Source organism: Mangifera indica, chromosome 5 (genome assembly GCF_011075055.1).
Source record: "Mangifera indica cultivar Alphonso chromosome 5, CATAS_Mindica_2.1, whole genome shotgun sequence".
Taxonomy (NCBI): domain Eukaryota; kingdom Viridiplantae; phylum Streptophyta; class Magnoliopsida; order Sapindales; family Anacardiaceae; genus Mangifera; species Mangifera indica.
In genome coordinates, this window is record NC_058141.1 from 8,699,790 (window position 1) to 8,843,968 (window position 144,179).

The 144,179-nt window shown below is 31.8% G+C and overlaps 13 protein-coding genes, 3 long non-coding RNA genes and 1 other non-coding gene across 30 annotated transcripts; 6 read left to right on the top strand and 11 right to left on the bottom strand.

Moving 5' to 3' along the window:
- Window positions 1-21,366: 21,366 nt before the first annotated feature.
- LOC123216113 (cytochrome P450 71B34-like) lies at window positions 21,367-24,749 on the bottom strand. The gene is made up of 2 exons (XM_044636478.1): window positions 23,733-24,749; window positions 21,367-22,046 (listed from the first exon to the last, which is right to left on the bottom strand). Exons 1-2 carry the CDS (start codon window positions 24,657-24,659, stop codon window positions 21,411-21,413), a joined length of 1,563 nt encoding a protein of 520 aa, XP_044492413.1. The 5' UTR covers window positions 24,660-24,749; the 3' UTR covers window positions 21,367-21,410.
- Window positions 24,750-27,863: 3,114 nt separating this feature from the next.
- Window positions 27,864-30,302, bottom strand: LOC123216111 (cytochrome P450 71B26-like). Its single transcript, XM_044636477.1, has 2 exons — window positions 29,352-30,302; window positions 27,864-28,645 (listed from the first exon to the last, which is right to left on the bottom strand). The coding sequence occupies exons 1-2, from the start codon at window positions 30,276-30,278 to the stop codon at window positions 28,010-28,012; spliced, it is 1,563 nt and encodes a 520-aa protein (XP_044492412.1). The 5' UTR covers window positions 30,279-30,302; the 3' UTR covers window positions 27,864-28,009.
- A 3,196-nt stretch (window positions 30,303-33,498) lies between these two features.
- LOC123217799 lies at window positions 33,499-33,611 on the bottom strand. The gene has a single exon (XR_006502537.1). It is a non-coding gene; the product is annotated as a U5 spliceosomal RNA (small nuclear RNA).
- Window positions 33,612-37,322: 3,711 nt separating this feature from the next.
- On the bottom strand, window positions 37,323-40,989 carry LOC123215637 (cytochrome P450 71B34-like). The gene is made up of 2 exons (XM_044635822.1): window positions 39,925-40,989; window positions 37,323-38,157 (listed from the first exon to the last, which is right to left on the bottom strand). Exons 1-2 carry the CDS (start codon window positions 40,825-40,827, stop codon window positions 37,534-37,536), a joined length of 1,527 nt encoding a protein of 508 aa, XP_044491757.1. The 5' UTR covers window positions 40,828-40,989; the 3' UTR covers window positions 37,323-37,533.
- A 17,787-nt stretch (window positions 40,990-58,776) lies between these two features.
- On the top strand, window positions 58,777-64,882 carry LOC123216519 (serine/threonine-protein kinase AFC2-like). 6 transcript variants are annotated; one of them, XM_044636952.1, is made up of 12 exons: window positions 58,777-59,165; window positions 59,586-59,772; window positions 60,455-60,481; window positions 60,584-60,737; window positions 60,824-60,872; window positions 60,967-61,081; window positions 61,328-61,419; window positions 61,575-61,731; window positions 61,787-61,866; window positions 61,985-62,082; window positions 62,176-62,278; window positions 63,025-63,091. In XM_044636952.1, exons 1-12 carry the CDS (start codon window positions 59,064-59,066, stop codon window positions 63,082-63,084), a joined length of 1,224 nt encoding a protein of 407 aa, XP_044492887.1. In that variant the 5' UTR covers window positions 58,777-59,063; the 3' UTR covers window positions 63,085-63,091. The 6 variants fall into 6 exon arrangements, 5 of the variants coding, with proteins under 5 accessions (XP_044492887.1, XP_044492888.1, XP_044492889.1 ...); XM_044636953.1 differs by lacking the exon at window positions 63,025-63,091 and adding an exon at window positions 64,750-64,882 and having other exon boundaries at window positions 58,778-59,165; XM_044636950.1 differs by lacking the exon at window positions 63,025-63,091 and adding an exon at window positions 62,441-62,849 and having other exon boundaries at window positions 58,787-59,165.
- LOC123216521 (NDR1/HIN1-like protein 13) lies at window positions 63,063-64,508 on the bottom strand. 2 transcript variants are annotated; one of them, XM_044636957.1, is made up of 2 exons: window positions 64,002-64,508; window positions 63,063-63,842 (listed from the first exon to the last, which is right to left on the bottom strand). In XM_044636957.1, exons 1-2 carry the CDS (start codon window positions 64,270-64,272, stop codon window positions 63,238-63,240), a joined length of 876 nt encoding a protein of 291 aa, XP_044492892.1. In that variant the 5' UTR covers window positions 64,273-64,508; the 3' UTR covers window positions 63,063-63,237. The 2 variants fall into 2 exon arrangements, with proteins under 2 accessions (XP_044492892.1, XP_044492890.1); XM_044636955.1 differs by having other exon boundaries at window positions 63,063-64,502.
- On the bottom strand, window positions 64,667-68,775 carry LOC123216518 (pentatricopeptide repeat-containing protein At1g13040, mitochondrial). Of its 4 annotated transcripts, none has more exons than XR_006502229.1 (4): window positions 67,071-68,775; window positions 65,611-65,733; window positions 65,240-65,318; window positions 64,667-65,131 (listed from the first exon to the last, which is right to left on the bottom strand). XR_006502229.1 is itself a non-coding variant. In XM_044636949.1 (2 exons), exon 1 carries the CDS (start codon window positions 68,625-68,627, stop codon window positions 67,077-67,079), a length of 1,551 nt encoding a protein of 516 aa, XP_044492884.1. In that variant the 5' UTR covers window positions 68,628-68,775; the 3' UTR covers window positions 64,667-65,733; window positions 67,071-67,076. The 4 variants fall into 4 exon arrangements, 1 of the variants encoding a protein (XP_044492884.1); XR_006502227.1 differs by having other exon boundaries at window positions 64,667-65,150; XR_006502228.1 differs by having other exon boundaries at window positions 64,667-65,165.
- A 1,228-nt stretch (window positions 68,776-70,003) lies between these two features.
- Window positions 70,004-70,668, top strand: LOC123215313. The gene is made up of 2 exons (XR_006502008.1): window positions 70,004-70,103; window positions 70,267-70,668. It is a non-coding gene; the product is annotated as an uncharacterized LOC123215313 (long non-coding RNA).
- A 411-nt stretch (window positions 70,669-71,079) lies between these two features.
- On the bottom strand, window positions 71,080-72,072 carry LOC123216332. The gene has a single exon (XM_044636764.1). The coding sequence runs from the start codon at window positions 72,070-72,072 to the stop codon at window positions 71,080-71,082; it is 993 nt and encodes a 330-aa protein (XP_044492699.1).
- Window positions 72,073-81,203: 9,131 nt separating this feature from the next.
- Window positions 81,204-83,591, bottom strand: LOC123217645. Its single transcript, XR_006502512.1, has 3 exons — window positions 83,564-83,591; window positions 81,632-82,439; window positions 81,204-81,529 (listed from the first exon to the last, which is right to left on the bottom strand). It is a non-coding gene; the product is annotated as an uncharacterized LOC123217645 (long non-coding RNA).
- A 9,709-nt stretch (window positions 83,592-93,300) lies between these two features.
- On the top strand, window positions 93,301-97,274 carry LOC123216017 (protein-tyrosine-phosphatase MKP1-like). Its single transcript, XM_044636361.1, has 3 exons — window positions 93,301-93,439; window positions 93,549-96,294; window positions 96,812-97,274. The coding sequence occupies exons 2-3, from the start codon at window positions 93,760-93,762 to the stop codon at window positions 96,899-96,901; spliced, it is 2,625 nt and encodes an 874-aa protein (XP_044492296.1). The 5' UTR covers window positions 93,301-93,439; window positions 93,549-93,759; the 3' UTR covers window positions 96,902-97,274.
- A 237-nt stretch (window positions 97,275-97,511) lies between these two features.
- On the bottom strand, window positions 97,512-103,580 carry LOC123216018 (coilin). 2 transcript variants are annotated; one of them, XM_044636362.1, is made up of 14 exons: window positions 103,357-103,580; window positions 103,215-103,279; window positions 102,876-103,130; window positions 102,549-102,707; window positions 102,017-102,086; window positions 100,716-100,793; window positions 100,362-100,584; window positions 100,151-100,191; window positions 99,796-100,017; window positions 99,462-99,533; window positions 99,238-99,390; window positions 98,321-98,510; window positions 98,123-98,212; window positions 97,512-98,045 (listed from the first exon to the last, which is right to left on the bottom strand). In XM_044636362.1, exons 1-14 carry the CDS (start codon window positions 103,552-103,554, stop codon window positions 97,858-97,860), a joined length of 2,004 nt encoding a protein of 667 aa, XP_044492297.1. In that variant the 5' UTR covers window positions 103,555-103,580; the 3' UTR covers window positions 97,512-97,857. The 2 variants fall into 2 exon arrangements, with proteins under 2 accessions (XP_044492297.1, XP_044492298.1); XM_044636363.1 differs by having other exon boundaries at window positions 98,123-98,214; window positions 98,335-98,510; window positions 102,549-102,709; window positions 102,875-103,130.
- A 3,470-nt stretch (window positions 103,581-107,050) lies between these two features.
- Window positions 107,051-108,656, bottom strand: LOC123217024. Its single transcript, XM_044637760.1, has 2 exons — window positions 108,281-108,656; window positions 107,051-107,256 (listed from the first exon to the last, which is right to left on the bottom strand). Exons 1-2 carry the CDS (start codon window positions 108,598-108,600, stop codon window positions 107,247-107,249), a joined length of 330 nt encoding a protein of 109 aa, XP_044493695.1. The 5' UTR covers window positions 108,601-108,656; the 3' UTR covers window positions 107,051-107,246.
- A 64-nt stretch (window positions 108,657-108,720) lies between these two features.
- LOC123217023 (protein PECTIC ARABINOGALACTAN SYNTHESIS-RELATED) lies at window positions 108,721-114,190 on the top strand. The gene is made up of 11 exons (XM_044637758.1): window positions 108,721-109,180; window positions 109,522-109,572; window positions 109,692-109,782; window positions 110,359-110,435; window positions 110,637-110,725; window positions 111,028-111,147; window positions 111,882-111,998; window positions 112,088-112,231; window positions 112,324-112,447; window positions 112,547-112,738; window positions 113,369-114,190. Exons 1-11 carry the CDS (start codon window positions 108,893-108,895, stop codon window positions 113,726-113,728), a joined length of 1,653 nt encoding a protein of 550 aa, XP_044493693.1. The 5' UTR covers window positions 108,721-108,892; the 3' UTR covers window positions 113,729-114,190.
- Window positions 114,191-119,524: 5,334 nt separating this feature from the next.
- LOC123216291 lies at window positions 119,525-121,067 on the bottom strand. Its single transcript, XR_006502214.1, has 3 exons — window positions 120,975-121,067; window positions 120,701-120,890; window positions 119,525-119,774 (listed from the first exon to the last, which is right to left on the bottom strand). It is a non-coding gene; the product is annotated as an uncharacterized LOC123216291 (long non-coding RNA).
- A 7,707-nt stretch (window positions 121,068-128,774) lies between these two features.
- LOC123217299 lies at window positions 128,775-133,805 on the top strand. Its single transcript, XM_044638235.1, has 14 exons — window positions 128,775-128,925; window positions 129,084-129,243; window positions 129,365-129,622; window positions 129,773-129,947; window positions 130,273-130,334; window positions 130,416-130,579; window positions 130,672-130,769; window positions 131,151-131,209; window positions 131,304-131,438; window positions 131,528-131,763; window positions 131,873-132,029; window positions 132,536-132,611; window positions 132,718-132,768; window positions 133,412-133,805. The coding sequence occupies exons 1-14, from the start codon at window positions 128,870-128,872 to the stop codon at window positions 133,627-133,629; spliced, it is 1,905 nt and encodes a 634-aa protein (XP_044494170.1). The 5' UTR covers window positions 128,775-128,869; the 3' UTR covers window positions 133,630-133,805.
- A 105-nt stretch (window positions 133,806-133,910) lies between these two features.
- On the top strand, window positions 133,911-138,317 carry LOC123217298 (alpha-galactosidase-like). 4 transcript variants are annotated; one of them, XM_044638230.1, is made up of 13 exons: window positions 133,911-134,796; window positions 134,896-135,153; window positions 135,265-135,442; window positions 135,539-135,600; window positions 135,690-135,853; window positions 135,996-136,093; window positions 136,221-136,279; window positions 136,376-136,510; window positions 136,603-136,856; window positions 136,951-137,113; window positions 137,306-137,381; window positions 137,466-137,516; window positions 137,836-138,317. In XM_044638230.1, the coding sequence occupies exons 1-13, from the start codon at window positions 134,518-134,520 to the stop codon at window positions 138,051-138,053; spliced, it is 1,995 nt and encodes a 664-aa protein (XP_044494165.1). In that variant the 5' UTR covers window positions 133,911-134,517; the 3' UTR covers window positions 138,054-138,317. The 4 variants fall into 4 exon arrangements, with proteins under 4 accessions (XP_044494165.1, XP_044494166.1, XP_044494167.1 ...); XM_044638231.1 differs by having other exon boundaries at window positions 137,472-137,516; XM_044638232.1 differs by lacking the exon at window positions 137,466-137,516.
- The last annotated feature ends 5,862 nt before the right edge of the window (window positions 138,318-144,179 follow it).

Consider the following 144,179-nt stretch of genomic DNA (forward strand, 5'->3'; position numbering starts at 1 on the left):
TGATCTAGGAATGGGCATCCCTGTTTTAGGGATGGGGCTCCCTATTTATTTGGAAAAAATTTCCAATGAGTTCCAGACTTGCAAGGACAGACATAAGACTAGCAAAAGACGGGATCCCATATAGAGACATGAGTCTTATGTTTGAAAAGATGAAAAACATATATTTTGTCTATCTTTCAACCATAAGAATTTTATGTGATAGACTTAATTAGCTCAATAAATAAAAATTAACAACTTTAAATTTAGTTTTGACATAATTAAAACACTTAGGGGTCTAACAATCTCTTCTTTTTTTTATTGATGACAAAACATAAGTTAAAGTATTAAAAAAACCATTTAAAGAGATTGAAAGAATTAGAGCTCTCCCTCACTTGAAAGACTTCTCATAACTTTAAAAATATAATTCAATTTGACATTCAAAAATAAAAAAAACTCCCTTCTTTTTCATTTTCATTTTTATTAACTCATTTAAACTTTTTTTAAACTTAACCAATCTCTCCTCTTTTTTGTCATAAATCAAAAACTATAATAAAAGAAAGATAAATTAAAGTTTTCTCCTCTTTAGTCAATGTCTATATGCTCCCCTTTACTTTAACCAAAAATATTTACCAAGCTTTGGTGTTAAAGCAAGTTCATATGATAAGGTTATGAAAAAATTTTGATATGGTGTCCCCTATATTTCTGATAAATCCTTTTTTCAAGGCCATGATCTTCTTAGGCTTGGTCTCCTCTTCCTTAGGCTTTCTTTTTATCTCGAATGTTAATAGGCTTCCAATAAGCTCATTCGTGCCCATTTTGCTCAAGTCTTTTGATTCTTTGATAGCAGCTATTTTCATGCTCCATGATTCCGACAACGATCGAAAAATCTTTTTCACTAGTTCAATGGTCTCAAACTTCTTTCCAAGTCCTCTGAGATCATTTACCAAATTTGAGAACCTCTTGTACATATCGGTTATATTCTCTTCCAACTTCATTTCAAACAATTCATACTCTCGAAAGAGAAGCTTGATTTTAGATTTCTTCACTTGATTTGTACCTTCATGAGTGGTTTGAAAGATAGCTCATACCTCTTAGGCTGAATCACATAAGTTTGAAAGATAGCTCATACCTCTTAGGTTGAATCACATAAGGAAACGTGATTAAATTCGGTTGAGTCTAATGTATAAAATAATATATTCATAGCCTTTGCATTTGGACTCATCAATTTTTCATCTTCCTTATTAAAATCTTCTTCATTTTAAGGCAAATTTGTTCTAAGATCTCTAGGCACAAAGTCACCATTTTCAATGATTTTCCATAACTTATAATCTACCAATTGAATGTGAAGTTTCATTCTAGTTTTCCGTTGAGTATAGTTTGACCCACAAAATAGTAGTGGTCTTGTAATACTATATCCTTTTACCAAAAATGAGGGTAGATGTACTAGTCATTCTAAATTCGATTTTAAACTTTAAAATTCATTGGAATTTATAAACCTAGAGTTCAAGCTCTAATACCAATTGAAAAACCCCAAATGACCAATAATCTTAGAGGGGGTGAATAAGATTATCTAAAACTTTTAACTAAATAAAAATTCCTTAGGCAAATTTATAATTAATCACAATTAAACAAATAAATTCAACAAGATATTCAAACAATTAAGAACAAACTATATTCAAGAACAAATCAAAACATGCAACATATATATGTAAGCATAAAAGTAAAGAGAGTAAGGAAAGAAACTGCTCAATAATTTATAGTGCTTTAAAGTTTTCTCTTCCAAACCTCCTACATTCACTTCTTTAAGCAATCCATTTGAAGTTTTATTAGTAAAGTATCCCCTCTTTATAATAATTCTCTCGGATTTCACCCACGTTCATTAATTCTCTGGGATTGCATCCAACTCAATAGTTATCCAGGATTTCGCTCACCACAATAGTTACTTGTTCGAATATAGAAAATATTATTTATAAATGCCTCTACAAGGCTGATACAAAAAAATGAGTACAAATGTCTCATGATTTGAGTTATAAACTTGTGAGAGAAATTAGAGAATAAATTAGTATAAGACTTTACATATGTGATCTCTAACCTATTCCCTATCAAAGAGTCTTTAATTTAAAATCTTGGATGATTGGAATGGCTCAAATGACCGTTGGTTGGGATAATGTATCCGATGAGTTTTGATAATGATGTTTTGGCCTTGAAAACACGACAGGACGGGCATCCTCTTACACATTCTAACTTTGACAACTTCAAAATAGTCATTCAATGATCGAATTCTTGAAATGTGCCACTCTAAAGATGGGCATCCTTTTTTACACTTTCAAAAATCAATTTTAGAAGCTTCAGACATGAAGAGATTAACAGGGGATTGTCAAAGAAATAGACATTTCAAGCATAGAAATGAGCATCCCCATCATGGGAATAGACATCCCTGATCTGGGAATGGGCATCACTATTTATTTGACAAAAATTTTTTAGAGTTCCAAACTTGCAAGGACGAGCATGGGACTAGCAAAGGAATAGGCATCCCACATATAGGGATGAGAGTCCTATGTATAAAAAGATGAAAAACATACATATTACCTATCTTTCAGTCATAAAAATTTTATGTCATAGACTTAATTGGCTAAATAAATATAAATTAATAGCTTTGAACTTAATTTTTACATAATCAAAACACACACACACACACACACACACATATATATATATATATATATATATATATACACACACACACACGCATATAGAAAACCAATGATATTATTTTAGATTGGGATCATGTTATTATTATAATTATAATAATATTAGTATAACTAAAATATGAATAAATCTTTATACTTATATTTGATTTGGGAATGCTTATATACCTAACTCAACTTCTTCATCCTAGAAATACATGGGACTACCACTAAGGTTAGGGTATCTCAAATAAAGAACTTTAAAACAAAACATTCATGCAATAGGCAATTTAAATTGAATCCAACTCTTCATTAGAGATATCTACAATATTTTTCTTTTGTATTCATGAAATAAATTTTTTTAGAGTATTTTCTTGAAAAACCAATAACATAATTATAAATGTAACAAGTTTTTGATCAATAAATTGAACTATATTAAAAACTTCCATTCATTTAATCCACACAAATATTCTTATTACTCTCTGTTATAGTATAACTAATTTTAGCACCCAATATTGCAGCTTATAATATATTCACCTCCCCACACCATTTAGCCAAATTATTTTACCACTATATATAGTCTGAGCAATGTTATGTGTACACACTTTTGGCACACAATTTTGGTATATAAACAATATGTTATTATATGATTGAGTCTTGATTTATCATTAATTCAAAATTATCTAATCACATACTGACACATCATTTGTGCACTCAAATTATATACAAAAAGTGTATATGCATAGTTTTATTAATATAATCCTTGCGCAGTAGCATAAAATTATGCAACTTAGTCAATGCATCTCTTCATATTCCTTCCTAATTTAATTTTTTTCATTTCACATTCTCTTATTTTTAATTCTTAAAGGGTTATTAATTTATCTTTCTATATTGTTTTTGATCAATGCAAAAAACGGGGTGTGATAAGTTTAATTAAAATTTTATTCATTAAAAAGCTTAATAGAAAGATTAAATTGACAAAATTGCATTTTACAAACTTAATAAACACTTCAACAATTTGTGTAAAATTTTGATAATGTTAGGGAAAGTATTTTTCGATTGCATTCTTACTTGTTAAAAGTTTGGTTCAAACTTGGTTTTTATCATTAATAAAAAAAGGAGGAGATTGTTGGATCCCTGACTGTTTTGATGGTGCCAAAAACACAAATTTGAATGTCTAACATTGTCCAATGGATGTGTGAAAAATATTACCAAATCGACACAAATTGGAAAATACAAAAACAGGACATACGCACCTATGTAATGTGCCTACACCCCCGAGTATCAAGCCAAACATGAGGAAGAAGTGCCTCTGTAGCCTCTGCATGCAATTTTGGGCAAAGTTAACGAAACACGTCTGTATGTCTCAAAACACACGCCTATTTATTTATGGGCTCAAGAGCACGAGAAGTTTTCATCATGCAAATCTCATCATTCTTCATGAAGAATTCAAAGGAGAAAAAGATGTATGCTTGTGTAGATGAGGAACACACCCGTGTATTGACAAAAATTTAGGTGTTCCATTTCCCATTCGATTCTTGGTTCATGCCTTTGGAATTTTGGAAGAATATCATATATGAGGGTAGAACGACCGTGTTTCATCATGGAATGCTCGTGTCTATGATTTTCAAGAAAAAAAGTTTGACTGTTGGTAGCTCTGACCAAGATTTGACCAACCATGGAAAAGAGGAAATTTAAATAGTACACGCCCGTGTATCATAGTTGCACACTCATGTATTGTGCAAATTCATTATGAAAACTTTGCTTTTGAAGTTCAATAGATCTATTATCTCATCCAACGGTCAAATGAGCTACTCATACTTGGTAAATTGTCAAATTTATTTGTTTGATTGGAATTTTGTTTAAAAGAATTTATTTGGTTTAATTTTTTAAATAATCTTATTCACCCCTTTAGAATTATTAGCCATTTGGGGTTTTTGAAAGATTCTTTGGAGGAATCACCAAGTAGAAGAGGTCATATGGGAGGCCACACAGGATAGATACAAAGATTCCCATAACTTTTTGAGTGAATTTCGAAGGCAAATTTTTTTGAGGGGAGGATTGTAACATCCATAGATAAGTCTAAGGACAATTCACTCTTATCTTTTTGTATTAAATTTTATTTAATGAAGAGTTGCCAGTGGGGTGCACACTTATGTATATTAGGATACACAGTTATGCATCATCAACGAAATTCAAATTTGAGATAAGATAAGGTTCGTGACAAAATCGAAAGTTGTCTTAGTTGGACAACACAATATATGCTTGTGTGTCATGTTTGGTAGGTAAAATTAAAAAAAAAAATTGACCTCATGTTTGAGTTATTTTCACCCACAACCTTATGACTACAAGAGAAGATAGAAAGTGAGACTTTTTGGATGTCGAAAATAGGCCATTGATCACCAAAAAGCCACATCCACATGAAAATAAACTTATCGTCTGAATCTAAGTAAGTATGATGCCCTTTTTGGCTTATAGTTTAATGAATTATGATTATATGATTTGTTATGTGAAGTTTTTGGCTTGTTAAGTGCTATTTGGGAATTACAATGATCATCTTAAATATTTTTAGTGGTTAAAAACAATGAGACATGTGAGACTATGAGATTATGTTGCAATACGACTTTTATAGAGTTTGATGGTAGTAATGATCATGATTTATGAATGTTGTGGTGATGTTGTTGTTGTTGTTGGATGTATATATGTGATTATTAAGATGTTTAAAGACTGTGAAATATGTTTTGAACGTTTAGGATTACCAAAGGTTGGCTGGATTTTGTAGAAATTAGTAGGGTGTGAAGTTCAGATCGTGATATATGACCACGTAAGATAACCCACACACCTATGTATCCTTTGTATAAAATAGGAAGTTAAGCTAGCAACGCATTCTTCTTGAGGAGAAGCACACATGGTCATGTGTGGCTTTCCTAAAAGTGGACGTCGTGTAAGCACTCATGTAGAAGTGTTATTAACAACACTAGGGTATAGGTAATGCAACATGTTTATGTGCGCATAACTAGGACACAGGGGTGTAAGGTAGAAAGACACCTGTGTATACAGTAAGAGATAAAAAAGACTATTTTACCCCTGAGCTATGTGTAAATAGGGAAAGGTGAAAAGAAAAAGAGTATAAGGGCTTTAGCAAAGCAAGATAAGATGGTTAGCTATAGAAAATGTGCCCGACTATGTGACAAATGACATAGACCTTGATCGAGTCAAATTTAGGTAAAAAATAGGAGAAGTTAAGAAAAGTAATGTACACTTAGATAGCCACCCACTATATGCTTAAGTGGTGAAATATGTGAAAACAATAGGGTTATATGATAGATAAATACCCATGAGATGCATTTTAGATTCGAGGCCAATACATATTAGCCATATAGTTGTGTTCATTTCAAGTGTGCAGGGTAAGGCATAATGATACTTCAGTTAGTTCTTCACGTGGTCAACAAGAAGGAATTTGTGACCTTTTGGCTGCAAAATAGCATTTGAAAAATTTAAATAATAAACAAACATACTGCAAAAATCTCTTCTAGACCATTCTTATAGGACAATTAATTCATGAATATGTTATTAACATTCATAGGGTGTTTATAGATATATTTGTATAAATATGGTTTCTTTAACTTTCATTGATTGAGACAGATTATGAAGTCACTCCCAGAACCAAGTGTAAGCTTGAATCTCAATATCCACACAAAGCACAAATGGAATTGGTGGTTGAAACCATGTTCAAAAATCTGGTAGAATCATAAGGATAGTTTGTGACTTTTAGTGAAAGCCACAACAGGGAAAATCCATACGACTGGGGTTTTCTTTATACACTTGTATTGTGCATCTACTTCTTTCTTTCATGAGAAGAAATTGCAAATAGTGTGCATTAGCCCTTTTTCTACCTTGGTGGTATGGTTTATTTATGAATATAAATATAAGTGTTTCTCCTCACATGTACATACATTTAGAAAGCAATATATATATAACATATATACATTTATGCATGCTTGTAGCCGTACCCAGCAATTTCACTTTGAAATTCACAAGTACATATATATGTATTATTTAATTTAATTTATTTTTTATTTGATCTTACACCCATATTTAATTATGTGCTAAGCTTGGATTTATCCAATTGAATAAATCTAATCCAATCCAATCCTACACTTTCTTAGATACAACCGTAACCACTTAGGATTATCCTGCTTTAGTCCTTAAGTACCATAAAATATACTTTCGGGTCTAACGACATTTCCAAGACTCAAAACTCTTAATAAAAAATCCAAATTAGATCTGACTTGAATTCATCTTAAAAAATCTTATGTCTCCAGAGTTCGATCAACTACTTTTTGTGTGTGACCTATAGGTTCACTAAGTTGGTAGTGACCAGATTCGTGTTGGGCTCCTAACCCGACATCAATTCGAATATAGACTAAGAGTAGCCTCTAGCAAGACATCATGGCTACCATGATTAATAGAGTGTTAACATATAACTTCTTCATTAGTCAGTGATATGATTGTTTGTATGATTTGACTATTTTGTCATCCAATATGTCTTCGAGGCTAAGGTATAAATGAAGTGTCTCTCTTAGAGATCCTTGAGTTACATAGATTGACTTCTGTTAATGACCAGAGAAATATTGGATCAAACATCAATTTAATCCTACTATGATCATAGATTTAATTAGTCATTAGCATCAATTAGAGAGTCATAACTGAGATATCAGCTCTCGTGCTTAAGAGTGACGAATTCTCTTTTGATCCACCATAACCTTCATATAAATTTTGATATGACCAAACTCAACCTTTCTGACAATCTTGTAACCAGACTACGTTAGACTGGTGTTAAACTATACCGATCCTTACACAAAATAGTCAAGTGATCTTAAGTCTAATGATTACATATGCTTTTGTTTATTAAGAGGATATATTCCATAGACATTAGAATAACCATCCATATGGAATTCTCTTGATAGGTCAATCCAGTGAACACATCTATAATATGCACATATATGTTGTAGCAAGTTGTCAACAAACAACTTTAACACATGATAACTATCATCATTTTTCGATGAGGTCATTCAACACTATACTAACTTTATCACTATTACTCATGCCTTGGTCATGGTAATATCAAAGTTATAGACATTTGAAGAATAACCACTTAATGTGTACATAGGGTTCTCACGATCAGATGTCAAACATTGATCCCCTTGTCATGGTTCAACCATTTTTAGGACTTTTGTCTGAGCATATAATATGCTTTATAGATAAAGAATGTCATAGTAGATTACAAATATAACCTTTATTAATGAACTTATATCGTCATTGAGATTAGCTTTAAGGTACCAACCAATAGTCTCTCACTTGTACTATAGTCAATCATCTTTGCAAACAACATCAGATGACTATATGCACCTATCATTGCTTTTATAGGAACAAATCATTCATTGATACAATTTGTTTATTCAGTTTTCCAAAAGTTAACTAACCTTTGCTTATGTCAAATTGACGAGGTGAAATCACCAGAGTATGTAACGAAATTGTTTGGTGGGATCATGACTCCTTAATGTAGTTGCTTAGTACTAGTAGTATCAAATCAATTATGTTAAAGTCAATTTTATGATCTAATATGTCCTTTAAGACATTGCATTTTGAATGCCTCAAACTCGACTTTCAACATAGAATTGATTCAACATATATACGACTTGTTTTTTTTAATAGATATTCATTACTTTCAACTTGATTTGTTTTATGTCACTGTTCCTTATTCAATGACTTCATCCTTCAAGACCTCAAGAACTATCCATATTCCTTTTCAACAAATTAAGGATATTTCCTAGTGTGTCATCCAATGACATTTATTTAGACACAGTTGATATTTCTTAAAGATTGAGATATCAACTTTAAGTGTATATCATGATATTTATGATCATTCTAATAGCCAATGTTGATAGAAACCTAATCATCTTTGTCTCCTAATTTATGTGTTCAATAACACATAATCCAAGAAAGACTAGAATCATCATAACAAAAGATAATCTTTTCAAATTCTTATTTACTGAATCCTTTTAGTTTTCGTCTATTATAAACACTTCAACTTAAATTTGGTAATCTATATGATCTATAACAATAGATCAAGTAAGGACATGAACTACTTAGTTTAACTTCTTTTACAAAGGATTACTAGGTTACCTAAGTATTATACTAACTGTAAATATGATATTTAATTTTGATATGTTCATCATCACACAAATATACAATGTTAGAATTGTCATTGTACTCCCATTAGCTTTTGTTTACATATTTCATGTTCATCTTAGTAAAACCAAAAGATTTTATAATTTTATTTGTATAAATATTTCTAGATTGCAATGTTCACATGAGTTCTTAAATAGCACTCATCAACTTGCATACCCGACTAACTCCCTTTTTGACGTTAATACCATTGGTTGTTATTAGAACCATTTAAGGTTTTATCCATTGAAGTTGCTCTTGATAATTAATTGTCAAATTTTTAACAATATACAACAATTACAAGTAAATCTAGGTTTTAGTTTCACTTGTAGGCCTCAAATTTTAATGTCATAAATGACCAGTGTGCTTATCAATAGATAAGAATTTTAACTCTTATAAACTCATAACACACCTTATCTTTCTTACATGATTATGTATACTTAGGCTTGTGACTTGTTTCATTTTAGAAATAAGTAATCTTCGTTATGATGTTCAACCATACTTCTTAACACATCCTTTACAAATAAGTACATAAGTAATCTTTCTTGTGAATTAGAATTGGATTGAGTTCTATTATCCTCCCATTTGATCTTTTAGAGAATAACATCTAAAAGAATCTTCCAAAATAGATTTTAAATACTATTTAATTCTAGAAGAGTAATATTCTTAAGTTTTCTTTAGAATATCATACAAAATAATCTGAATATATGATTCAATTAACTCAAGTTAATTGTTTAACTTTAATGTCACTACCATTATTAAATAAGTCATTGGACTTCAATTCAATGCGTACAACACATATGAAATGTGTTATATCCATAGACATAAACATGGGTTACAATCACTAAGGTATTACCTACGAATATTTAGTGGGTATTTAAACTCTCAGTACACCTTGGATATTAAATTAGACTATCTGTCTTATGTATTCACCTTCTTGATTTAACCCAAGTGATTGAATACACATTTTAACAAATTCTTTATTTCATTCTTAAATTCCTTGAATTTTTTCAAGGTATTTTGATTCGTATTTGAAGATCTACAAATCAAATTCATTGAAATGTCCAATGAATCAAATGAAATTAAAATTTGTTTTGTTAGACATAGACTGTTAATTCTTGTTGTTTAGATAAAATTCAACAGTTGAATAATGCTCCCACTGAAGACAATGGAAGACTGACATGCTCATCTTTGTCTAAAAGACATAACTAGTATCCATTATTCAACAACAATTGAATGAATCAAAATTCCAATCATGACTCAGTCTTTCATGCTAAATTATTGGTTTAAATTAATTTATATGATTGAGAATTCTTGAAATAATCATAATTATAAATCACCCAAAAGTTTTATTTCTAAAAAATATTACAGTTGGTTTTTATTTCTTTTCATCTTGCCTGTGGATTAAAATGAATACATAGATCTTATATAGAAGTAGGGATGGGCCAAGCCAGGCGACTCCAGCTCAACCCATCAGGCTCATGAGTTAGGTCGGGCCTTAGGGTCATACAGTAACAGGCCTTTGGGTCCAGTCAACCAATAAAAACTTTAAGGCCCAAGGCTCCACCCTATATACAACAAGCCAACCTATTAACTTTAATAAAAAAATTTATTAAATAATTTTTTTAATTGTGTTTTCTTTAATTAGAAAATATGTTAGGAAATTAATTTGTGATTAGAAAAAGGCCAAAGGACTTATTCCCCCCCCCCCCCCCCCCCCACCCAAAGCATGTTGTTTTCCCAAGTTTCCCCTCTTCAACTTCGAAAATCCTAAATACCTACCCATGACTAGTTAAAATTAACGGTAGTAGGGGTAAAATCATCATTTTATATATAATATTAAAAATAAACTAAAATATAATCTCTTTTTTCTCTCATAAACTTTAAAAACTAAAAGTTTCTACCAACCTAAGTTTTAAAAAATGACAGTTTCCCCGTAGGGTTTAGTTTCTAAATCTCTGACACTATCTCCAATGCCATTGTTGATGGCCTCTCCCTCACAAAACTGCCTTTCCCTCTGACAGTCTCTTTCTATCCATTTGGATGTTCGATTGACATTAAAGAAGGCATAGATCGGACATCCAAATGAGTAGAGAGAGATTGCTAGAAGAAGAAGAAGCTTCGAGAGAGAGAGACCACCGATAATGGTGTTGAAAATCTAGAAACTAAACCCTAGGGGGAAACTGTCATTTTTTAAAACTTAGGTTGGGGAAAACTTTTAATTTTTAAAGTTTAGGGGGGAAAAAGAGATAAAATTTTAAGGGGTTAAGATTCTATTAAAATTAACTACTCATGAGTGGGTATTTAAAATTTTCAAAGTTAAAGGGGAAAAACTTGGGAAAACAACATACTTTGGGTGAGAAATAGTCATTTGGCCTTAAAAAAAAGACAAACTTATTTATAATTAGTGAGTTGAGTTCTCATGAGTAATCTCACCAATATGAGATCTAAAACATGAATTTGGTTGAACCATCTACTTTGCTTAACTTGTATTTATAGTGCATGAAGGGAATAAGTGATTATATTCTTTTATATGTGAGACCTTTACACTTACACTATTCACTTTGCAAAAAATCTGACATCTAAAAGAATAAGATTTTTCACTTCTTTCACCCATTATAAATAAAGGTTAAACAACATGTTCCAACCAAACTAAAATTTTAGTTATCTTATACATTCGAGATTGATCCAAAGAACTCAAAATCATTTTTTTTAAGTCTAAATTTTTATTTTTATAAAAATTTATAATTTTTATATTATAATTATTAATTAATTATAACTTTTAAAAAATTATGAATAGTATTAAGTCAAATTGGTCCATATGCCTAACATCTAGGCCCATGGCTCGGTTCGGAAGGCCCATAGGTCTGGTCTTACATGCTACAATATCAGGTCAAGCCTTATTCATAAGTTTTGGGTTGGGCTGAAATTAGCCCCTCTAATCTTACAACTAATGTGGCATACATGTACCATATTTCCAATTTGAAAGTCCACCTCTTCTCTTAGCTAGTATCCACTATGCCTTAGTTTCTTAACATCGAAAAAAAGTGGGAATTTAAATCTCGTGTTAAATAGTTCGAGATTTCGAGAAAAGATTTAATTCTCAATCTTACTTGAAGTTGAAAACTCAGTTCTCCTTCCTTCGTTAGCTAGTAAGTTTTGCAGTGTTTGCTTCAATGATTAGGCTTACCACATCAAAAGCAAATTGCCTTACTTTTGCCTACTACACCCTTATGAAAGTTTAGTGTGTTTTGATGTATTGGCTAAGATTTAGAATTTAACTAAGCTTCAACTTTACTTTTTCTTCCTTTCTTTTCAACCTGGTTTAAACCTATTTAGCTATTCTAATGTGTAAATCAGCATTCACTACCATCCTTATTAAACCTTTAATGGGTTTTCGCTTATTTTAGCACATGTTTGGGCACAATAGGTAAATCTTGTGCAACAACATACAAGATTCTCCTCTCTTCTAATACAATCCATAGACATCGATACTAGTCGAGGTATTTTGCATCCAACCCAAACTCATTTTTGAATATCTTTTCAAATATTAGGTTGTGTGTTAAACCCATTCTACAAAAGGAAAAATAAAGTCATATTTTAATTTCATATTTATTTAACATGTTCTTTTATTAAATAAATGCTCTCACTATTTTATTCAAGCTTATAGCCCTCTATATTATACTCGAGAAATCCTGATGAACTTCCTAACGGGTCAAGATCCCATTAAATTAATTGTTTCATTCGCTTTGATGAACAAGTTTGAATTAACTAATTAGGTACATCAATCAAACCAATTACAAAAATCCACGATCTCTAACTTAGTAGTTACATATACATCAATTATGAGATATCAATTGGGATTCTCAGTTTTAATAAGGTGGATACTATATATCACCTATGCAATAATAATTGCATGTCCTTAATGAAAGAAAAATAAATAAAGATGAAATTGTAAACAAGCATCATACACAGTGAAAGAGAAGGAATCAAGATATACAAGCTCAAAAGGAGAAAGATGGAAAAAATTACCTACTCATTTGCCTTTTATGGAAAATTAGATGATGGAATAAAGCTCTTCACTTGAATAACCTCCAAAAAGTTGCACCTCCAAGCTTTTTTTCAACTTTGGTTAAGAGACACACAAGAGAGAGAGAAGAGAGCTTTTGTTTTGTTTAGTAAGAGAGAGGATTTTTCAAATGAACTAAAATCCAACTTTTATAATTGTGGGTCAAAATGTAATTTATTAATTCTCTTATTGCCCAACAAATTCTCAATTTGTTGACTTCCCATGCATGTATATCAATTATATACTTTAGGCATTTTAGTTTCATCTTACCAACATTTTAACCTTTAAAATTTTATCTTTGCCCCTCAAATAACATTTATATGAAAATTATTATCCTTCAGAAAATGCTATCTAACCCTGGATAATCAATCCTCACTCTTGAAAACTTTGTTTATTGGTGTGACATTTTAGGTTTATCATAACAAAGTCGTGAGTCTTATTTCGAATGATCTGAAAGGCATCTGAAAACCCAATCATGATAAGCATTTAGCAATATGTCATAACCCCTAAACCACGATGAAGAAATACTTCATTGAACCTAATATCTTTAATCATATGTTCTGTGTAGGTAATATCCTTCTATTATCAAATTTGGATTGATTTTAGACTCATAGATTGTCAAAACCTTAATTTTGATTCTATATGAATTGTCGATTTAAATATTCAGAACTCGTCATTATGAACATCTTTCGCATGACTTACATTAAACTCTAGCTAGAGATTCAATTTCCAGTATTTATCAATATTCGCTTTGGAACTTAAATCCGAGTTGAATAAATGAATATACAAAAACCTATTACTTTTCAAGTCAACAGGTCTCATCTTAAGCATTATTCTTTTCCATATACAAATAACATATGACCAATATAATTTGTCATGCAGGCTATAATTAACCTTATATATTTACACCATATGAATCACGTGTATCTTTATCAGATCTGAGCATGATGTCTCAAGTCAAAAGATTACTTCGTACACTAGTATAATCTTATGATAAGTCATTGACTATGATTTAATGACCATGTGACTTATCGTTATTAGTCATGATCGAAAAATGGTTCTCTAATTGTTAATCTATACCAATACCGTAATAACATAACCATTATCGTCACCTGCATTAATGTCATCTCATGGCATTCAATGGAGATACTTGATATGCCTATTATGTGATATAATTTCCCAAATAATAACAAGTTTGTAAGGAACAATTTGATGGCTTAGTTTATATACTAGACAATTCACATACATACTTTATATCATTGCAAATAAACTATTCAATTTCCAATATTTATCAATATTCGCTTTGGAACTCAAATCTGAGTTGAATAAATGAATATTCAAAAACCTATTACTTTTCAAGTCAACAGGTCTCATCTTAAGCATTATTCTTTTCCATATACAAATAACATATGACCAATATAATTTGTCATGCAGGCTATAATTAACCCTATATATATACACCATATGAATCATGTGTATCTGTATCAGATCTGAGCATGATGTCTCAAGTCAAAAGATTACTTCGTACACTAGTATAATCTTATGATAAGTCATTGACTACGATTTAATGACCATGTGACTTATCGTTATTAGTCATGATCGAAAAACAGTTCTCTAATTATTAATCTATACCAATACTGTAATAACAGAACCATTATCGCCACCTGCATTAATGTCATCTCATGACATTCAATGGAGATACTTGATATGCCTATTATGTGATATAATTTCCCAAATAATAACATGTTTGTAGGGAACAATTTGATGACTTAGTTTATATACTAGACAATTCACATATATACTTTATATCATTGCAAATAAAAGAAACAACTTATCCATGTAAAAAAAACTGCTTCTTTTATTAATAATTCATATAAATAAACATATAAGATTAAAATGCTTTTGAAATTGGCAACACAAATGATTCCTAAGGCATACATTAACAAAACTCTCATTTACACTAGAGTTGTTCGTTGTTATATCGCATACCTATCTTTTCAAGATGATGGTCTAGTTGTTTCAGTGACATCATCTTAGTCAGTAGGTCAACAACATTTTATGCTGACAGTATCTTCTGTATTATTATCTCTCTAGTTCTAATGAATTCTCTCAAAATGTGATACTTCCATTAAATTATGTTTAGACCTTTGATACTTCGTTAGTTCTTTTGTTTATGTAATAGCACTGGTCTTATCACAGAACATATTTATCAGATAAGCCATGATTGGAACTATACCAAGTTTGGATATGAACTTGCATATCCATACAACCTCTTTTATTGCTTTTGTAGCGGTAATATATTTAGCTTCTATAGTATAGTTAACTGTGATTAATTGTTTGGAATCCGTCTAACTAATTGTATCCCATTACAAATAAAAATGAACCTTAACGTAGACTTTATATTAGGGATGGCAACGGGGAGGGGCGGGGAGGGGATCTCAATCCCCATCCCCATCCCCGTTACCTGGATGAAAATGATTCCCCGTCCCCTCCCCGTACCCAAAAAAAAAAAATATTCTTTTTACCTTGTAAATATAATATAAATATATTAAATAACAAAATTAAGCAAAATTAAAATTAATCGACTATTTCAAATATCATAAATATAATATATTAACTCCTTTAATATACACAACAAAAACCTAAATAAATTTGAAAAACATAAATAATTTAAAACTATAAAAATATATTAGTATTTTAAATAAATATATTAATATAAAGGGACGGGGATAGGGGCGGGGAGGGGAAGGGTCGGGGCGGGGAGGGAACACATGTATCCCTCGACCCGTCGCCGATTGCGGAGATTTTTTTCATCCTCGTCCCCTTTCCCGTTTCTATCGGGGAATTCCCTCCCCGTTAGGGTCGGGGCCCCTAAAATCGGGTCAAAATTGTCATCCCTACTTTATATCATCAACATCTGACTGGAAATTAGAGTTTGAGTACCTATGAATGTTTAACTTTAAACACTTATAACTCAAAACAAGATCCTTAGTCATTCTTAAATACTTAAAGATTGATTTCATAGTTGACTAATGTTTTTACCTTAGATTGTCTTAATATCTACTCGTAACACTTACAACAAATGTTATATCAAGTCTCATACATAACATTGTGTACATGAGCCCTCTCATTGCCAAAGCATATGACACATTACGCATCTGTTGTCATTCTTTATCGATCTTTAAACCTATATCTTTAGAAAGATGAAGACCATAAGTGAAGGGCAAAAGTTCTTTTTTGGAGTTTTTCATATTGAACCTTTTTAACAATTTTTCTATGTACAATTTTTAAGATAATCCAATTATCATTTTAGTTTTATCTCTATAAACACAGATTCCAAGGACATAGGTTGCATCTTCTAGGTCTTCATCGAGAAGGTTTTAGATAATCAAATTTTAACCTCATTCATCATCCCAATGTTATTACGTATTAATAATGTGTCACCTACATGGAATATGAGGAATGTGACGACATGATCCTTAATCCATTTGTCTTATGTGGCATGATCACATCGAGATTTACTAATGGAGCGCCAACTTTAGTCTTATGTTTTGTGCAAGTTGCCAAGAGGTCACTTACTGAGTGTTTTTCACTCACGTTTTCCCTTTCTATGGTTTTTCAGGTAAAGATAAGTAACGAGACATACAGAAGAGCCAACAGTATGGTTGAATAGTTGTAAGAGGGCAAGGAGCAAGATCATCAATTTTTTAATTTTATATTATTTATACATTTATGTGGATTTCATGGGTTGTATTTATGCACTATTTGAGTTATGAGATCTCAGTCGTTATTTATTTTTGAATGATGGGTATTATGAATTTCTGTTATTTTTAGTTACATATTTTTGCATGCATTTAAGTAAGCTTTTAATATCATGTTATATTTTTGTTGTATGAGTTAATAAGACAAGTAATATACATCTCTTTAGATCATATTTTATATAGAAGTATGTAACTACAAAGAGATGTTACTGTTGTGTATATTGTATTATTGTTGATTAATTGAAAACAAGCACAATTATACAATTCTACACTATAGTTATTAGCCACTCAACTTCGATACAGTTGAAAGGAAGAGAAATGTATGGTGGAGTTAACCGATGTTATGATTGAGCTTAAGTTAACACAATACTTAAAATAAAAAGGGCTAAAGATCAAAGTTGGAAATCATAGAATGGGAAAAGTACGAGGCTTGAGAGTTTGACTGTAAACTTGCAAGCAATGGCCAAGAGAGAAGAAATATTGCATAGAGAGTGTTCATTTGAGGCTTCAAAATTGGAGAATAACTCTCCAAAATTTGGTGATGTCTTTACTAAGCTAGACACGGAGTCACTGTAGTTGAAGCTTTAACTCTAAATAAATGATAAGGTAGACCCATTTTACGTTATAAATTGTGACGCACAAAGTTTTAAACCAACATGCACTATTAATTTATTTGATACAATAATACTCTTACAGGTAACCTTGCAAAAATTATTATTAAGAAAATACCAAATGATAAATAATTTTGTCTTATTACAAGCTAGATGATACGCAGCCAAAATGGGGAATAAAAGTCGGGAAATTGAAATTTTTAGCACTATTTTATTCCGTTTATACAAAAATGCCACCTATCCTAAAGCTTTCATAAATATACTATAACAGTAATCACTTTCCCCAAAATACCCCTCTTTAATCTTTCATGCACAAATTCTCTCTCCTTTACTCTGTAACTTTTTTCTCTCTTCTTCCAAAGTGATAAAAGAATCAATCACTCTCTCTTCTGGAAAAAAATGTTGAATTCTTCAGATTTCAAAAACAAAAACAGGAAAGAAAATACTAAATTCTTCAGATTAAGAATTCTTCAAAATAAGGATTAAAAAAAAAAGAGTAACCCACAAAAAAACTCAACTGGAAAAAAATGACCATCGAAAAAGTGTAAGAAATGCCCATTGAAGAAGATCACATTCAGTAAGATTTAACTAAAAAAAAAAAATTAACATTTAAGAATTAAAACTTAAAAAAAAAATTTGCATTTAACCTTAAAAAAAAAATCTGGGAATTAGGCCAGGTTGGCGCCTGGCCTGTACATAGAACATGTATATAATGTATTTATATTAATATATATTATTATATTAATTTTATATATTATAATTATATTATATTATTATTATATAATATATATTATATTATATAATATTATAATAATATATATTATATTTTAATATTATTATAATATTATATTATATATTATAATAATATAAATAATATATTATTTTATAATTATATTAAAATATATTATATATTATATTATTATAATAATATATTATATTATTAATAATTATATAATAAAATATATTAATTATATTATTAATAATTTGGCCTACAAAATTTGGTGATGTCTTTACTAAGCTAGACACGGAGTCACTGTAGTTGAAGCTTTAACTCTAAATAAATGATAAGGTAGACCCATTTTACGTTATAAATTGTGACGCACAAAGTTTTAAACCAACATGCACTATTAATTTATTTGATACAATAATACTCTTACAGGTAACCTTGCAAAAATTATTATTAAGAAAATACCAAATGATAAATAATTTTGTCTTATTACAAGCTAGATGATACGCAGCCAAAATGGGGAATAAAAGTCGGGAAATTGAAATTTTTAGCACTATTTTATTCCGTTTATACAAAAATGCCACCTATCCTAAAGCTTTCATAAATATACTATAACAGTAATCACTTTCCCTAAAATACCCCTCTTTAATCTTTCATGCACAAATTCTCTCTCCTTTACTCTGTAACTTTTTTCTCTCTTCTTCCAAAGTGATAAAAGAATCAATCACTCTCTCTTCTGGAAAAAAATGTTGAATTCTTCAGATTTCAAAAACAAAAACAGGAAAGAAAATACTAAATTCTTCAGATTAAGAATTCTTCAAAATAAGGATTAAAAAAAAAAGAGTAACCCACAAAAAAACTCAACTGGAAAAAAATGACCATCGAAAAAGTGTAAGAAATGCCCATTAAAGAAGATCACATTCAGTAAGATTTAATTTTAAAAAAAAAATTAACATTTAAGAATTAAAACTTAAAAAAAAAAATTTGCATTTAACCTTAAAAAAAAAAATCTGGGAATTAGGCCAGGTTGGCGCCTGGCCTGTACATAGAAGGGTTGGCAACGCCAACCCTTACATGTATATAATGTATTTATATTAATATATATTATTATATTAATTTTATATATTATAATTATATTATATTATTATTATATAATATATATTATATTATATAATATTATATTATATATTATAATAATATAAATAATATATTATTTTATAATTATATTAAAATATATTATATATTATATTATTATAATAATATATTATATTATTAATAATTATATAATAAAATATATATAATATTATAATTTAATAAAAAGCCAAGGTTGGCGGAAACGCCAACCTTGGCTTTATATATATTATATTATTTAATTATATAATTAAAATAATATTATATATTATATTTAATATATTATAATATATAATTATATTATATTATATTTTATATAATATATATTAATATAATATATAATTTTGTTACCAAGGGTTGGCGGCATCGCCAACCCTTGGCGACGCCAAGGGTTGGCGGTATCGCCAACCCTTGGTTTATATATTTTATATATATATATATATATATATATATATTATAATATAATACTGTAGTCTTTTTATTGATATGTGTCTCATCTCTTTATAAAATACAAAATACAAGTATTGAAATACGCACCCTTTTATGAAATAAAATAAAATATATTATATATTATATAAAATGGCAAATAATATATACATATATTATATTATATAATATTTTTCTGGGAAATTCTGGGAATTATTACGCCAACCTTATATGTATATATATTGTTAGTTTATATTATTATATTAATATTATTAAATAATATTATATATACTATATTAATATTATATATTATAATTATATTATAATATATAATATAATATATAAAATAAAATAATAATATTTTATATTATATAATATATATTATAATATATATAATATATAAAAAATGTATTATATATATTATTAAATATATTTTATATATAATATATAACAATAAAGGTTGACGGCCAACCCTTATTAAGTATTATATATATATATATATATATATATATATATATATATATATATATATATATATATATATATATATATATATATATATATATATATATTATTAATATTATAATATATTATATATTAATATATTTATAATTATATTATAATATTTAATTATTAATAATATAATATATATAATATTATAATATTATATTATAATATATAATTATATATATTAATAATATAATATTATATATTATATATAATAAATAATACATTATATATAATATATATTATATATAATATTATAATAAATAATATATATTATATAATATAATATTATATATTATTTATATAATATTATTATTTGTATATATTATATATAATATTATAATAAATAATATATATATATATTAATATTATATATTATATATTATATATATAATATTAAATATTAAATATTAAATATATATTATATATATATAATATTTATAATATTATTATAAATATTATATATATATATATATAATATAATATATGTATATATTATTGCCAACATTGGTGGAAACCTTTATCAGTTTATTTTATATATTAAATTATATAATATTATATTATATTATATTATAATATAATATATTATATAATATATGTTATATTATAATTAAAATATAATTATATTATATAATATATAATAATATAATATAATTATATTATATTATAATATAATATAATGGGTTGGTGCCTGGTGACACCAACCATTTGCTTATAAAAAAGTATTGCCAACCCCCAAAAATTATAAAACGCCAACCCATGCCAACCATTTTTTATTTTTTTTTTCCAGTTTTCTTTTTAATTAAATACCTAATCTACCGATAAGATTTCCAGTTTTCTTTTTCCAGTTTTTTGAAATCTGAAATCTACCGAATAAGATTTGCCAATAAGTTTTTTTCTTCAGTTTTTTTTTTACAACTTGTTTTAACTTTTTTTTCAGTTTTTTTTTCAGTAAAGAATTGTTAATCTGAAATCTATTTCCTTTTTCAGTTTTTTCCTTTCTTCTTTTATTTTTGAAACATTTATTCTATTTTCTACATGATTCTTTTATTACTTGAAAGATGAGAGAAAAAAGTTATAGAGAAGAAGAAAGAGATAATATACGCTTGAAAGATTAAAGAGGGGTATTTTGGGGAAGGTGATTACTGTTGTGGTATATTTGTTTAAGTTTTAGGATAGGTGGCATTTTTGTATACATGGAATAAAATAGTGGTAAAAATTTCAATTTCCCATAAAAGTCTTACTACAATTATATAGCCAGTCGGCGTTGCAGATCAAAACTTAATCATTTCCCACTTTCAACTGCAAATAGCTGGTTGGCATTAGGTTGAGGGGTGTCTTCTTAGCGACTGTAAGAGTCTGACCAGGTGCCTCCTCCATGTTCAAATCTTCCTCCTTCATCCCATTTGGCAATTTCCAATTGAAGCAATACAAGAGATTTGCAAGTGCTAGCTCAGATGTTATTAATCCCAAATGAATTCCAGGGCAACTTCTTCGACCAGCTCCAAATGGCAAATACTCAAAATTTTGCCCTTTATAATCAAAAGAGCTATCAATAAACCTTTCCGGGAAGAATTCTTCAGGTTTTTTCCAACTGTTAGGATCTCTTCCAATTGCCCAGGCATTGACTTGTATCAGCGTTTTAGGATGAATGCTGTAACCATTAACTGTAAAGTGGGATATAGTTTCTCTTGGAAGTAGAAGTGGGGCAGGAGGGTGCAGTCTAAGAGTTTCTTTGATTATCAGTTGCAGGTATTCGAGTTTATCTATGTCGGCTTCTGTAACTCTTCCTTTATTTCCGACACAGTTTCTCACTTCATCTTGTGCTTTTTTCATGGCTCCTGGATTCCTCGCTAGCTCTGCCATTGCCCACACTATGGTACTCGCACTAGTATCCACCCCGGCCAAAAATATATCCTGACATACAAACATATCCGTGAAGCCAATTTTAAGTTCATGATACAATGGTTTTTAAGAATGTTAAATAAGCAATAATATAATTTTATTTGATAATTTTAAATTAAAAATAAATTAATATTCAATCATATAATAAAATATTATTTATATTTTTAATTGTATATATTCAAAAGACTATATAATAACATTACTCTTAATTAATTTAAAATAAAAATAAATATATAATTTATATTAACATACTATGAAAATTCTAATTCTAATAGGTTGAGAGCACTGGATTACTTTGCTACCATGTATTTCTTTATACAGGCTTACACTTTCTAAAACACGAAATTTAATAGAATAAGAGTTTTTAATGAAAAAAAAAAAAGTAAATGAAAAACATCTTTTTATTTTTTAAAAATTAATTTTTAATATTAAAATATTATGTCATATAAATAATATATATATATATATATATATATATATAAATTATATAAATTTATAATAATATTAAATTGAATAGTTTTAAAATACAAAAAAAATTGAACACTTACTTATAAACTATCGTAAATTTATAAAGATAAATTTATATAATATAATATATTTGTACCAAAATTTTTTTATTCATGAATCTTAAAAACTGCAATTAAACTGAGTCAAACAGAGATCTAATCTAAAACTCAAAAATAAGGTTCGGTTTAAAAGAGTATAAACTGACACTGTAACATATCAGACCCAATTTATGGGCTTGACGGGTCGGGCCATGGGTCTAGGTTTTAAGCCCATGCATCGGCCCGATCGTTACTATTTTAATATTTTTAAAAATCATAACATAGTATAATATAATTAATAAGTTATTATAATATAAAAAATTATAAATATTTATAAAAAATAATAATTTTAGACTTAAAAAAATGACTTTGAGTTCTTTCAATCAATATCAAATGAATGAGACAATCAAAATTTTAATTTGGTTAGAACATGTTACTTAACCTTTATTTATAGTAGATAAAAAAAATAAAAAAAATTATTATTTTAGAAATGAGACTTTTTGTAAAGTAGAAAAGTGTAAATGTAAAAGTCTCATATCTAAAAGAATACAATTATTCATTCTCTTTATACACATTAAATAAAGGTTAAACAAAATAAAAAATTTAATCAAACTAATGTTTTAGATTTCACACTGGTAATATTGATCATCAGAACTTAACTCACCTATTATAGGTAAGTTTATCTTTTTTTTAATTATAATTTAATTTTTTAATAAGTTTTTTAATTAAAAAAATTATTTAATAAAAAAATTATTTTATTAAACTTAACGGATGACCCATTTAAAGTCTGATCCAATCTATTGTATATAGGGTTGGGTTTTGAGATTTAAAGTTTTTATAAATCGGTCCGATCTAAAATACCATTGTTGTATGGATCTAAACCCAATCCATAAGCTAGATAAGTTGCGTCGCAGCCAGCCCAATCCTATCACCACCTCTGGGAGGAAGCATGACGCATCCATCAAAAGCAGGTATCCTGGGTCAGAAGTTCTCTGACTTAGACCCTTTTCATTTTTCCCATTATATGTACAAAAATTAAAGTGGGGTGATGAATCATAGAGAAAAAACAAAAAAGGAAGGAGGAAAAGTGAGGTGAACTTAGAAAAGGTGCGCACTAGCAAACTAGTAATGATTGACATGGAAAACTGCTTACCATGGTGACTGCTTTAATACTATCTCTTGTTAGCTGGGCTTGGCGGCCAGATTGAATCTGATGATCTCTCTCAATTTTCAACATCACATCGATGATGTCCTCTGGCTCTTGTTTTGTCCTTCTACCCTCAAGTTTAAGATGATCGTTGATTATTTGCTGGTAGAAATCGTCCAATTCATGGCAAACTCTCTCAAGCATTGAATAATAACCATTAACTCGGTCGATCAACCAGCCTACATAAGGGAAGCATTCTTCTGCAGTGAAGCCTCCAGCCACAGCCATGGCTGCATGAATCAACTCTTGAAATCTATAGTCATTATCATCGAAATTACTCCCCTGAAATCTCTTTCCAAAAGCCATCCTAAATACTATACTTCCAGTTAGAGCATACATCTTCTCTGAGAGCTCCACAGGAGAGGCTGTAGATGACGACTGAGAAATAGAGTCCATCAGCGACGCCACTTCTTCTTCCCTAATAAACCGAAATGACTGGACCCGCTTCAAGCTGAAAAGCTCCAACACACATATTTTCCTCATTTCTCTCCAGTAATCACCATATGGTGCAAAAGAGACATCTAAAAAGTTGTATGAGAGCTTCCCACAACCGGTTAACTGTGGCCTGCTGCAACAGTCAAGGTCATGAATTTTTAAGACATCCTTTGCAGCTTCAGCAGAGGAGATTACAACGAGGGATATACGACCGAGTTTTAGGAGCATGACTGGGCCATATTTTTGGGAGAGTTTCCACAAAGATTGGTGAGGTAATTTTCCAAGTTGATGTAAATTGCCCAGTAGTGGAAGCTTGGGAGGGCCAGGTGGGAGGCGGTTGTTTTGCTTTTTGACTTGTTTTATGTTATTGAGGAGGAAAAGTATTGGGATTAACAGAAGAGGGAGCAATATGGCCATGGATAGGGTGTCCAAAGCCATCTGAGCTTCAAAATATTTGTGATTGAGCTTGTTTTACAACCCATGAAACAATCAGCCGCCTCCTATTTACAACCCACGGTACAGGTGACTCAGCCGGCGGCTAGGGTACCTAAATAACACGTATTAAGGTTTATTTTCAAAGTTTGCCATTCAAATAAGGGATATTTCTTAAGAATAAAGTTATCTAAACAAATAATTTACCCAATTTTATAAGTAAATAATAACATATTAATATATAATATAGTATTGACCTATGTTTAATATAAAATTAGGGGTATTCAAAATTTATTAACCAAATCAAACTTTTAGTTAGAAAAAATCATAATCTGAAATAGAATTAATTTAAAGATTAACTTATTTTGAATCAAATGAGAAATACTAATTCAAATCAAATTTTTGAATAATTTGTTTTGAATCAAATTTCAAAAGATTACCATATTTTATTTTTTTCTAATTAAAAAAATATGTTTAATATTTTATTAATTTTTGATTCATTTTTTAAAAAAACTGAGTCAGTTCAATTAACTAGTTTTAAAAAATAGATAAACCGAAAACCAAACTAAAAAACTTGTTTTTTTTATATTTTTATACCAACATCCGAATTGGTTTTTCAAATAATCTATTTTTTACTTTGATTTTTGGTTTAAAAATCGATTTGATTCAGTTTCCCGATATTTTTGAATATTCATATTTAAAATAATCTAATCACATAATAATATATTATTATTTATATATAAAATTATATAAATTATTTATTTACGTAGCTCTACTCATTTCTTAAACCGAGTTCATTTAAATATTTGCAAATAAAAGTCTATTAAATATTAAAAAAACTTTCTTACCCTTTCACTAATTGTACGTTCAGTCTAAACTCATTAATTTTACACACATAAAACTAAATCTACAAACCCTTCTTTCTCACTCCAACGCACTTTCCATATTCTTTACATCAAAACAAAAAGCTTCATCACCAAATATTTAAAAATTTCATCTCAATTTTTTTTCAGCAATATCAAATGTCAAAAACTTACCCAAACAAGATTAACCTTATTGAAACTTTTCAAAATCTTAACACAACCAAAATTTCTTACTCTAATTAACCCAAAACTGAAAAAATAAATGAGTACGAAAAGATTGTGGCCTGCCTAGATCAGGCTTAGAGTTTTGGAATTGATACTAAGGAGAGAGAAATTGGAGAAAAAAATCAAGATTATTGCTGGAGTTGGGGAGTTTTGATTAATGGAGGAATTAACATGAAGAAGAAAGAAGAAAATCTACCGTAATTGGTTTGAAAGACTAACCTTTACTTTTGTTAGTTTAGATGAAGGAGGACCAATTTAACCAAGTTATTTGGGTTTCTTGAAATTTTGAAGGTGTGTTAAATTAATATTATGCCCTTTAAAGTTGACGGTAAAAGTTGAGCTAAAGATGGGAAATTCTTTTTATTTTTTTGAAGTAATAGCGTAAAGAGTGTCATTAAGACAAAAACAATGATATATATACATAATTTTTTACTATATAAATAAATATATATAATATATTTTTATATAATTAGATGTTATCTTATCTTTAATGTAAAATCATTAACTCATGTAATAATATATTACCTGTGTACTTGTTTGTATACTCAATATATATATATATATATATATATATATATATATATATATATATATATATATAATATGTAATCATAAAATTTATAATATATGAACATACACTTAAAAAATCTATTTAATAAAAATAATGATAATCGGTGTAATCACAAACTTGACAACCTACGAAGGATTAGTATAAATATCTCATTCAAATAAAAACGAGTTACTCTTCATATTTTATCTCTTTAAATCCCAATTACTGCATAAATTATATTAAATAATACTAATTAAAGACAAATTTAGAACTTGCACATTTTTTTAGGTAATTAAATGTGTATATAAAGGGAAAAAAATATAAAAACAACTAGTTCACTAAAGGAGTTAGGAAACAATCGAAGCTTGTCCAACCTAATAGGAAGGATGACAAGCCAAAAAACTCAAACCCAAGGCCTATAAACCTAACTTGCGTACAAATATTGAGTCTTTTTTTTTAAGGTAATTGAGCACCATAGAAAGACAATGATGTGGTAAAAAATATTAAAACGCTAAAGAAATGATTCAAATGAATGAGGATGGTGTAATATATAATATGATACTTAAGAATAACATGACACATGATATCGTAGTTCATTTAGCAACATGGCATGATGATATGGGTATACATAATGACATAAAGCCATAAAAAAAACTTTATATATGTGAAATAAAGATTCTTAATCTAATTTAGTTAATAAAACCTTTTATTAATATTAGTTTTCTTAATAATTTAAGGATCATATTTTATTTTTAATAAGTGTCCTATTTTAATTTAGGAACTAAAGATTTTTAGGAAGTTATTGTTTAGGATAGTTCAATTAAAATAATTTTCTTTATGTTTTTAGGTTTTTTATTCTAACATGAGTTTTGTCATTTAAATGAATCAATTTAAGTTATCAATAAAATTCATATTTACGTTTTCTTAAAATTGTTTTATAATGATTATATTGAATTCTTATTTATCTTTCATCTATTGAAGATCAACTATTTTACGTCCTTATGAATGATATTATAACCCCAATTACGTGTGTCTTGCTTAAATGCTATCAGAGCATAAATGCACTACATTTGTTCTACGTCAAGTGCTATCAAAGCTTTGTCTTGATTTGACTGGGCACGAAGAAAATCAAGATTAGTGTATATATTTGAAGCAACAAATCACTATTCTAGTTAGCACGGATGGATAAAATACAAGTCAATCTATCCACATCAGAACCGATGTTATAATTGAGCATAAGTTAACACAACAATTGAAATAAAAAGGGCTAAAGATCAAAGTTGGAAATCATAAAATGGGAAAAGTACGAGGCTTGAGAGTTTGACTGTAAACTTGCAAGCAATGGCCAAGAGAGAAGAAATATTGCATAGAGAGTGTTCATTTGAGGCTTCAAAATTGGAGAATAACTCTCCAAAATTTGGTGATGTCTTTACTAAGCTAGACACGGAGTCACTGTAGTTGAAGCTTTAACTCTAAATAAATGATAAGGTAGACCCATTTTACGTTATAAATTGTGACGCACAAAGTTTTAAACCAACATGCACTATTAATTTATTTGATACAATGATACTCTTACAGGTAACCTTGCAAAAATTATTATTAAGAAAATACCAAATGACATAATTTTGTCTTATTACAAGCTAGAAGATACGCAGCCAAAATAGGAAATAAAATTCTTACTGCAATTTATATAGCCAGTCGACATTGCAAATCAAAACTTAATCATTTCCAACTTTTAATTGCAAATAGTTGGTTGGCATTAGGTTGAGAGGCGTCTTCTTAGAGACCGTAACAGACTGACCAGGTGCCTCCTCCATGTTCAAATCTTCCTCCTTCATCCCATTTGGCAATTTCCAATCGAAGCAATACAGGAGATTTGCAAGTGCTAGCTCCGATGTTATTAATCCCAAATGAATTCCAGGGCAACTTCTTCGACCAGCTCCAAATGGTAAATACGCAAAATTCTGCCCTTTAAAATCAAAAGAGCTATCAAAAAACCTTTCTGGGAAGAATTCTTCAGGTTTTCTCCAAGTGTTAGGGTCTCTTCCAATTGCCCAGGCATTGACTTGCATCAGCGTTTTAGGATAAATGCTGTAACCATTAACTGTAAAGTGGGATATAGTTTCTCTTGGAAGTAGAAGTGGGGCAGGAGGGTGGAGTCTAAGAGTTTCTTTGATTATCAGTTTCAGGTATTCGAGTTTATCTATGTCGGCTTCTGTAACTCTTCCTTTATTTCCAACACAGTTTCTCACTTCATCTTGTGCTTTTTTCATGGCTTTTGGATTCCTCGCTAGCTCTGCCATTGCCCACACTACGGTACTTGCACTGGTGTCAACCCCGCCCAAAAGTATATTCTGACATACAAACATAACCGTGAAGCCAATTTTAAGTTCATAATACAATGGTTTTTTAGAATATTAAATAAGTAATGATATATTTTTATTTGATAATTTTGAATCAAAGATAAATTAATACTTAATCCAAGAATAAGATACTATTGGTATTTTTAATTGCATACATTCAAAAATATATATATACAACATTGCTCTTAATTAATTTAAAATGAAAATAAATATATAATTTATATTAACATACTATGAAAATTCTAATTCTAATAGATTGAGAACAGTGGATTCGTTCGTTACCCATGTTTTTCTTTATATAGACTTACACTTTCTAAAAGACGAAATTTTAATGAAAAAGAAAAAAGTAAATGAAAAAACAGTTTTTCATTTTTTAAAAATTAATTTTTAATATTAAAATATTATGTCGTATAAATAATATATATATATATATAAATTTATAATAATATTAAAATTAAGAGAAAAACTGAACACTTAATTTAAATTATTAGATTCATAAAGATAAATTTATATAATATAATATATTTGTACCAAATTTTTTTTATTCATGACTCATCCATCAAAAGAAGGTATCCTGGGTCACAAGTTCACGGACGTAGACCCTTTTCATTTTTACCATTATATTTACAAAAATTCAAGTGGGGTGGTGAGGTGCATTTAGAAAAGGTAACGATGATTAACATGGAAAACTGCTTACCATGGTGACTGCTTTAATACCATCTCTTGTTAGCTGAGCTTGGCGGCCAGATTGAATTTGATGATCTCTCTCAATTTTCAACATCACATCGATGATGTCCTCTGGCTCTTGTTTTGTCCTTCCACCCTCAGGTTTAAGATGATCGTTGATTATTTGCTGGTAGAAATCGTCCAATTCATGGCAAACTCTCTCGATCATTGAATGATAACCCCTTACTCGATCAATCAACCAGCCTACATAAGGGAAGCATTCTTCTGCAGTGAAGCCTCCAGCCACAGCCATGGCTGCACGAATCAACTCTTGAAATCTATAGTCATTATCATCGAAATTACTCCCCTGAAATCTCTTTCCAAAAGCCATCCTAAATACTATACTTCCAGTTAGAGCATACATCTTCTCTGAAAGCTCCACAGGAGAGGCTGTAGATGACGACTGAGAAATGGAGTCCATCAGCGACGCCACTTCTTCTTCCCTAATAAACCGAAATGACTGGACCCGCTTCAAGCTGAAAAGCTCCAACACACACATCTTCCTCATTTCTCTCCAGTAATCACCATACGGTGCAAAAGCGACATCTAAAAAGCTGTATGAGAGCTTCCCAGAGCCGGTTAACGGTGGCCTGCTGCAACAGTCAAGGTCATGAATTTTTAAGACATCCTTTGCAGCTTCAGCAGAGGAGATTACAACGAGGGATACACGACCGAGTTTTAGGAGCATGACTGGGCCATATTTTTGGGAGAGTTTCCAAAAAGATTGGTGAGGTAATTTTCCAAGTTGATGTAAATTGCCCAGTATTGGAAGCTTGGGTGGGCCAGGTGGGAGGCGGTTGTTTTGCTTTTTGACTTGTTTTATGTTATTGAGGAGGAAAAGTATTGCGATTAGCAGAAGAGAGAGCAATGTGGCCATGCATAGAGTGTCCAAAGCCATCTGAGCTTCAAAATATTTGTAATTGAGCTTGTTTTACAACCCATGAAATAATCAGCCGCCTCCTATTTATGAACCACAGTTCTGATGACTCAGGCGGTGGCTAGGGTGCCTGAATAACACGTGTTAAGTTAGTTCAGATGACTCAGGCGGTGGCTAGGGTACCTAAATAACACGTGTTAAGGTTTATTTTCAAAGTTCGCCGTTCAAGCAAGGGATATTTCGTAAGAATAAAATTATCTAAACAAATAATTTACCCAATTCAATATATAAATAATAACATATTAATATATAATATAATAATATATAATGTGGTATTGCCCTGTCTCCAATATAAAATTAAGGGTGTTGAAAATTGATTAACCTAATCAAAGGTTTTTTTTTAAAAAAAAAAATTATAAACTGAAACTGAATTAATTTAAAGATTAATTGATTTTAAATTAAACTGAAAATATTAATTAATAAAACTGAATTTTTGAATAACTAATTTTGAACCAATTCTCAAAAGATTATCATATTTTATTATCTTTTTCTAATTTTTTTAAAAATATATTTAATATTTTATTAATTTTTTATTCGATTTTTAAAAAACTAATTCGATTGAGTTACGAGTTTTTAAAAATAGACAAACTGGTAACTAAACTGCAAATTTGGTTTTTTTGTATTTGGTTTTTTTATAAGAACTAGTTTTTTTAAATACCCTATCTTTCAATTTAATTTTTGGTTTAAAAATCAGTTTGATTTAGTTATTTAATATTTTTGAACATTCATATTTAAAACTATTTAATCATATAATAATATATTATTATTTACACATAAAAGTATACAAATTATTTATTTACATAGCACTTCTCATTTCTTAAACCCGAGTTCATTTAAATATTTGCAAATAAAAGTCTACTAAATATTAAAAAAACTTTATTACCCTTTCACTAAATTATATGTTCTGTCTAAACTCATTAATTTTACACACATAAAACTAAATCTATAAAACCTTCTTTCTCACCCCAGCGTACTTTCCATGTTCTTTCCATCAAAACAAAAAGCTTCATCACCAAATATTTAAAAATTTCATCTCAATTTTTTTTTCAACAATATCAAATGTCAGCAACTTACCCAAACAAGATTAACCTTGTTGAAACGTTTCAAAATCTTAACACAACCAAAAATTCTTACTCTAATTAACCCAAAACTTAAAGTTGATGGTAAAATTTGGGCCAAAGATGGTAAATTGTTTTTTTTTTTTTTGGAATGTAATAGTGTGGAAAAAAATATGTATACATAACGTGTTTTTCAGGTTGACCCGTAAAAAAACAATTTTTATATTGTATAAATTATTAATGTTAATAATTTTTTAAAATAACATGGGCAATACCTATGAACTTTTATAAAAAATTCTTATTTAGGGTGGAGAAAAACTATAATTACATAATAAAAAAAAATTAAACCAATATAGTAAAAGAAATCATACATTGAAATCTAAACTTGTATGTATTACAATTTTCAAGCAATATACATTTTCACTTTCTTCTATATCTAAATTTCTAAACTCTTCAAATATATATTTTCAACAATATGATTTTGTAGCTTGAAATCTGTCACCACCTAATCTTTCATTAACTTATTTTCAATAACACTTGGGTGTAAACTTGATATTCTGTCATTTAAAATGCTTTCACTCATATTAAAAGTTGATTACGATATTACATTAGATATTGCAAGTGTTAGCAAATCACATATTACGGTGGAAATTATAAGGTAATTTTTTTATGTGCGTTCCACCATGCAAGAATATCAAATTGATCATTTTCAACTATAATATTAGACAAATAGTCAATATTTGTGTAATTTATAAATTCTCCGAAAGAAGAACTTGAACCTATTAATTGTATACCTTTTGTGATGATAAACCTTTAGATAAAAATGAAGTTAACTGTGATTGTATTGTTTTCATATTTTACTTCATAAAACTGAATATGTTTTAAGTGAAAATTTCGTAACTTCTTCCATTGTTAATGATAAAGGGATCCTTAGATTTTTCCTAATAACTTTGCCTAAGATCTAGTATAGTGGATACAACAAACAATACAAGTGCATCTTTTTAATATTTAAAAAAAAAAATTCTTTGATTTTGTAATATGTCCAAAATTTTCATGATATCTATATTCTTTTAAAAGCAAAATTAATTTCTATTATTTAATATAAAACTAAGTAAGTTGTAGGATAACAAATTTGATTCAATAAAAAAATATTGAGATTTTAACATTAAATATATTAAGTTCTAATAAGTGTTAACATCAATTTTAAATTTTCTCTTTTTAATCTCATTTATTCAAACATTTTATGATGTTGCTGTAAATGTCACTCAGATGATGAAATATAAATAATTTTATATCTAATTCTTTCTATTTCTTTTTGTGCTAATTTTTTTCCATTTTGTGCAATAAAATTTATTATATGAAGGTAGATTTAAACATCACAATATTAATTCAATAACTTTATCATTTGCTGATCAATCATGAAATATGATAGAAAAATATTTTTAATTTATTTATATTCAATAAAATTTTTAGCTAATTATCCATAAATGGTTATGCTTAGATGTGTTAATTGGGCCAAGCTGAATGGAGGTCTGAATCGAAACCCGTGGAATAAGGCCCAACCGAAAGGGGTCCAACCCAGCACTAGAGCATATTGGGCCAACCCATGGACCTTATAGACTAGGTCTAAGCCCTTGGGCCGGCCTAGCCAGGCATGTTACTATTCATAATATTTTTAAAAATTATAATATAATTAATTAATTAATAATTATAATATAAAAATTATAAATATTTTTAAGAAATAAAAATTTTAGACTTAAAGAAACTGAATTTGAGTCCTTTAGTGTCGAAAATAGATATTAGACTTACAAGTGTGAAGATTGAAATCCATATTACACAAAACCAATTGACTTGTGTTAAGGTACAATCCACACATTTATATACCACTCTCTTATGTTTTATTTATTAAATGTGAGACTCTTTTTTCTTTCTTTTTATTTGAGTCTCCAACACATCTGCTTAAGTGCAAACACCTAGGTTGTTAAACCTGCTATTTGGCTTAGCCGATTTTTGACTAGATGCATTGTCACTTGTATCCAAGAACATTTAGGTTGTTAAATCCGTCGTTTAGCTCGTGCTCTAATACCATGTTAGAAATATATATTGGCTTACAAGTGTGTAGATTGAAACTCATATTACATAAAACTTATTGGCTTATGTCATTGTCTGTGGCGAGCACACATTATTCTTTAGTAAAAGGCGAAAGAATATGTTGTTTTGTGCTCACCACACGGCTCCAACTCACTTCTAGTTGGGCTTCGGAACATCAACAGAAATGGGCTTCAAGGAGACTCAACTACATTTCTAGTTTAACATCCTCCCTCAAGTCAATGCAACTGAAAACAACAATAGAGTTGTAAACATTTTAAACAGAAGAAGTCAAACTTTCAGTTGCATTCTCCACTATACTACTAAACACCTTCAGCTGCTCATTTGCATAAGTAACTTTCTCATCAGGCTTTATATAACACACATCAATGTCTGAAGACTATCCCTTGTACCATTTTCACATTCTTTAGAAAAATTTACCCATTCTAGTAAATGCAGTTTTTCTCTAAGAAACTCAAATCTGGATATAGGCAAAGGTTTTGTAAGGATATCAAAAACCTGATGTTCTATAAGTACATATTGCACTTTTAAATTTTTGGCTACTACACCTCAACACCTAGGCTATTAGAGTTACTTTTTTTTGGCTTAGTCAGTTTTTGGTTGGATACGTTGTTACTTGTATCCAAGAACACTTTAAGTTGTTAAACCCACTGTTTGGCTCGTGCTCTGATGTCATGTCAGAACTATATATTAGACTTACAAATATGAAGATTGAAACCTATATTATATAAAACCAATTGGTTTGTGTTAAGGTCTAATCCACACACTTATATACCATTCTCTGATGTTTTATTCATTAGATGTGGGACTATTTTTCTTTCTTTTTATTTGACTCTCCAACACCCCTGCTTAAATGCAAACACCTACGTTGTTAGACCTGCTGTTGACTCAGCCAATTTTTGGCTAGATGCATTGTCATTTGTATCCAAGAATACTTCGGTTGTTAAACCCGCAGTTTGGCTCGTGCTCTGATACCATATCGAAAATATATATTGGCTTACAAGTATGTAGATTGAAATTTATATTACACAAAACAAATTAGACCTTAACATAAGTCAATTGGTTTTGTGTAATATGGGTTTCAATCTACACACTTGTAAGTCTAATATATATTTTTGACATGATATTAGAGCATGAGTCAAACAACGAGTTTAACAGTCTAAGTGTTTCTAGATATATGTGACAATGCATCCAGCCAAAAACCGACTTAGTCAAACGACAAGTCTAACAACCTAAGTGCTTACATTTTAGCGGGGGTATTAGAGACTCAAATAAAAAGAAAGAAAAAAAGTCTCACATCTAATGAATATAACATAAGAGAGTGATATATAAATGTGTGGATTAAACCTTAACACAAGCCAATTGGTTTTGTGTAATATGAGTTTCAATCTTCATACTTGTAAGCCCAATATGAATTTTTGACATTTAGATTAATCTCAAATGTATGAGATAACCAAAATTTTAGTTTTGTTGAAACATATTGTTTAATCTTTATTTATAGTAAGTGAAGGAAGTGAAAAATTTTATTCTTTTAGATGTGAGACTCTTTACAAAATGCAAAAGCGTAAGTGTAAAAATCCTACATCTAAAAGGATACAATCACTCATTCCCTTCATGCACTATAAATAAAGATTAAACAAAGTAGAAGGTTCAATCAAACTTATATTTTAAATCTCAAATTGGTGAGATTGATCATGAGAACTCAATTCACCTATTATAAATAAGTTTATCTTCTTTTTAATCACAATTTAATTTCCTAACATGTTTTCTAAAACATAATTAAAAAAATTTATTAAAGTTAATGGGTTAGCCTGGTAGGGGCTCATGGCCCAACCTATTTAAGGTCTAGCTCAACCTATTATATATAGGGTCAAGCCTTGGGCCTTAAAGTTTTTATGGGTCAGCATAGCTCGAAGGCTTATTACTATGTAGGCCTAAGGCTCGGCTCAGCCCATGGGCCTGATGAGCTAAGCCAGAGCCAGTCTGATTCAGCACATCGCCACCTCTAGTAATGCTAGTATTTAGATATTCTAAAACTCAAAATTCCATAAGTTTCTTTTATAATTGCCTATTATAATTAATTTAATAAGCCATTGTACAAATATATATTAAATCTTGGTTATTAGATATCCACAAATCAGAAGTTATTGAAATAACTTTATTAAATTGTTTAAGTTATCTTAATGTGCTCCTAAGAACTTTTATAAATATATGTTGTACACTATTTTGCACAAACCATTCTAAAATATTATTATCATCAAATAAAAAAGTTTTATCAGTTGTAACAACACACTTGACTATGTTGTTTCTCATATTTATGTGAAGTTAAAAATTTCCTCATTATAAAAGTGGATGGACCAACAAAAGAGGATTCATATACCGATATTGACCTTGTAAACAAAATTTGTTATTGCTTTTTAAGTGTTACGACACTATTTTGCAATGCTTCTTGATATGCCTATAGAGATGCATAATGCCACTCGAACTTACACATGTAAAACTAGAATTGCAATATTTACATAATGCACGTCGAACTATTTTACTATCAATATTTTCTTCTATTTGATTGAATTCTCCCACACTGTTAACTTTTTTTTTTTTAATTTTGTGGTGGTGATTGTGACTGTATTTATTTTTCCTATTATTAATATAATCAAAAAGATTAAATTTATTTGAATTATAATCCAATTTGAAATTAATTTGAGAAAAGAAATATAATTGATTAAATATTAAAATAAAATAAAAAAACATTATTTGAGAAATTAAGAAGGATTAAATTTATTTGAATTATAATCTAATTTTAAATGAATTTGAGAAAAGAAATAAAATTGACTAAATAGTAAAATAAAATAAAAACAACATTATTTGAGAAACTAGGAGAGATTAAATTAGCTTCACTTGAAAGTTGAGAGATTAAAATAGTTGATAATTGAGTGGTTATGTCAAGAATTGAATAAATTAAGTTTAGGCATTTATGAGAAAATTTTAAAAATATATAAAACTAAAAATAATAGGAATAGTTGTATCACAATCTATATAAATAAATTAGTAAAATTTATTTAAATACATAATTTTATTCTTTTATTTTTTTTATATGGGTTAATTATTAGGCATAATGATACATATATATATATATATATATATATATATATATATATATATATATATATATATATATATATGAGTAAAACATAAAAGACATCAGCTGGGCCTTAATCTTATCAAAACAAGGGATTTTGGCTCAGCCTCCTAACATAGACAAGTACAAGACTTTTGTATTGATCTTCCACTTACAATGTTCGACGCCCTAGATATGCGGACCATAAATCTGCAGACATAGAAACAGACAACATCTCCATGTGCAAAACTGCGATGGAGTGACAGGAATAAGAACAAAACAGTCATGGGAGAGTGCCCGCGGTGAAGAAGGGGAAGTGGAAAAGACGAGTAATATAAAATAAATAAATAAACATAATAAAAAATATAAAATAATGTATTTAAAATTAATTAGATGAAATTATTTAAATGTCCTTTAGAAGTTAACAAATTGTAGTTTATGCATAATTATTAATTAGGGTGGGATACAGTCGCCATGGTTTCTCCCTCTTATTCTTTTAGGAATGTCTTTTTTTTTAAATAGTGAAGACCTCAATTGCTACATCAAGTAATTCAGAGTTTTTATTTGTTATAATACTTGATTATTTGTTGGTATTGAGATTCCTTTCGCTTATATCTCCATTGGAGCTGCTGTGTTTTCAATAATAAATTCATCATCTTCAACAATAATTAATTTGCATCTGTAAGGATTTACAGACTAAAATCAAGAACAAGAAGAAAATAGGGAACAAATACTGAAGCCAATAACATTCAGCTGGAAAGCCTGAAAGATGAATTGGAGGGAATCTTTCACATAACTCGAGTCAGAACAAAAGATTCAATCATGAGCAATAAAGGACTATTTTCTGAGTTGTTCCTAAAATGCAATATTATTAGAGATTATTTATAATTATTAGATATTATTAGACAACGTAGAGCTTTGTCTTCTTTACTCATGGCTGCTGGAGATAATTGACTGGCACAAGCATTAGAGGAATCTTTTTTGAAACGGTGAGGCTCACCCCAGCTGATTCATCCATGTTCAAATCATCCTCCTTCATTCCACTGGGTAATTTCCAGTCAAAACAATACAAGAGATTAGCAAGTGCGATTTCCGTCGTAATTAACCCCATATGCATAGCGGGACAACTTCGTCGACCAGATCCAAATGGCAAAAGCTCAAAATTTTGCCCTTTAAAATCAATGGAGTTATTCATAAATCTTTCCGGGGAGAATTCTTCAGGGTTATCCCAGCTTTTGGGATCTCTTCCAATTGCCCAAGCGTTAATTTGGATCATTGTTTTTGGATAAATGTTGTAACCATTAACTGTGAATCGGGACAAAGCTTCTCTTGGAAGTAAGAGTGGGGCTGGAGGATGCAATCTCAAAGTTTCTTTGATTATCATTTTCATATATACAAGTTTGTCGAGGTCAGACTCTGTCACTTTTCCTTTCGGTCCAACACACTTTCTCACTTCTTCTTGTGCTTTATGCATCAATCTTGGATTCTTAGTTAGCTCTGCCATTGCCCAGATCACAGTAATTGCACTTGTGTCTACTCCACCCAAAAATATATTCTGATATAACAGGATAATAAAAGAGTTGTTAATTACTTAGATTTCATAAAATAATCCAGGCAGGTGCAATTTATCAGGTGATCTATAGCCTAAGCCGTGAGTGATAGTGGTAATAGTGAGATGGTTGTAAGATGTGATGCAACAAAAGTGGTGGGGCTAAGGAAATTCACAGCTAGAGCACAAAGCTTTTTTTATTTTCTAATGAGAAACCTAGACTAAGAGGGTTTCCTTTTGAGGTTGACTAATTATATTAAGTAGTTAAAACTCTAAATCTAGTTATTAATTTTATAACTATGAGACCAGATAAATTAAGAGTTTTATCTTATTTTGGCACTAACAAATCTTAAACTTGAACCATCTTGAAAACTCTTTAGGAATCCACAATGTCACAGACAAGCTACCGTTTGGGGCAACACAAATTATCTTAAAGCCCATCACCCATAGTCTAACCGTCATGAACCATTTAGAAACCTAATTCTGTTTTCCAAGGTTGATAGTGAAGACCTTTTCAGGATGGGATTGTAACGTCAGCCTTTTTCTAAAAGAACAAAAGATGCAGCCAAAATGTTTATAAAACTTCTAAATCTACATATTTATATAAGAATGTCTCCTTAAATATGGTTGCGGTAGACCTAGCCACGGTTCATGAACCCATGGTTTCGGTTCAGAACCGTCGATTCACTGTTTAAAAAAATAAAAACCTTGAATCAAAACCATTACAAAACGATTCATAATTGATTTGGAACCAATGGTTCTGGTTCATGACCCGGTTCAAAACCCACATTAAACTATTGGTTCTGATTCATGACCCCGATTTACTTTTTTAATTAATAATTATAATAATTAAAAATAAAAAATAAAAAAAAAAGCTTAGACTTAATTTTTCAATTATGTTTTTTTACATATCCTCTTGAAATTTAGAAGAATCAAAGTCTACGTAGTTTTATTTATTATTTTTTTATAATAAATAAAATAAATTATATTTATCACCTATTATTATTATTTTTTCTATTATCCTTCATAATTAATTATATAATTTATTTTATTCATTATAAAAAAAAAAGTAAATAGAACTATGTAGATTTTGATTCTTTCAAATCTCAAGAGGAATAATTAATTATAAAATTGTACAATAGAAAAAAATAATAATTAAATTATAAAAATTAAAATTAGAATTGATAAAAATAAAGAAAAAATTTAATTAAATTTAAGATAATTTGATTGAAAGATTGAGAATGGAGAGAATGAGAAATGAGAGAGTTAAAAGATTGAATAATATTTATAATTAAAATTTTATATTAAAGAATTAAAAAAATACAGTCAAACAGTAGCCAAGTTTAAAACATTTGCAGGACCCGGGCCCTGCAAATGTTTTAAAGCAAATGTTAACATTTGCTTTGCCGGTTCATGTAAATTTTTTTAAATTTAAAAAATAAAAAAATCGATTTATAAATTTTTTGAACCGTCGGTTTATAGACCGGCTATAAACCGATGGTTTAATGGTTAAAAAATATTAAAATCAAAATTAAACTGTCAAAATTTAATTTTAATTTTGATTTTAACAGTTCTAATTCTGATTTTGATCTGGTCAGTTTTGATCCAATTCAAGGGCCAAATTGGCCTGTGGCCAGAGTAGCTGCGGTCAATTAAAGGCCAAATGGAGCCGGCAATATGTGGCAGTGTGAGTGTGGAGACAAGCAAGGCTCATAATTAGACTAATTATTGAAGCAATTAAAGCCAACGTGTCATAACTGGAAATTTACTTACCAAGAGAACAGCCTTTATATTGTCTTCTGTGAGCCGAGATTCCGTTTCTTCCCTTACTATTTTCAGCAACACGTCAATAATATCTTCCTGAGCATCTCGTTTTGTCCTCTCGGGTTGAAGATGATCATCAATTATCTGCTGGAATAAAGTATCCAGTTCATGGAAAACTCTGTCAAGCTTTTTGTAATATCCGGTCAGTCTGTCAACAATCCAACCTATATAGGGAAAGCACTCATTGGCAGTGAAACCTCCCACTACAGACTCAACATCATGAACCAATTCTTCAAATCTCCGATTATCAAAATTACTCCCTCGAAATCTCTTCCCAAACGCCATTCTGAAAATGACACTTCCTGTTAGAGCAAAAATCTTCTCAGAAAGATCAACAGGAGTTGCAGAAGCTGCTGATTCAGAGATCGAATTAATTAGAAAAGCGGTTTCTTCTTCCCTAATGAAGTGAAATGACTGCACCCTCTTGAGGCTAAAAAGCTCAAGAACACATATTTTCCTTATCTCTCTCCAGTGCTCACTATATGGTGAAAAAGCCATATCTAAATAATTATAGGTAAGCTTCCCACTTCCTGTAAAGTGTGGTCTGCTGCAACAGTCAAGATCATGATTTTTTAAGACATCTTTTGCCGCTTGCGCAGAGGAGATAACAACAAGGGGTATACGACCAAGCTTTAGAAGCATGACCGGTCCATATTTGGCAGAAAGTTGCCTCAGAGATTGGTGAGGCAACTCTCCTAGTTGGTGTAAATTTCCTAGAATTGGAAGCTTTGGAGGGCCTGGTGGGAGCTGCTTATTCAGTATTCTGAGAGATCGAATATTCTTCAAGAGGAAAAAAAGCAGTAAAGGCAGTAGGATAAGAAAGAACCACATTGGAATAGTGTAGGGAGCCATACCGAAGAAGGCTTTCAAATCAGCTACCCCTAATTTATGACCCCGCTCTAAATCAAGAGTGCACAGAAATATCAGTTGCCTCAACTTGGCTGTATTAGCTGTCAGCCGCTAGCAACTATGATTCATTTCCATGAACTGATAAGGGACATTATATAGAACTCGTTAACAAAGAGCACGTCACCTGGTCATATTAGCGATGGCACCTGGAATGATTCAGCAGTAAAAAATCTACCGTTCTTTATGTATACGTGTTTTCTTGGTTCAATATAGCCGGCCGGGAAACAGACAAAATATCTTCAATCACAATGAATTTTCTATTAAATTAGTCGGCGATAAACTTATCTAGTGATTACACGCTTCATGCTTTCGGTTTATGGTCTTAAAGCTAGGCTAGATTTTTCTCAAAGTAATCGTATCTTTGTCAAATGCTCATAAACGATGACATGTCAGCTGAAAATCAAAGATTTTAATGGTTTTCTAGAGTTGAATTCTCTAACCTCACTCTAATGACAGTTACGCAGACAGGCAGCGGCGGACTTGGAGAGAATAGTCTAAGTAGACTGCTGAAAAAAAAAAATTAGAAGATTGGGTTTTAAAAAAATATATAATAGTGAGTAATCAACCTTTTCAATCATTTTTCTTTAATTTTACAATAAATAATAATAATAAAAAAAATTTGCCACAAGTTTCTCATCTTGATTGGTACACCTTCTTTCATGGTGAGCTCTACCTGATATCCACAAAATGTTTGTCAAAGAAGCATATCATTTCATTCGAGTCAATATGAACAATGGTGGTCAGCAAATGGCTACAACGACAGCGACTGAGTATGACCGCTTGTTTGTCAAGTGTCCAGGTGCACAAATAGGTCTGTCATTCCACATTTGAAGGAACTCTACTAAATAATAAATCTCCTTATTCATCTGCTTTGCATCCATAAGAAAAGGGGAAAGGACTATTTCTCACTTAAATATTCACTCATAGATTAACTCTCATTTAAATTTTTAATTAAAGATAGAAATAAAATTATTATTTTATCCATAAACTATAAAACTTTAAAATTTATATCGTTTTATCTCCCAAATTTTAAAAACTAACACTTCAACTTATTTTCAAAATTTGAAATGTTTAGATTTCAACCCTATGGTTTGTTTTCTTCTCCAATCACCATCATTTCAATCAACGACCGACGTTTTCCATACATCTTCCAGATCCGATGATGAAGGATAGTCTTTCAATCCAGACGACAAAGAGTCTTCCTTCATCTTCTAGAAGACTCGATGAAGGACAACTCTTTGTTGTCCTTCATCGCATCATTCAAACGTGACTACGAAAGATTACGAAATGTCGTCATTCATCATCGCGTCTAGATGACGCAATGAATGATGACGTAGTGTCATCCTTCGTCTCCTCTTGCCCATCTAGACAACGTTAGATGAAGAAGGGTCATTCTTCGTTGGAGAAGACGTTCTCTTCTTCTCGATCATCAGTCGGTTCCTAAGCCATCAAAGATGAAATTTAGAAAAGGAAAAAAGTGAATTTTTCAAAGTTTAATTATGGGGGATAAATGTGAGTTTTCTCAACTAAGGTAGGGAAATTACATAAATTTTTTAGGTTATAGGATTTATGGATAAAATGATAATTTTATCTTTGTCTCTAACTGAAAATTTGGATTACAGTTAGTCTATAGATAGATATTTGAATTTTTTATCTGTCGTACGTATGATTTTAAATTTTGACTAAAACTTGGGTAGAAAATTGTCCTTTTCCCATAAGAAAAAAACTCTCTTCATTCACCAATAAGATAATAATATTATTATCACTATTTCATTTCAGTTCAAATAGAATAAGAATTATTCCTCAAAATATAAAAACCCTGAAATTTTCCTATTTGAATATAACTTATTCTCTTTGTCATATAAATATGAAAGATCAATATAGAAAGAGAGCAACATAGGAGAGAGACAAAGAGAGACACATATACATATTGCACAAACAAGTTGACACAAGAATACTCATTTAACTTTCATTTCAAGATATTTCTCCTTGTAATATAAGCTAAATAACAAACCATGTACATAAGTTTTCCAACCATCAAGTTGAACCACATCAATAACTTTTTGTCTCCTTATTTTTATATCTTATTCATTATACATTTATGGTGGATAAAAAGGTCTATTGTCAAATCCTCATTACCACTAATGTAGTCTAACTTGTATAAGGTTATTTGCATACATTAGTTGTTGAAGAGAAATCTCATCAACAAAGTTATTAGGGCTACGAAAGGAGGATCATATCCATATTTAACTATTATAGACTTCAAACAATTGTTACATTGATCCCTTGTTGGCATAGAAAGGTTTTAGATAACTGGACATCTAAAGAATTTGATAACAGATCGAGATCATCTCGTTTTACTATTCCTAATTAGTCAACCTTAATGGTTAATATCCAATAGTTGAAGCACAATTTGGTTGTCCAATCAAAATTAATTGAAAGAAATTTCTTTAATATTGCCTAACAAATATATAATGTTGCTCTAATAGCATCCTCATTACTAAGAGGATCTGCTCCTAAAAAGGTGTAACACCTAAATGTACTTCTTGTAGACAATGGGGTTTTTTTAATAATTATGAAAATATGTATTATGTTATGTAATATATGAGGGTGACTTGAGTTAGAAATTTGAGTTGAGTGTTAAGAGAATGGTTGGACAATTTGTTTTAATAAGAGGTATACTCATTCTATAGGAAAAGTGTTATTCCAAGAAGAGGATTACATGTCCTAAATTGGGGAGAACTATTCTAATATAACACTAATCCCAAAGGTTAGAGATGCTCGTTTGGAGGAGGATTGCCCAACCTATTAATTTGGAAAAATATATGATTACATGAGTTATGATGGTGTTTCATTTGATTCTTAGGTAGTAAAGGTACATATCAAACAAACTAAACTTACGAGAAAATTCAGTAAACAATAGATCAAAAAATCCTTACACAATGGAATGCCTTTTCCAATGATAGGAATAGTTCTTCCACCTATCATATAGGTTGTATTGACCAGTTATTCTACAAAAGAAACATATGTTCCATAAGTTAGAAGGAACAGGCATTCCTTAAGTATAAACACCCGTTCAACAACAGTTATTAATAGAGAATAAATGTTTGTTAAACGCTCATTCTAGTAAGTTGTTCCACGAGTTTTATGGAACACTATGACTATGTACTAAGTTATGATGCATACCTAGATAGTAGAAGATTTTAAAGGCATGAGATATGAAAGTGTAAGGCATATGTTGTGTGATCTAAGGTTTAAGTGTGTACCATGCAAAAGCCTAAGCAAGCCATATGAGATTTTTTTTTAGGGCCTTGAGCATGCTTACATATTCAATGTTAAGCATAAGATGAGTTAGTTGCGTGCATATGTATGTTTCCTAGTCTAGTGTGAACATTTAAAGTTTATGTATTATATAAGCCATTTTTTGTAGCTATGTGTGTAGAAATTGATCCCATAAGTTGTTTTTATTTTACGAACACTCTGTGGAAACATGATTTCTCATGAGTAAGATATATTTAATTTGATAAAGGTTATTGTGATAAAGCACCAGTGAGCTTTTTCATGCATATGTCTACAATAGAGTAAACGTATAGTAGGGTATGCCAATATATACCCACAATAAGGTAAGGATTATGATTAGCATTCCAAAATGTTGTCTACATGGAGAGGAAGACTACAACTTTGCTTACGTGGCTAGAATATTGGATCCTTGTCTTAACCAAGTTTGATCGGTATAGCAAGTAAAGAAAGTTTTCTAAAAGAAATGTTTTTTAAGTGTCTTCACAAGTTTTAAAATAGTTTCCAATATGCATTGCATATCAAATCATTAGAGTTAGAGATATAAGTGATTATCCTAGATTACAAAAGGATATGTAAGACGAGAGAAAAAATAAAGTTAAGTATTATGAGACAGAGTAAAAACACCTAGATGGTTAACTGCTTACTAAGTGTTTATAACTCATTTTTTTTCTTTAATATATTCTACTAGTAGGAGATAAACAATGTGTAACGTTTGTCTTTAGATCTATACATCTACCCATAATATATATCCAAAGTGACATATTAACTTAAAACACCTCAAAAATATTTGTAGCAATAAGATAAATGCATGGTATTTATTTAAAATTTCCACAATCCCTAAAAATGTAATTAATGAATACGACATCATTATAAATAATCTTCAAATCTAGTGTCTAAAAGAAAACTCAATATAGAAATAAATACAAAAACAAGTCCAATGTAGATATAATAAATAACATGGTTTGCACAAGCAAATAACCAAAATGCCCTTCATTCATGCAATATCGAAAGTTGACTTGCTAGCTTCATCATCACCTTGTTGTGCAAGGATCTTACTTGTAAAATTACAAAGCAACACAGTGAATAAAATACACTCAATAAGTAGGTGATCTCTTGGTCTCATGCACATAACAATAAATCAATAATATGAGAGAAGATATTTTGTGTCCTATCTTATTGCAGTATTCTGTATATTATGCCAACATTCTAGATATCTATCCAAATATCCCAGTATCTTGTGCCCAAAACTCAAATGTCTGCATCATCCCTACTGACTAATACTAAACAATGTACATCTATGTCTTGGATGTTTCGTGAAAGCATGTGATATCTCATATGTTATCTATATGGTGTACCTTGTACACATGTTAGTTAGGCTTCAGAATAAGGTTATATAGACGATCACACAAACTACTCAGTATAATCTCATAGCCACACTGCACATAGCTCGGTAATATGATCACACTACATATAGCTTAATGATAAGTCATGCTACATATAGCTCAGTGACGAGTCCATATTGTATTAGGTTGGGTAGAATTTACACATTACACACGGCTTGGTGGTGATAATAAGATCATAAATCATTTATGTTTTCTATTCAAAATTGCTTCAGTCTAAGTCTATCTCATTGTCCATATAGTCAAACATCCCAAAGTTTCTTTCATGTTGTCATACACATAGTTGAGCACACTTATAATAAATCAATCATTTATCACTTTCATTAGGATTTATCCTCTATTTTCCTCTTATTCATCCTGTATAGAGGTAAAATAGTCATTGTCAAGGCTATTCATAAATTTTGCTAACTTCCTAGTCACTATTTTCCATTTTTTCCCAAAAATATATAAGGGTGTATAAATCTTAAATACATAGCCATATAAATAGCTAACACGGGTATACAATCCAAGTAGATATACAAAATCATGTGTCCTATACCATACGGGCATGTATTCATTTCTAAATTAATATCCTCATATGCATCCTACCATAAGAACTATTCATTCCTAAAGATATATAGTCGTGTTTACCACTATACACGGGATTGTATCACTCGATTTACATAAATGTATTCACTTGAGAAGAGACTTCTGACCACCAAAACTCAAGTTTTTGACCTTTCCATTATACATTATTCAACCACGTATTGTGTCTAACATATATTAACATATTTTCAAAACACAATCGTATATTATCTCCATTCCACAACAATGTAATCTGAAAAAAAAAAATAACATCAACATGCCTTATGTTATTACTAATCCAAAAAATGCTCAACTTTGCTCTATTAATCAACATCCCATATTCATACATACAAAACTAAAATTAAATAACCATTCATCAATAAATCATTTCAGAAGTAAAGTCTATCCATATGAATTTATAAACTCATATCTTTAATAACTCTGCTCTATTAATCAACATCTCATTTTCATACAAACACAACCAAAATTAAATTAGCATTTATCAATAGATTATCACAAAAGTAAAGCCTATCCATTCACAACAATGAAGTTTCATTTATACTTGCTATATAGATGCACATATATCTTTTTCATAACACTCACAAACAATATATATATATATATATATATATATATATATATATATATATATATATATATATATATATATCATCACAATCAACAACAACCCATAATTAATCTAGATCAAGGGTCATCCTACTTACCTTTCTTCCAATTTCCCAACAATCTTCACATGGAAAGATGGATTCCAAAGACTCATGGATTTTCTGGCTCCAAAGTTCACCCAAATCTCTCTGGTTTAATTGGAAAAAAATCTTAGGAAGGTATTAGCCAAACTCATTTGAGTCCTTCTTATTTTTAACTAAAAACTGTGATACACGAGAGTGTATGTTGTTACTAATAATGACAGTTTACGAAATTACCGTGGAACTGATCCTTATCCAATATTCAAATGTGTTGAGCATACACAAACATATACACCTATATACTTAAGCATGTATGTCTTCCATACTTAGCCAATTTTCACACATCACATGGAAAAAAAAAACTATTTTACCCTTGACATCACATATATGGGCATGTGGTCTACCCACATGGTTATGCAACCCTAAAAAAACTTATACACAATAAATAAATAAACATATTCATAAGGCAAAAAGAAATAAATACCCTTGGACATACATATAGGTATTACACTGTGGCTACAGGGGAGCATAATCAATAAACAACATACATGAAAGGGATCAACTATGATGACTAATGTTATATTTTATGTTTATTGGACTATCTATAGATGTCAAACTATTTTACTATGTTTTATGTATATAAAACCTTTGCCATGCTTTATAAAATGACATTTTAATTTAAACAATGAGTGTGTGAAGTTTTCTAAGTAATATTTAAGATTTTCACAAAATTTTTCGTGTTTGAGTTAAGTTTAAAAAAATAACATTTTCTCTTCAGATGTGTATTCTCTTTAAAGGGTAACCATGAATAAGGGTGTTAGTTTTTTGTATCAACAAAAGATTCTAGATCCCAAAAGGTGTCTTAAGATTAAAAGTATTAGTAAATATGTAGTTGAGTTAAGTAAATCCCTCATATGATATTGACACTCGTACATGCCAATTGTTACAAGTGTTATTTCTATGAGAGTAAAATTAAGATTTTATAAGCTAATGTTTGTGGGTTTTATAGGGTGATACGATCCAAGACAATACTTAGACATACCCTGGAGAACCCTAACTCATCCAAGGCTAATCATTTAAAGACTTTAGTCCTAATCTCACACTCACAATTAAAGAGTACTCAACTAGGTTTTATTCATGGGCTAGCTATGCCCTTAAGATAACGCATATGCCTTGGGGTTGGACGGAAAAATTCATACGTGGGATTAATCTAGAGATTGCTCGAGATGTGATAACATGTGCACAACATCCCTAGTCTTATAGTGAGACATTGAATAGGACCTTAAGTTCAAAGGTATTCATTTTAAAAATTGCATAAGAGACTACTCATTATAAGGATTTACAAGTAGGAGGATGTTGACTCAATGAGTCATTATGCTCTTATTTTAATGATAACAAACTAATATGTCCCTTAGCATATTAACTAATGATTTTACTTGAGTGTGTGTTTAGATTGCAATAATTTATCTAATGCACTTGAAAGAGTTTCAAGATGAAATGAAGACAAGGCTCAAGTGAAGAATTTTTGAAGATTTGAAGTAAAACTCAAGTTTAGATAGACATGTTTGTAATTTGGAGCATTCGCTTTGATTAGAATATCTATTTGCATGGGATAGCTCACTTGAAAATTCATTTTCATATCTTTCACATTTTAGGTTAAAATGTCGTTTTTCACACTTATTGGGTTAAGACAATTCTTTCACTAAAGTTTATTAATTTTTTTTAAAATGATGAAGTTTTGTGAACTATATTTTCATATCTTAAAGTTGGTTTTGAAAGAATTTTCAAAAATGGGTTAAATTGTCACTTTTAAAGTTTTAGGGGTCAAATATGATTTTTGAAAATTTAGGGGGTAAAATGTAATAAAATTTGATAGACCGAATTTGACCGACCGAATTCTTCGATGGCAGCTTTCGAATTGTCCAGAAGCCATGTATTTTGGCTTCCAGAAATTCAGTCAACCGAATTTTGGTTTGAATTTTCTAACGGCTAGTGTCACGTAAGCTCCACGGAAGTGCCACGTCATATTCGGTTGATCGAATTACATCCGATCAACCGAATTGTGCGTTTTCTGAAAAACTAAAACGGCTATTCTTTGTGTACAATGGTAATTTTCCTTATTTTCCCCTATATAAACCCAATCAAATTCATTCGAAAAGAATTTTTGCTACCAAAAACTTTCATATATTTGAGAGCAAATTATTTTTGAGCTATTTACTTACAAATTTTTCTCTCTAATCAAAACCTTTGCTCATACACTTTGTAATTTCATTTGCATTGGATTGTACTAAGCTTTAACTTTTATATACACTCTTGAGAGAGATCATATTTCAATTTTGTACTAAAATTCGTGCGATAAAAGAGTGAGGTTCAATCTTAGAGAAATTAGAAAATTTCTTGTGAGAGAAATTGAGTTTTAATATTTGTAAAGGTTAATAGCATCTTGGAAGCTATTTTTGTTGTGAAGAAAAGCTTGGTTGAGGTTTAGGTCAACCAAGGATTAGTGGAATACTCCAAGGGAGAAAGCTTGGAGGAGTGGACGTAAGTCGGGTTGAGCCGAACCACTATACATCGCGTGTTTGATTTTCTCTTCCCTTAAACTCATACTTTATGTTATGTTATTTTGATTGTATTGATTATTTGGAATATTTTAGTTATTCTCATAAATTGGATTAAAAATAGGCAGCATTCATTGATTTGAATAAATTGTTTTAATTCTCAAATTTGGTAAAGATTGTTTTAAAATTGCCTAATTCACCCCCCCTCTTAGGCCATTCGATCCTACAGAGGAAACAAAGCTAGTTATCCTACTTACTGGGGTGTCTTTACTTGACGATTTGGGGCTAACAAATACCTTCGCTTCCTCTCATTCTTTCTTTCCTTCTATTGCTTTTCCAAAGTTTTTTAGAAGACTATTGAAATTGTAACACAAGTGTACACAAAAATGTTTAACTTTTTCTTTCTTTCACTTGGATAAGAACATTTTAAAAGTTAGATAATGATACCTCAAAATCATCAAATGTGCCTTTTTAAAACTTTCCTACAATAACATCATGCACAAGTATGCATGCTTAATATGCATAATTGTGTACTACTTTTAAAAACTTCAATGTGACACATTATCCATTTAGCTAACATGGTAACTGATATACGAGTGTACAATATTTAACTCATTTCAAGCTAATTCAACCAAAATCACACATATACTCATGCAAAATGAATAAATTGTCCTTGAGACATACCTATAAGTGTTACAATATATTTCTCTAAAAAGATATGTCCACAAACAGAAGAAGAGAGAAAAGAATTGTTGTATGGTCATCTAATTCATGTGATGGATTTGAAGGATGCATAATAGTTCATGAAGGATATGCATATTATATGACAATGGTGATTAAGTGTATATTATGTATATAATAAAATACATATAAGATTAAGCATGTACCTTTTTTAATTGTGATTAAGTAAGAGATAATTATTTATATGGATTAATGGGATATAAAATGTAATATATTGATATTATATTTTAGGGTATGTAAAATTATGCATGTACCTTTTTATAATCATAAACAACTTATAAGTAATTGTTACTTAAGAAAAATATTATGAATATTTCTATTATATGCATCATAATATATAGTCATGAATCCTTGAATAGATTTTATTTACTTTAATTTATGTAGTTTATTTTAAAAGTATGTCTAATATTTACTAATATTATGAATGAGTTCATAATTGTTTATAAATATTTATTTATATAGATGAATGAATGTTTATGAGGGATGATTATGGGTAATATTTAACTTTTCCAATTTATTCAAATGGCATGTAATGTTCTTTTGGAAAATGGCTTGTAATAATTATTTACTTATTTATGTTATCTAGGTATAGGTGTCTATGATTTATAATATAACATTTCAATTGGATGAAAGGATGGAGATCTACAAAGCCATCAAATGGGACTCAAAGAAGAATATTAGAACTAGGATCATAGTTTACCATGTTATAGTGTATTTTCGAAAACCTCATAATCATCCCATTAGGTTTTATATTTTATGGACACAAGTGTGGCTTGGATGTTATAACATGTAAGATGTAAAATATCATTAACTAAAAGGTTATACCTAAATTCTCCCAAAAAAATAAAATATTGAATTTGGGTCTTCTATTGTGGGTCGGTTAATTCTTTATCATACAGAAATATATCTCAAAATTTCCATTATATAAGGAATATTGTTCTTTATGGCATGATATTAATCGTTCAGTTCTTAGATAATAGGTTTCATTATGTCCAAGATTTTTGTTATGTGAGGGTATAATGAGAATACTATTTTTGAAAGCATGATGGGTTGAATTTAACTAGTCTAAGGTGCTAAAATTTCTATTATGTGAGACATCTGAAGCTAGAGGTCGATTTTTATGAATCATAACTTGTATAGAGATATAAAAAGAAATAGTTTCATACTTATTAATTTTTATCAAACCAAGATTTCTATTATGTGAGGTTTATTAAAAATTAGTAAGAAATTGATTCCCCACTAGAAATTTTATCTAACAAAATTTTTGGATTCTATCCAAAGAAATATGAGATTCAAATAAAATAGTGTAAGCTAATATAATTAGTTTATTAAAGGTTTAAATTAACAAAATACTAACAAATTTAATTTTCTTTCCAATTTCTCTTTTATATTGTGATAATCGAAAATGGCCAATAACATTTTATTCCACATTCTGAATAATAACATTTTAGCTAACCCAAACTTTAAGGATTGGCTTAGAAATTTAAGAATTGTTCTCAATTTCAAAAAATCTAGATACATATTAGAAACGCCCATTCCTATTGACTTGACTCTAGATGCCACTGAACATGAGAAAGAAGTTTTAAAAACTTGACAAGAGAATAATCTAATAGCTTGAAGCTATATGTAAGCTTCAATGAATAAAAATCTTCAGACAAAGCATAAGAATATAAAGAATGCGTACAACATTATTATCGCTTTACAAGAGTTGGATTGTGAGAATTCACAAATTAACACGTATGAATTGTGTTCGACACTTTTCGGGGTGAGATTTAGGGAAGGATTACCTCTGAATGATCATATCATAAAAATGGTCAATATCCTAAGACAATTGGATGTATATAGAGTTGTCATATCTAAGAAACTCAAGGTGAATTTGATTCTACAACCCATTCTGTATAGTTATAAACCATTTATAACAAACCACAATCTTAACAGTATCGAGCGTATGCTTCTAGAGCTTCTAAATGAGATTTAAGAGTTCCATAAATAAGGAAAGGGGCATAAGGAAATTTATGTTAATGAAAAAAAATAGAAGAAGCCTCAAAGAGGTCCAAAAGTTGGACTAAAGAAGAAAAATTTTTAAAAAGTTGAAACCAAATAAAGAAGGCCAAAGCCAAAGTACAGTGTTTCCACTGTAAGAATGACAAAAATTGGAAGAGGAATTTTCCTCTTTATCTGCAAAGCCTAAAAGAGAAGAAAACAAGTATATTTCCCTCATTTGAAATATATTTTAAATTAATCGTTCATTCAAATTATCATTCCTAGATATTAGATTCAGCAATTACATATCATATATGTATTTCATTGCAGGGCTTAAAGAATAGTTTCATGATGTCTAGAAAATAAAGTTAGTTTTGAAGATGGTAAACGGAGCAAAGGTTGTAGCCGAGGCCATGGGGATTTACTTTTATTTCACGCCCGTCTAGACATGTTTTGAGATTGTAAATAGTGTTTTATTTTGCCGAAGCTACTAGAAATATTATCTTTATTTCTATTTTATGTAAAAATGGTTACAGTGTATAGTTCAATGAAAATGAATGTTTGATTTATTTTGAAAATTTTTTAGTTAACAAAATAGTAATGCAAATAACTTGTATGTTTTAAAATTGAATGATCAAAGTATGGCCAAACGACTATTTCCCACCCAAGGTAGGCTACATTCCCAAGCTTTTCCTTTTTAATTTTGAAAATCCCAAATACCTACTTATAAACAATTAAAATTAATGATAGTAAGGGTAAAATCATTATTTTATCTATAATATTAAAAATAAACTAAAATATAATCTCTTTTTGCCCCCCTAAACTTTAAAAACTAAAAGTTTACCCCAACCTAAGTTTAAAAAAATAACAATTTTCCCCTAACGTTTCTCTTCCAGATCTTTGATGTCATCTCCGGCTCTATTGTCTGCGACCTCTCCCTCCTAAAGTTTGCTCTCTCTTTGGCAGTCTCTCTCTTCCTATTTGAACATCCGATCAACGTCGGAGGAGCCATGGAAGACGAAGACAAAGTTATTGTCTTCATCTCTGGGAAGACAAGAGGTCTTCTTCTGGGAAGACGATCGTCTTCCAAAACGAAGATGACAATTTCATCTTCTCCGATGAAGCTCTTCGTCTTCCACAACCAAATGGGTAGAGAGAGAGAAAGCTTCGGGAGGGAGAAGCCACCGAAGATGATGCCGGAGATTTGGAAATGAAACCCTAGAGGAAAACTATTATTTTTTAAAACTTAAGCTGGGGGAAACTTTTAGTTTTTAAAGTTTGGGGGGGCAAAAAGAGATGAAATTTTAAGGGGCTAGGTTTTCGTTAATTTTAACTGCTCATGGGTGAGTATTTGGGATTTTCAAAGTTAAAGGAAGGAAACTTGGGATTGCAATATACCTTGGGTGGGAAATAGTCCTTTGGCCTTTAAGTATTATGAATACTGTTACAAATAAGATATCTCAAGATGAAATTAATCCAAAATTATTTTGGAATCATCGATTAGGCCATATAAGAGATAATAAAATAATAAGGTTAGAAACAAAAGGGACTTTAAACTCGTTGGGTTCTGAATCCTATCTAACCTGTGAATCATGTCTTCAAGAAAAAATGACCAAATCACCCTTCAAAAATAAATGGGAAAGATCCAAATAATTATTGAAATTAATACATTTAGATGAATGTAAACCATTTAATGAAATAGCAAGATGAGGTTTTTAATACTTCATTACATTTACTGATAATTATTTGAGGTATGGATATGTGTATTTAATAAATACAAATCAAAATCCTTTAAAAAGATTAGAAAATTCAAGTATGAAGAAGAAAAATAATCTAAAAAGAATATTAAGGTCTTACGGTCAGATCATGGAGTCGAATATTAAAGTATGGAATTTTAGGATTATTTGAAGAAGATGAAATTATATCCTAATTAAACCTCTATAAACACAACAGTACAATAGTGTGTCAGAAAAGAAAAATTATACTCTATTGGATATAGTATGATTCATGATAAGTTTTACGGACTTGTCGATATCATTATCGGGATATGCCTTTTTTTTTCTATTGTTTATATTCTTAATATCTCATCATCCAAAGTCATTTAGAAGACACCTAATGAGATATGGTATGGTAAGCCTTCTAATTTTAATTATCTAAAAGCTTGTGGATGTCCAGTTTATGTCAAGATAATTAAGACTGATAAATTAGATGTCAAATATGAAGAAGTTTGGTTTATATAATATCTTAACAATTGTGTGAGATATTACTTCTACTTCCTGACTGATTAAAAAATCTCAATTACTAGAAACACACATTTCTTAGAGAAAGAGTTCTTGCAAGAAAGTAGTGTGAGAAGAAGAATAAAGCTCCTCAAATCAAACAGGCTAAGCTATGAGGATTCTTTTAGTAGACCTCTTTATATAATACACCTATTCCAACTCGTAGATCTACAAAGTAATCGAAAATTCTGAAAAGATACAAATTTCTTCACAAACAAGATTTTGAATCTTTTATGGTTGGAGAAGTCAATCAAGGTAATGATCCCAAAAGCTACAAAAAAGCGATATTAGATGTCAATTTTGAAAGATAACTAAAAGCCTAAAATTCGACCTAGATTTTGTGTATGCTAATCAAATGTGGATTTTTGCCAATCCTTTAGAAGGAATTATTCCTATTGGATGCAAATAGGTCTTCAAGAGAAAATCGACAAAGAGATCATGACATTGTATTTCTCACATTGTGTGTAGATAACATATTATTAATGGGAAATGATATAGGCATGATAACTGAAGTCAATGTTTGGTTATCTAGAACCTTCTCTTTGAAAGATATAGGAAAAGCGATTTATATCCTAGGAATTCACATATAGAGATAGAGTGAAAGGAATAATAGGTCTTTCCCAACAAATGTACATAGAAAAGATGTTAAAACGATTCAACATGGAATACATCTTTCTAAAGACATAGGTCCAAAAACTAATGAAGAATGTCAACAGATACGTAGTATGTCTTATGCTTCAGTTATAGGAAGCTTAATATATGTTATGCGATGTACAAGGCCAGATACAGTCAATGTTGTAAGTGTTTCAAATAGATATCAATCTAACTCAAGGGAAAAATGCTGGTTTACCTAAAAAAAACTAAAGATTTAATTTTGAATTATGGATGTTCAAAGTTAAATATCTAGTGATACTTAAATTCTAATTTCCTATCAGATATAAATGATAGAAAGTCTACATTCGGGTTCATTTTCATATATAATGGAGGAGTGGTAAGTTGAAAAGGTTTCAAACAGACTACTATTGCTAATTATACTACATAATCTGAATACATTGTTGTTTTAGAAATAGAAAAAGAGGTAGTATGAATGCACAATTTTGTAATTGAACTTGGTATGATTCCAAACATGGTTTATCTAATAACCATGTTTTGTGAAAAATCTAGTGTCATTGCACAAGCAAATGAACCGAAGTCACATCAAAAGTCTAACATATTCAGTGGAAATATCACATTCTTAAAGAATTTGTTAGAGTTGGAAAGATAGTGATTTAGAAGATGTCTTAATCAAAGAATGTAGTTGACTTACTTACTAAGATGATGACACAAAAGTAGTTAAACCATCTTGAGAATATGAGTATAAGATACCATAACAATTAACCCTAGTGCAAATGAGATTTTGTTAGTATATGCCCTAAGAACCAATTATGTTGTCAGTTCAAGGTATTTAATCTTATAATAATATGTATGTAATAATAAAAGAATTTTTTTTTTTTACATTCGTATGCTATTTCAATTTTTATTTGTTAATTTATTTTTTTATTAAATAAATTATGGGTATATGAAGTGTAAGAATGATACAGATCTTCAAAAGATCAAATCATCAAGTGTTTCTCGTGTACATGATATCAATTAGGTAATGACATCGTATAATAGGTATACTGAATATTTTTAGTTGAATATCATGAGATGATATTATTATAGGTGATATGAAAATCATACCATTAGAGTATTAGTAAGGATTAATGGTTAGAGAATTATTTTTTGGACGTGAACAATTAGAATGACTCATAATGGACATTTAATATATGATCAATGATTCTTTGTAGGATCTTACAAATGTACTTTTAATCCTTAGACATAAGATGTCATGATTAGATCTAATATGAATGCATATTTCTCATAAGGTGTCATATGAATGCAATAAGTCGGTTGGGTCATATGTTATTCGTATGAAAAAAACAATAATAGTAAAGTTGGGATTTGTTGACTTGAATTCGTTTAGATCCAAGGTTCCAAATGAATGTTGATAAATATTGAAAACCAAAATCTTTTGTCAGAGTATAATATAATCATATGAAGGTTGTTTATGATGATGTGTTCTAGATATATTGATTAACATTCAATATATGATCGAGGCCATGGTTTTGACATTCCAAGAACCCATCGTCGATTAGGAGTTGATAATGAAGGAATTTTACTACATGGTATGTACGATCAGAATTAGGTTCAATGGAGTTTGTTTTCATTGTGGTTTAATGGCTATGGACCATTGCTAGTTGACTACCATGGCCAAAGAGTCGTTAAAATTGTTTTTTAGTTCCTTCAAAATTGGCTCTTGACTAGGTCATAGTGAACCTAGAAGGCCACACCCATAAGCTTGAGAAGTTTGAAAGATATGAGAGAGAAAAATGATTATCCAGTGATGGCTAACACCTTTCAAAGGCTAATAAAGTAAAATCATGTAAAGAGTTATATGGATGTATTTTTGACATTTTAAAAGGTTAAGGTGTCATGTGATGTAATATGAGTGCTTAAGGTGTATTATGAATACAATGATCTAACAACTAAATAATAAAGATTATTTAGTATGGTTCCATGCGAAAGTAACAATAACTTTTAGCCCACAACTATATATATCAACAATATGTCACATTTAGCTAAGCTTTGCCATTTGAAAGAAAAGCACTCTCTCTCTAAACCCTTAAAAAACAAAAGCTCCCACATCTCTTTAGGGTAGGTCGAAAATTTTGGAGACATTTGTGTATTTAAGTGTTCTACTTCATTAAACCAAACAATTTTTGCAAAGGAGAAGGTACAAAAACTAGACTTTTTCTTTCAATTATGCTTGTCTTCATTTATATAAGTTTTCACGTTTAAATGAGTTTATGCATGTCTTTTTCTCAACCATTTTCAACCATAAAAACAATAATACGAAGGTTATGGTTGATCAATAAAAAATTCATCACTCTTGACTACAGAAGCTAATATCTCAAATAGACATACTGATAAATGACAACAACTGTTTAAGTTTATGGTCACAATGGGATTGAGTTAGTGTTTAATTCAATATTGTCTGGTCATCAACAAACGTTAGTCCATAAGTATTAAGGGTTCCCTGAAAGAGACACTAAATCTTTTCTTCAACCTTGAAGATATATTGTATGACAAAATGATCGAATTTTATAAAAAACTGTATTACTAACATGTTAAAAAGTCAATTGTTGATACTTCGTTAATCAAGTGGCCATAATATTTTGCTAGAGGTCAATCTTCATATGTTTTTTTATCACTATCGACCTAACATAGAATCTACAGGTCATACACAATAGGAGTTGAACGAACTCTCAAAGTATAGGATTACTTGAGTTGAATTCTATCTAGAAACCGAATGAATGATTTTGAGTCTCAAAATACCTTTAGGCTCAAAGTATAATTTATTGCACTTAGGAACCAAAGTATAATAATTATGAGGTATTTGAATGTGGTGTAAATTGTAAATGATGAGTTTAATCCAATTACATAAAGATAACATTAGCATTGGATAATTCTTACTCATGTATAATTGTGCATGGATCATAAGTAGGCATGCATGGTCCTTGGATAATGATATATGGATAAGAATGATTTACGGGCATGCATGGTAGTCGATGCATGACTATACATGACATTTATATAAACAAATGTTATATCACAATTTCATAACATTTTTGCCCAAAACACATTACATGTGCCCATACACAAACCCCCTCTATGCGTGCATCACATTCTAATAGACAATGAGTGTGTGTTTCAACTTTCTTCTATTTGTGCTTTGGTTGATACTAAAGTGTAGTCCTAAGCTTGGATCGAAAGCATTCATTGAGACATTCTAGCAAGAAGTGAAAAACGAAAGAGCCTCTAAATACATATATGATTATATAAAAATAACATGTGGTTGATTTGTCATGTTTATAAAATAGCGTTTTACGAATAAAATCCTAAGAAGTGTTTATAGTTATGATTGCTTATTTAAAAAAAATTAAATTGTTATTCTGCCAACATAGAAAGTCGTAAATACTAACAAAATCAACACTAAAAGTAGGTCCTCTAAAGTAAGGCTAGAGTTTGTTGAGCTCACAAGAAGAAGATGGTTAGGGTAAAAACAAATGAGAAGTTTCAAATTGTAAGCAAAATTAATATTTAGAGAGTTTTTTTTCTATTTTAGTCATTTGGGATGATATGATAATGTTGAAAATTAAATTATTAAGAAAATATGATAATTTAATTTTTTAACATTATATCGAGATTCTTTTTTAAAATTTAATTTTAGTCTAAAAGTGTTGTTTACCCTATCTTGTTCCTCGTATTTGTAAGGACCGCGTAACATTGCGAAACTGGAGAAAGAAAAAAACTAACTCAACGCGGTTATAATCGAGCCATATCAATCTAACCATGGTCAAGTAAAAAATATACGATCCCGATTTACCCTAGGGAGCATATCCAACGGCTGGAAATAGCTTCCAGAAAAAAGCCTGGGTTAGAGCAGATTTCGGGGGAAAATTAACCCAAAAAAAAAAAAGAGAATAGAAAAGAAAAAGAAAAACCCTATCGATCCCGTCGAGTATAGATGAATCAATAATTCAATCTATGGCAATGGTTTTGTAGAGGATGGAGATGGACTACGTTACAGAGTTTCCTCACACTCACATGGATTTTCGTCCCAGGAAGAGACCTCGATTAGCTTGGGAACCAACTCAAGCACTCGCAAAGGTAAAATTTTATTTTGGCTTTTGATTTCTCAATTTCGGTTTTATTTTTTTCTTTTTCCGGAAAAATAAATTTTTATTGGAATTCTTTAACAGAAACGTAAAATTTAAATATAGTTTCATATCTGAATAATTTGGATGGTTTAGTTAATTTTTTTTCTGGAGCAAAAGTTCTACGTTGAAAAAAGAAATCAATTTCCTTGTATTTTATGGTTTCATTTTGATCTTTATTATCTAATCTGGTTTGTGGTATATTTCTTGTTAGGATATTTGGTTTTTTTTTTTTTTTAATCTTTATATTCTTTTGCATTAGTTATATTGTTACATGGTTTCATAAGGGATATTCTGGAAGTGAATTAATTGTGGAGAGGGCAATTTGATAACTTTTTGTTTAGTTTAGTGTGAATGAAATGGCTGTGTGTAGGCTCAGTCAGGGATATACCGTGGACAAGATGTTGGGAGTGTGACCAGCTATGGGCCTTCAAGGGTACCCTCAGACCATGCTTGTGTGTTTGTAAAGGGGTTGGTTCAAAATGGCTCTCCCCGAAGGCGAAATGTTGGAAAAGATGGGCATTACACATTTGTGCTTGGAGAAAATTTATCTTCTCGCTGTAATTATACTTGATCATTATGATTGAAGAATTATCTTATATTGTTGTTTTCTCTTGCTAATAATTCACTCTGTGCCTTACTTTCTAATGAAGGAAATTTTTAGTTAATATATTAGTCCTTTTTTTCCCCTCTCTTCCTGTCTTGATTTTGAATTCTTTATCATATATGCTATTAAGAACATTTTTTAGGCTCTATGATGAGCTGTGCTACTAGATTCTGGAAAATTGGCTGTTTAGCTGCATGCCATATTTTGGAGTTGGAGAACTCTGTCAAGTTGGGAAAACATCATTGTCATTCAGATTTAAACATATGTTTCAGTGGCATTAGTATAATGTGCATCACATACATAATGTCCTTTCTCCCTGCCCATCTCCTCCATTCCATTTAAGACACATATAAGAAGAAAAAGATCTTCGTAATATATGGTGGTGTACTGCCAATTACAATAGACACCTCTTGTCCTGCTTCAGTATCGAGGTGCAGTTTTAGATTTATAATTACTTCCCTTTACTGATTTATTGAATTCATAATCTTCCCTGGATGTGCATGCAGAAAAGTCTTTCTTTTAAGTGTTAAAACTTGTTTTGTTTGGCACTTGATTCTTATTGTTCTGGATTTTTCATTCTTCATCTCTTTTGGTCTTTCAGCTTTTCTTATGTCCTCTTATTTGTTCATTTGCAGACAAGATACTCAGAAAACTTGGTGAAGGTTAGATTTCATTACTTGATTCTACCGAAAGTTATGTTCTTCTCTTGATGGTCTCTTTCTTGATATTATACACTATTTGCATACATCCTCGTTTTTGTACAGGAACCTTTGGTCAGGTTTTGAATTGCTTGGATAGGGAAACAGGTGAGATGGTGGCCATAAAAGTTGTGCGTAGCATTAAGAAATACCGTGATGCAGCAATGACAGAGATTGATGTGCTACAGTTACTCAAGAAGAATGACAAAAGCGGCCGTCGGTGAGTGTACTTTGTTTACCATTTTTACTTTGTAATTTTACTAATGAACTTTTATCTCATTGTTTAAGCGGGTTTATCATTTACAGTTGTGTTCAAATACGGAGCTGGTTTGACTATTGTAACCATATATGCATAGTAAGTATTCAAATTGATTTTCTATGATGCACTTTCCCTGAATTTTTATATATTGTAAGAGTTAAGACTTGGTGGATTAAAATGGTCTTAACAGGTCTTTGAGATGCTTGGACCAAGCCTATATGATTTTCTTCTAAAAAATAATTACCGCTCATTTCCTGTTGATCTAGTCCGTGAGATTGGCAGACAACTGTTGGAATGTGTGGCATGTACGTTGGCTGCTATCACTTTTTCCCATGGTGACAAGTTTTTTAAAGTTGTGTGAACTATGTCACTGCTCAGGGAACTTAATTGCTGTTTTGTTGTTATCAAATAATCTTGTTGCATTTTTGTTTATTATTTTCCTCAGCGGTAATAATCTGTTTCTTAGTAAATTTTGAAAATGTTGATGCTGGATCACAACATTAATGATATTAGTGCTTAACCTTGCTCTCATCATTTTCTTTTATATGCAGTCATGCATGAATTGCGCCTCATCCATACAGACTTGAAGCCTGAGAATATACTTTTTATTTCTCCAGAATACATAAAAATACCTGACTACAAGGTATGGTTGCTTATTGTCATGATGCTCTTAGTTACTGCAAGATGTTAGCAGTGCAATCTTCTCTATTCAGTTTATTTTCTTCTGGGGAGTTTTGTGCATTTTTTCCGGTTAATGTCAAAGTTTGAGTTTTTTAACTTCTTGTTTTGTTTTTGCAGGTTATGCCTCAGTCAACAAATGAGGGAACCTTCTACAAGAGGTTGCCAAAGTCAAGTGCCATAAAGGTTATTGATTTTGGCAGCACAGCTTTTGAGCATCAAGACCACAATTACATTGTCTCTACCAGGCACTACCGTGCACCCGAGGTTATTCTTGGTATGCATGCTTTTTCCTCCATTTAGATACCTTTCATTCAATTTCTGGAATTAAGGTTCGTTAATTTCAGGACTTGGATGGAGTTATCCATGCGACATATGGAGTGTTGGTTGTATCTTGGTGGAATTGTGCTCAGTATGTTAACTCTCAAAAGTATATTGTTGGTGTATGCAAAAGTTTTTATGAAGGTATTGTGATGTTGCAATGAAAATCTATTTCTTATACCAGGGGAATTTGTGTTTTTACTTTGCAGGGAGAAACTTTGTTTCAGACACATGAAAACTTAGAGCACTTAGCCATGATGGAAAGGGTTCTAGGCCCATTACCTCAGCACATGCTGAAAAGAGATGGGTGCGTGCCCTTCAAGGGTTTCTTCTTGCAACCCATTCTTTTATTTGTTCATCTATTTTAAGTTGTTTTGTTTATTGTTTATTACTGATTCAGCAAACATGCCGAGAAGTATGTGAAAAGAGGTAGATTGGACTGGCCAGAGGGTGCAACATCTCGAGAAAGCATTAAAGCTGTCCTAAAGCTACCTCATCTCCAGGTGTGTATAAAACTTTATTGTGTTTTAGTCTTTTGGTTCTGAAGGCATGTTTAGTGATTTGTTAATTTTAGTTATATCATTCTTATACTCGTTTCATTTTATTACCTCACACTGAAAAAAAAATTGTGATTAATGTATATTTCTTTTTCCAACTTTTTCTAGAACATAGTAATGCAGCATGTAGATCACTCAGCTGGGTACCTAATAGATCTGTTGCAAGGGCTTCTTAGGTATGATCCTTCCAATAGACTAACTGCTCGTGAAGCCCTCAGGCACCCTTTCCTTACAGGAGATCATTACCGGAGATTTTAAGTAGATTTTGTTTTTTGTAATTTTCACATCGTTGTGGGGCTACTAAATGAGTTCCAAAGTGAGATGTGAGTGTGGATTTCTGAAGAATCTGAACAAATGCCCATTCTTAGTGAAGCCTTATTATAGGGTGGCCAGATACCTGGTTTCCATGAAATGTTATATTGTTCTGGTTTTGTAGACGATATAAGTTGTTAGGAGATCCCCATTGTTGTATCAAAGACTTTGCAGTTGTTTATGCAGGGCTTTTTTTCCTAAGAAAGAGTTATGTTTTGGTAGATAGTGGCGAAAACAACCATTTTTATGCCCTTCTATTGAGTTATTCGCTTAATCCATACAGTCTGGACCTCAAATTCAACATAACAAAATCTGAAGAAGTTTACATCTTTAAGATCTAGTAGTTGTTTCGTAAACTTGTACGTCACTCATATATGCAGTATGGGCTTCAGAATATTGCGGTTACTGGTCTACAAGCTGAAGAAAGATTTGCTTTTTAAGATTATGCAAAGGAACGTCTGATACAAAGATGAAAAAGAGAATATAAGCATCCACTCTCAAAAGACTGATAAATTAATTCTAAATTCATATGCGTATGAGTATAAAACAAGTATAAAAAATGCAGTTCTTCCAGAAATGTATACTTCTCCTTCTCAACGTTTAGTTTTGCATTTGACACCTTTTAAGACTCCACCAGGAGGATTAGAGACAACAATTGTGCAATGTCCATACAGCTTATACGAGTAGCGAAGGAAACTTCCCAGATTAGATCTTGCCCGAAACACTCCCTTGACTTGGAACACAATTTCATTTCTCTCTATTTCCTTCTGAAACCGTTGGGTTTCATCCAAGGGAAGCTGAACCTGACTGGTTACCATATGAACACTGGCAAGCCTTGTCTGAAGCCTTGCTGCTGTGAAAGGCTCAATATATTGAGAGGCAATCAGGGTGTTTCCATAGTAAAGATCAAGGACTACGTAACTGAAGTCCACCCTTACTTTCTTGTTGGTATTTATGAACTTAGCCAGCACAGTGATATCAGCATTGAGCAAACTGCCCACGTCCAGATATGCTGCATTTAAGCTGACATTAGACACTTCAAAACTTGGGCTATGCGGGCGAAACACAAGATAGACTATTAGGACAATTAGGCCTCCTAGAATAATGACTAGCCAAAAGAATGCACAAATGACTGCTAGAAACCATGTAGGTAGTTTGGTTCGACGAGGCTGTTGCCTAACAAAAGGGCGTTGACGTGGTTGCTCCTGTTGAGGATGTTGGCGCCCACGCTGTTGACGCTTTGGCGGTTGTGTGGGCTGTGCATGTTCAGGTTGTACAGGCTCCTGCCCATGTGAATGGGTTGATTGTGTGTCTTGGCTTCCTTGTGGTGATGCCAATGCCACCCATGGACCTAGTGGTTGCTGCTGGTAATCTTTACGTCCATCATGATGCTTCGGTTTCCCTTTTTTCTTTAATGGCCAGACCCATGGGAAGTTTGTTTCTGCCTGTTGGTGACTCAGAGGAGGTACGATCCCTGTCGGTTGGGTTTGTGGGTGCAGTGATGATGGTGGTGGAGAAAGTGGTTGGTTTTGTTGACCTCCATGCTCACGCTGTGGTTTTTGTGTTGGTGTTGGTGTTGGCGACCGAGGTGGGAGAAAATAAGGGTTGGTTTCTGTATGCTGACGCATGGTGATGATGATGAAATGCCAAGGGACGATGATTATGACAAGGACAAGAGTGATAAGAAGAGGAGTTGTGGAAAAGAGGATTACTTGGTCACAACTTCAAGTAGGATTCATGTAAACGCAAAGAATCAAACATAAGCTCACCACCAGAAGCAAGAGAAAGTAATCATTACTTATTAATAATATCATTCACCCAGTTAGATCCTTGATACTAGGCTATAGCCAAATTGTTACCTATTCATGTTATGTTACCATAAGTCATTTACTAATTACACATTAAATTCTAAAATTACTTGCCTGTATATATATATATATATATATATACACACACAGTCCCTAAATATGCAGAAGCATGTTAAATTAGAAACTTACTGGCACACATCGATAGCCAATGCGGTGGAAATGGAACTTTTTTCTTCATTGAAGCTATCCATTTAAATTGCAATTATATTAACTAACAAACAATTTGATTGCTTCCAGTCAACCAAATACCTATGAAGACAAAACTCAAGTGCTAACAAGCAGCATCAGTCCACATAAATACTATACCCATGATGTGAAACAAGCAAAGCAATTTTTGCAGAAAGTGAACCGCCAACTGTTAACAATTCTCCACAGCAAACGGATATTACATCCTGCTCAAAAGAAAAATCCTGAGTCCTCACATCACTTTGCTAAATCATTTCACTTGTATCAACAACTCTCGGGGGGTTTGGTCATATTCCATTTTAAGACACTCAAATGGGGATGCTAACCAAATTTCAAACAATTTGATGAGAGCTTTGATCGTTCAATCTGTTCAGAACAGTTGCAATGCTACAATTGTTGTTATCATTCAATCTTCTAGACATGTGTATTCAATCTACAATTGTGATTGACATCTGTATTCAAAATCACTGTCCTTAAATATTATGTACAGTTCCACACACACAAGTACACATACATTTTACATTGGAGGGAGAAGGCATACCTCTGCTTCTGGATATCAACACTCAAAATCAGACATAAGCATCCTCTTCCACTTCTATTCAGAAACTAGGTCATGTCTCCTGAAAAAGCCCAGATAAGATGCAGATTCGAGCAGAAACAGGAAAAGGAATGGGGAAGGGGTTCATAAAAAGTAATACATCAAATTCTGTTAGCAACTAAGAAGGGACATAATAAGATATGGAAACATATACTGAAAAGGTTAAAAAGAAACACCTATAAGGGGGTAGAAAGAGAATATATTTGTAAGCAAGACATCCAGTGTATCTTCATATTCTTTTATCGAACAATGTTCCAACACTTGACTGCATAACCAATAAATACTAATAGTACAAATAATATAGAAGCTCAAACCTGAATGCCCTGCTTTTTGGAATCTGTTATGGCAACATAGGATAATGCAGACCAAAAATATCTCTGATCTAGGATATCTTTGCAGTAGAGTATAGATGTACCATTAACACCATAGCCATCAACCTGAAATACAGATATCTATATCTTTACAAATATGCATCAAATATATTGGCAGGTCAATTATTCAAATATTAGCACCAAAAACAGTCATCACAAATACGAAACCTAAAACACAATCCCCCAGTTTATACAAGTAATTGAAACATTTGCACAGCATCAGAACACCAACTAAATGATTTCTACTTAAAGAAGAGGTTCAAGGTTCAACATATTCAAATATAGTGGACAAATCGCTTGCCTATTTTCTTCATAGACCATAATGGAAATTCAGATAGCTATGTAAGTGTGTAAGATGGTAAGAGAAACAACAGATTCATCATGGATGTCCCAATGAATTTATATTGAGTACAGGCATCACAAAATGCAATACTGAAAACCACAAATATTGCTGGTGGCATCAAACATCTTGAAATCACAGTTTAAAATAACAATATTCTAGACTTTCTAGCACTGCAAAATATATTACATCATTACACCAATGTCAACAGTTATGCTTAATAGATCCATGAAAAAGTTCTTTCCCAAATACAGACCATTCAATACACTTTCTAGCTGATTCATATTTAATTCGCACATGTTAACGGAAATGAGAGATTGTCATAGAATCATAGTGGAAGAAGAACATCGCTATTAGCATTAGAAATGGAAATGGTGTAGTCCCATTACCGGTGGGGTATAAAGCAATTCAAAGCCCACTGAGCAAACCATTAAAGAAGAAATTTTGGCCACTGAATAAATTAATGCATTTCTGAATCAAGTCCAAGAATTTCCAAAGCTGGTTTTCAAGCTAAGCCGTGGATTATTTCTAAAGGAGTTAAAGAATCAGTCAATGTGGAACATTAATTCAATCAACATCTTCCTTAAGCGGGAAATTGATCAGTCTCCTCATTATCCGAATTCAATTATGCATACTAAAAATGCAAGTTGACAGCACTTAGTTGTTACTCATTTCTAATAAGTCATTAACTACTTTGTTTCAATTTTCTAATAAGATTAACTCTGAATTAAGTCTTGTTCCTATAAAGAGAAAGCATTGATTTAACTAAAAGCATTATGTAACTCAGGGCGGGGAATTTGAATCTAAAAATTAAGTATTTGAAACTATTTTTTATCACTAGTTTTCAAGTGTGGTGAATTTCATTGAGGTCTCTCTTTGATGTGGTTGCATTGCTTTATCACCTTAGTGGTGGACTTATTTTTGTTTTTATTTTATCCTTCGATCAATTATATTCAGAACCTCTTTCCTTGGGATATTTTGCTCATCTTACAGCAAAATAAATTTCTATGATAAAATTAACATCAAACATTGACATGGGCACAGAGCATAATGGGTGAATTACCATTTCTCAATTTTCTGCAAAATCTCCTGAATGGAGAGCTTTGACTAGAGTCTCTGAAACTGCATTATCAAGAGTAAAACCCTTCTCCATCATCTGATCCCACAAACCACAAGCAATTTCCAGCTTCTTTTCTCGAATGAGCCCACCAATAATCAATTTGAATGTTAATTCATCAGGATGTGTTCCTTTGGTCTTCATTTCCTCATAGAGATGCAAGGCTTCACTTACTCTAGAAGATTTGCAAAGGCCATTTATGAGGGCATTGTATGAAACCACATCGGGGGTGATTCCCTGCTTTATCATGTCCTGAAAAATACCATGCGCTATCTCAATTTTACCACTCTTGCATAGGTAATCAACAATTGTAGTGTAAAGTATAAGATCCGGCAACAAATCCACTCCCATCATCTGATCTAGAAGTTTCTTAGCTAAATCAAAACTACCTTCTCTAAGAAATGCTTTTACAAGAATAGTATACGTTACTACATCCGGTGCAATAGCCTTCTGTTTCATTTCGTCAAACAGTTTATAAGCTCTTCTAGTATGACTTTCCTTGCAGAATGCCTCAATAATAGTATTGTATGATACAACATCACAGAATCCTTTTGCCTCCATTTTACTCACCATAAACAAATAAGCTTTATCAGGTCGGCTAGCTTTACAGAGGCCCTTAAGAAGTTGATTATAACTATATACATCAGGTTCTATCCCACTCCTCTCCATCTTCTTCATCAACTTCTCAGCCTCAACCACATCGTCATTACAACAGTAATTCAACAACACATTATAAGTAACCAAATCTGGCTCACATCCATTTCTCATCATAAATCTCTTTATTGCTATAGCCTTATCAATCCTACCAGCTCTACAAAAACCACTAATCAACATGTTATAAATCAACAAGCCAAACTCGATCTCTCCCTTCATTGAACCAACTGTTAACTCATAAGCTAAATCAACTTTCCCACCATCACACAACCCAACAACAACCGCTGTACAAGCTTTAAAATCTGGTTTTATCCCTTTTTCAATCATCAGTCTCCAAGCTTGAACAGCTCTATCAAACTCCTTTGCTTGGCACAACCCATTAATAATAATTGTATATGTAACAACATCAGGCTTCCTTCCATTATTAACTATTTTATCAAAAACTTCCAAAGCTAACTCAATCCGATTCTCAGAAAATAAAAGACTCAAATATATGTTAAAGGCCCAAATATCAGGCACAAGACCAAGCTTATCCATATTACTCAAAAGAATATGAATTAAACCAAAATTCTTTACTTTACACAAACCTGAAATAAATCTAGAATAAGTGAAAGGGGTTAAAGAGAAGCCTAGAGGGCCCATTTGTTGATAATATTGATGGGCGAGGTCAAACCGGGAATGGTGAACTAAAACACCGATGAAACGATTGTAATCAATGCTGAAAGCGCGACAATTTGATTGGGTCATTTCGTCGAACACTTGGACGGCTTGATCGATAAGGCCAGCTTTCACAAATCTTGAGATTTTGGCACGGTATATCAGGCGTTGGGCGCCCAGTTTGCATATCATATCAGATGGAAATGCATAATAATGACTGGAAATGGTGGCACTTGATGGGAGGACTGAAACAAAGTGCTGCTTGGTTTCAGCGGGCGTTTGAGTGCAAGTTAAACCAGTACAAGAAGAGGACTCCCGGCTATCTCTTCGGACTTTGAAGGCCTAGAAAATCCACTTTCTTAATTCAAATGGGCTAGTGGGCTTTACCACTTTTATATATCAAATAAATAAAAAGGAGACTAATTCTCCTTTTATTAATTCCTACAAAATAATGTATTTATTTTAATAATAAATTCAAATATAAAAATATTTGAGAATATACTCAAATTAAGCTTAATAATACAGTTAGAATTTTCAAATTTAGGTAATTAAATTTGCAAAAGATTTGGGAAGATATTACTCCAAATGATTTCATAGTAGTAAATTAATAATTTTTTTTCTTTTAAATGCAAAAAGAAATTTTTAAAATATATACTGAAAATCTAAATTATTTTTAAAGGAAAGAATTTTCATCATTTAAAATGAAATTCAACACATTCTAATTCAAATTATAAAAAAATCCAAAATATATATATATATATATTAAATTTAAAGAATTTATATTTTCACCCAAGATTTCATGCTCTTGTGACATGAATGTGCCTAGTAAAAGATATCTTTAATCTCATAAAATATCATTTCACCCCTTATTTCATTTACTATAAAGTATTGATTAGTTCTTTAATATTAACATCTAGTAATATATTATTAATTAACCCCTTCCTTCCTTTTACTTATTGTAAAATATCATCTACCTCTTAAACATAGTTTTGCCAAGTAAAATTTTATTTTACCCACCAAAACACCTACTAAGCAAATCGTCTACTTAATTCATTCTTTTATACGTATTTTAGTTTTGCCCATTTTATATCCCAAATCTCCAATTTTTTAACCAAAAATACATTATCACTCTCCTCCTTAATTAATTTTTCCATTAATAATGTATCAATTTTCACAAAAAAGACGATATAACATTTATTAACAAATGTTAACAAACTCGTATTCGAATATTTATGCGAGCATACATTAATTATGTTTTTATATAATAAAAATAAAAATAAGATAAATGTATAGTCCATAAAGAATTTTTCATGAGCATAATGTGACCATGTCGAAAATGTCAACTACACTTTATATATGATTAATTACTTTGTTTCAGACGCATGAAAACTTAGAGCCCTTAGCCATGATGGAAAGGGTTCTAGGCCCTTTACCTCAGCACATGCTGAAAAGAGTTGGCTGCGTGCCCTTCAAGGGTTTCTTCTTGTTACCCATTCTTCTATTTGTTCATCTATTTTAAGTTGTTTTGTTTATTGTCTATTATTTATTATTTGTTACTGGTTCAGCAAACACGTCGAGAAGTATGTGAGAAGAGGTCGATTGGACTGGCCAGAGAATGCAACATCTCGGGAAAGCATTAAAGCTGTCCTAAAGCTACCTCGTCTCCAGGTGTGTATAAAACCTTTTTATATTTTAGTCTTTTGGTTCTGAAGGCACGTTCTGTGATTTGCTAATTTTAGTTATATCATTCTTATACTCAATTTCATTTTATTACCTCACAATGAAGAAGGAATTGTGATTAATGTATATTTCTTTTTCCAACTTTTTCTAGAACATAGTAATGCAGCTTGTAGATCACTCAGCTGGGTACCTAATAGATCTGTTGCAAGGGCTTCTTAGGTATGATCCTTCCAATAGACTTAACTGCTCGTGAAGCCCTCAGGCACCCTTTCCTAACAGGAGATTATTACCGGAGATTTTAAGTAGATTTTGTGTTTTGTCATTTTCACATCATTGTGAGGCCACTAAATGAGTTCCAAAGTGAGATGTGAGTGTGGATTTCTGAAGAATCTGAACAAATGTCCATTCTTAGTGAAGCCTTATTGTAGGGTGGCCAGGTACCTTGTTCTCATGAAATGTTATATTGTTCAGCTTTTGTAGACAATATAAGTTGTCAGGAGATCCCCATTGTTGTATCAAAGACTTTGCAGTTGTTTATGCAGGGCCTTTTTCCCTGAGAAAGAGTTATGTTTTGGTAGATTGTGGTAAAAACAACCATTTTTATGCCCTTCTCTTGAGTTATTCGCTTAATCCATACAGTCTGGACCTCAAATTCAACATAACAAAAAACTGAAGAAGTTTACATCTCTAAGATCTAGTAGTTGTTTCGTAAACTTGTACGTCACTCATATATGCAGTATGGGCTTCAGAATATTGCGGTTACTGGTCTACAAGCTGAAGAAAGATTTGCTTTTTAAGATTATGAATGAAACATGGTGCAAAGGAACATTTTATACAAAGACGAAAAAGAGAAGATAAGCCTCTACTCTCAAAAGACTGATAAATTAATTCTAAATTCATATGCGTATGAGTATAAAACAAGTATAAAAAATGAAGTTCTTCCAGAAATGTATCCTTCTTCTTCTCAACGTTTAGTTTTGCATTTGACACTTTTTAAGACTCCACCAGGAGGATTAGTGACAACAATTGTGCAATTTCCATGTAGCTTATACGAGTAGCGAAGGAAACTTCCCAAATTAGTTCGTGCTCGAAACACTCCCTTGACTTGGAACGCAATTTCATTTCTTTCTATTTCATTCTGAAGCCGTTGGGTTTCATCCAAGGGAAGCTGAACCTCACTGATTACCATATGAACACTGGCAAGCTTCGTCTCAAGCCTTGCTGCTGTGAAAGGTTCGATAGGTTGAGAGGCAATCAGGGTGTTTCCATAGTAAAGATCAAGGACTACGTAACTGAAGTCCACCCTTACTTTCTTGTTGGTATTTATGAACTTAGCCAGCACAGTGATATCAGCATTGAGCAAACTGCCCACGTCCAGATGTGCTGCATTTAAGCTGACATTAGACACTTCAAAACTTGGGCTATGCGGGCGAAGCACAAGATAGACTATTAGGACAATTAGGCCTCCTAGAATAAAGACTAGCCAAAAGAATGCACAAATGACTGCTAGAAACCATGTAGTTTGTTTGGTTCGACGTGGTTGCTCCTGTTGAGGATGTTGGCGCCCACGCTGTTGACGCCTTGGTGGTTGTGTAGGCCGTGCATGTTGGGGTTGTACAGGCTCCTGCCCACGTGAACGGGTTGATTGCGTTTCTTGGCTTAGTTGTGGTGATGCCAATGCCTCCCATGGACCCAGTGGTTGCTGCTGGTCATCGTTACGTCCATCACGATGCTTAGGTTTCCCCCTTTTCGTTGATGGCCAGACCCATGGGAAGTTTGTTTCTGTCTGTTGTTGACTCAGAGGAGGTGTGATCCCTGACGGTTGGGTTTGTGGGTGCGGTGATGATGGCGGTGGAGCAAGTGGTCGGTTTTGTTGACCTCCGTGCTCATGCTGTGGTCTTGGTGTTGGCAACCGAGATGGGAAAAAATAAGGGTTCGCTTCAGTATGCTGACGCATGGTGATGATGATGCAATGCCAAGGGACGATGATTATGGCAAGGACAACAGTGATAAATAGTGGAGTTGTGGAAAAGAGGATTACTTGGTCACAACTTCAAGTAGGATTCATGTAAAAGCAAAGAATCAAACGTAAGCACACTACCAGAAGCAAGTAATCTTTACTTATTAATAATATCATTCACCCAGTTAGATCCTTGAAACTAGGCTATAGCCAAATTGTTACCTATTTATGTTATGCCACCATAAGTCATTTACTAATTACACATTAAACTCTCCACGGCAAACGGATATTACATCCTGCTCAAAAGCAAAATCCTGAGTCCTCACATCACTTTGCTAAATCATTTTACTTGTATCAACAACTCTCGGGGGGTTCGGTACCATATTCCTTTTTAAGACACTCAAACAGGGATGCTAACCAAATTTCAAACAATTTGATGAGAGCTCTGATCGTTCAATCTGTTCAGAACAGTTGCAAATGCTACAATTGTTGTTATCATTCAATCTTCCAGACATGTGTATTCAATCTACAATTGTGATTGACGTCTGTATTCAAAATCGCTGTCCTTAAATATTATGCACATTTCAACGCACACAAGTACACACACATTTTATATTGGAGGGAGAAGGCATACCTCTGCTTCTGGATTTCAAGGCTCAAATTCTGACATAAGCATCCTCTTCCACTTGTATTCAGAAACTAGGTCATGTCTCTTGGAAAAGCCCAGATAAGATGGAGATTCGAGCAGAAACAGGAAAAGGAATGGGGAAGGGGTTCATAAAAATGTAATACATCAAATTCTATTAGCAACTAAGAAGGGACATAATAAGATATGGAAACATGTATTGAAAAGGTTATAAAAAACACCTATAAGGGGGGAGAAAGAGAATATATTTGTAAGCAAGACATCCAGTGTATCTTAATATTCTTTTATCAAACAACACTCAACTGCATAACCAATAAATACTGATAGTACCAATAATATAGAAGCTCAAACCTGAATGCCCTGCTTTTTGGAATCTGTTATGGCAACATAGGATAATGCAGACCAAAAATATCTCTGATCTAGGATATCTTTGCAGTAGAGTATAGATGTACCATTAACACCATAGCCATCAACCTGAACTACAGAAATCTATCTCTTTACAAGGACGCATCAAATATCTTGGCAGGTCAATTATTCAAATATTAGCACCAAAAGCAGTCATCACAAATACGAAACCTAAAACATGATCCCCCAGTTTATACAAGTAATTGAAACATTTGCACAGCATCAAAACACCAACTAAATGACTTCTACTTAAAGAAGAGGTTCAGGGTTCAACATATTCAGATATAGTGGACAAATCACTTGCCTATTTTCTTCGTAGACCATAATGGAAATTCAGATAGCTATGTAAGTGCATAAGATGGTAAGAGAAATTACAGATTCATCATGGATGTCCCAATGAATTTATATTCAAAATGCAACACTGAAAACCACAAATACTGCTGGTGGCATCAAACATCTTGAAATCACAGTTTAAAATAACAATATCCTAGACTTTCTAGCACTGCAAAATATATTACATCATCACACCAATGTCAACAGTTATGCTTAATAGATCCATGAAAAAGTTCTTTCCCAAATACAGACCATTCAATACACCTTCTAGCTGATTCATATTTAATTTGCACATGTCAACAGAAATGAGAGATTTTCATAGAATCATAGTGGAAGTAGAACATCGCTATTAGCATTAGAAATGTAAATGGTGTAGTCCCATTACTGGTAGGGTATAAAGCAATTCAAAGCCCATTGAGCAAACCATTAAAGAAGAAATTTTGGCATGCATTTCTGAATCAAGTCCAAGAATTTCCAAAGCTGGTTTTCAAGCTAAGCCGTGGATTATTTCTAAAGGAGTTAAAGAATCAGTCAATGTGGAACATTAATTCAATCAACATCTTACTTAAGTGGGAAATTGATCAGTCTCCTCATTATCCGAATTCAATTATGCATACCAAAAATGCAAGTTGACAGCATTTAGTTGTTACTCATTTCTAATAAGTCATTAACTACTTTGTTTCAATTTTCTAATAAGGTTAACTCTGAATTAAGTCCTGTTCCTATAAAGAGAAAGTATTGATGTGACTAAGGGCAGGGAACTTTGGCTTCAGCGGCCGTTTTGAGTGCAAGTTAAACCAGGACAAGAAGAGGACTCCTAGATATCTCTTTGGACTTTGAAGGCCCAGAAAATCCACTTTCTTATTCAAATGGGCTAGTGGGCTTTAATTTAATAAAAAGGCGACCAATTCTCCTTTTATTAATTCCCATAAAATTATGTATTTATTTTAACAATAAATTCAAATATAAAAATATTTGAGACTATTCTCAAATTAAGCTTAATAATACAGTTAGAATTTTCAGATTTAGGTAATTAAATTTGCAAAAGATTTAGTAAGATATTACTCCAAATGATTTCATAGTAGTAAATTAATAATTTTTTTTCTTTTAAATGCAAAAAGAAATCTTTAAAATATATTTTGAAAATCTAAATACTTTTAAAAGGAAATAATTTTCATCATTTAAAATGAAATTCAACACATTCTATTTCAAATTATAAAAATATCCAAAAAAATATTAAAATTAAAAATTTATATTCTCACTCCAGATGTCATGCTTTTTGTGACATGAATACGCCTAATAAAAAATATCTTTAATCTTATAAAATATTATTTCACCCTTTATTTCGTTTATTATAAAGTATTGATTAGTTCTTTAATATTAACATTTTACCAATCACAAAAGAATCTTTAAAATAAAAGTAATAAACACTTTATATTTATCTTTACATCAAATTTCATTAAAAAAATTCCTTGATAAATGAGTGATTTTGGGAAGAATTTCCAACAGATTTTCAATTTTGCTCTAAGATCAACCTAGGTCAAAATCACTTCTAGATTTAGGAAAAAATTGTCCAACTCTATTCTAATGGTTACAGAGGTTTTGTGGATTATTTCGGTCTTCACCCACTTAAAATATTATATTTAATTATCCTAAATATATATATATATATATATATATATATATATATATATATATTATCATTCATCTCAAATAATCCAAATTTAAAAATGTCACACACCACAGTCAACACGCAATCTTTTTATTCTTTCATACACTGTACGTAATAATAAGTTTGGTTTGAGGAAAACATTCGAAATCATTTGGTGTGTTGTAACTTGTGCTACAATCAATTTGAAATAACACACAACTGGGTCTGCCCTCCAGAAAATCCTTGGTCTGACAATGCGGATGTTTGAATTTTGCGTCTATCAAATTTAAAATTATTCAATTATATAATAATTTATATTAAATATTTATCAATTTATATATTTAAAATTGATATATATAATTTTATTGTAAATCTATATTTCGGCCACTTGCATTGCATGGCTAAAATTTTACTTTGTAAAAGATTAGGCAGTTGGGCCAACTAGAGCTTGCTCAAGTTCATTTTTATAAATGATCAAAATCCATCATTTGTTGTTTCTCAAAAGTAACAACATTCAATGGCAATTCTCAGTTTCTAGTTTGAGCTTACAAAAGTGCAAAGATTTCTACTTCTAGATTCTCAAAATAACAATAATAATTTTAATAATGGGGCTAAATGCCTATTTCTGATTAAAGGTTTCTTGGAATGATTAATTTTTATCTTTTAAATTTTTAAAAAATTAAATTTTTAGAATTTTAGATAATAAATTTATAATTTAGTGTGTATATATATTAATAATTTAATATTTATATTCAATATTAATTATAATTTTATAATTTTAATAAATAAAATAAAATAATCATATTAATAGGTTTAAACAAAATTTATTAATAATAAATGAAAACTTGACTTGAGGTAATAAATAGCCATTTGGCCAATAGCAACAATAGACGTCGGCTATGAGAAGATGAAACGGTCCAAATTAGTAGTAGTATAGTAGTATACCACTAGCGACGGCTTCGTGGATATTCTTCTGAAGATTTGAAAGGAGGGCCCATTACTGACATTGATTTTACGCTGCGCCTCATTTTATTGACTTTGTTTGATCTTTGACGCCTGCCTGCCTGCCTGCCTGCCTGCCTGCCTGCCTTGCACAATCACACGATCCACCGTCTGAGAATCCTTCTGTAAAATGCACGCGTGTGTGAACCCACGTCCACTTGAATTGGTCTCCCCTCGTAATAATATCTTTTTGGACAATCCTCAATGTCTCTTCTTCACATTCATGTATATAATTTGGTAGTCAAATTTCAACTAGTGCCTCTACATTTACAGTTAAGTGAATTATCTGTAGAATTAACCAATTAAATTAGAGTTCCGGGCATGTGTGATTTTGACTTGAATATATCCCTGCCTTCCAATCCCACCCACCACAAGGACCAGCTGCCTCTGCCTCACTGTGATGTGATTTAGTTTGGGTGAAACAAGAATTACTGTTTCATTACTCCAAAAGATAGTTTAGTTAAAAAAAAAAGAAGAGATTTTATGTATAACAAAAAATATGTGTTTAAATTTTCTCTGATAATATATCAAAATTAAATTTTTGACTTATCTTATTTAATAGTTATAAAATCGATCACTAGATTTAAAATTTATTCTACTTAATATAATTGATTCGATTTTAAAAATAATGATTTGACTCGAATAGAAATCCTTGTTAAAAAAAAAAGAATTAGTGTTTCATTACCGGTTCATCTTTATTTTTAAGTAAATTGAAGTGGTGGTCAAATTCAATTACTTGTACTTCATTATTAACAATTATTTTGTTTCAATGCTTTTCATCTTTCTTCCTATCTCTCATCAAAGAGCACAGGGTCCGACATTTAGGCTATAATAGTTCAACGAAAAGCTTGAGCATAATGACCAAACACTTTACCTATTCACTAGTCATCTAAGAAGACATTTTACCTATTTATTAGTCATCTAAGAACATAATACAAGTCTTATTATTCAGAGACAACAAGAAAAACCTCACAAAGTAAAGTATATGGAAATTAAATTAATTATCCTAAACATTAAGATTCTAAACAAAATTACCCAAAATTTTTTACATAGGGCAAAAATGCCCTACTAATATGAAATGACCAAAATACATTCATATATAAATAAAACCAAATCAAATCCCCACTCATTCCACCCCCAAAAAAAAATCACAATTGGCATTTTCGAAGAATTCTCGAGGCTTCCATGAGTTCCAATGACTGCTCTACAACTTTGGGTTTTCTCTGACATTTTTGTAATTTTTCGACAACGAAAATAACAAAAAAGATGAGTATATCATTACTTGTCTTGTTTGAATAATTTTAGTGTTTAGATTTTATTGATTAAATAAAGATTTTGGACGTAATTAATTTAGGGTTTTTGGTTTTAAACAATTGATTTTATGAGTTGTTTATTTTTTGTTTTGGATGAACTAGTTTAGGGCTATTGTGTTATAGTATGTGTAAATTCGATTGATATTTAAATATGAGTCAGAAAATGATATTTTGATCGGAAAATATGGATTCGAGCACCAACGCTCACCTCAAGGGAAAATTTTCCACCTCAAGATTCCTAGATATGGATAAATTTCCCTCCAGTTGATAGACGTCTGGGGGGCAATTGTGATTATTTTAAACAGTAACCATCTCAAAGGGACCTTGAGGGAGAGGAAAATTTTAATGTTTTAAATAGTGAAACCCATGGAAAATCATGGGAGGGGAGGAAATTGTGAGTTTTTTAAATAATTGGACTTGTGGGAGGCGAGGAAATTGTTGAGGGGGTAAATTAATATTTTTCTATTCTAAGGTTTGTCAACGTGTAGTTTTCAAATTTGTTTTAGGGTTTTTCTATGTGTAGTTTTTAAATTTCAAGTCTATTTTTTCAATTTTTCTCATTTTTGGGTTTTTCGACATATAGTTTTCAAATTTCAATTTTTTTTTTATTTTTTTCATTATAGGGTTTTTTGACGTATAATTTTCAAATTTGAGATTGGATTTTTTTATCTTTAGCAATCTAAGTTTTTTTACAAGTAGTTTTTGAATTTCATATTCATCTTTCAATTTTTTCCATTTTAGGGGTTTTTTGATTTGCAGTTTTTGAATTTGAAGTTTGTTTTTTCTAATTATCGTAGAAATTGATATATTATATATGCATTTCATATTAATTTTAGAATTTCTATGTGAATTTTCTAAAATTCTTATCAAATTTATCATGATAATAATTTTTTTTTTTTACATAAAGTTTCTTAGAAAAGAAAATGTGAGGACCCAAAGGGCAAATTGATAATCTCTAATGAGACGTGACACTTTGGGGTAGAGGTGACACGCACATGCAATGAAACGTTATGTGCAAGATAAAATTCACATTGACACAACAACAATTGAGGTTGTGCGAGAAGACATGTTTTGGGCTCTTGCTTCAATTATAAAACACAAGATTTAGTGGAGTGTTAGTGCATTCTTTCATGTTAAGACAGTTGCATCAAGGTTTACAAAGAAATCAATGATGGTTCTAGATTAATGGGGTTGATATGAGATTCAACCTATTCGAGTTTATGCTTATAACTAAGCTACCCTTTAATCGTTTCACTGTCATAGGAACATATATTCCACGAGGTGCCAAAAAAAGGATTCAAGCACCTATTTCAGGGATGTCATAAGGTGAAATATCAAGATTTGGAGTGACCTTTTTTAGCAAAGCCATGACGAGATGATGATATCGACGTTGTTAAAATGACTTTATTGTATTGTTTTCATATGGTGTTACTGGAGAATAATAAAAGAAAGAAGGCATCTTCAGAGTATTTTTAATTGGTTGATCACTTGTAGGGATGGCAACGGGGAGGGGCGGGGAGGGGATATCAATCCCCGTCCCCATCCCCGTCCCCTCCCCGCGAAAGAAAATCCCCTCCTCATCCCTTTTCCCATCCCCAAGGGGAAAAATCCCCTCCCCATACCTTAGCCAATAAATTTTAATTTCTCAATATTTTATGAATATACACTTTTCAATGGTGCATTATTAATAATTCTAATAATCAATAAATAAATTTTACGAAACTACAAAAAAATATCTTTTTTATTAGAATGAAATTAATTAAACAAAAATATATCAAAGAGATCTCACAACTTCTGTATAATATTCCACCTTTTATAGAAAATATTTTAATCTTTCAAGCACATTTTCCTGTAATATAAAATAAAATATGTATAATTAAATGTCCAAATCATTGCTTCATAAATTGATATTGCCAATTCCATCACACTATGAAGTTTGAAGAAATAAGAAAACAATTAGACAATATCTGGCACTTTTAATGCATTGAAAATCATCATACTCAAAAACATAGGCATTAGCAATAACTAGAATAGACAATGCTGCTACAACATCAACAATCTCACTCCACTTAGCTGGATCCCCTGGCTTATCTGCTACTTTTCTGCAAAATTTTTCAAGAAAAATATGTCATAACTGAAAAATTGTTGATGTTGTAGACTAATTAAATTTTGCTGGAGCCAATATTGCTGACTCCAGAATAAAACAACAGAGCTTGGATGCATTATGTGGTAAAAAGCCAATGGAATGGAGTATAACAAATATTAAATAGTAATCCTTCTGTTTGGATGCATTATGAGCTTGGATTAAATATTAAAAAGCCAATGGAATGGATTAAATATTAAAATTTTGCGGTCACATCAGTAAAGAGGTGAATTTTCAAACTCCTTATTTTGATGAAGACACAACAACTCAAAAGATTATTTATTGCGTTATACTTGTTTACAAGTTTAAAGATCAGGATTTAAATCATTAATTAAATCTAAGAATTAGTAATGGAATGGAGAATTTGTAATTAAAAATATTAAACTAATTAAAATATAATAGAAAATCGAAATTCACTTACATGTCAAACATCAAGGTTGGACAGTGAAACTCAAATCCATGTCATCAATTATCAGCTATAATACAACACGTAAAAAAATAAGTAATAAATTCTTGTAATATTTTAAAAACCAATATTTTAGAGATTAATGAAAAATACTTACTATCTTCTGAATCATTATCATTGTAGATTGTCGAACAAGACTTTTCACCTTTCAAGAAAATTAAAAAAATTAAAGACAAAATCTAATAATGATTAACTTTATATTAAAGTTGATAAAAATTCATTTAATTACCTTTTAGGTCAGCCCATAACCAATTTTGAGAACACATTAATGCCTCCAATGTATATGAATGAAGTCTATTGTGATGTGGACTTATTACCTTTCCAGTAGTGCTAAAAGCATACTCAGAAGCAACAGTAGAGACTGGAATAGCAAGAATATCTCGAGCAATCTTCTGCAAGGTTGGATATTTAGGCCCATTTAACTTCCACCAAGTCTATATATCAAAGTCTGGACTCCTAGGTAGAAGTTGCTCCTCTAAATAACATTCCAGTTCTGACTTTCTCAAGATATTACTTGATTCTTGTTCAATAAACATATCAAAATCTGTTAGATACTCTTCATCACCATAAAAACTAGATTGAGAAAGAGATGAAACAAACAAAGTTTGACTTGTACTACTTCCATGCTCCGGTTGATATTCATAAAGCAAATCATGACAATACTGTTGAATTCTAATTATTTCATCTTTGCCATCATCTCCATATATCAAAGGAAAGAAATAATCTAACAATTTCATTTTGAATCTAGGGTCCAAAATAATGGCCGCCCCCATAACACCATGAATCACACTCCAATATTTGTTAAATTTTTCAATCATTTGTGCAGCCATCTTCTTTATCATGACATTCTCACACATGAGCCATTTTGTCAAATGAATTTTGATTTGACAAATTTTAGGAAAATATTTATTTGCAATGGGAAATTTAGTACCAGAGAATAGTAGTGGCATTGTAAAATACTTCCAATTTCCCACAAATATCTTGTGTCAAATCCCATTCTTCCTCCATTGGTAAACATTTATATTGTGACTCACGAAGCTTTAACCGAAAAAAAACTTCCTTGTAAATCAAAGCAGTATTAAGCATAAGACAAGTTGAGTTCCAACGAGTCTTACAATCAAGAGACAACTTCTTTGTACTTTGAATGTTCAACCGATTGACTACTTCCTCAAATTTTTGCTCCCTTTTAGGTGATGCTCTCCAAAAGGAAACACTCTCTCGAATCTTTGCAATTTCATCACTAATTATAGATAAACCATCTTGAACAATTAAATTGAGAATGTGAGCACAACAACGCATATGAAACAATGAACCATAAAGCATAAGTGTTGAACGTGACAATTTATTCAAGATATCATCAATAATTGCATCATTAGTGGAACAATTGTCCACAGCCAATGTGGACAATTTTCTATCAATATCTCACTCATAAAAGCAATCAATCAATACCTCAGAAATCACATCTTTTGTATGTGGGGCAGGAACATAAACAAACCTACAATTCAAATAAAAAATTGTTTACTGAATACATATATATGTATGAATGTATATATTAACAAAATATATTAAAAGACATTAAACATAAAAAAAAAATTACCTTATAAGTCTATTTTGTAACTCCCATTTGTTATCGATAAAGTGGGCTGTAATAGTCATGTACCCTTTGTTTTGGTTGCTTGCAGTCCACAAATCACAAGTGATTGCTATTCTCCCTAAATTTTTGTTTAACAATTTCATTGTCTTGCCCTTTTCAACATCATAAATGTTCATTATATCCTTCTTAATGGTGTTTCTAGATACCATCTTGAACAAAGGTTGAATAGTATTACAAAATCTCCTAAACCCACAATGATCTACTATACTTAAAGGATATTCATGTAATATAATCATATTTGCAAGGTCTTTTCTACCTGCCTCTTGATCAAATTGATAAGTGGATAATGTCAACTTATTATTCTCTCTATGGGATCCCACAAGCAACTTCTGTGATACATCATGGTATTTTCTTTTTGGACAAATTTTATGATGATCATGTAAATGTCTAGTGCCATTTTTTCCCCCACTAACCAATTGTTTGTGGCAATAGTTACACTCCGCCTTGTCTTTTCCATCAACCTTTACTTTCTTGAAATGTTGTTATACAATTGATTTACACCTTTCAGTAGGATCAGTAACAAGAGAGTTATCAAGTGCATTTTGAAGAGGGCTTGAACAAGGACTATCCAACTCCTGACTTGATTTATTAATTTCATCAACGGGCAATTGCATCTGATTACTTCCTACTGGAGTTGCAGTATGAGGACCACTTTCAGAAGATGTTAGTTTTTTAAAGGATTGAGAATTTTGCATGTTAACATCTTCAATATTTTTTCTTTTATTAACCAAAGGGTTTTCAGCAGACATTCCTATCAAATAGTCCAAAATTTAAAATACAAGTTAATATATAACATAAATATTAAAACCCATAATGCGAATCACAATCAATAAACTTTACTTTTACTAAAAGTAAGTTCAAAAAATTTGGGTCAAATACAAGCACTTAAATAAGAATAATTATAACACACAAATCACTTAAACAGAATGTGGATGTTTCACAAAATTTTCTCGTACTAATGTTTTTTTGCTTTCCATGTCAACTCCAAGAAAAAGAAACAGTTATATGGGGGCTACACAAACAGAACTGAAATAAATTGAGCAGATGAAACCAAAATAAAAAACTTACAACGTGATGGTACAGTAACATTTTAGAAGCAAAATTGAAGTATAAAGATCTAAAGCCACAATCATGTTATCCACACTTCCATTAGACACACGATAGCAATTTCAACACTGAAGCTGAACAAACCCTTATAAATCCAAGGAAACAAAGACATAGCAAACAATCATACAAGTTTTACAGGGGAATACATAATGTACAAGTATGTGCTGTTAATTTTGCTCAGAAGCATTAGATCCAGATCTATCTCTTTTTAGCTAGTTTATACAGCCTTAGATTGTAGAAACAATTCCTATCTTGCCATGCCTCCGCCAAGGATCACAAGTGGAAATGTCGTCAGTATAGGTATAAGGCAAGCCAAGTAATAGCAAGAAAAGATACAACCTAAGTAAAATATATATACATATAAAATCACAATTCTTCTCTTCAGAAGCATAACTATCCTCCATTTTAACTATAATCAAAACAAAGTTGCAATATTCTCCCTCGGGACAGGACGATTAAATTTCACAGTTCACTGATTAGCCTCCCCCCAGACTGCTAAATGTTATTGTTCATATAAGTCAATTGGCTGTGATATACCTATGCGATTTCAATTTACTTCAAAGAAAAGACATTTTCCATAGCATGACAACATGATAAGTAATGATTTCATAACTACAAACTTAGAGCTTGATCTGTAATCTTTTTATAAAATAATTTTCTGTTTTCATGTCTCAGAAAACGTGTAGATGTTTCCTCAATGCATGCATTTTGGAATATAAATATAAATGTTCTAATACATTTAGCACACTGTGGAGGGAAGAAGTTTACCTCCAACTACAAGACAAAGAAGCTTTGGTTGGGAGAGAGAGTGTGCAGTGCAACTGTGGAGTGAAAAATGGAAGCTTTGGCTGGAAGAGGAAGTGTGCGACCGTGGAGGAAAAATGAAAGGAAAAGGGGATTTAGGGTTAAAAGATGGGTGGCAATTTTGTAATAAAAATTATTAATTTAAAATAAATTTAAATTAAAAGATTTAATTTATTTTTTAATTATATTAAATTTGAGTTAAAAGATATTTAATTTATTTAGTTTAAATTCATATTTTAAACTAATAATTAGAATTTATGATTGAATTGATGGTTCGAATTTGTATCTTAATTTAATTTAAATTTATTATTCAAATTAATAATTTTAAATATTATTTAGATAAAATAATATCATTTTGTTAATAAAACACAAACTTGAGTTATAAATTTAAATTATAAATTCAAATTGAATCAAATTACAACTACGAAATTGAGTTAAATTTAAAATAAACCAAGTTAAACTATTTTTTATTTAAATTAAACTTAATTTTAATTTAATAAACTCGAATTGAATTATTTTTTATTCAAACTAAGAGGTGTCCAAATTAAATATAGTTTATATTTGTCTAGACCAATTATTAAATTTAAATATTACTTATTTGGTGTAATTAACTTATCCCAGAAAGAATAATCAGTTTGTGTGAGTCGGTTTTCATAAAAAACCAAAAAAAAAAAGCTTATAAAAGGGTCCATATATTACAGTATATATATATAGTTATGAAAAATTCATGTAGTTGAGTCTTAAATATTAATATTTTTTGTGTGATTGTTAATGAAGTAAAATATTGATGTGACGTCAATTTATATAAATTATAATGTAAAAGTTTTATAGAATTTAATAGTTCAAAAAAAATTATATTAATATATTAGATTTAGGGGGTAGGGTGGGGCGGGCCGGGGAGGAGAGGGGAGGGGCAGGGCGGGGACATATGTATCCCCATCCCTGATTATGGGGATTTTTTTCATTTCCATCCCCGCCCCTTTCCTTGTTTTTATCGGGGAATCCTCTCCCCATTAAGGTCAGGGAGGGTCGGAGCCCCTAAAATAGGGTCCAAATTGCCATCTTTAATCACTTGGTTCATTTCAATTGTTACCCGTAGGGTATACCAGTATGGGATATAACCAATGAACCCATTTATATAATTTAAACATTCATGTTGACATTACAATTTTAGATATACAATATGATCGACACCTTGTATAATTGAGTGGATATGGTTGCTATTAATGTGTCTCACGAATATTCACGTGGTATAAAAGAGATATCCTTAGATAGAGTCATGTGGGAATATATTCGATGGTGATAAGGTATGTAATTGTTAATTGATTAATTCAAAACTGTTTAAGCATATATTTTAATAAGTAGGATGATGTAACTTTCTTACTCTATCTTTCAAAAATGGAGAAGGCTACACAATGGTATGCTAACATTGTTAACTACATGGGTATGTTGGATCCCCAGGAACATTTACTCCTTGTGCTGTTGTTTCTTCCGTTATGCCACCTATGGATGTTTAGCCCCTTAGCCCAAGCTAACTACATCGGTCGATGTTCAACTCTTGGTTATCGAACACACTACTTATCCAATCATTAAACCCCAACCACCAAGCCCATACTGTTCATGGTGTTTAGGCTTTTATTGAGCACCCCACAATCGAGTGTAGATCGATTATGTCACTCATTATATCTCCTTTTGATACTACATTGGCTCGATGGAGCAATATTTTATTAGGCACGATGTATAGTTTGCAGGATTAGATGTCTACTTAGATGTCTCATATAGAGAATCGAATGAGTCATTTGAAGGACATTGTGACATGTTTTTGGCCAAATACAACCAATCAAGTGAAAAAGCCACATAAAATTTATTTATTCGTTATGTAAATTTTATATACCTATTAGTCTACCATGTATATCTTCATACAGAGTACTCGCAATGATACTGGGAGGCTCTCACCCATGAGTCTTGTGTTTTCCTCTCTTTCCCCAACTGAGGTTAATAATTATATGTTACAATATTATGTATGAAATGTTATTGAACAAATTATTATTAATATTCATACGGGGTACTGGTTATAAAGGAGTATCGGTTAAGAGTTCTTCATGTACATTGTCCCTAATTATGGAGGTTGGTACATTATTATTCTTCAATTGGTTGAATGTAATTAAATCTAATAAGATGATAAATTTTTTTCATCTTTTCAGGATAAACGATTGTTCTTCCTTGCTGACCTCCTCGCAACGCAAGTAAAGGGGTCATTGACATTGACTAATAAAGGGACAAGCTGATCGATGTCCTATCATAGAGAGATCTTAACTAACAAGATTATATGCCCAAGTTATTTTACAAACCATGAGGGGCGGTTAATCAAATACTGTATATGCGTGTCTTTATTATAATTTATTTATATACAAAATATGTCTCTATTATAATTTTTCAATGCTTGCAAGTTTTCATATTTATAAACTTCGACTGTGCTCATGGGGTCGCCAAGGTCTTGGATCTACAACAGTGAGTAATCACGATATATGACTCATAGAAGACTTTTATAAGTAGTTTTAGGGGGCTTGTGCATCAGATGTGACCATATACCACTTTTATCTCGACATTACTATAGTCTACTCGTTTTAGGTCCATCGTAGAACGTACACTATGACATGATGACTTAGCATTGTGCCAAGTGGAAGGTGTCCCCTAGTAGGATGCAAGTTCCAATGATTGTAGTGTATTTATGTTATGTTTCATAGAATGTTTGACGCTTGGATAGAGTTTAGATTTCTCCCTCGAGTCTTTCACATAGATGCGCAGACGTTTGGCCACAAAGTTATATTTTCATTGCATCGAGTAGATCACATATACATATGTTTATTCATGATTATATTTGCTATGTATATATTTTATTTATGATATTTATTGGTTATGCATATGATTTCATGTTTTAAATGTTTTATTATAATATTTATATTATGTTGTTACTAATAATAATTTACTCGATACTATATGAATTGGAACTCAAATAATGCGTAAAACATAATAATTGATTAAAAGAAATTAAGAGATATATGAAATATAAATAATACTAATGTAATATTTCATAGATTACATCTCATTTTAACAAGTACATCAACAAGTTAAATATAAATCAAACTAAACAAAAGGTCAAGACTATGAAGATCTCTTGCATTTATCTATTTTTAATAAACTTGATAGAATGGAGCTTGGAACCAGTGTTGGGCTCTTGTAGTTTGTTCGTACATACTCAGGTTGATTACATCAACCGCAAACCTTCAATATTATGACCTCACTCTACGAAGGATGTTAGTTTTTGTTTAAAAAATGACCTAGTCAATGACGATCGATAAAGAGTGGTAGGATAAGTCATTCCTCCTTAATATGTAACCATTTTAATTGATCCTCAAATAGATTGATAGCTTCTGCATGTATTACGCAATATAATTTGGTTATGTAGAAAGCATAAGCCCATGGATAGACATTGGTGAGCCTTAAATATCTTGCGATAGCAAATATGACTACTGAAACTTTATGGGCGTACATAGCTGCTTATGAAAGTCCACAATACGCATGCATCCACCACAACCTATAAGTTGATACCAAACATTTGTAATTAGACGAACCTTCAAGTTCACAAACTTCAACACATAGTGGTCAAATTTCTCTGTTATCAATAGAGTAACTTGGTGGGTACATTCATCTGTAATTTTAAAAAGTATTAACATAACAGTTAGTCAATAAGCATAAGTGTAAAAAAGCATGGTCAATTAAGTAATTAGTATTAAAACTATATATATTTGCATAGTTTCTCTTCTCATAAAACCATCGTTACAAGGTGTCCCGAATGAACTCAGCCAGCATCGTGATGGACAAACCCCGCACATGTCTAACAAGTGTATTGAAGGATTCTGTGATGTTCATTGTCATTGAAAGATTACGCATCTCATCAATTGTTTTTATCATGACCTCAAAATTTGCCTCTGCATAGGCCTTCGCTGTTTTCCAATACAAACACGATTTTTAAGTTATGTTTGTACTTCAATCACATGTTACAAAGAATATGATGACAACAACATTTATGATGTATATCTAGAAGGACCTCAGCCATTGTAAAGTAGATGGTATGATGTCAATATGAGATTATTACCAACTTTACTACTTCACCAATGCAATTTTTAAGCTTTATCAAAAACCAATACCACATCAGAGGATTTTCCATTTTTTTCCATGTCAAATGCCACTTACATTGTCATTGCCACTCAATTTAATATCACTTTCCTATTGGAAGTTGATACATTTCATCAATCAACTCGTGTGTTCTTAAGACCAAAACGTCTCATCAACTAACCTTTCATACGAATTGTAATCACCTAAGCACACAATTATAACTACGTTTTCGAGTTGAGCCTTTGTAATTTTTTTCTTTACGGGCACCAAACTTGTCCCCATATTTATGAATATTATGAAAATTACCTTTTCGAAACTTAATCCAAACATGACATTCTTGGCATGGTGAAAATTATGGGTTGTTGGAATGTAATTTAAATGATGCAAGTGCACCATAACCTATGTAGGTGCACACATAGCATAACATCCCCGAAGATGCATATTTGGCATGTCACAGTGTATTCTTTAAAAATATAGTTGTAAAAATTTCATCTCTCCCAGATGCATGAAGAATACACTTGCTAGAGTTTTCACACTAACTTGGTGCACGTACTACACATTCGACATGCACAATGCTCATCTGATAAGTGTAGTGCTCGACTGACCTGCGCATAGCACATCTAATGTTCACACAGTATATTTGGCGTATGCACTGCACACTGCATGTTAGCAACAATGCATCTACTTGATGTGCAAAGTGCTCATTTAGCACTCCAGTGAGCATCTGGCATGCCCAAGGTGCAAGCTTGGCTCTTGGTGACATCGAAGATGACCCAGCCAAAGGCACAACCACACAACTCTCATGCGTGATTACACTAGTCGTCTGTTGCCATGCTCCACCACTGACTTTCGATGATCAGAAGGATTTAAGGCCCTAAACTTCTCAATTATACATCACATTTCACACAACTTCATCTAACAATCCAAACCGCCAACTTTCATTCCAATTTTATATATATATATATATATATATATATATATATATATACACACACACACACACATATCATTATTCATTTCCGTAACCCAAACAAACATCATATCATATGCAATTTTCATATGTAAAGAATACGTATGCACAACCTATGATACACATGATTTTCATGCCCTATAATTATACAAAACATAACATGCAAGAAGAATCTTAATTACATAACTTTAGATGTAAGAAAATTAGCGATTTATGATCTACCTCTCATTCAACAATCAATACGGTCTTCTCGTGGCAAAGGTTTCCCTGACGACTTCTTTCCCTAGTCAGTGCATAGTTGGTTTAGTTTTCTTTATGAGTATGGGTGTTATGTGTATTCAAAAGAAAAGAAAAACTTTTTTTTATTCCCAATGCAACTCTCTTTTAAATACATATTATAGATAAAATAAGTGTGGCGACTTTATTCATCACATGTTCATTAAGGCCTAAATTAGGGGGAAAATCCTAGTCATTTATCATAGGATTAAAATCATGATTTATTACTATTATTATTTATTTAGTTGAGGAAAAAATTAAAATCATGGGATTACAAATCTTAATCTTTCTATAATTGCATACTTAACTAAAGTCAATTAATAGACAATAAATTGTAATTTCGTAAAATGAACGGAGTGCCCCATTACACTATTTAGGGGCATTGCAACAATGCTCCTTATCTGTTTGTATATGTGTCATGGTACCCAAATTAGTATGTTCTAAATTATAGCAACAATCTGGTAAGAGCATAAATAACTCTTCTAGTAAGCCTCTCAATAACTATAATGCCCAATTTCTTGCGTGTCAAGCTTATGAATATGATATATTGATTCGATACCTATCAACGATATCAATAATGATCTCTTTAAGCCAATAAACACGATTAACCAACATGAATTTCTACTTCATTAATTGGCCTAAAGCTCAAGCCTCAGTTTGCCTATGATATAACTTTATCTGATCTATTGAACATGTGTGTGTGTGAGATTCATAGAACGGATTTGGAATAAATCAATGGGTTTTAATCTTCTTCCTGTTAGATATCATTAGTATAGTTGATTAATGCACTTGATCTTCCATCTTCCCGTGTTTGACTTGACCGCTCTATATTGGAATCATTTTTCCAATGCAAATTGAGCCACTGCATCTATCAAATATTTTTTATTATTAAAAAGGTCACTAATTTTTACAATATTCCCCTCTCGCACCAATCCTATACCATTTATTTTTGTTGGTGATATTAAGGCCGCAGAGGAAAATCAAGTAGCCACTTAATGGATCAGTTGAGACATTATCAAAAAATGGTCTAGCAAAATTCCTATCACCTCGAAGAGGATTTGTAAGCTGGAGAGTATTTATATCATAATTAATAAGTGACATCTCCTTAAAGTCTAACTCATCAAGAGGAACATCAACTATCTTGTTCCCATCAAAGTCACCCTACTCTAGAACCCTCTCTTTTTCTCTATGAACCTATTCTTCAATAATATACAATGCATTATTATGAAAACCTAATGGGTCTTCCCCATCAGATTCCTCTTTCAATTTACTATCATCATTGCCACTTCTTCCTTCTTCTTGTTCTATTTCAATAGGGGTACATATAACAAAAAATGGAATACATTTCTCATAGTATTTAGACATATCAATAAGACCCTCAACTTGTTTATCATTTCCAGATTTTATAGGATAGTCTACTGGATGCCTTTTGGTTTCATGTATAGTTGAATATTATTTCAGATCGGATCGATACCATACTTTTCACCCAACAATTAGATAAATCCCTCAAATGTTGTTTTGCATTGAATTTGAACTACTCTTTTATGACCTCTTTTGTATTTCATTATATTTTGATTACTTTAAATTCATTCTCCTTTGTAATGAATAGTAACATAACCCGTTATTTCAACAATCAATCTTACAATGATCAATATTGGTTAAAAAAATATTTAGTAGAAAAATCCACATTAACACTGTATAAAATTCATATTGAAATTCCCCCTAAATTTTGGCACATTTTATTTAACACTCTCATACATTGTCTGATATTAAAATGTTATTTATATTTTTCTAACATTTAATTTAAAACTCTTATATTGTTAAATGTCAAAATGTTTCTATATTTTTTTAACATTCATTTTATGACACAATTATATGCAAGTATATAAAATATAGGAACTTCGTATTCGCATTAATTTTATCGTTAACAGCCTCATAATTTGTTTAATTTTAAAATACCCTTATATTTTATTAATACTTTATTTAGCACCCTCATGCATTGTTTGATATCAAAATGCCCCTATATTTTTTTAACATTTCATTTAACACCCTCATACATTATCTAATAGCAACATGCCCCTTATATTTTTCTGTCATTTCATTTAACCTCCTCATATATTGTCGGATATCAAAATGCCCCTATATTTTTTTAATATTCGTTTTATGCACAATTCTATGTAAGTATATAAAATATATGAATTTAATTTAACAAACAAATTAAGTTTTCGATTAAAATTCGTGTAAATATCTTACTACAACGAATTGATTTTTTTCAATTCGAACTCAAAAATACGAATTTTCTCCTTTTCGAATGAATCCACAATGTTAGATATTAAGTGAAACTGAAAAATTAAATGATATGAGAAAGATATGAGGGTGAAGGTTTAAATAGAAATGGTGAAAAATATTTTTGGTATTTTAAAAAAAAGTGAGACATTTTTGTTTAAGCCCTTGAAAGGAGGCACATTTTTGCTTATTGTGATATTGTTAGGCAAATCTCACATCAACAAAACATGAAAGAGATGTTGGGTCTGTCTATACTCTGTTTGTGTGTCCCAAATTAGTTAAAAATGAGATAATTTGACTGATTAAATAATTTGTAAGCTTTTTGAACTATTAAGACATATTTTGGGTTATAAAACTAAGAAAAAAATCACTCTAAAATGTGTGTCTAAAGTAAACAATATCTTAATAATTGACCGAATTATTAGACTAAAGATGTTACATTTATGCCCTTGAGAAGTATATTTCTAGCATCTACGAAATTCATTTCCTAATTAATTACATGTCTAACAAGAAAAACAATTATCTTCTATTTTTTTATTATCAATAGTGATGTGACAAATAATATAAAAATAATTTGATTATTATTACCTATACCTTAGGTATGAAAATATTACCTATATAATTAGATTTTGTTACAATTCTATCATTACTTATTGATTTTTAAAAACAAAAATACTATCATTTTCAATTAACATAATAAATAACATAAATAATATTTTATAATAATTATACCCAATAGTCGTTAGAACATTTAAGTAAAATAAATCAAACATAATGATTATTTATATTTATTAACTTAATCTTACAAGTAATATATCTTTACGATAATATTTCATTTTTAATAATAAAAAATTACTCAAACAAAATGCATCCTAAAGATTAAGGGATCGAAAAAAAAAAACGAAAGTGATTTAGGGATTTAATTGGAAAACAATATAACCACGAATTAGGCAATTTAGGTTAAATCCAACCATATTTCTTTTTATGTTTATCACATAAACTGTGTTAAAATATTTTCTTTAAAGAATCATAATATAATCGTAGACATAACTTTTCTATTAGTAGGTGCAACCCTGTTATAATCTCCCTTATATTCAATCCATACACTCTTTATTATTCTTATTATATTGGATATCAGAGTTACATAGTTAATTCTAACTATCATAAATCATAATTTATCTCATCTAAAGTTTAAAATTACATATATTAATTAATAATAAAAAATTGTATTAATAGAAAATAACCTTTTTTAATGATTCTTAACAAGCTAAATGAATTTATGTTAAAAAAATAATATTTAGAAATTATACATTTCCCCTCCCTTCGTAAAGCCACCCTTTCCCTAAATTCTTATTTATTAATTTTAAAAATCCTAAACACTTATTTATTTATTAAATTTTGTTATTACTGTCAAAAATAAAATTGTCCTTTTGAGTTTTAATTTAAAAAAATAATTTATTCCTATTTTCTATTTAGATTTTAAAAATTAATAATTTTCTCTATAACTTAATTTTTAAAAGTTACTTTTTTATCCCCACCATATAGGTTTCAATATTTTAAAGTTAACAATCACTCTTTTAAAATTTAAAACATTGCATTTATATTTCCAAAAATTTATTCTCTCTTTTTAATAACTATTTTTTTGATAATTCACTCTAAAATATTATCAACCAATTTGACAACATTTTCTCTCCCTCTTTAATAATTTTCTAACGTGAAAATCATAAAAAATCTGATCGAAATAATCAGATTTTGTTACAAATAGCACATATTTGTTAGAAAATAGCCAGTTTTAATGATTCTTGGCATGCGAAATGAATTTATATTAAAAAAATTAATATCTAGAAATTAATATTTTTTATATAATATATATAAAAATAATCGAGGTTTTTTTTTTTTTAAATCTTAAAAGAGTTACGGCAGTGACAAGTGACAATAGCAATTCCCCGAACGATTTAAATGACATCACAAGATTGAAATGCATACATGATACGACTACCATCCATGATGACGTGTCACTTTGACTCGTTCTTCCTCTCTCTTTCTTCTTCCTTTCAATATCCAACCAAACCCCACGCGCTACAAATCACTTCTCTCCGTTTTCTGCTTCAGCATTCAATCTTCATGTAGTAAGTCTTTCTTCAACAATCTCAACTATTATTAATATATTTAATTTAATAAATAATTATGTAATTTTTTTTTTGTCTCTTTTCTTGGTCTATGATATTCCTATTCCAGCTTCAGATTTTACCCGGTCATATATTCGTATTTGATTTTTCTCCTTAGAAATGGAGTGGGTCAAGGGCTTTAGGTGAGAAAATTGCATGTAGACACTTCACATTCAATTTATTATCAAGACTAAATTTTCATGAGTTCATTGGTATTTCCTGGAAAAATCATCCACTGGGTATGAGTTTAATTTCTTAGAATTTGTCGACTTCGAATTGAAATGTTAGGAGAAGAGGGTGGTAAGGACAGCCCAGCCGGTGGCACCAAAAGAGCTTATTTACGGTCGGTTTCCTGGACTGACCGGTCACCCACCAAGCCTAACCCCAACCCAAAACCGCAATCTAGCAGTAAAGCACGGACGTTTTTGCCGCCACTATCGATATCCAAGCGGCCTGTTGAGGAATGGCCAATGGCCAGTTCCGATGATCTTGGTGTGTGGCCAAATCCACAGACACCAAGAGGGTCGTTACAACCCTTGGAGAGTCCTAATTCAGAACAGCCTGTGAGGGAATTTCTATTTAAGAGGGATAAGCTTGCATTTTTTGATAAGGAATGTTCAAGGATTGCTAATCATATTTATCTAGGAAGTGATGCTGTGGCCAAGAATCGTGATATTTTGAGGCGAAATGGGATTACTCATGTGCTCAATTGTGTTGGCTTTGTTTGTCCTGAGTATTTTAAGAATGATCTCAAGTATAAAACACTTTGGTTGCAAGATAGTCCTTCAGAGGATATCACAAGCATTCTCTATGATGTGTTTGATTACTTTGAAGATGTTCGAGAGCAAGGTGGGCGCGTTTTTGTACACTGCTGCCAGGGAGTGTCAAGGTCAACTTCTCTGGTTATTGCATACCTTATGTGGAGGGAAGGCCAGAGCTTTGAGGATGCATTTCAGTTTGTGAAGGCTGCAAGAGGAGTTACAAATCCGAATATGGGCTTTGCTTGTCAACTGTTGCAGTGCCAGAAGCGGGTGCATGCTGTCCCTGCCAGTCCTAATTCTGTGCTTAGGATTTACCGGATGGCACCTCACTCTTCGTATGATCCTCTCCATGTTGTACCAAAAATGTTAAACCACCCCAGTGCTGAAAGATTTGACTCTCGTGGGGCATTCATTGTTCATGTTCCTTCTGCTATATATGTGTGGATAGGAAAGAGATGCAAACAGGTAATGTCATATAGTGCAAGGGAAGCTGCCAATCAGGTCATCCGATATGAAAGAGCTCATGGACCAATTATTAGCATCAAAGAAGGGGAGGAGCCCTTGGAACTTTGGGATGCTCTTGCTAGGGGACAACACTTAGTAGATGGTTCCAGTGAAAAGGAGGTTCAAGCTGAAGAAGTATCATATTCTGAGAATGATAAGGTCACTACAAAAATGCATTTTGGGGCTGGTGAGAGGAAAGTTGATGAGTATGATTTGGATTTTGAACTTTTCCATAAAGCACTAGCTGGTGGGGTTGTTCCGCCATTTTCAGTATCAACTACTGAATCTGAAACCTGCCTCCCTGCTAGAGAGAGTGGGTGGTGCAGACTAAGACGTAAATTTGCTTGCGGTGGTATAAAAGAATTTTTTGCATCATCCAAATTGAGCCATGCCACTTCTCTTGTAAGTGATGGATCAAACATGATAATAGACAATAGCAAAGAATCAGATGATGCTTGTTCTCTTACTGATTTTCCTTTACAGCCATCACCACCTCTGACCGATCTCTGTGGTTCACCAGATTCCTTTGATTGTTTCCCCAATGGTAGCCCTGATAGGATCAGGGATAAAGAAGTGGAATGCTTTATTCCCCATTCTGGTCCTTTATTTCCACCAACGCCTTCTTGTGGTTCACCATATTCATTTTCCTGTTATAGGGCCGGCAGCCCACATCTTGGCTCTAAGTCTCCTACCCTCTCGCCTTCAACATCTGATTACTCCAGTTCCTTTAACTTTTCACCTTCATCTTGCAATTGGTCTGACTTCTCACACTTGTCTTCTCAGCAGCCTTCACCTTCTGGCTTGGAAGCTATAGATTCACTTTATGGAAAGCATGCTCCCTTGGCAGATAATTCCTGTTTACCATGTGAAAAAACTCTACCTTCACCTTTAAAGAAATTTTCTGATGATCATAATTTCAGAGCAGAAAAAGTTTGTTGGCCTTGTAAAGAAATTTACCCATCAATTGCAGAGCGTAGAGGAAGTAATCCTCCACCCCGCCTGTTACCATCTAATGACAAACCATCTCTAGTAGCCAAGAACCTAGTAAGATCATGGTCCTTTTCTCTACCTGACTTGGATCCTGATGTGGTGAAGGATATGGATGACAACCAATTTGATTATGAAGACAATAGAGAGGAGCTAATGTTAGATGTTGACATCATCAGTGTTGGCAATGATTCACATAGTGAGGTTGAAAACGAGAAAGGGGATAGTAATATTCATCTACCGTATGGTTCTTTGATTAAAGAGGTTGCAGAAGTGACAACCCCAGTGTTGTATGAGTGGCCTTCTTTAAGTAAAGTGGAGATGCATTCCACTCACACCCTTGATTCAAGATCGGTGTATATTTTGTCGACTACAAATTTGAGTTTGGGCACAATTGAGGATGGTGTTTGGTATGTTTGGTTGGGGCGTGAAGCTTCAAGTCAAAAAGGTCAGAGACAATTGATTGGCGACAGTGGCTTATGCAAGGATGGCCACCTGCAGTTGGAGACAATTGATCACAACATTCGTAGTCAGTTGGGTTTGCCAGCCAAAGCTTCTGTAAAGGTATTACTGCTTTCTTATACTACAGTAGTTTTTGGTTAGTTTTTCTTGTAGTCAGTCACCTAGAATTTTTTTTTTTTGTAGGTTAATCACCTAGGATTTTTCATAGCCTATAGATTCAAGTTTATGGGCCTTATTTTTGTCTCAGTCATGTTTGCTTTGTTATTAGCAGTCATGGTCTATGCTTCTTGTTAATTTGATTAAATAAACATGACAAGTTGAGCACCCTAACCCATCTATCCACCCAATTGGTGGGAAAGGAAATGGAACATCATCTACTTCTACTGTGTTTTTTTTTTTTTTTTTTCACTGGGAAGACAAAGCAATGATGATTGAGGTATACTGTTTCTTGCTATTGAGCATATGCTTAAGCATCATAAGTGGTATAGTAGGAAAATATTTTGATTAATGTCGTTTACTTAAATCTTGCAGTCTTGACATGTTTATTTGTAAATCATAGTCATTCTTGCATGATACATGGGCCAAATTCATGTGTAAAAAATTTGCCTGGCATGTGCAGATAGTTAAAGAAGGCGAGGAGCCAGAGCAATTCCTTAACCATCTCAACCATTTCTTACTTGAAAAGGCATACAACAGTGGCAACAAGTAAGATACAGTCTGGAAAGTTCCTTATTCTCCCAGAAGTCAGTTTGTGATATCTCTTAGCACCCTGGTAAGTGGTAAACTGTTAGAAAGGCTATTACATCTTAGTCAAAGTATTCAGGCATCCCAGGCGGTAGAAATTAACTGTAACTGCTTGCGTGATGTATCCAGACTTCAAGTTATTACTAGCCGTGTACATAAAAGAAGCCTGCTTACTCTATAGGAACTAAAATTCAATAATGTCCTCTGGATAAGTGAATAAGATCATTTTTCTACCGGTTTTTGTTTCTTTGTCCTGGCGAATCCAACACCAAAGGTGTTCTTAAGAATTTAATCCGTGTTATGGTGATTTGACTTCAAATATTGACACTCTTACAAGATACAGTGGTAGGCATTATGCATTTTTTTTCCCTGAATCTTTCCTTAATTTTGCATGTCGGGTAGCAAATGCTGGAAGGGTTTTCCCTGATAAATCGCACAAGCTATGATGAATATATATATGTATGTATGCATGTATGTATGTATAGGATCATGATGATTTTATCAGAGGTTCACTGGTAAGCGAGAGAACTTATTCCAGTCAAATTCCAAGTTTCACGAGCATTTTCAGAGGTAAATGACAAAAGCTGCTGTTCCACATTTCAGAAGTGAAAATGACATGGTAGACTGCTTTAATTTTCCCAGTTCCACGTTCTTGATGGTGGATTTCTTGTGCTAATACAAGTTGAACAAAAGAAAATTGGATAAGGAAAAACGGGGCCTTCATGCAGCTCTTACTTTGAGTAGCACATAATTTCAACAAAATTAAGAAGACCTCATTCTGTACAAAGCCTTCACTGGCTCAGATGACTTTTCCAAACAAAAACTCAAAAACAAAATTCTACCATCTAATTTTCAAAACTTCCCAAACCATAGTGTTCATTCGGGATCGTCATCTATTTCAAAACACCAGATTAAGGACATTTATATTCCACTTTGTGCTCTAAGAAAAGCCATGGTTGGACCTAGAGCACTGCTCCTGAGGGCCTTGTATGACCATCGGCTGCTCCTCGAGCCCTCTTTCAAACACTGATCAGCAACATGCGATAGTTCTGCCTTCTTTGCACACAAAGCCTGGTTAATTTCGTCCCATGCATTCAATTTGCCATTTCCTACCATGATGAAAATTATATAATAATGAAAATTCATTTAAGTTAATCATTAAGTATTTGTGATCTCGCAAATTAACCTGGGATGGGGGCAAGGGCTTTTTGACTGTTATTGTTGTCTCCCAAACTTGTTACAGCATCTTGGTCTCCCGCACAAAGTTTTTCATTTTCTACAAAATAGAAATTAACAAATATAATCTCTGCTCTTTCAAATGAATTACGCAAATTCCATGATCTTAGCACCACATAAATAGACTAATTTGTAGCTTCAAACCAACCTGGGGCTGGAGCTGGGGCTGGAGCTGGGGCTGGGGCAGGGGCAGGGGCAGGTGCTTTTCCATTGTTATTGCAGTCCCTCAGATTTGCTACAGCATCTTGATTTGCCACGCGAACTTCATCAACTCCACCAGTGACTGATTTTGCACCATCCATGATGATGCGGACATCAACAAGTAGTGAAAAATCTATCTGGATTCGAAAAATTGTTTATCAGCTTTTCATGATCAGAAAAAAAATCACACCAAATTATAAAGAACCAGAAGGCACAGTTCACCCTTTGCAAGTATGAACAAGACCAAAAAAAAAAACACACACACACACGGGTAGTAAACACCATTTTTTGACAATTTCCTAAAATGTATACCATACATGATAGAGCATAGCCCCAAAATATCCTGTATTTTGGGAGGCAGGCTGCAGTTACATCATAAAATATCTAAAACCCATTATTAACCTTGAGGTTCAACCACAAAACAATACCAACATCAAACGAACAAGTGTGACAATCATGTTTCAGGCCAGGCCAGTCATCAAATTAAATTAGTATGTACACAAATAAATTACAGAATTTATCATTTCTTTCTACAACAGTTGTCATAGGATAATCAAAGTAAATACATCATTGAACCATAGCAAATAAGATTAGACTTTTGTGATTACATTATGCATTTGCACATTGTCATGGCAAACAAAGAATCAACTTTCACGACCTACTCTGGTAGTTGTATGTGAATAGTTATCATAGATTCACGATCCATACAAGATTCCTGTTATGGTGACTAATAATCAGGTCCAATGGAAGATGTATGCATCATAGGCATGGACTTCAAGCCCCCATGCAAGCTTGAAACCTACTTTGCTGAACATGGAAGGAATGATAATGAAATAAAAGCAACAATAATGCATGATTACTTACTTGTAAAGACCCATCTTCTTCATAAAGGGATGTATCTGATAGTAGTGTGGATGCATCCTCATCTATCTTTTTCTCAAAAGTGAGTGGATATTCTGGGACAACTAATAGTGTAACCCTATTGGATTCAAGGTTATAACATGATATCTTCCCAACCTACAGGCAGAACAACATGGTTACATGTCATAAATTAGGATTTATAGATTAATTAAAACAAAAAGCTGTACCCGAAAGGAAGTTGGCTCAGGGGTCCAAGACGATGATAGCTCAATCAAGCGATACGCAATTACATCACCTTCCTGCGGTGTGTTGAGAATAAATTAATGCATAAACCTCTGAGGAAGACAAATGGCGGGAAAATGTGGCTAAGAACATGTTAGGCAGAATGAGAAAATCCAAAACATATACAGGAGTTCTGGAAGTAGTATGAAAGGTAAGCTGCTGAATGGCTTGAAAAAAATCAAATCCCCTGTTTAACATTCATTCTTTTCTCCTCATTCCTCTTAATTAGAAAGAATGATCTACCCAAGCCATAATAATAAAAATAGGAGAGATACGCACCTTGGGCAAGCTAGTATAAGGTTTAAGCTTATTAAAATCCAAGTCCTTGGAATCATGCACAGATATCTCTTCCTCAGCAGTTGGCATTTTAGAACAATCTTGATTAAAAGTTTCATAATTATTCCGTTTTGAAGAAGCAGCTTTCTCTTTGCCCCACTTTTGACCCTTCTTCTTGCTGGTTACTCCATTCCATTGAAAAGTTTTGTGAAGTATGATATCAGGCTATCATTAAAAAAATCTTGGACCAAATTAGAATATAGCACCAATTAATAATACGTGGATAACAAAGGTAAATCAATAAGTCATAAAAACATTTTATCATAGAGCAGAAACAAAAATGACAACGAAAAGGTACCACTGAAACTTGATTTTGCGGCATAGTTTGTATGGCATCCACTGGATGAGATCAAAGACAAGATGTTAATAATGACATGCAGAATATGAGACTCTGATATCAGCAACTAAACTCAAATGCCAGAAAAAATTGACATTTCCATCTCATCTCTTCTCCTCAGGTCCACAATGCATAAAAACAAAGATTAAGAGAGAAAGAGAAAGCATGGGACCTTTTCTTAGGGGCGTAAAACGAATATGTCCTGGCCTTACAACTACAGGAACAACATCATCATCCACATCACTATTAGGATCTGTTTGTTGATGTTCTTCAGACAAGTTTTTATTATCTCGGCCATATGAATTCGTATCTGGCTGTTGACATTCATCGGAGAGTTTCAAATCATATTTATCGGGCGATTTCTGACTACCTTTTGTGTGTAATTGCTTCTGATGCTGTTGAAAAATATTGATACAATCAGATTATTTGATTTTACCTCTCCTTTTTTTGAGAGTGTGTGTGCATGTGTGTAGAACATATAAATTGTAATTGATACAGAAGCATTATCCTACAAAACACCAAGTACCTCTATCTTTTTATTTTTGGCTTGTTCCCTCAACCATTGCCTCTTAGCCTTTTTACGTCGAGCACTTCTACTTGGGAACTGACCATAAAAGTGAATTTCAGGATTTAAAATCATAGTTGTCATTCAAAGAGAGAATGTGATAACCAAGCCAAATTATGTTGATGAAGACAAATTCATAATGACGTAAAAGACACACCAAGATAATGTTCCCTAATTCAAGTTCTGTGACAATATATTCACCGGAGTCTAAAAGTGCAGAAAATGGATTAATATGATTAAAAATGAATCTTCTAAATAGCTAATATCTGCTTCCATTCATTCCCAACAAAGAAACTAGCTAAAAAAGCTGTTGATTTCTGTGGTCATCAGATTGATAAGGGATCATGTGTGAAAGTAATGAAATTTGAAAAAAATTAGTAAAATAATCCAATAAATTTTTTAGTTGCAATGAAATCTTATTTCATCCCAACTGGGTGTTCATTGCTCAGGATGAGTGGAATTTTGGGCTGTCATATATAATTAGGTCATTTCACGATGTGAAATAAACAAATTACACACATGTACCAAAAGAAGACTATGGGAATGATTTCAGACCTTTGCACTGCAATCGACAAGAAGCTTCCAATTTCAGACATAATGAAAGTCCGGCAGCAATTCAACTACTGCATATAGTTTTGAAAAAACAAAAAAAGCAATTTTGAAACTTGATAGACCTCCAATCACAAGAGTCTATTAAAGTGGGGGCAGCAGGAGAATTTGGCTGGAAAGATAGGAAGATAGCTCATTTTGAAAGGTGCTGCTAGGCTTATAAATAGAGAGGAAACAGCTGAGTAAATAATCAAGGAATTACACAGGGTTTTCAAGGGTTATTTGGAGGCTAGCAGCCTTCCAGGAGCACAACAGATCTGAATTCCAGGTATCCATCAAAACTACAGAAGAATAGAAGTTTGAATTGTGCTCAATAAAATATTGACCAACACATTGGTTTCAGCCAACAAAATGCGTACTCAACTCGTCAAAGCCACATCCCAGCAAAATTTGTGGAAGAAAAAACTCTAAAAGCCATGCAAATTGGAGTTTCATATCTTAGTTGAAGATGCAGATATCTGACATTCAAAATCATTTTAGTAATCATAAGTTTGTGACAACAATGCAGAGGCCAAATAAAGCTCTTTATATCCTGAGACTGCTAAAGCTCAAAATCAGGACAATCATATCACATGCAAAAGAAATCCACCCCAGAATTAAAGACTCCAAAGTAAAAGCTACAACTCCTGAATAGATGTATGATTAGAAAAGACCTTTTTCGTTCCATCAGGAGTAGAGGATACATCAGCACTCCCTTTGCCATTTTCTTGAAGTTCACTGGCCCTGGAAAAACAAAACAAGAAATCAAAGATAAGCGTTTTGTAAGTTGGAGAGACACAAAAGAAGTGAAGATACTGTAAGCCATTAGATACATCCACATACCATGACCAACTCTTCAATTACGTGTACAAGATAATCAATGGATACGCAAATTGTAAATAAGCACGTGTTGGGGTATTAAAAAGGCTTAGACCTTGGAATTTCTAATGTATAGAATGTACAAACCCAACAGTTTATTCGCCTGTTTGTGCGGTTGTGAAAGTCTGGTGAAAATTAGGTATAGTCAAGCTAAAAACCAAGGAACTGAAAAAAGCAACTAAAGAAAAACTGATCATTTATAGAGGCAAGCATGTAAGGATGAGAGCATATTTGAGTTCAGTGAATTGACCAAAGGAGTCAAGAAAAATAAAACAAAATAAAAGCAATAAGAAATCAAACTCCTGAATATCAAAGCTACAGAATTACCTCTTAGCATTGATGTCATCAATTCCAGGGGTGCTCAATTTCTCTGTTTTTCTCTGCATATTATCCTTGTTGACGAGACTATCACAGAGAACATCATTCTCAAGATCCCCAAGGGCAACCGGACACTCATCAGCAGCAGCAAGTTTACTCTTCTTCCTCCTTAAATGCAGTAAGGAGATATGTGATTTACAGACCAAGCAACAATCAAAAGACACACACAACTAGATGCAAGCGGTTTAAAAAAAAAAAAAATCTACAAATGAAAAAGCAGATTATCCATCCAAAGGCCAGCCAATATCAAATACACAACAAAGGATTGAAACATACTCGGAACCCTGAAGTTTCTCTGATGCCTTTCTCTTTTTGCAAACTTTGTCGACATCAGGTGCACCTTCCAACTCAATTACATCCAAAGAATTGTCATGTTCACCCTCTTCTGATTGACTTCGATAACCCCCAGTTACGTTTTGAAATGCCTCAATGGTGAGAAGCTTCACACCCCCAAGCGCGGGTTGCTCCAAAGAATTCACCCCATTGTACAACTCAATGGTTGCAGAGGGTGGACCCACTTTCTTTCTCACACTGTTGCCGAGGAATGAATAAAAAAATAAAATATTTTCCTCACACAAATGAAAAATCGAAAGAAAATGCACCGGAGAAACAAACCAGATGATATCATTATCCTTCAAAATCGAAGTAGACTCAAAAGGCGGCAAAACAAAGCCATCCATCTGCAAAAGAAAATAAAACAAAAAGCATAAGAAAGAAGAAAATGAAAAACGAAAAGGGGAAAGTGAGGAGAGATTACAGAGAGAATAAGGCCATGAGGAGAAGAATGTTGCAGATGGAAAATGCGAAGGAGATAATCGGAGAGATGAGAGATGGTTTTGTAAAGTTTAGGTTTAATGAGAATCCAGCATTTCTTCAGTCCTTGTTTCTTCTGTGATTTTCTCAGAATCCGAGAACCCTCGAATACTAAGCGCAACCTCACTTTCTCCTTCACCATTACCCTCTACTAAAACCCTCTTCCCTTTCTCCACTTCTTTATATACATACATTATTTTTTTATTAATTATTTTAACATAATTTTATTTTACTTTGATTACTAGTTTGAACTTTTTTTATTCTTATCATCGAATAATAGGAAAAATTTGAAGTATTTATGTTTATATCATTTTATTCAGAGTAACACAAATAACTTTAAATGATTTAAAATTATAATAGATTCATAACTCGTTTTTGACACACTTTTTTTTTTATGAAAAGTATCTTAAAAAAATTTTAAAAGTTGGTAAGAATTTCATTAAAAACAAATATATAAACAGATATAGAAATGACAAATATAAAAAAACAGAGATAAAATATGAAAAATATATGTTGAAATATCATAGAAAGATGAAAACTGAAATTTAAAATTTACACGTTGAAATACTTTAGAATGTCAAAAACTAAAAAATTGTTCGAAAATCTGAAAATATGAGTCGACGTATCCTAAGCTGAAAAATATTGAAAAACGAAATTGAAATTCGAACTCTACATATTAAAATAACCTAGAATTTCATAAACCAAAAATCGCTGAAAAATATGAAAAGTACGAGTCGAAATATCGCAAAATAATAAGAATATAGAAATTCAACAAAATTTTAAAACTATACATCCAAAAATCTTAAAATAACAAAAATTAAAAAAACAAAACTTAAATTCAAATTCTATACGTTGAAATACCCTAGAATGTCAACAATAAAAAAATCACTCGAAAATCTGAAAAGTACAAATCGATATATCCTCAAATGATAAAAATCGAAAAAATGAAACTGAAATTGAAATTCTATACGTTGAAATACTCTAGAATGTCAATAATAAAAAAATCACTCAGAAAATCTGAAAAGTATGAGTCGATATACTCTAAAATGATAAAAATAGAAAAAACGGAACTGAAATTCAAATTTTATACGTTGAAATATCCTAAAATGCCAACAATCAAAAAATCGCTCAGAAATCTAAAAAATAAGAGTTTATATATCTTAAAATAACCAAAAATAAAAAAAAGATCTGAATTTCGAAAACTAAACATTGAAATAGCTTAGAAATGGAAAATCGAAATATCGAATCGAAATTAGAAAACTACATAAGAAAACGCCAGCAGAAAACACAAAAAAATAAAACAGACATGAAATTCAAAAATGACACATCCAAGAATCCTAAATCAAGAAAAAGGGATATGAAATTCGAAAATGAACGTTAAATTAGCTTAGTATAACAAAATACAGAAAATTTATCTAAAATTTGATAATTATATCGTAAAACATGCTTAAAAAAGCACAAAAATAAACAAAACGGATGTTAAATTCGAAAAATACATATCAAAAACCCTAAATTAGAAAAAACGGATATAAAATTCAAAAACTACACGTTAAAAAACCCTAAGTGTGAAAAATATCAATTTACCCCTTATAATTTTTTTACACTCATACAGGTCCAATATTTTTCCTTTGCCTTCTTATTATTTTTCTAATCTCCTAAAAGTCAATTTCTCCCAACCCCCCAGATTCCCCGCCTTTCACAGATAACCCCAGGTTTTTGTAAATTTTCTTACAAACCCCCGTGGATTTCCCCCTCTTTTTCATGGCCCTAATATTTTGAAAAAGTTAAAATTTCTCCCATCCCACGGGCGATCGTTCCTACTCATGGGAGATATAATTCGGTTAGTGGGATCTACTATTCCCTCATACCTGATCTCCGGTCAATCTAACCCATTTTCTAGTAAAGAATTGTCATTTTAGCCGTCAATTTCAGCACAAATCAAATTTACACATCCTATAACACAAAATCCCTCTTGAATTGATTCAAACAAGAGTATGAATGATGTACTAACCTTCTTTTCCATTTTCGGTCAGCGAAAAATATGAAAAGTCAATGGAAAAGACAAAAAATTTTGTGCCTGTGAAAGACCCGTGTTTTTTTTTGAATTTCAATAGTGAATCCGTAGAAAATGTGAGGAGAGATATGTAAAATTTTTGGTTTATATATAAGGACAATTTGGTTATTTCACAAAAAAATGCATTTTCACATAATCCTTAGAGGTTTGGGCAATTTTACTTAGCCCCCTTAGTTTTAGGTATTTAATTTAATTTTCATTGATTTATTAATTTTACAAAAAAAAATTATAATGAGAGAATATTTCTCACAATAATCTTTCGTTTCAGAAGTCAACTAGGAACATCAGGAGTTAATTACCAAAAAATTACCACTCAAGTTTAGATTTATTTTGTGTTAATATTGTTCACCTTATTTCTAAACTCAATTCATTACTAAAAAAATATAATTAATAATAAATTAATATCTAATCATATGATAATATATGATATTTATTTTAAATATATATAATATTATTTTTTTAATATTTTATCCTAACACACTATTGTTTTTTTCAGCTAAATAAAACAAAAGACGACATATCAATAAAAAATAATGTTATATACACTTTTTATATACTATTTATGGCATGTCATTAATTTTTAATTCAAAATCATTTAATCGATACCATTTTCATCGGTATTCATTATAAATACACATATTGATTGGTAAAACGTCTTCATTGTTTTCATAGTCTTAGTATTTAAGTTCCTACCGTTCTTCAATATTCTTGCTATGAGAAATTGGTTCAACTTGTTTTACTTTGTAATGTGATTGTCAGTTTCTGTTTACCAATTAGATGGTGTAGTAATGTTGATTTAAAGACAAATATGTAGATCACAATTTGAATGCATCAAATTTCTCTTTGAAAATTTGGAAACAAACTCTTCATCAACTGTTCTTTCACTCTGTAGTAATTTCTCCCAAGGGCATTCACCAAAGCATGATAATCTCGAATTTGAGAAAGTACCCAACTGTAACATCCAAGGCTAAATTCGAATCAAATCAAATTTAAACTCAATTCGATTTACATATAATAAAACACAAGCTTGAGCCCGTCAAACTCATTGCAGCTAAACTTAAACTTGACTCAATTTAAGTTCGATCTTTTAACTAATTTGTTATTAAAACGATATCATTTTAATATATATTAATCAAAATAATGTTGTTTTGTATTAAAATTTTTAATTCGCAAACTTGACAAACAAGCTCGAGCTCAAAACTCAAGCTAATTTAAACATGTTTAAGATTAACTCGTTTTAGAGCCATTCGAACCAAACTCAACCTCGTTTTTAAATCCAGCCATAGTCACATCACAAAATTTTTCAACTCTCATTGATTCCCATATGAACACGGCGGAATTCATTTCTGTTCATTATAACGTAGGAGCTGCGTATCACTTGCATGACAATAAGATAATCTATTTTTTGGTTATCCTGCGTATCATTTTTTGGTTAGGTACGATAATCTATTCAAGACTTGAGTCCTGAACTTACGGACAACAACACCAAAAACTTGCAGAATTCCTGAGGTTATCCTGGGGAGACTACTTTCATGTTTCTCATCCAAAGCATTCAAGCATCAAGTCTCAAAAAGAAATTAATTCATTCAAATGTAAAAGAAAGTAACTCAATTGAGTATTTATAATGAATACAGAGGCAATGAAAGTTGCCAAGTCGATGGATCTGCATAACCTTGGACGAATAAGATATGGAAAACGACTGCAACTAACAGCACCTTATAAAACACCTGTTCATCAATGAATTAATTCAAGAGTTCTTCTCATAGACCCCTGCAATATTCAGATGAAGATATCAGTGAATATGAGCAGGAAAATACCAATTTATCAGATGATTCGATGAAACCATAGAAATGAAGAAATGGGTTTCTCATGAAAGGCAAAAGAAAAGAAGAAACACATTTCCAGTAACTGGAAGGCCAAAGACAGGCTAAATGCGAGATACATTTTTACCGAGCTGGTTAACAAACTTCATAAAAATCAAACAGTTTTCTCTCACACTAAAGAAGTGGCAAGTTAGAATCAAAGATCTAGGCAGCATCCTGGACTTATACAACGGATTTTTTGATTTCACGAATGCTAACACAACTGACTTTTATAGGAGCTGTTTAACTATACTAGCCTGTCATAAACTTAAAAAAGAAAAAGCTCTATTTATGTAGTGCCAGTTCATTTGTTCTTCTGGAGACTCATAAAAATACAACCAAAAACTTCATCATATAACTTTTTAGATGAAACCACTGATTTTTTTCTCTCTTGCCTCTTTTGGGTTTTTTTTTTTTTTTTTTGTTTTCCTGTGTTGTGTGAGTGTTCTTTGTGTGCAGGTTGTGAGTTTGTGTCATAGGACGTTTACCCTCATGGCTTCATCAATATCATAACCAATAAAATCAGTTTTTTTCCTCTGGTTTTGCAATTCTTTTCCTTTAGAGTGCACATTTTTCTTCAAGGCTCTTATTGATTGTATAAACCCTAAAAAAAAAAAAACCCAACTTTCTTGAGTTGCAGAAGTCAATCCTTCCAAAAACTCCGTTTCAGTAATCCTGTCTAAACTTACTCAACATGAAATATATAATATAACGAGCAAATTCAGAATGGGTCTGCAATAAATTAAATTGTTATCCAATAACATAAAAATTGAGCATATCTTCTAAGAACACTAGAAGAAGGCTCCAGCAGAAAGGATAATTTTTTTCGCTATACGCACAGATAAAATCCTGAAAGCAAATGGGCTTCCAAGAAGAACTATGTGCGACGAATGCATTATAAAGATAAAATCAAGCATTTGAATCTAAAATACCTGACTTTCTTCACCAGGATAGCTTTGAGCTTGCGCGCCAGGTCCTGAGAACGAATCTTACGCTCGAGATTCTTGCGTGCCAACACTCGCTTCTCCGAGTTCTTGATGTGGTGAGTCTGCCGTCGCTTTATTAGCCGTTCCATTCCGCTCGATTGCATCTTACGCTGCATCAACGTCAAGGCTTGCTCCAAGTTACCGAAACGCACTTTCACTCGAATGCCCCTCCATTGTTGAACTTGATGATTCTGACAAAGCACTGAGTTTATAATCTGACTCGGGCGAGTCAATAGACTGCCCACTTGCCGTGATATGAAGTTCATCTCTAAATGCCTTCTAGTTTGCACACTAGGGTTCTCGACATTTTATTTGGGAAATGTCAGCAAAACGGTGCGCTTTGGAAGTATTAATTTTATTTTCAGAATAAAATTACCTTATCACCCTCACATTTCTTTGATTTTGTGCGATCTTGGACTGGCATGCACTGCAAGTCTGTAACAGTGGGGAACCTCTTCCTCCACGGAGCACTGCCATTTTACCAAATCCAGAAACCAGAAGTGAAGCGGAACTTGGGAGTTTAACTAAGCTAAGCTGGCTTTCAGTCCCAAGCGAGCCATGGCCGAGCTGAGACATTCCAGCTCGTTGGGGAGCCGAGCAGGTTCCTCTCCCAAGAAGCGCGACGACACCGCCTCCCCTCTTATTCATGATCATCGCGCTGAAAACGATGACGAAGGTCGTATTCGACATTCATTCAGAGATCGTGACCGTCCAAATTGGTTTAACTCTCCTTTCTTCAGTGACGATCCTAGGGTTTCACAACACAGCTCCAAGATCTCATTTCTGTTGGTGCTTATTATTATGATCGCTGCCGTGATCTCGATTTTCTCGATAATCAATCAATTGGTAAGCAATGCTTATATTGTTACTTTTTTCTAAGTGGTGATTTATATAGGGAATTATTGTTGCATTTTCATTGAAAATTGAATGTTAAAAGGAATTCTTAATAGTTAAGCTAGTGGTGATAGTGTAAAATTGAAATGCTGTGAATGTAATTCTGGTACTTTTTGATATAGATGCTGAAGTTAATTTTGTAAAAAAAAAAATCATTTTTGAGTAAAACGGTGTGAGATCTGGCCTTCTTAAATTGCATGCAAATTAAGAGATGGGTATGAATCTTCATTTGGTTGGTTTTTTTTGCTTGATTGGGATTTGTATTTTCTGATCGCTCTTAAAATCTATTTCAGAATGCTCCTTACTTGTGTAAGAAAGATGGCATTGTACTGCACTGCCCACGGGTAAGTGCTTGTAACATCTTGGTTTTTGGTTTCTCAGTTTTCTTACTTTTTGAGTGTTTTTTCGTCACAAATGAAATCTTATTTCTAATATATATATATATATTTTAATTTTTTGTAAGGTCAAAGAGGATCCTTCACTTTGGGAAAATCCTTACTCTGCCACTACCTCATGGAGGCCTTGTGCTGAGCGTTGTGATGTTGGAGTGTCAGGTATATGTGGTTATTTGTTGAATAGAATGTGGGTGTTGCCTTCTCTGGTTCCAGCTGTAGTAAGGGTTAGTTTCACTGAACAGGGAATGGTTTCATCAAGTTTTATGCTATCTGTAGAATTCAAAATAAATTTAAACATTATTCATTCATACAAAGCTATACTTTTGTACATTTTTAATTCATTTGTTCAACTTATAATATGTATGTGTTTCGAGTAGATCGTGGATGGAGAAACAGGAGTTTTGTTATAGAATTTACCATCCATTATTAATCCTTTCCTTTTGGGCTTAATGGAACCATTTTTATCGTCTAGTGAATATATATTTGCTTGATGAATAATCGTGTTCTGAAAAAATCATGGCTCTATTTTGTAGCTTCTACCACCCTTAATATTCAAAACTATGAATTTGGACTGCATTAATGTGCATGGCTATGCCTATGTTGGTCATCATGCAATATTAATGTTTTCAGTTTTTTCCAATGTGATAATCATATTTTCTATTTTCAAATTCTATTTTGCCTTCTGCTGCTGATTTTATAGTATTCTGGACAGTAACATTTCTAAATTCCATGCAGATATCCCTTCAGAGAATGAAACAAATGGTTATATATTTATCCATGCTGAGGGTGGTCTGAATCAGCAACGCATTGCTGTATGGTTTCTATTCTTTCCAGTTATTGCTTGCTTGAGAAAGTCTTCTTTTTTCTTGTGCTTCCATTTGTTTCTGTATCCTATCTGCATTCATTTATATTTCCTCTTTCTTATGCGCATCTAATCAGTTTTGCTGATTTACAAAATACACTACCCAGGTTCAAACTGTGGAATAACTTCTGTTTCATGTGTTTGTATGCAGATATGCAATGCGGTTGCTGTTGCCAAAATAATGAATGCCACCCTTATTTTGCCTGTTCTGAAGCAGGACCAGATTTGGAAAGACCAAACGTGAGATCTCTTGATTGTTATCTTGTACAAAATATCATTTTGGACTGGTGTAGAGGCATATTAATGTGGAAAACAGAATTAGATTTTTGAAGGAATATGACATCTTTATAGGTTCTCATTCAAATTTATACTATTGAAAAATGCATACAGCAACCCTTTTGAGAAAAATTCTTGTATGCTTTTGTGTCTCAGTTCATACGCTTAAAGTTGATAGTTGGTTTGGGATTGCTTTTATATAATCTTGTTTAAAATATTTGTATGACTGCATTTTCTTTTAAATAATATCTTAGATATTTCTTCAGGAAATTTGAAGACATCTTTGATGTTGATCATTTCATTGATTACCTAAAGGATGATGTGAGAATTGTTCGTGATATCCCTGATTGGTTCACTGACAAATCAGAATTATTCTCAAGCATAAGGTTTGATATCTTCATCTATTAATTTATTTAATTAATTAAAAATGAAGTCCTGTTGTGTTGTATACATATATACACAGTAAAGATTCTGTATCAATAGTGAAAATTAGATGTGGCTATGAAAGTGGACTAGAAAACCACCCTGAAAAATAAAGCGTTGAGGAGCAAAGACCATCTGTACAGAGACTTTCAAAAACACATCAATATTCTTGATTGAACCAACCCTCTTAGTGGTAATCCAAGAAGCAATGCTTCTTTGGTTATTGTCATTCCTTAAAAGTAAATATATAAAAGGGCACAGGAATGAGGTTTACATGTTTGCTTTAGCTGTGAGCTGAATTAGGTGAAGGGCTAGGTTAATCTACCTGTTTTAGAATTTTGATTGTGAAGAGCTTGAGAATAACTTTTCACAGAGCTCTCATAAAATGAAAATTGATGGCAAGTAAATTGACTAATAAATGGTGGATCGAATAAATCATAGGAATTATAGAGTTTGTAATGCGTATTCAAAACAGTTGTTCCTATCTAAACTACATATGACTTATCTTAAATATTCGCTAGGACTTTTCAGATGTAGAAGCATAGTTTCTACCTTAGTAGATATTGGAATGAAATTTGTTTGGACATGAAGTATTATTGAATCATAGAGCCAGTTTATATTGTGCCTTCTCTTTTTACTGGATTTGGAGTGGTTGCCATTGCATTGATTTCATCTTTTCTTTTTTTGTGTTCTCTAGACGGACTGTAAAAAACATTCCCAAGTATGCTCCTGCCCAATTTTACATTGATAATGTACTTCCTCGAATCAAGGAAAAGAAGATAATGGCTCTAAAACCCTTTGTTGATCGACTTGGGTAAGTTATGGGTACTATACAATCACTTACCATTTGACTTTTTTTTTTCATTTGAATAAATTGTTATTTCATAAAACTTGGTTTCCCAGGTATGATAATGTTCCCCCAGAAATCAACAGGCTTAGGTGCAGAGTAAATTATCATGCTCTGAAATTTCTTCCTGAGATTGAGCAGATGGCTGATTCCTTGGTATCAAGGATGCGGAATCAAACTGGCAGTTCAAATCCTTACATGTATGTGATTTTGTTATCTGAAACTTTGTTGATTCATGGTCTGAGTTATCATCCCCAATTTCAGAAGTACTAACAATGTTCTCTTAACACAGGGCTCTGCATCTTAGGTTTGAGAAAGGGATGGTGGGCTTATCATTTTGTGATTTTGTGGGGACAAGGGAAGAGAAGGCTAAAATGGCTGAATATAGAAAAAAGGAGTGGCCTCGACGCTATAAGGTGACTTAGAATAATATGATCAGTTAGTATTTCTGAATTTAATTTGATCCAAAGTGAAATGTTTATAATGTGTTACCTTTGATGTAATATTGTTTGCAGAATGGTTCCCATTTATGGCAATTGGCTCTGCAGAAGCGTAAGGAAGGACGATGTCCTCTTGAGCCTGGGGAAGTGGCGGTGATTCTTCGTGCAATGGGATATCCCAAGGAAACTCAAATTTATGTTGCTTCTGGTCAAGTTTATGGTGGCCAGAACCGGATGGCACCACTAAGGAACATGTTCCCGAATCTGGTAAGACCTTAGAATCTGTTTCCTTTGCAATTTTCTCAACAGGAATCATGCAATAGAATAGCATGAATAGAGCTTCTTCATTTTAAATGCTGAGCATTATCGTCAAAAGTCTTTCCCACACTAGTCTTCTGTTGGAAAATTTAATTTCAATAGCTGGGTACAGATATTTTCTTATGTGATCTCATCTTTGTGACATTTTCTCCTGGAAGAAATTTGCTGCTTCTTCTGTTGTCCTCCTTATTGCCATCATGTATAAGAGCAATGCCATTCTGTTGAAAAAGCAATTGTAGCAAATTTGTCCAGAATGGCATACATAAAGAAAAAACTTTTTCTAATTATTCTACATTTCTCAAAATAACAGTAAAAGGAGAAGATTAACTGGTTATTATCTATGTACAATTATGCATGTATGCATGCTTACATATACACACATTTGAAAAAGTTCTTTTGAATGTGGTTTTATGTGTCATTTTTGAGGAACATGGAGATTCTAAAGTAATCTTGAAAACATGTAGTAAGCTAAATTGTTTATTGGCTGCAATGATAAGCATGCACCTGATTGACTGGAAGTGTTTGTAATGTCTTATCTTTTATTGAAGTTTATTTTATCATGACAAGCTTTAATAACAGGTTACAAAGGAGGAGTTGGCGAGCAAGGAGGAGTTAGCTGGTTTCAGAAAGCATGTAACAAGTTTGGCAGCCCTTGACTTCCTGGTCTGCTTGAAGTCTGATGTTTTTGTGATGACCCATGGTGGTAACTTTGCAAAGTTGATAATTGGGGCACGCAGGTACATGGGTCATCGTTATAAATCCATAAAACCAGACAAGGGGCTTATGTCTAAATCTTTTGGAGACCCCTATATGGGTTGGGCCACTTTTGTAGAGGATGTGGTTGTCACCCACCAGACACGGACTGGATTGCCGGAAGAGACCTTCCCTAATTATGACATTTGGGAGAACCCTCTTACTCCTTGCATGTGTAAAGCCTGACCTCCTAGAATTCTGTTTTGGAATTTCAAACTGATTTATCTTTGAGGAGCTTCTATCGGAAGAAGCCTTAGAGCATGGCATATGAGAAATGATAAAATATTTCCCTGAAGCTCTGTAAAGAAGAACACTTTACAGTATGGGTGATACCAAGTTTTTAGCTGGGGAAAGAGTTGAAACTTGCAAAGAATAGATAAAAGAGGTAGGAGCCTGCTGGATTGGGATTCTAACATAATTTGAGGCTGTCTCTTCTTATGATTATTTCTTGCTCCCTGTTTGCCGTGAGAGAAAGGGGTTTTGTCCAAAAACAATAGATAAATTTAATCAGTTTTGTCTGTATCATTCCATGTATAAATTTTAATTGAAATGTGCAGCAGGATGGCAGTTACTGTAGTTTCCAATTAAAATAACTAAGTCATGACGATGATAATTTTTATCTGTTTGCACCCTGGTTACTTCGACAAATATGTGCTCTCTCAGTTAATTATTTAAATGGATGGTGGGTGTTATGATTTGTATTTAGATTTTAGATATTGACCAAAGACAGGTTAAGTGCATTACTGTTCGCCGGAGTATCCTTCTGGGCTAATCTGGCTTTGCGATGTTACCCTGTAAGAGACTTGCTGTGGGATTACTGTGGCTTTTCCGACTATCACCTATGGGTTTATACCAAAAAAAATATTTGAAGTGTCGTTACTTTTTTAATTTAACGTATAAAGGCCAAAGGGCTTACCCCGCTGAAAGTTCATTGCATACCTAAAGTAATATCTTCTAATTATTGAAAATTTAAAAATTCGATTGAAAATAGTTAAAAGAAACGATATCAATTAATATTATTTATTTTTTAGTTAAATTTAAAAAATTAGCAGTTTTTTTTTTTTAAATTAAGCTTTAAAATATTATATTTTTTCTCTTAGGGTTTTTTCCCTTTTTCCTTTTTAGGCGCTATCACTATCTGATTCTCTTTCCCTCCCTTTTCATTGCAATTTATGGCACTTTCTCATCTTTATTGCTAGAAGAAGACGAAGACTTGAGAGGATATCAAAAGAAACAATGGTTCCCTGTCGAACCAACAAGAGAAAAGAACAATAGTCGTTGGGTTGACAAATAATGATATGTCATTATGTAATTAAATGTTATTTTATTTCTGATTTAAAACTATCCAATTACATTATAATATATTATTATTTATGTACAAAATTATGTAATTTATTTGTGTATATAATATTACTTATTATTATTATTATTATTTTAAAATGTCTATATATACCCCAACCCAAATTTTCCAAATTCATTTAACATCTCACCCTCAACTTTCCTCAACTCTCTACCTCAATATTTATATATCAATATTTCCTTTAAGCATTTTCAATATTTCTCTCAATTAATTTTCCATTTTTTCATATTAATTTGTTTCCATTGTTTAAAAGAATTTTGTCAATTATTATTTTTATTTCATTCATACAAAATGAGTCCCAAATCAAATGAGTTTAATCTTTTTGATAAATTTGATAAAGAATAAACTAATTATATCAATGAAAACCTTAGACATAGGCACATGCAAGTGTAGTACCACTGTTAAACCAAAAAAAAAAGGGCAAAAGTTGATAATGTAGAAGCACTTCGATTAAATAAAATATTCTATTGGTGGTAATTGATTAGAATAACAGTGTGCACATATTATAGTGCATGTTTAACTTGTGTGAGTTTGGTGGAAATTGATCATCTTCATCAACATATAAATGAATATTGCAAAATAAAAAAAATACTATAGCACTTGAGAGCACAACAACAAATTACCTTCATGAGAACACGGTCAGTTTGCAAATCTTCTACATGTAATCTAGCTAGTTTTGGTGTAGAAGAAATATTCAACTTCTTTTATAGTTAAAAAAAATGTATGACTATATGGTAGACACGTTATCATTTTTAATCAACCATTTTCTTATGTTGAGGATACTATATTAGAATGAATAATGCAAAAATAGTATCCAATATGCATTAAAAGAATTCCTAGGTCTACATTAAAATCATACATGGTTAGCAATTGTGAATTAATGAAATTACAAATTATAAAAGCACTAGTTGATTTTGAAGGTGTTATATTTGTGACTTTTGATTTATAGACATCTAGTAATAAGTAGTTAAAATATCTTTTTGTAATTGTCAGCTATATTAATTCTAATTGGTTTTTATGCACAAAGTTATGATTTGTTTCTATGCAAGTTTGATTTGATTATAAGGTGAGTTAAACAATTGAAGCTCGTAGAAGCCAACTATGTAGATTCAACCAAGAAAGACCTAGAACAAGATGAATGCAATACAATATGACCTAGTTACCAACCAAGGCTTAAAAGACATTTCACTAGCCAAGGTTACTCCACCACCTATCTCTGGTTAGTAAAGAAGGATAAAGGCACAAGAGTTTTGCAAGCTTAAAGGCAATTTCAGTCAAAATAGCCTAAAATCTTACATGAGAGAGATGAGCCTTTATATAGGCTTCAAAATATATTAAAATAAGCCAAATTTTGAATTCAAAATAAACTAAAATAATGCTTCTCTTGAGATCTCAACCTAATTGTCAAAGATCGTGTGACATGCCCAAAGAGGAAAGGAACAAGGAGCTGCCCTTGTGTTATCTTTTGTCCTTGTTGAATTGGGTAAAACCTTGAGCTTATCACATGTCATTCTTGTCTCCTTGTTTTAAGCTTCCTTTGACTTATGTGTTCTCCCCATGCTAGATAATACACTTATAATAGAGTTTAATTACATAAAAAACAACAATTAAGCTAATACATACTTAATTAAATAATACCTAAATGAAGAGGTAGCTTCATTAGGCTTGGGTTCTAGTCTAGGATCCATGAAAGCACATTGTATCCAATTGAGTGGTGTGGGCCTATTGAAGCTTGGATGGCTGAATGTGGAAAAAAATGAACTTGGGCTCGGACTTGCGTGTTGTCTTTGGAAGTGTTGTAACTTGATTGCAACACATGGCCCAAATCCATATTATCCTCCTTGAGTTAAGGGGAATTTGTCCTCAAATCTGGGAGGTTCTCATCCTCTAAGTATGATGCCAAGTCTCCTATGTTGAAGGTTGTTGAGACTTCACCAAATTCATTCGGAATAACGACTTTATAGGCATTGTCTCCGACTCTTGCTATGATCTCAAATAGTCCTTCGGCTTTAGGCATTAGTTTACTCTTCCTTTTGGATGGGAACCTTTCTTTCCTCAAATGCAAACATACCAAGTCCCTAGGTTGAAATATGCATGGTTTCCTTTGTTTGTTGGCAATCTTCTTTTATGTTTCATTTGTTTTCTCAATTTAAGCCTTGATACATTTAGGGAATCTTTTCACGGTTTTCATCTTGCCTTGGGCATCCTTATTGAGTTGCAAATCAATAGACAAAGAGGTTAGTTCAATAGGAGTGATTGGATTATTACCATAAACTACCTCAAAAGGAGAATGCTCAATTATAATACTTAGAGCCTAGTTGTATGCAAATTCGACATGAGCCAATTTCAAGCCTCAATCCTTGCGATGTCAATTCACCATAGTTCTCAAGAGAGTTTCCAAGGTTCTATTTGTCACTTTTGTTTAGCTATCAGTTTTTGAGTAATGAGAGGTGTTAAATAAGAGTTTTGTGCCAAGTTTGCTTTATAATATCTTCTAAAAATAGCTCAAAAACTTGTTATCTCTATTGGACACAATTATTCTTGGAATTCCATGCAATCTCACCACTTCCTTGAAGAACAAATCTGTCACCTTACTTGCATCATCCATTTTGTTACATGGAGTGAAATAAGCCATCTTGAAGAATCGGTCTATCAACACCATGATGGAGTTTTTTCCACTTTGTGTCTTTGATAAAATAATAATAAAATCCATGCTTAAATCTTTCTATGATAGTTTCGAAATAAGTAAGGGAGTGTAAGAACCCGATTTGAAATGTCTTAGCTCTTTGACAAGTGTCACACCTTGTAATGATGGCTTGAACATCCCTTAGCATTTTTTGCCATTAAAAATATTCCTTGAGCATCTCTAAGGTCTTGTAAACACCAAAGTGACTTGTCAAACCACCACCATGTGTCTCTTTTATCAATACCTCTTTAAAAGAACCTTTTGGAACACAAAGCCTATTGCCATTGAACAAGAAACCCTCTTCCATAGTATACTCTCCATGAGCTCTCTTAGAACACTCTTTTATGATCTTAGACAACTTATCATCAAACTCTTTCAATAAAGGTTGAACAAATAGGTTTGGTATACTTATTACCTCTTTTTTCCTTCCCTTCTACTGTAAGTAATGTATAAACTGAGTAATATTTAAGTATGATCCTCTCAATTTGGCTAACACTTAAAAACATGTTTTCTGTCTTATTTACTACTTCTTTTGGTGAGTGGTGGAATTGATTTGGATTGAAGGGTGCTAATATAATAAGTTTTCCATTGAACAAAAATGAGTAAGTATTTCTTCTACCATCATGTTTAACATCTCTATCATATTGCCAAGGTCTCTCTAACAAAAAATGACAAGCATCCATGGAAATTATATCACAAGAAACCTCATCAATGTAATTCTTGCCAATAGAGAAAGTTATGAGTACTTGTCTTGATACTTGAAGACTAGTACCATTGCTTAGCCATTGAAGCTTGTACAGGTAAAGGTATGGTGATGAAGGCAATTGAAACGTTTCCACAAGTGTAGTAGATACATATCAATATAACTCCCATTATGCATTATGATGGAGCATACTTTGGTGTTGATAGTATATCTAGTTTGGAAGATGTTGAGTCTTTGATCTTCATTGGGGTTGTTTTGGACATTTAAGGCTCTCTTAAGTACCAACATATTGCTATTGTCCACTTTTTCAATCATTTCCTTTTCTCCTTAATAATCAACCAAGTCATCATACTTTTCATCATCCTCATCTTTCATGCCTTGATAAGCCTCTTCAATCGCTTATATCTCCTTAAGTGTCATCATCCTTCTATTAGGACAATTGGCTTGGAAGTGTCCATAGTTGTGGCATTTAAAACACTTCTTGTCTAGTTGGTTGAATTTCCCCAGGTTTAGTCTCTCATTGGGTTGTTCTACTACTTTCTCCTTTTCCTTGTCCTTAAAATTAAGTTCAGGCTTGGAATAAGAAATTGAACCTTAGTGAAAGTCTTTGTGGTCATCCCTCTCATGTTTCTTTTTTGCTTTTCAACCTTGATTGCAAGTTTACGAACATCATCAAATGTGCAATAAGGTTACAATTCAACCATATTGGTTATATCTTGTCTCAAACCACCAAAGAATTGAGCAAAGGTTTGCTCCTTCATTTCGAGCATCTCACTCCTCATTATTAGAGATGGCAACAGGGAGGGGCCGGGAGGGGATAACAATCCCCGTCCCCGTCCCCGTAGGGGATATCAATCCCCGTCCCAAGCCCGTCTCCGTTACGGGGATTTTTTGTTATCCCCGTCCCCTCCCCGTGAAAGAAAATCCTCTCCCCATCCCCTCCCCATCCCCGTGGGGAAAAATCCCCTCTCCGTCCCCGCGGGGAAAAATCCCCTCCCCATACCCTAGTCAATAAATTTTAATTTCTCAATATTTTATGAATATATACTCTTCAATGGTGCATTATTAATAATTCTAATAATCAATAAATAAATTTTACAAAACTACAAAAAAATACCTTTTTTATTAGAATGAAATTAATTAAACAAAAATATATCAAAGAGATCTCACAATTTCTGTATAATATTCCACCTTTTATAGAAAATATTTTAATCTTTCAAGCACATTTTCCTGTAATATAAAATAAAATATGTATAATTAAATGTCCAAATCATTGCTTCATAAATTGACATTGCTAATTCCATCACACTATGAAGTTTGAAGAAATAAGAAAACAATTAGACAATATCTGACACTTTTAATGCGTTGAAAATCATCATACTAAAAAACATACGCATTAGCAATAACTGAAATAGATAATGCTGCTATAACATCAACAATCTCACTCCACTTAGTTGGATCCCCTGGCCTATCTGCTACTTTTCTGCAAAATTTTTCAAGAAAAATACATGTCATAACTGAAAAATTGCTGATGTTGTAGACTAATTAAATTTTGCTGGAGCCAATATTGCTGACTTCAGAATAGAACAACAGAGCTTGGATGCATTATGTGGTAAAACATTTCAACCATTCAGGTTACAGCCAACAACTTGGAACTAGTAAGATCCAATGAGTTACATGCTAGAGTTCCTTCTATAGATCATTAAAGAAGATACCACTTATTACATTCGCAACAGTAGCTGCATATGAAAGCAAGTTTTAATCTTCTTGTGGATTTGTCAACTAAAAATTGCAACACATTTCGTCAACAAAGGTCCTAACAAATACAATAGCATATCTTTAAACAAACATAATTAGTACATGTATTTGCCACAAGCCACAAGTACAAAAATTCCATTTCTCCTCTTCACAGTACAATTCAAAATTGAAATTAAAATGCAGCACAAAACAAACATCATTAACTCTTATTCACAACAAAGTTAAAACTGAATATTCTATTGTGAATTCACAATAGAATAGCCAAAACAATTAAATAATAAATAAACAACACCCAGAATCGACAACATCAATTTATCAAAATTTTGAGACATGGGTTATGCAAATTGCGTGAAACAAGCAAAACCCATCAAATGAAAGGGCAGAAATTAGATAACAATAAAAATTTAATTAACGATATTAAATAGTAATCCTTCTGTTTGGATGCATTATGAGCTTGGATTAAATATTAAAAAGCCAAATGAATGGAGAACAGCAGAGCTTGGATGCATTATTGCGTTATACTTGTTTACAAGTTTAAAGATCAGGATTTAAAATCATTAATTAAATCTGAGAATTAGTAATGGAATGGAGAATTTGTAATTAAAAATATTAAACTAATTAAAATATAATAGAAAATCGAAATTCATTTACATGTCAAACATCAAGGTTGGACAGTGAAACTCAAATCCATCTCATCAATTATCAACTACAATACAACACGTAAAAAAATAAGTAATAAATTTTTGCAATATTTTAAAAACCAATATTTTAGAGATTAATGAAAAATACTTACTATCTTCTAAATCATTATCATCGTAGATTGTCGAACAAGACTCTTCACCTTTCAAGAAAATTAAAAAAATTAAAGACAAAATCTAATAATGATTAACTTTATATTAAAGTTGATAAAAATTCATTTAATTACCTTTTAGGTCAGCCCATAACCAATTTTGAGAACACATTAATGCCTCCAATGTACCTGAATGAAGTCTATTGCGATGTGGACTTATTACCTTTTTAGCAGTGCTAAAAGCAGATTCAGAAGCAACAGCAGAGATTGGAATGGCAAGAATATCTCGAGCAATCCTCTGTAAGGTTGGATATTTAGGCCCATTCAACTTCCACCAAGTCAATATATCAAAGTCTGGACTCCTGGGTAGAAGTTGCTCCTCTAAATAACATTCTAGTTCTGACTTTCTCAAGATATTACTTGATTCTTGTTCAATGAACATATCAAAATCTATTAGATACTCTTCATCACCACAAAAACTAGATTGAGAAGGAGATGAAACAAACAAAGTTTGACTTGTACTACTTCCATGCTCCAGTTGATATTCATAAAGCAAATCATGACAATACTGTTGAATTCTAATTATTTCATCTTTGCCATCATCTCCATATATCAAAGGAAAGAAATAATCTAACAATTTCATTTTGAATCTAGGATCCAAAACAATGGCCACCCCCATAACACCATGAATCACACTCCAATATTTGTTAAATTTTTCAATCATTTGTTCAGCCATTTTCTTTATCATGACATTCTCACACATGAGCCATTTTGTCAAATGAATTTTGATTTGACAAATTTTAGGAAAATATTCATTTGCAGTCGGAAATTTAGTACCAGAGAATAGTAGAGTGGCATTGTAAAATACTTCCAATTTCCCACAAATATCTTGTGTCAAATCTCATTCTTCCTCTGTTGGTAAACATTTATATTGTGACTCACGAAGCTTTAACCGAAAAAAAACTTCCTTGTAAATCAAAACAGTATTAAGCATAAGATAAGTTGAGTTCCAACGAGTCTTACAATCAAGAGACAACTTCTTTGTACTTTGAATACCCAACTGATTGACTGCTTCCTCAAATTTTTGCTCCCTTTTAGGTGATGCTCTCCAAAAGGAAACACTCTCTCGAATCTTTGTAATTCCATTACTAATTACAGATAAACCATCTTGAACAATTAAATTGAGAATGTGAGCACAACAACACATATGAAACAATGAACCATAAAGCATAAGTGCTGAACGTGGCAATTTATTCAAGATATCATCAATAATTGCATCATTAGTGGAACAATTGTCCACAGTCAATGTGGACAATTTTCTATCAATATTCCACTCATAAAAACAATTAATCAATACCTCAGAAATCACATCTTTTGTATGTGAGGCAGGAACATAAACAAACCTATAATTCAAATAAAAAATTGTTTACTGAATACATATATATGTATGAATGTATATATTAACAAAATATATTAAAAGACATTAAACATAAAAAAAAAATTACCTTATAAGTCTATTTTGTAACTCTCATTTATTATCAATAAAGTGGGCTGTAATAGTCATGTACCCTTTGTTTTGGTTGCTTGCAGTCCACAAATAACAAGTGATTGCAATTCTCCCTAAATTTTTGTTTAACAATTTCATTGTCTTGCCCTTTTCAACATCATAAATGTTCATTATATCCTTCTTAATGGTGTTTCTAGAGACCATCTTGAACAAAGGTTGAATAGTATTACAAAATCTTCTAAACCCACAATGATCTACTATGCTTAAAGGATATTCATGCAATATAATCATATTTGCAAGGTCTTTTCTACCTGCCTCTTGATCAAATTGACAAGTGGATAATGTCAACTTATTATTCTCTCTATGGGATCCCACAAGCAACTTCTGTGATACATCATGGTATTTTCTCTTTGGACAAATTTTATGATGATCATGTAAATGTCTAGTGCCATTTTTTCCCCCACTAACCAATTGTTTGTGGCAATAGTTACACTCCGCCTTGTCTTTTCCATCAACCTTTACTTTCTTGAAATGTTCCCATACAATTGATTTACACATTTCAGCAGGATCAGTAACAAGAGAGTTGTCAAGTGCATTTTGAAGAGGGCTTGAACAAGGACTATCCAACTCCTGACTTGATTTATTAATTTCATCAACGGGCAATTGCATCTGATTACTTCCTACCGGAGTTGCAGTATGAGGACCACTTTCAGAAGATGCTAGTTTTTTAAAAGATTGAGAATTTTGCATGTTAACATCTTCAATATTTTTTCTTTTATTAACCAAAGAGTTTTCAACAGACATTCCTATCAAATAGTCCAAAATTTAAAATACAAGTTAATATATAACATAAATATTAAAACCCATAATACGAATCACAATCAATAAATTTTACTTTTACTAAAACGTGATGGTACAGTAACATTTTAGAAGCAAAAAAATATTGAACCCAAAATATTGTTTTTACTAAAACGTGATCTATCTCTTTTTAGCTAGTTTATACAGCCTTAGATTGTATAAACAATTCCTGAGATATTACAAATATGAATAGTAAGGTAGGATTTAAGTCCTACCCAGAGATATACGGATATGGAAGATGACGTATAAAGTTTGGCTGATATATTAATGAATTCTATTATTTATGGAAAATAATCATAATATATCCTAAAAATTATGAAAATCAACTTCAATCTAATCTAAAATTGCTAAACCCTCTCTAAAATTTTAAACTACCCTAAATTGTAGGTATAACGTCCAGCCATATTCTACATTAGCAATGGAAAAGCCAATTAACTTAATTGGCATAAATGCTATTAACTATTATTTTCAATAATAAATTTAATAAAACAAAAGCCTAAAAGTAAATAAAGTAACTAGTCAACAAGTTAACATGTGGTTGATATTCAAACAGGGCACAATGTGATTAGCCTCAATGACTTGACTAAATTCATTTTGCCTATCAAATTAAACACTAAAATTCCAGCCTTTCAAATTTTCCAGACCCAAATATCATTTTCTTTCAGTCACCTTCAAATTTGTTAAGTGCATACCAAATTATAGCCCTTTGTTCCATTCCGTATACTTACAATTGCTTCATTATAACCATATGTCTCAAACCTTGACAAAATAGAGACAAAATAGAGGGAAGAAGCTTACCTCCAACTACAAGACAAAGAAGTTTTGGTTGGGAGAGGGAGTGTGCAGTGCAGCTGTGGAGTGAAAAATGAAAGCTTTGGCTGGAAGAGGAAGGGTGCGGCTGTGGAGGAAAAATGAAAGGAAAAGGGGATTTAGGGTTAAAAGTGGGTGGCAATTTTGTAATAAAAATTATTAGTAATATAAAAATAAATTTAAATGAAAAGATTTAATTTATTTTTTAAATTATATTAAATTTGAGTTAAAAGTATTTAATTTATTTAGTTTAAATTCATATTTTAAACTAATTATTAGAATTTATGATTGAATTGATGGTTTGAATTTGTATCTTAATTTAATTTAAATTTATTATTCAAATTAATAATTTTAAATATTATTTAGATAAAATAATATCATTTTGTTAATAAAACACAAACTTGAGTTATAAATTTAAATTATAAATTCAAATTGAATCAAATTACAACTACGAAATCGAGTAAAATTTAAAATAAACCAAGTTAAACTATTTTTTATTCAAATTGAATCATATTTTAATGTATTGTGTATGCTCTAATTAATCTTTCTCTTAATAATCTTTTTCTCTTTACAAATGTCTAGTAGATTTTAGAAGAAGATCATTTACCCTTGATTCCATGGAATTTAATAAAATGGGCATGTATATGATGTTGTTGTGTTAATCCCTACAGCTTCTTTATTCCAAAATATTTCACTTCTAATAGCATTTGAGTAATTCTAAAAGGGTTTGTTAATATTTTGGATTTACAAATTAATTAAGTAATTAAAAAAAGGTTTGGATCTAAAGCAGACTTCCTCCATTCCAACCACATACAACGATGTATCTCTTAAAATTTACCATCAAAATTCAATATTTTTCAACTTAACACCAACTAATCAATATCAAAATTCAATATTGATGTGACGTCAATTTATATAAATTATAATGTAAAAGTTTTATAAAATTTAATAGTTCAAAAAAAATTATATTAATATATTAGATTTAGGGGGTGGGGCGGGCCGGGGAGGGGCAGGGCGGGGCGGGGACATATGTATCCCCGTCCTCGACCCGTCCCCGATTTCGGGGATTTTTTTTATCCCCATCCCCGCCCCTTTCCTAGTTTTTATCGGGGAATCCCCTCCCCGTTAGGGTCGGGGAGGGTCGGAGCCCCTAAAATAGGGTCCAAATTGTCATCTCTACTCATTATGAGCTTCTCAAAATCTCTAATGTACTCCTCTACACTACTATCCCCTTACTTAAGTGTATGAAGTTTTAGGTAAAACTCTTGTTTATAATTTTCAGGTAAAAATAATTTCTTGAGACATTTCTTAAATTTATCGCAAGAATGCACCATTTCTTTGCCCTCTTTATGTCTTTGTTTCTTAATATTTTCCCACCATAAGGTAGTATAGTCTTTGAACTTCAATATGACCACCTTACATTTCTTCTGTTCAGAATATCCCTTATACTCAAACACACATTCAATAACATGTAACCAATCTACAAAATCATCTGGCTAAGACTTTCTTCATACTTTGAGATATCAATTCTTAAGCCATGGCTATCATCCATGGGTCTCCTCTTCCTCTTAGTGTCCTAATTGTCACTAGAGTCATTAGAGACAAGCAATTCCTTTCTATAATGTGTGGGTGGAAGTGGTTGTTTAGGTAATGTTTGATGATGAAGGGGTTAGTGAGGTGGAGGTGATAGTGCTCGAGTTTGTTGAGGTGGATTAGGTGTTTGGTTTAGGTGTATGTCCCTTACAAGTTTTAGAATTTGGGCTAGTTGTTCCCTAAGCTCATAGATCTCTCATTGGAGCTTTTGGTGTCCAAATTGCCAAGGATAGGGTAGGGAAGATGATTCACTTCTTTGAGACATTTTGGTTATTGTAATGTAGGTTAAATGAGTTATGGTTAGTGTTTGAGGTATAGTTTATGTGAATGGAGGGTTTAGTCTTGACTTTGATTATGTCTAGGCTTGGCTAGTTTTTGGGTAAGTGTTTGTGTATGGTGATGCACAGTGTTTTGAGTTAATAAAAGGTGTGGAATAAGGCTTATGTTAGGGCTACTAAGTAAGTAGAAAGACATGGTAGAAGAATGATGCACATAAAGAGATTTAAACACACAGACTAGCAAATGATTTATGACAACAACCAAGTTCAAAGAAAACTCACCTCTTTAACCAGAGCTCTGATACCAAATGATGTGTTTCTATGCAAGTTTGATTTAATTATTAGGTGAGTTAAACAATTGAAGCCTATAGGATCTAACTATGTAGATTCAACTAAAAGAGAACTAGAACAAGTTGAATGCAATACGATATTACCTAGTCACCAACCAAGGCTTAAAGGACACTCCACCAGCCAAGGTTACTCCACCACTTATCTCCGGTCACTAAAGAAGGATAAAGGAACAAGAGTTTTGCTAGCTTAAAGGCAAATTTCATTCAAAATAGTCTAAAGTCTTACATGAGAGAGATGAGCCTTTATATAGGCTTCAAAGTACATTAAAATAAGCTAAATTTTGAATTCAAAATAAACTAAAATAATGCATCTCTTGAGATTTGAACCCAATTATCAAAGATCATATGACATGCCCAAAAAAAAAAAAGGAACAAGGAGTCACCTTTATGTTATCTTTTGTCCTTGTCAAATTGGGTAAAACCTTGAGTTTATCAAATGTCATTCTTGTCTCTTTATTTTAGGCTTCCTTTGACTTGTCTGTTCTCCCCATGCTAGCTAATACACTTATAATAGAGTTCAATTACATAAAAACAAGAATTAAGTCAATACACACTTAATTAAACAATTCATAAATAAAGAGATAGCTTAATTGGGCTTGGGTGTTAGTCTTGGATCCATGAGAGCACAATGCATCCAATTGAGTGGTTTAAGCCCATTGAAGCTTGGATGGTCGAATGCTGAAGAGAATGAATTTGGGCTTGGACTTGCTTGTTGTCTTTGGAACTATGTAGAGCTTGATTGCAACACATGGCCCAAATCCACATCAAGTTACTACATATAAGGGTAGATATTACAATATTCTCATTTTGATGTCCTCACTTATCAAACATTAACTAACTTTTTTTTTTGAATGAATTCAAAATTAATAAATACATTTTTTCTATTACATTTGATAATGGAAAATGTACTGAGAATATTTGACTCAATGTTGAAATGTTTAAATTTACTTTTTAAAAGAAAATTATTTTATGTTAAATGTGCATATCACATAGTGAATTTAATTGCACAAAATAGTATGAGTTTAGCAAAATAATCAAATAGGTGCTATTAGACATGCCAACAAATGGGACTAAAACGGAAAAAAAAAAATTAAAAAACTAGTGTAAAAACTAGGTGAAATTCCCCATATTTATTGTTAAAATCATGTGAATGACTCGAAATTGTAATAACACAATTTTTTAATGTCCAACCAAAATATTATGAAATTCAGTTTTTTTAATTACATATAACTGGGATACAGTTAGTGCTCTCATGAATATATTAGAATATCTTAAAACGACTACTACTCAACATTTAATTTTATAATCCACGATAGAAAATAACTTTATTTTTAAAGATTATAAATTTTATAATGTTTTTAGAGATATTATAAGAGAAATTGAAGATAAATTTAAAAATTATTACAAAGACACACTTTTATTATTTGGTACAGTTGCTATTCTTGACGCTAGGAGTTTAAAATTAATTAGAATTAGGGTTGGACTTGAGCCGAGCCAGCTCGAGCTCGAGCTCGGCTCGGCTCGGTTCGAGCCCGAAACGAGCCAGGCTCTGCTCCGCTAGATCGAGCTCGAGCTGACTCGGGTTGGCTCGGTAGATTTTTTTTTAAAAATTTTTTATACAAAACGACGTCGTTTTGATCCATATATACATAAAACGATGTCGTTTTGATATGAAAAACGAGCCGAACTGAGTTCGGCTAGAGTTGAGCTCGAGCTGAACTTAAGCCGCCTATAAATAAACCGAACCGAGCCTGAGTTGGCTGCGAGCCGAGCTCGGCTCGGCTCGAATCTAGCCCTAATTAAAATTTATAAGTGATACTTTATTAAAGTTTAAAATAGATGATATTAAACATTTTTGCTCGAACTATATAATGTTTAAAAATATAAATATAAAAACATTATAGAACCACAAGTAAGTTCAAGTGATTCATTTAAAGGTAAATCATGCTTATAGTCTATCGTATAGAAAGATAAACAACTGGTAGGTGAAAATTTCAATTATGGGGAATTTTATAATTTAATTAATAGTAATTATTTTCTTGAAATCAAGATTCAAAGAGGAAATTTCAATATTCTCACATAGTAGTAAACACATCAAAACACGTAGTTTGTGTTTTCTATAATGATATATAATCTGTCAACTCTCCTGTTATCTACTATAATATTAGAAAAAACTTTTAGTGGGATGAATATATCCTCGATAATATAAAATCAAACTTATATTTAAATTTACCGAGACGATGATATATATAAGAGATTGAGTAATAATAAAATTTCAAGTTTAAAATCACAAGACAGACTACTTTTGTAAATTTCAAGAATTTAGATACTAAAAATAGATGTATATTCTTTTTGACACTTACAATTTTAGTTGAACCTTAGGATACATCCAGAGTTACGCATTGTTGACGTCATTTCAATTTAAGACACGTGCGAACATTCTTATAATTTAAATGCATATTAATAACTCGTGTGTACTCCAACTTCCTTGTTAAAGTGTCAGCTGTCAGCACGAGCAAACCAGTAAATGAGTAACTTCTTAATTATCTCCCTGTATATTTTCTCTCTTTATTGAGTTGTATCTTCTTAAATAATGTAACGTGAGTTGGAAGTTTTACTCCTTTTTCAGTAACCATGAAGATATTTGAGTTCATCGCTCTCTGTTTCTTCTTCAGTCTTTCGTTTTACATGTACCACTCTTGTTACATACTGGTGTTCAATAACACCATTCATCGCCCAATCAATTATTTCAATTTTTTTTTCCCCTTTGAATTAACAGTGGAAATCAAACTATATTTGTCCATATGTTTATTTCATTGGCAATGTGACTTAAGTTTTAATTATTCAGGGTATTCTCTGGAAGTGTACCAGTTACAGAATCAGAACAAGCTAGTTTACCGCCAAGGGGCTGGAACTCTTATGATTCATTTTGCTGGACAATTTCTGAAGAAGAGTTCTTACAAAGTGCTGAAATCATTTCCAACCGTCTACGTCCTCATGGGTACGAGGTATAATTATGACCATAGCTATATTCAAGTTCAGATTTTAATTGGAAGTTCAATAATGAGTTGTAAGAAATTAAGTTAATAATTTTCTTTTTCTACCGTTTTTCCGATTTGTTTGGGTTAGTATGTTGTGGTGGATTATCTCTGGTATAGAAGAAAAGTCCCAGGTGCTTATGTTGATTCTCTTGGATTTGATGTAATTGATGAATGGGGGAGAGTGATCCCTGACCCCGATAGATGGCCTTCATCTAGGGGTGGGAAAGGGTTTAGTGAAGTAGCGAAGAAAGTTCATGCCATCGGTTTGAAGTTTGGGATTCATGTCATGAAAGGAATAAGCACTCAAGCTGTTAATGCAAACACTCCTATTTTGGACACTTCCAAGGTATTGTTTCTCATTATATGCTGAACCCATTTTTAGATCCCAAAATTAATTTAACCAGAAAGATATATGATCCCAAAAAATAAACTTTTTCTGTGTGAAATGATAGCTCTGGATGTTAATGGTTGAGCCATTATTTTGACTTTTCATCAGGGAGGTGCCTATGAGAAGTCAGGTCGGCAATGGCGGGCACAAGATATAGGAATCAAGGAGAAGGCCTGCCCATGGATGCCCCACGGCTTCATGAGAGTAAATACAAAGCTGGAAGCTGGAAGAGCTTTCTTGAGGTCATTGTATAAACAGTATGCTGCTTGGGGTGTTGATTTTGGTAATTTGAATTTTATCCTGCTTGTTCTATATGTAATGGTGAAATTAAATTATGAATTGATAGTATTCCTTGCACCCTAGAACCATTCCTATGCATTTTTCCACTTTGCCGAGAGCAAATAAATTGTATGAAAACATAATGACGTATCACCTTTATAACTAGAGAAGGGGGTGACACAAAGGAAAATTCTGGACTAACGAAATTAAATTGTCATGATTGAGGACCGATTGAACATATTAATCATCTTTTAGCTTCTCTGTAGTTGTTTAATCTCAATATTTTCTGATTAATAATTTTATACCCTATGCTACAATTTTCTTTGCAGTTAAACATGACTGTGTATTTGGTGATGACTTGGATATAGATGAGATAAGCTATGTGTCAGAGGTACAAAAGGTTTTCTGGTTACATAATGATAGTTTCCAAAGTTTGCAGGTTGAGTTAATAGGTTGAAGTTCATGTGTGCAGGTTCTGAAGGAGCTTGACCGCCCCATTGTTTACTCCTTATCTCCTGGAACCAGTGTGACACCAGCTATGGCCAAAGATGTACATGGATTGGTCAACATGTACCGGATAACAGGGGATGATTGGGATTCATGGGGGGATGTTGTAGGCCATTTTAACGTGACAAGGTAGAAAAAGTATTCTGAGGACATCGAGAGCCTATTTGTTCTTTTTTATTGCTTTTTCTTTATATATGTGATGTCTGTTACTTTTACTTCAGGGATTTCTCTTCAGCTAATATGATAGGTGCCAAGGGCTTGGGAGGAAAGTCATGGCCTGACTTGGATATGCTACCGCTAGGATGGCTTACTGATCAAGGTTATATAACTTGGAAAATTGTTAATCTGTTTTTTGTTGGCACTTTTTTTTATACTTTGACTAGCACCTTTATGTGAGCCAGATTTTGATCTCAAGTTCTTATAATCCTAGAAATCGAATTAGCTGAACTAGCTAATACATACCTTGGAGAGTGTGTTAGAGTATGAGTGCCTTGGTTCTCAGAGAAAAGATTTGAACTTAAAATCATCAGTGAGATTTTGATATACTGATAAAGGAACCCTAAAGGGGTTATTATTTGTTGGCAATTATGGATTTCCTAAGTTCTAATGCATGCAGGTTTAGCTTGGACGGTTAAAACAAAAGAGTATTATGAATGGTTGAAAAGCCACTATTAATTTTGGATATTTTCATGTTTTCCAGGATTGAATGAAGGTCCACATAGAACTTGTAACCTTACTCTAGACGAGCAAAGAACACAGGTAATTTAGAAGCAAATCTCTAATTCTGTGTTAGTTCTTTGACATAAAAATTAATTAGCATTCTTTTTTACCATATGAATTTTATCTTTAACAGATAACTTTGTGGGCTATGGCCAAGTCTCCCCTCATGTTTGGAGGTGATGTAAGAAAACTGGATGATACTACATACAAATTAATTACAAATCCTACTGTGCTGGAGATCAACCATTTTAGCTCAAACAATATGGAGGCAAGTAAAAAGCATTTTATAGAAATCTTTGAAGATTAAGAATTCTCCAAATCAGATGATGCCTAACTAACTTTTTGGTACATTTACAGTTTCCTTATATTATTGGAACAAAGGAAACCACAAGGAAGAATACGGTCATCTCTCCACATCCATCAGAAGTTGGTACATCAAATAAACGTGTTTTGGGTCTCACAAGCTGCAAGTATTCCAAAGCAAATAGTTGGTCGATTGAAGCTCTTGACCAAGATCTTGAAAAAATCTGCTGGAAAGGAGGCTTGGGAAACGAATATGAGGAACCTTTATGCTTACACAAGAGAAATTTTCTGTTGGCTTCATAATATTTGTTTGCTTGTTATGCCATTAGATTTCTCTATAACACAGTTTGCACTTTTTTTGTTATCATAATTCTTGACTAAATACAGTTGCTGATGTAGGGATGATGAAACAATCTTCAAGCAGCAATATCAGGGGAAACTCCGTTTATTATCAACTGAAGAGATGGAATTCTGCTTGGATGCCTCTTCTAAGCAGAAGCTTACTTCAAGAAAATATAAAAATTCATTTTCTGTTTGCAGCAGAGATGCCAATCAGGTATTTCTTATGATTGAAGTTCTAGCTGTAAATGTACACATGCAGCACATTTTGTGTTTGTTGGAGTTCATGTGAATGCATCTCATATATTCTCCATTCGCATAGCAAAGCCTTGATTCATATTAGATTGGCAAGTTGCAATAGGTTCCCTTTCTTCAAGTTGAAAAAGCCAGGTTTTATATTGGTTGGTTGATTGCCTATCCATCTTCCATTAGTCTACTTCTATTTGAATATTATAAATAGAATGATACTATGCATACCCACTTTGAGTACACAAATAAGTACACATTTATATGTGTCATCACGTGATTGGGTGTTAGTTTATTCTTAATTCAAAATCATCAAATCATATGATAATATATTATCTGTGTATCCATTTTTTATACTCAAAGTGGATACACTGTTTTATTGTCATAAATATGATTACATCTGGCTTCATGTATAAAATTTATGTCATTTGCCAGTGAGTTTCATATGATTGAGATTTGAAGTCTATATGTTTGCAGATGTGGGAATTGAACAATAATGGAGCCCTTATGAACAGTTACTCTGGTCTGTGTGCTACAGTTAGCTCACTTGAAGGTGATAATTTTAAGCAGATATTCTATATGTGCTGGTGGAAAATATATGAAAGATCTATTTATTCTTTCATTGATAATTCCCAAATACTAACCGATGTGTAATACAGCTAATACTGTCTCTGGTGGAGTCCGTTCTTGGATTGCTACTGGGAGAAGAGGTTTGATTCTTAACTATTCTGGGTCAATTTTTCTTAGAAGTACTAGCAAAGTAGCAAAGCTTATTGGCCACTTCACTAGTAGAATGATGGACAGTGGTCCTCTTGAAAATTATATTGCTATATTGAGGGAAGATAATAGGGCAATACATACAAATAAAGTAAAAAAAGGGTAATGTTATGGTACGGATCCTGTAGTGTTAGTGACCAGTTACAGTGCTAAAATGGTGACGTTTAGAAAAAAAAAAAAAAAAGGTGGTCTATGGTTCCTATTTTGTTACTAATTTTAAGTTAAGTTTTATTGATATAAAGACATGTAACCAAAGGGATGCTTTAGCTTACTAGAATCTGATAAATGAAAATACTTTTTGGGGTTCTATATTTCCTGGAGACATACTGTGGTTAAGGTTATTTTCTATTTTGAACAAAATGCGGCCGAATACCATGGCATTTTTCGAAAAAAAAAAAAGCACTTGTCTTTTAGGACTTAACCCCTGGAAATTATTCAAACGTCTCTTCTCTTTGGCAAGTATGACCCTTCTGTTAATATCATGTATTATGGAAGGTTTCCCACAATTCATTTCTCTGGAAGCTTATTGATGTTCCTGTTTCAACTCAATTTGATGGCAACCTTTTTACATCTCAGGAGAAATATATGTTGCATTCTTCAATCTGAATGCCAAAAGGACAGTGATATCTGCAAAATTATCAGACCTGACGAAGGCAGTCCACGGGAAAAATGTGAAAACAGGCACATGCAAGTGTCGGGAAGTTTGGACTGAGAAAGACATGGGAGTATTGAAAGAGACAATATCAATGGAAGTAGAGATGCATGGTTCTGCATTGTTGGTTCTAAATTGTTGACTACTGCAAGGGAGTTCTGAGCATAATTTAGCCGCATGTTGCATCCTAATCCAGAGTACCACTACCCACATGATAATCAATAATTTACTTAATTTGTTAATGTATATGAAATAAGGATTTTCTCTTTCTATAAGACTTATATCATACTTGACAAAAACACAGAACTTGTTTACTTATTGTGATTTGTTTACTTGGTAGCGGCTTCAATCACAGAACTTGCTAAACCTCTAAAATATAAATTCTCTCAAAGATATTTCGATGATTATGAGCTTCTAATTCTATTTACTCAATCGTAATTTGATTAATCAGTAATTTAATAACGAGTTCTATTAAATATTGATCATAATGTGTTATTTCTTCGTACCTTTACTGTAAGGTCTCTCCTTCCAATTGAATTTTTCTTTTGTCCGTACAAATGGAGAAGTTCATAATATTAGGAGTTATGAGACCTCTCTTTTACTGTTGCACCAGCCTCGTCAAACTTTTGCGGGATTGTTACCAAAAAGCATCTGTGTTTTCAGATCCAACAATTTTTCTGCTTAAGTTAATCCTAGAGTCAACTCCACCAGAAATGGAGGGCAAAAGTTCGGATAGCCTTATTTTGTGTATCAGTTCTCAATTTAGTGAACTTATAAACAACAATGTCAGTAGCATACCATTATTATAAAAATTAGCTTCCGTTTTCTTTTCTCTGTATTTAGTGTTAGCAAACCACTTTCTTTTCTTTTTTTCCTTTTTTAAGTGTAAACATGAAGATCTTTGTATTGAGCTCCCTGTGCTTCTGCTATATCATCAGTCTTTCTCTTTACAGGTCTTTTTCCCCTCTTATTACGTGAGAACATTCGAAGAGAGCCTGTTTAATATTCATTAAATTGTTTTAATTTATTGATGATTATCAGTAAAATAAAACATATAAATAGATTTGACGTAGAATGGAGAAATTTGCCAATAATTAATTTATATATTTATACACAATCTCTGATACCAATGTTCCAGCAAAAATGTTGTGTTTTGGCATTCAGGGTATCATCTCTAGAAGCACAACAAGCTTCTTTACCGCCAAGGGGTTGGAACTCTTATGATGCCTTTATCTGGACCATATCAGAGCAAGAGTTTTTGGAAACTGCTGATATTGTTTCTAAGCTTCTAAAACCTCATGGATACGAGGTATAACCAAAACTTGAATCATTTGGATCCTTTGACTTTTTCTTATACAATTAATGTTCCAGCGGCATTTTTTTCTCTAATGAATTGGATGGCATACAGTACGTTGTGTTGGATTATCTCTGGTATAGAAAGAATGTCCCAGGTGCCAATGTGGATTCTCTTGGATTTGATTTGATTGATGAGTGGGGAAGGATGGTTCCAGATCCGGATAGATGGCCTTCATCCACAGGGGGAAAAGGGCTCACTGAAGTAGCCAAGAAAGTGCATGATATGGGTTTAAAATTTGGGATCCATATCATGAAAGGATTAAGCACACAAGCATACACTGCAAACACCCCAATCTTGGATGTTGACAAGGTATTTGCATTGGTTCTTCACCTTAATTTCCTCATCAGCTAAACAATTAATGTGAAAAAGTTTGCTCCGGAACTTGTGATCAATGGTATTTACTTTTTGTCTTTTCAAAAGGGAAGTGCTTTTGTGGATCAATCAGGCAAACTTTGGCGAGCACAAGATATAGGATTCCAGGACAGGACTTGTAAATGGATGCCACATGGGTTTATGAGTATAAATGCCACTTCAGATGCTGGAAAAGCTTTCTTGAAGTCACTGTATAAAGATTATATTGACTGGGGTGTTGATTTTAGTAAGTTGAAAACTAATTCAAACTTATCTTGCTTAGTCTATACATATTCCGATTTTCTAGCTTAGTAACTGTTTATAAGATTTTGTTTTTTTGCAGTAAAACTTGACTGTGTATTTGGTGATGACTTTGACAAAGATGAGATAGTCTATGTTTCAGAAGTATGCAACATTGTTTGAAGACATTGGTTTATATCCCATTTAAAGAGTTAAAAAGGCTAAGGTAATAGTTGTTATGTGCGACTGTGCAGCTTCTTAACGAGGTCAATCGCCCACTGGTTTTTTCTTTGTCTCCTGGAGCCAATGCTACAACAGCAATGGCCACAGAAATAAGTGAAGTAGTAAACATGTACCGGATTACTGGCGATGACTGGGATGATTGGGAAGACCTTGTATCCCATTTTGATATTTCAAGGTAGTATAAGAATCTGAAACTTTTTCTGCTTAGTTAACAATCTTAGTATTGCTTCCATTTTTTTTTTTTAATTTCTCCCTTCCAGTTTCTGCCCATTTATTCCTCTTCACATATCTGATCGAACATGTCAATATTGCTTCAGGGATTTCTCTGCTGCTAATTTGATTGGTAGCAAGGGCTTGCGGGGGATGTCATGGCCTGACATGGATATGCTACCACTGGGGTGGCTTTCTGAACCAGGTAATCAGCACATTTTTATGTCTTGTTGATTGAATAAGCGCGGCTGGCTAGATGGGAAAATTTATATGACAATGACTTTCTAGACTGGGCAGAAATTAATAATTTGGTAATTTCTGTATTATTCCAGCTACGAATGAAGGTCCGCACAGAGCTTGTAGACTTACTTTCGATGAGCAAAAAACTCAGGTATGCTGGGATAAGCACATCTGATTTAGTATTTTGATACTTCCTGAATTAGCATATACTTTTTTCAATTTATGCATTTTATTCTGATCATAACAGCTAACTTTGTGGGCTATGGCCAAGTCTCCTCTCATGTTTGGAGGTGATGTAAGGAAACTTGATGATATTACATATGGTCTGATTACAAATCCTACTGTGCTGGAGATAAACCATTATAGCTCAAACAATAAGGAGGTATATAATCGACATCTTATTATAATATACACTAATTCTGAAGAATAAAATTTCTTCTAATGCATCTTATCTAACTTTTTGTTGCATATAAGTTTACTGATATTCTTGGACTACCAATAAGTACCACTACTAACAATGATAGTACCAATACTACTGCAAGCAATATTGCCACCGCACCGAAAGCAAAACCTATTTTCCATCTCATCAGTTGCCAGGAACCCAAAGCACAGGGTTGGACCACTACAACTGATCAGAGTCAAGGAAAAATTTGCTGGAAAGGGAACTCAGGAAGCAACTTCAAAGAAGATATATGCCTATATCCGAGGAGATTACCTTTAACTGCTATGTAATATATCCCTATCATTGTTAGACTCAATTGTTTCTGTAAACTTGTGCATCTTTCACAACTCTTGATTTAATATATGTGAATGTTTATGTAGGAATAACGAGCAAATCTCTGCACAACATTATCAGTTATCAGCATTTAATTCATTAGCAAGTGAAGGGATTGGAGTCTGCTTGGATGCTCGTCCAAAGCGACATCGTGCATCAAAATTATCTGGAAAAAATTCATTATCCAAGTGCAGAGAAGATGCCCTCCAGGTATCCTAACGCCTTTCATTTACTTTTGAGTAATTAGCGGGTTTTTTTATTGGTTGACTGATTACCTAATATCATAATGCTAGTTTCTATTAAATGAATGTCATAAACTATAACTTATGCATCTTATTTCGATAATTTTATATAATTCCCAAGTGGGGTTTAGGGTTGATTTAGACTGCATATGCCATACAGATGTGGGAGTTGAATTCTAGTGGTGCCCTCGTAAACAAGTATTCTGGTCATTGTGCAGCAGTGAATTTAGTTGAAGGTGATATCTCTAAGCAAATCTTTTAGATGCTGGTCGCAAATTTTTGAAAAATCTTCTTCTTGTACTGATTGATGAATTATGCAACTGAAGGAGTTGCTGATGGAATTCATTCTAGGATTGCAACTGGAAGAAAAGGTCTGATTTATCCAAAATTATAGTCATTTTTTCTAGGAAAGACTAACAATATTTTCATTTGAGCGATTTATAGTAATTGGTAAAAGGTAATATATCATAATGAAAAGGAAAAAGAATATATTCTCGGGAAATAGAACTTTTGTAGGAACATAGCCGAAGAGCCATTCCTTGGAATTGCTTGTGCAAAATTTCATTTTGGCTATTACAGTTATTTTCTTATTCTCCTACCAACTTCTCATGAAAGTTATTTATGCATATTTTCATTGCTCTCTTTTTCCCCTACTGAATTTAATTTGATGGTTCTATTTCATGATGTCAGGAGAAATATATGTGGCATTTTTCAACCTGAATTCTGATAGGACGGCAATATCTACCAAAATTTCAGACCTGGCAAAGGCACTTCCAGGGAAAATCTTGAATACAGGTTTATGCCGGGGCCAAGAAGTTTGGAGTGGAAAAGACTTCGGGGTATTGAAAGATTCAATGTTGATAGAAGTAGAGGCGCACGGAACTGCACTATTGGTTCTGAATTGTTGAGGGGAATCACAACACTAGAGTTATCAGCCACTGATTCACACCGCCATCTCAATGATATTTGAGGCTTTAGGTGAAGATTTTATAGGAATCTTTCTTCTTTGTTTTAAAAGAAATAATTATTTTTACATTTTTTCTTAGAAAACATTCAGATTAAAAATTAATTCCTGGAAATTTGAATGAAACTCTTTTAGTGACTATAAAAAATCTCATTGATCTGTTTTGTAAAACTACTAGAACAACAACTATGAGAATTTATTATCAGCTTTTAAACCTTTTTTAAATTTAAAGATCGGATATAAAAAATAGAATGATCCTCCTATGACGTCTGAAATAATAATTTTTTTTCTATGGTAATGAATAATTAAAAACCTAATAAAATCACAATAATAAAACTATGCGTACCCATTTCACTTTGAGTATATAAATAAGTACACATTTGATATGTGTTATCATATTATTAAATGATTTTAAATTAAAAATAAATAATATTCAATCATAGATAAATATATACATATTTGTATATTCAAAATAAATACGTATAATATTACCTATATTATTATGAATTTGTAAATTTTACCAAAAATGTTTCTATTACTAGTTATTTCAAAACTTCAAATTTAGAGGCATGGGGTGTTGTGTTATTTCCAAAATCTTTGGAGGATTTACATTATTTTATTATACCTATGGGGGCTAAGTATTATGTCGAAAAGGGACTTATTTAGTTTTTTTTTTTTCTCTTAAACAAATAAATTTTGAATTTTAAATAATAATTATTAATAATTTAAGGAGTTGATAATGATTTTTTTGGAAATAAATCATATATTTATTAAGAGAAGACTACATTCAATTTCAAATGATAGATGGATTCTAAGAAAAAAAATTCAAGACAAAAGGTTAATTTTAATAATATATGGTAATAATATTATAAAAAATTACTCAAATTATGTCCCAATTAATTGCATTTTATTATTTTATGAAATAATTTTGGAGGCTTATTTAAATAGTAATTCTATATGTATCTAATTTTGTATATTTAACAAAATATTTAAATAATTAATATAATCAAATAAATTTTAATTAAAAAAATAATAATTAATCATATGATAATATATCACTGTAAATATAACTAATAATAAAAATTAAATGTATGATTTGTTCTAAAATAATAAAATTATATATATCTATTTTAAATATATAAATTTATAAATTTATATATAATATTATGTGATTAAATAATTTTAAATTAAATATATAAATATATATATTTATATATTTAAAATAGATAAAAATACACGCATTACTTCCGAAATGGATGCAGGGTCAACTGGCGACATCAGTTTGACGGTATAGATATACGGAAACAAAGAAAAAGTTGAAATATAGACGTTAGGCATGATGCCATTTGATGTATGGTTGATGGAGCATAACATGTATTTTGTTTATTTATTTTTCTAGTGGGTAACAATATGATTGACTGTTGGATTTATGCATTGTTTAATGATGAAGCTATCAGCCACAAAGAAAATGTCCGCTGGCAGGAATAAAGGAGATAGCCAAAATATTTATTGCCACGCAAGGTTTCATGTAACTCCAACTCACACCCATCCATTTTTTAAAACCTAGAGTTTCATCTATGATTCAATTTTTGTTAAAATTTTTAACTAAAATTAAGAGTAAAATTATCATTTTAATAATATTATTAAATATATATAATTCATTATTTTCCCCCTCTAAATTTTAAAAACTAATATCTTTATCCCTATATAAAATTTTTTAGTTTTGAAAAATCATATTTTTCTTTTATCTTTTTCCTATTTTAGTCACCATCAAAACTTTTAAAAACTTCAGTTTCACCCCCTCTTAAACTTTAGTTTTCAGTATCCTTTCTAGCTTCCTCTTTTGCTTAAGCTGACGTCGACCTCGACTCATAAACCATTCCTTATGTTTTTACACATAAACAAAGATCTAGACACCTGTATTGGAAAATGCCTCGACAAGAAGCAGAGGGTGACAAACGTCTTTGTGAAAGAAGATCTGGATGCTAGTATTAGAAAATGCCTTGGTAAGAACCTGAAGAAGACATGTTTACGTGAACAAAGATCTGGATGGCCTTCATCAGATGCGTTTTGGACAAACATCATCCAGATCTTTGTCACCAATTTGGATGAAGATCTTCATGCATTCGTCACCAATCTTTGTCTAGAATAAGTTCAAACTAAAACTAATCTAAACGCATGATTGATAGGCGACCGAAGAGGTCTAGATTGGTGGTTGGACAAGTGAAGATCGATGACCAAAGAGATGAAAATAAAATCTTAGGTTTGGGGGGTAATTGTGATTTTTCAAAATTAAAAAATTTTAGTTAGGGGTGAAGTTGTTAGTTTTAAAATCTAAGGGGAAAATTAATAAATTGTATATATTTTTAATAATATTATTAAAATTATCATTTTACCCTTAACTCTAACTAAAAATTTTAATAGAAATTGAGTTATAGGTGGGATTTTTGGTTTTTAAAAGTTAATGGGTGTGAGTTTAAGATTATATTAAACCTTGGGTGGGAATAAGTCTTTTGGCCTAAAGGAGATCTTAATATCTACCTTTTTGTAAGCTTTCATATTCGAAATGCATTTGGAATATGCTAAACCTCAAAATCATGGTATCACTAACTTAGGTAAAGCAAGCACTTTCCTTAAATCAATTAAAATATAAATTTATTAGTGAAGAAAATCATAGAATTGAGTTTTGTAAACAGATCCCTTGTCTTGAACATTTTATGAATCTGCTCAAAGTAATCATTAGTTTGGTGATCATGTCTTTATTCAATATTAAAATCTTTGGGTTATCGAATGGTTGGCTATCATCTATCAAAATGAAATTCACTTTGATATGAGAGTTGTTTAGTGCATGTAAATAGTAAAATACAGTTAATGAATAGCCAATATGAGATTCGTATGTGTGTATTACTTCTAATAAGGAGGTGACATCACTTCATAGCAATTACAAAAGATGTCAACTTTTGCTATGACAAAGTTTGATGTTGAATCCTTATTAAGATTGTCAACATTTTCTACACTTTATCATGGGTATGCAAATAAAACACTTGTAGAAAGTAGTTAACCTATGTAAATTTTGCACTTTTGAAATAATTTTTGGGGTAGACCATTCTCTAATTTTTTTTGATAATTTCTTCACATACTTGAATTTCCTCAACACTAATTGTATATCCCAAAAATAACAGTTTTCTTGTTGTAAATCTAAATTTCATAAGGTTAACATATAACTTATTTTCCTATAAAATTATTAGTATCTTGTGCAAATGAGATAAGTGATTCTTACTAGCTAGTGCAACTATATATAAGAATGTCATCAAAATATATGACAACAAACTTTCCAACAAAATGGTGTAGTACTTGATTCAACATCCTCGTGAAGGTACTTGGTGCATTATTCAATTCGAATGACAGTATGAGCCACTCATACAAGCCTTTCTTAGTTTTTATAGTTTTTTTTCTGTTTGTCATTTAGTCTTATATGAATTTGATGGTATCCATTACACAAATCAATCTTTAAAAAGACAATATTATCTATCATGTCATCTAGTAATGGAATTAGGAATTTATATCAAATTGTGAGTTTCTTAATTCTTAACCATCTACACACATATCCATCAACTCTCATATCTTTCTTTGGACTTAGTAATATTGGAATTACATAAGGACTCATGCTTTTATGGATATGCCCCTAGCATAAGATTTTATTCACCTTCCTCTTCAATATCTCATCCTCTTTTGGATTTATCTTATAATGAGATAGATTTTGCAAGCTAGCTCTAGGAATTAGATCATTGTGATGATGAATATCTTGCTTTGGTGATAATCCATCAAGTAATTCTTCTAGCATCACCTCATAAACTCCTCTAACAATATTTTGATTGCTCCAATATATTCAACCAAATTCTTCCCTTTTTCTTATGTTAGCTATTGTTTTGTAGTCAAGATATGAATCTCTTATAACTCCTTAAAGCAAGCCTCTATCTCTTTTCTAGAATTCATAAGCATAAAGAAAGTTCACCTTCTTTTATAGAAGCTTTGAGATGTGAACTATTGATGGGAGACAAAGGCTCTCAAAACATGGAAGATAACAAGATTAAGACATGAAGGAAAAACAAGTCAAATGAAGATTCAAGGAAGGATAAAGGTTAGGAGAAAAAGATGCGAAATTTATGAAAATCAGATATGAAGGTGAAGTTGAGATAAACTGGATTGTGATGTTTTATATTCATGATAGAACATATGATAATATGATTTTTGGAACAAAAAACATGACATAGGGTTAGAGATTTACTTTCCAAGCATTAGGGCATAGAGACTGACATCATAAACGTTATAATTGTACTTACAAACAAAAGTACATGATTGTAATTTGGTGGTGAACAATCATACACCTGTTAGATTGAACATAATGAACAATACCCATTCATTGAACACATGATTATAAATGTTAGGTAATGACACATGATTGTGCATGAAGAGATGTGCATCTATGCATTCAAATGAACTAGCTAATGACCATAATGTAGAAGGCATGGTCAAGAAAAGAATATAAAAACACACAATCGTGACAAAAAGTGAAGCATACTGATACATTTGATTGATTTAGTGAACAACTATAGGTATAAAGAAATGAGGAGCATGATTATCAGGTGTTACACATACATATTCATAAATATAATAGAATAAACGATCATAAATAATATATCGCATGCCTAAACATATGATCGAATTATGAACAGTGTGTATGGACTGTCACACTCGTTCATGATGATGAAATTATAATACTAGCTCTGTGTTATATATGAGATATATGAGCAAATGGGATGTTGAAGGATAATAACGTATTAGAGAATTTGTAATGTCATTAGAGAAAGGACATGTGAGAAGTCCTGATGATGATAGATATGTGTTTATATTATGCAAAAATATGATATGGAACACTTAAGATCATACATATTGATATATGCTTATTTTGGTACCTAATAGGTTCCTTACTTATTGAATCGTTTCACACTCATGTGTTTGTTTACATTGTTTTCTATGTAAGAGATGATTAATGCAAGGATGTAGGGGAGTGGCAAGTTAGCTACTAAAAGAATTGCATGATGAGGGATTGGTCATTGTTGTTCTACTTTATGATAATCATGTTATTGTATTCAATTTCTCAATTTATGTATATGCACATTTTATGACTACATGGATTTTATGATGTTTATGTATGGATGATACATACCTTCATACTTATGATGTGATGACACCTTTTTGCATGCTTTATATGATGTGATTGTTTATGCTCTTAAATATTTTGAGTTAATTTCGTTGCATTGATTACATGTTTTGTAAGTTTTAAATAGAAACATTTCTCTTTGAATTTATATTCTTCTTTAAGGGTATACACATCTGGAGATGGGTGTTACAAATTCTCAATATTAAGACTACCACTAAAACAAGAAATATCTACCTTCAACCTAAAATCATTGTTATCTCTTGTAGCATAATCACTTCTGCCTCTGTTGTAACTTTTATTCCTAACTGGTTCCATAACATATCATCATAATCATCCTCCAACACGAATTTGCTAGAACAAGTTTGCCAATAGGACCAATATGAGCTATATCATCTCTTGAATGTGGGTTTTGTCATTCTAATTTCTATTGGCATTTATTCCTAGAGCATTAAGTCAATATAAAATTTCTTTGAAAATTTGCTCTAGTAGTTGGAATATGAGATCCATTTTTTGTTCAAGGCTTTTAACTTGATTTGGCATATATCGTGAGGTTTTCATCTTTTAACCATCATTGAAAGTATAATCACTTTTTATGTTATCATCACCTACCAATAGATGAGGCGAGTAACTTGCTTTGATATCATTTGACTTAACATAGTAGTGTGAAAGAGATAGGTTAGAAAATGAGTAAGCCTTTAGAGAAATAATTAGTTTAACAAAGAAACTTTAACAAAAATAGAGAGAAAACTCTTAAATTCATATTGAACTTTGAAAGAGTGCTTAGTCTAACTACAAATTAAGATTACCTATAGGAATAGGATTTCTAATAGAAAAATAATTCTCCTA

Bases quoted from the DNA above. Each gene is read 5' to 3' on its own strand.
- LOC123216519 (XM_044636950.1), top strand. From the start codon at position 59,064: ATGGAGATGGACTACGTTACAGAGTTTCCTCACACTCACATGGATTTT. The intron at 61,420-61,574 runs GTATGGTTGCTT...TTGTTTTTGCAG, and splicing joins TAAAAATACCTGACTACAAG to GTTATGCCTCAGTCAACAAA. The intron at 61,867-61,984 runs GTATGTTAACTC...TTTACTTTGCAG, and splicing joins TCTTGGTGGAATTGTGCTCA to GGAGAAACTTTGTTTCAGAC.
- LOC123215637 (XM_044635822.1), bottom strand. From the start codon at position 40,827: ATGGCTCCCTACACTATTCCAATGTGGTTCTTTCTTATCCTACTGCCT. The intron at 38,158-39,924 runs GTAAGTAAATTT...CTGTTATATCAG, and splicing joins ATATAAAGGCTGTTCTCTTG to AATATATTTTTGGGTGGAGT.
- LOC123216521 (XM_044636955.1), bottom strand. From the start codon at position 64,272: ATGCGTCAGCATACAGAAACCAACCCTTATTTTCTCCCACCTCGGTCG.
- LOC123216018 (XM_044636362.1), bottom strand. From the start codon at position 103,554: ATGGTGAAGGAGAAAGTGAGGTTGCGCTTAGTATTCGAGGGTTCTCGG. The intron at 100,585-100,715 runs GTACTTGGTGTT...ATTTTTCAACAG, and splicing joins CCAAAAATAAAAAGATAGAG to CATCAGAAGCAATTACACAC. The intron at 98,046-98,122 runs GTTAATTTGCGA...TCATCATGGTAG, and splicing joins AGCCCTTGCCCCCATCCCAG to GAAATGGCAAATTGAATGCA.
- LOC123216017 (XM_044636361.1), top strand. From the start codon at position 93,760: ATGTTAGGAGAAGAGGGTGGTAAGGACAGCCCAGCCGGTGGCACCAAA. The intron at 96,295-96,811 runs GTATTACTGCTT...TGGCATGTGCAG, and splicing joins CAGCCAAAGCTTCTGTAAAG to ATAGTTAAAGAAGGCGAGGA.
- LOC123217299 (XM_044638235.1), top strand. From the start codon at position 128,870: ATGAAGATATTTGAGTTCATCGCTCTCTGTTTCTTCTTCAGTCTTTCG. The intron at 129,244-129,364 runs GTATAATTATGA...TGTTTGGGTTAG, and splicing joins TACGTCCTCATGGGTACGAG to TATGTTGTGGTGGATTATCT. The intron at 132,030-132,535 runs GTATTTCTTATG...ATATGTTTGCAG, and splicing joins GCAGCAGAGATGCCAATCAG to ATGTGGGAATTGAACAATAA.
- LOC123216332 (XM_044636764.1), bottom strand. From the start codon at position 72,072: ATGCGTCAGCATACTGAAGCGAACCCTTATTTTTTCCCATCTCGGTTG.
- LOC123216113 (XM_044636478.1), bottom strand. From the start codon at position 24,659: ATGGCTTTGGACACCCTATCCATGGCCATATTGCTCCCTCTTCTGTTA. The intron at 22,047-23,732 runs GTAAGCAGTTTT...TTTGTATGTCAG, and splicing joins GTATTAAAGCAGTCACCATG to GATATATTTTTGGCCGGGGT.
- LOC123216518 (XM_044636949.1), bottom strand. From the start codon at position 68,627: ATGATATGCAAACTGGGCGCCCAACGCCTGATATACCGTGCCAAAATC.
- LOC123216111 (XM_044636477.1), bottom strand. From the start codon at position 30,278: ATGGCTTTGGACACTCTATGCATGGCCACATTGCTCTCTCTTCTGCTA. The intron at 28,646-29,351 runs GTAAGCAGTTTT...TTTGTATGTCAG, and splicing joins GTATTAAAGCAGTCACCATG to AATATACTTTTGGGCGGGGT.
- LOC123217024 (XM_044637760.1), bottom strand. From the start codon at position 108,600: ATGAACTTCATATCACGGCAAGTGGGCAGTCTATTGACTCGCCCGAGT.
- LOC123217023 (XM_044637758.1), top strand. From the start codon at position 108,893: ATGGCCGAGCTGAGACATTCCAGCTCGTTGGGGAGCCGAGCAGGTTCC. The intron at 109,573-109,691 runs GTAAGTGCTTGT...ATTTTTTGTAAG, and splicing joins TTGTACTGCACTGCCCACGG to GTCAAAGAGGATCCTTCACT. The intron at 109,783-110,358 runs GTATATGTGGTT...AATTCCATGCAG, and splicing joins TTGTGATGTTGGAGTGTCAG to ATATCCCTTCAGAGAATGAA.
- LOC123217298 (XM_044638230.1), top strand. From the start codon at position 134,518: ATGATTATCAGTAAAATAAAACATATAAATAGATTTGACGTAGAATGG. The intron at 135,443-135,538 runs GTAAGTTGAAAA...GTTTTTTTGCAG, and splicing joins TGACTGGGGTGTTGATTTTA to TAAAACTTGACTGTGTATTT. The intron at 135,854-135,995 runs GTAGTATAAGAA...ATATTGCTTCAG, and splicing joins TCCCATTTTGATATTTCAAG to GGATTTCTCTGCTGCTAATT.